The sequence below is a fragment of the Tenrec ecaudatus genome, chromosome 10, assembly GCF_050624435.1.
Source record: "Tenrec ecaudatus isolate mTenEca1 chromosome 10, mTenEca1.hap1, whole genome shotgun sequence".
NCBI lineage: Eukaryota > Metazoa > Chordata > Mammalia > Afrosoricida > Tenrecidae > Tenrec > Tenrec ecaudatus.
In genome coordinates, this window is record NC_134539.1 from 84,525,559 (window position 1) to 84,662,703 (window position 137,145).

Sequence of the window (137,145 nt, forward strand, 5' to 3'; positions counted from 1 at the left end):
GCCTCCTTCATCCAGATGATGTGTCTGCGTTGACTTGGTCTCTTTTAAAACTGAATAAGTATCTCCTTAAATTACACTGCAGAAGGGGGTCTCTTTAGTACCCTCAACCAGTTTAAAAATTATGAGGGCAATAGTCTCAGGGATTTCTCTAGCATCCATGGCTCCAAAAAGTATGGGTTCGGGGTTGGGGGTGGAATGGGGGGCAGCTGATTCCAAGGGCTCCAATAGAAAGTAACTGGAAAATGACGGTGGCAACCAGTGTACAAATGTGCTCAACACAACGGACGGAGGGATTGTTCTAAGAGCTGTAAGAGTCCCCCATAAAATGATCTTTTGATAATGAAAAAAATCTGGGTTCCATCGGAATTTAAAATTCTGTTCTGCATTTTCATTTTGATTAGGATTTTTCTATAGAATTTTTGCTCACAACATTCAGCACAGGTGGTCAGGTGCCATCCAGTTCTGGTCACATGGACACGATGTCCTGTGTCCTGTGGAGGACTGAGGTGTGCTTAACCCAAACCATGGTATAGTCACTGGCTCTATAGGCACTCAGAAGCTGGAAATGGATACGGAGGACCTATAAAGAACCGATGCATTTGAATTATGGTGTTGGTAGAGTATTGAAGACACCGTGAGCTGCCAGAAGGACAAACAGATCTTATAAGGACTATCGCTAGACTGTTCCTTAGAAATGAGGGCAGAGAAGATGCACCCTCTGCTTATTACAGCAGTTTCTGTAATTGGAAAGAGATAGAAACAATCACAAACCCAGGCTCCGGAAGAATGGATAAGCAAGCTAGCTTATTCATGCAGTGGACTACTCTGCATTCTTGGGCAACATTAGAGAGCAGTATGCTCAGCGAGGTGTCATAGAAAGATAAATGTTCTATGACACCATTAGTAAATAGGGTGAAAAAGAAAAGTGATTTGCACACTAAAGCAGTGGTTCTCAACCTTTGGGGGTTTGAACGACCCTTTTCCAGGGGTCACCTGATTCATCACAGTAGCAAAATGACAGTGATGAAGTAGCAATGAAAATAATTTTATGGTTGGGGGGGTCACACAACATGAGGGACTGTATGAAAGGGTCACGGCATTAGGAAGGCTGAGAACCACTGCTCTAAAGGATAAGGCTTTAAAGACTATGGTGAAGTTGTGGGAGGACTTGGAGGGTGGAAAGGGGAGGGGAGGGGCATGCAAATCAGGAGGGAGGGAGGATGGGAAACAAAGAACCACGGGGGGGGGGGGGGGGAGGGGGGGGGTTGTTAACGGGATCCTGTCACTGATTGGGTGAGCTGGGCTTTGCAAATACATAGAGTGTGCGTTTCTTTGTATATATTAGATTCCACGAATGAAATGGGAATAAATAAACACACATGTACACATAAACAAAAACAAGTCAAGGTCATGTGTTTAAGAGAGGAGGGTCACAGCCTTGACAATCCTCCAGCCTCCTTGTCCATCGAGCTGCACACTGGTCTGAGCGGCCATACAAGGTGGAGCAGTAATCTCAAGTGGGTTGCTCTGTGACATGCAAAGTGCATTCAAAGTGGAAAAAAGAAGGGAAGAAGCGAGGGCGAGGAGACTTCTCTCCCCTCCTGGGAACGTGCCAGAAGGACCAGGCCCTGGAGAAAGACTTCATGGGTGCTCAGGAGAGGCACAGCCAGGAAAAGCAGGATTGGTGCAGCTGCTGCGGCCATGGCCTCACACATGGCCATGGTGCCGAGGACGCCCCAGGACCGAGCAGCGTCTCCTTCTGCTCTGGGGTGGTCACTGTTACTGCAGACACCCAGGCCCACTGCGCCCAAGGTGAACCCAAAGTCATCTGACCGTGCTTTCTGGAAAGGGGAAAGGCAGTGTTATTGACTTCATCCATAAAGCAAAGGCAATAGGAGTTTGTTGCTTTAACTGCCTCCCTAAACAAAGGCTGGAAAAGAAGGTTTTTTTATACATTAATTTTAAAAAATGCTTTTAAACCCTGTCATTGAGCTGGTGCTGACTCATAGCAAACCGTAAGGGCAGAACAGAACTGCCCAAGTGGGTTTTCAGAGACCAACAATCTTCATGAAAGCAGGAAGCCTGGGTCTGCTTGCAAAAAGCGTGGGGGGTCTCCAACTACCATCTTCCGGGCGAGCAGCGCAGCTGACATGGGGGTCCCACGTTGAGCTGCTAGCCCAAAGGTCAGCCGATGAAAACCCCCAGCCGCTCTTGGGGGGATAGAGGAGACTTTCCACTAGTCCACGCCCACGGGGACGTTTTCCTCGCTCGTATGGGCTGAGATGGGTCCACGTTGACTTGATGGCAGTGAGCGTGGCTCTTGTCTACATCAGAGATGGAAAGAGAGGCCCGGGGAGGCTGCCCGAGGGAATCTCTACAGTCGTGAATTCTCATCACAGGGCATTCGCCAACAAGCATCGTGCCTTCTCGGTGGTCTGGGGGGGGGGGGTGTCCTACTCCGACGGCAGCGGCACCGCTGACTGACTGAGCCGACCCTCTGTCAGGACCTAAAGGAATAAACGTTAGCTACTTTTCAGCTAGCGCACCTAGTTCTGGCTCACCGCCCCAGCCATTTATTTACCTTATTTCTTAATACTGTGCAAACTCAAATGTGTCATACTATGCTCTTAAACCTCTTTAAACCCGTTCTTTATGTATTTTATATTGTAAATTCAGTTAACCCTTTGTTAAATCGTTTTTAACAATAGTTGCATCCGTTCTTAAATTTTAAGGGAACCCAGCAGAGACAAATTAATTCATTAGAAACTGAACTATAACCAAAATCTAACTGCCATCATGCCCATTGTGATTCTCAGTGACCCTCGACAGGATGGAACTGCCTCTGCTGTGCGTTCCCGAGACTGTTAACTTTTCATAGGCGTATAGAGAGAGAGCCTCATCGTACCCCTTCAAAGTGACCCGTGAGCTTGAACTGCTGACCTTTGGACCAGCAGTCCAATGTGGTTACCCGTTTGGGCTAGGGAGTCATTTACTACATGTTTTAAAATTGCAAGAGAAAATATTGCTCGATCGAAACTACTGAAAAAGTCAAAATGTTGAAAAAATTAAAACTAAGAGTGAGTATTCCTCAAAAGAAATCATTGCGCAAAACGGGAGAAGTCAGCACAACCTAGGGAAGCCGGGCGGAAGAGACACCGGGAAGCGCAGGAACCGAAAGGACAGCGAGGGCCAATTCAGGCTCAGATCAACGGTCTGGACAGGGCCATACACTGAACGGGGCTGACAGCGGCGATTTCGACGTACGTATCCCCATGCGCTACATGGGACGCGCACAGCAGGTGCCACTCAGGAATGCCCAGGGCAACGGGAGGGCGCCTTGGGAGCAGCGCGGACTCCATCTTCCTCTGCGCGGTGCTCAGCGTCTTCTCCTTGCGCCCTCGGGAGACGCGCGGTGCGGCCTCTGCCTGCGCCTGGGCCTCGGGCCAGTCTTCCTCGCTCTACTCCATCCTCACGGCGCTACCCGCAATCGGTGGCTTGCCGTTGTTCTCAAAAACCTTTTGTCGTGAAGGACGGCTACCTCTAAATTCCCCCGCACCGTAACACCTCCTCAAACTGCATTACTAGGGGACACCATCGACGAGAGTGAAACCTACGTTTCAAAATGGCAGCACCTTTGCCACCATGTAACGCGCCAGGGCGAGGGACCCGCTGAGAGCTCAGCTCCCTGCGCGCGCTAACTCCACGGGACCCAAGTGCTTGCCTGGGTCTCAAAAGTTTTCTGCTTTTAATAGAGGGCGGTCTTACCACTTTTAAATGCTCTTTTGCAGTGGAAAGTGTTTTTGTTTTCTTTCTTGGACAGGATTTTACATGTTTTACATGGCCTCTGTCTTTAGCAGATTTTATTACAAATAAAAAATTTTTAAGTAAAAATAAACAGAATATATATAGGAAAATAAAACGGAGTCATGCACAAAACCACCATGACATGTGAACCAAGAAATGTGACAAATTCAATTTTGTGCGCCCCCACCTCCTATCAGAAAGACACATTTAGAAGGTCACTCACCACGGTCACATTAAAATCAAAAAAACCAAAATGATTGTCTCCGTACTACAGAAAGGACATTTGATGAATTTCGAAGCCCATTCATGATTAAAAACCAAACTATCAACTTGGACTTTCTTGATCTGATAAGGAGTTTCCGTTGAGCGAATAGGATGCATTGTCCCTACCGGTCAGGCAGGAGAAGCCATCCCTTCCAGCCCGGCCTGAAATGCTCAGTTTCTCCATCTGTGTCTGGAGGTCCGTGACAGGAGCCTGGGCCACTACGGTGAAGAGCAGAAAGCACGCGGACACAAGTACCACACACACGTGGAGGGGCGCCAGCTCCTTTGAAGTCGACCGGAGAGTGGATTTCTGAACCACACGAGGGGCGATAGGAATTTGAGAAGCAGAGGATGACAAGTGGGATGACAAGACTGATCTCTGCCTTGCCCCTGACGGGTTCCTCCACCTGGCTGCACGGCCTGCGGAGTTCCCCAGCTCCCCGTCCTCCCCCATGTGTAAATCCTGCCCTGCCCTGGGAAGCAGACCATGGGGCTTTAGGCATGTCATTCCTCCCTTCCCTGGCTTCTCACCCCGCAGGATGGCTCCCAGCGAGGTCTACATTCCCGGCAAGAGCAACGAGGGCATAGAAACCTCTCGGAGAACATGCTGGAAAGCCACTGAGACTGTTCCCTATTTTGTCTGGACATTTTGTCAGGTGGAACACCAGCCATGCATCCTTGCAGGACGCACAAAAAGCGAACGTCTTGCATGGCCCATGGACCACATGACCAAGGACCTGGGACTGTCCTTTATAAAGCCCAGCCTCGACATGAAAGCTAACGTTCAAACTCCAGCTTCGATCAGGCGCTAGTTGATACTGACCCACAGCCACCATCGATCAGCACTAAACCTAGATTTTCCAGACTGGTGAGTGCCCGATGAAAACTCAATTCTGCCAGGATGTGGTTCTTGTTCTGGCTAACTGCCGTCCTGTTGGCTCCTCATTCATTGTGCCCATACACAAGAAAATGAAAGGCTGCCCCCCTCCACTGTCATGATCCCAATTCTACCTCACAAATCTGGCTAGACCAGAGGATGCACACGGGTACAGAGAGCAACTGGAAACACAGGGAATCCAGGGCGGATGACTCCTCCAGAACCAGTGATGAAAGGCGATGCCTGGAGGGTGGAGAGAATGTGGGGTAGAAAGGGTGAACTGATTACAAAGATCTACGCATAGCCTCCTCCCTGGGGGAGGGACAGCAGAGAAGAAGGCGGGGGGAGACGTCGGACAGTGTAATATATGACAAAATCATAATAATTTATGAAAGATGGAGGGTTATGAGGTGGGGGAGAGGGGAGGGAGGGGGAAAATGAGCAGCAGATATTAAGGGCTCAAGTAGAAGGCAAATGTTTTGAGAATGAGGATGGCAACAAATGTAAACATGTTCTCGACACAATGGATGTATGCATGGATTGTGATAAGAATTGTACAAGCCCCCAATAAAATGATTTTTTTAAAAAGAGAATGAAAGGCTGCCTCCCCCTGCACCATGATTGCTTCATCCACGGGGTTTCCCTTACTCACCGGTAGGGCTCTCTTCCTGGTCTGGCTTGGTCTGGAAGCCCCATGAAGGCCTGCGGCGTCATAGCAGAGGGCTGAGGGCTGAGCGTGAAGTTCTGTCTCCTGCATGGAAGGTGAGAATTACACCTCGGACCCACCACTGCCCCATCTACCCAGTATCCACCACCAACTACCACCAGTTGCTGTGAATGCTGACTCATAGCAACCTCAGGGATTGGTTTTTCCCAAGTAGACCACCAGGCCTTTCTTTGAGGTGCCTCTTTGGTGAACCACCTACCCAGGGACCAAGTGGACATAGTTCCAAGTATATCCACTTCCAAAATGTTGAAATTTAACAGTAAGACTAGGCCACCTGTGGTGTTTGGCCAGCTAGCAGTGTCAGGGAAGCCAGAGGTCGTTCTGCACCAGCCTGCCAGAGCCAAGGTTCCTGCTCTCTGGTTGGGATGCACCCCAGTGGTCTCCTTCTTGTGTGCCCCAGTCAATTTCTCCTAAGGAATCTACTCCTCTAACCTCTGTCACCATAGATTAGCATTCTTGGGTTTAAACACATGAACCACGTAGAAATTCACTAGGAAATACATCAAGTATCTCAGACAAAAAACTCAACTCACTGCCAACGAGTGGATCCTGACTCCTGGTGACGCTGTAGGACAGGGTGGCACTGCCCCTATGGGTGTCTGAGGCTGTCGGTCTTTACAGGAGTAGAAAGCCTCACCTTTCTCCCATGGAGCAAGTGGTGGTTTGAACTGAAGACCTTGCGGTTAGCAGCCAAACAAGCAGCCAGTGCACCACCAGGGCTCCTATCAAGTATGTAGGAGAGTTAAAAATGGAGCATAATCAAAACCCATGGAGGCACCATCTGGGTTTGTACTGTTTAGTAGTCGCTAACTACATGTGGCCACTGGCGGCCATGCACTGGGCGTGCAAATCAAGACAGGGTACAGTGAGAACGTCCACAGTGGATTGCAAGTCTAGGTACGGTTTCCTGTGAAATAGCTCCTTAATTTCCTTCTTCAGAGCACATGCTGAATGATAAAGTTTGGGTGTGTTAGTTTTAACACCCAGAGACCTCAAAGAGGGTACCACATCATGCCTCCAGGCAGGGTCACCCAGGGGACTGCACTCAGCCAACCACAAGGTCAGCAGTTCAAAAGCATCAACAGCTAGCTCCATGGGGGAAAGCAGAGTGGCAGTCTCAGGAACCCCCAGGGGCAGCTCCGCCCTGTCCTACAGGGTCCCGGTGAATCCCAATGAACGCCATGGCGGTGACTCTGGGATTCCGTTTGGGCGGGAAGGGCTTCGGTAGGGAAGGAGCATGAGGTCTTAGTGCCTGTGCCATGCGTGCATTAGCGTGGATGGACAAAGGGAACTTTCTCAGCACAGCCACCCACATAGTCATGGCTGGGTGGGGCAAGGGGCAATCATAATCCCTGGGAGTAGGTTGCAAGATAAGCAATGGGTTCTTATCACTGTGGCATGGGCAGGCAAGCTACTGGGAACCCATAACTGTTGTGAGAAGGGGTAGAAAGATAGGAGGAGAGGGGAAAGGGCAGCTAGCAGTCAACAATGCTGAGGCTGCAAATCAAGTCCGCCACAGCTGGCCTCACGACAAAGGGACAGATTGGGCTAAATGATACATATTATTAAAGTTTATTTCACCTGTAGCTTTCTTTGCTAAATGTTGCTACCGGTCCAGCCTCACTGACCTCCTCCCAGCTCCTCAGGGACACAGGACTTCCGTTTGTACCTCTAAGCCTTTGCACTTTCCACCCTGGGCCTGGAGCTCTTTCCCACTTTGCTCTGACCTCATCCCTCCTCCACCTTTCTCTTTCCTTCCCTCCTCCCCTTTCATTGCCCTCCCCCTCCTCCCCTCCTTCTTTAACACTTTTATGGCATTATCAATCACATGCTATGCAGTTACATGATTTCCTATGTGCATCGGTTTCTTCCAAGCAAAATACGTTTCAGCATGTCTCTGCGACCAGTGGGTGACTGTGGATAAGCCCTATCACAGAATGTGCTTCCTCTCACTAGGGCACCTCAAAAACAAAAAGGCATTAATTACAACAGTGGCTTCCAGGGGTGTCCCCGGGCCAGGCAGGGTCAAGGAAGAGAGGGAGGGCCTCGCAGAAGGCTCTGGCGACGGTTTGTGTTCTTTCCTCCACAGGGAGGATCTTGACTGGCTCTCTCGGAGGCACAGAACGACCACGGGGCTTGCTGTGAGGAGGGTCGCGGGAACCGGGAGCCCTTCTGGAGGACACTAAAAGGCCAGCAACATTGTGGCGAGGAATCCCGCCCTCCATGAAGACGCACCTGCTCCTTCTTGGAGGGCACCGAGCCCTGACCTCGCCCCTGGCCACTTCTTTGTGCTCCCCAAACCCAAAGAACATGAAACAGGCACCTTCTTTGAGGCCCTCAAAGATGCCCAGACCATGGTTTTGACAGAGTGTCGATCAAAATGGGCAGAGCTCTCCAAGGAAGGGTCAACGAGATCGCGAGACCACCTTCAGAAGGGTACAGACCTAGATGGAGAATATATGGAGGAAGACTGGCTTCACATGTGGATATTTCTGTGTAATGCAGGTTTCTCTGATTTTGATCACTATTCTCCGTAGGCACATGTGAACTCTCAAACGCACTGCGATCCAGCCTGTGCTGACCCGTGAGCAGCCCCACAGGATAGGGCAGAGCTGCCCTGTGCGTTTCCCAGACCATCACTCTCTACAGGAGCACGCGGCAGGTCCGTCTCGGCACAGAGGCTGGTGGTGTCGAACTCCTGACAGCAGCCCAACGTGCAACTACTATGCCAGCAGGGCTCCCATGTCCCGGTGGCAGGGCCTTAGAAATTCATGGGACATGGAATGAAAAGTTAATAGAAGTTTTTCATGAATGAAGCGCCCCCCCCACCCACACACAAGGGGACTTCAAAAAGTTCATAGACATTTCCACAATCATTTACTTTCATTTTTTTTTAACAATTTATTGGGGCTGATACAATTCTTTTCACAGTTCATACATATACATACATCAATTGTATAAAGCACATCTGTACAGTCTTTGCCCTAATCATTTTTTTCTCTTTTCTTCTTTTACATTTTATTAGGGACTCAAACAACTCTTACCACAATCCATACATATACATACATCAATTGTATAAAGCACATCCATACATTCCCTGCCCCAATCATTTTCAAGGCATTTGCTCTCCACTTAAGCCCCTTGCATCAGGTCCTCTTTTTTTCCCCCCCTCCCTACTTTCATTTTTCCATGAACTTTTAGAAGCCCCTCCTATATAGCAATGCGAGCATCTGCATGTGACTTCCCAGCAGGACTTGAGGCAGCTGTCTGCTTGTGGCACCAGGGCTGGCATTTGCTTCAGCCACATGCTCCCCGGCTTCGAGGGAGGACAAGGGAACCCTGGTGAGGTAGTGGGGACGTGCTGGGCTGTGATCGATCCCGAGGTTGGCAGTTTGAAACCACCAGCTGTTTTGTGGGAGAAAGATGGAGTATCTGCTCCCATAAACAGCGATAGTCTTGAGAACTCACAGGGGCAGCTTCCGCGAGGGTCCTTGAGAGTCTTCTAGAAGGAGACCAGATAGCCTGCCAGAAGGGGGTTAAACTGGAACTCAGCACTAGGGCTGAGGCAGAAGCCAAGGGTCAGGAGCCCTGCCAGGATCTGCCACACTGGCCATCAGATGTGCACCGTGCTGCCCACAGAGCCAAACCTAAGCTACAGGCCCGAAGGCCAGGTCAGGAAGGGCCTGCCCGACGCACAGCCCCCTTTCCGCCCCCAGCAGAGTAATGATAAACCATGGCAAATAATGTGCAAGGTGTGTGATTGAGAACAACGAGGGGGCTCCGAATGTGCCGTTGGGGAAGGTGAGGCAGACCAAGAACAAAACCCCAAAATGAGTGATCTGAGACTAGAATTCGAGGTCACATGAAACATTTATTATGTAATATTTATATAGCCCAGTCTTGTTGGCTCAAGGGTCTAAAAACAATAAGATGCCACAAAATTTTGAGCTTAGCTCGTGCTCAGCTCTTGGTTTCTAAGTATACTTTTCCAGAAAAGAAAGCAGACTCTCTTCAGAGAAAGGGTTAGCGAGTGACCGAAGGAAGCAGAGCGGTGCCTGGAGCGCCCTGAGCAAGGAATTGCAAGCTGAAGGAGCCACCGCAGGCCGGTTGAAAAGTGTCCCTCCTGACAAATCGGAAACATCAGCACTAGCATGGACAATGACTTAATGGATCGTAAGACATTAAATTACAAAGAATGCAAGAGTAAGGAGTGCTCAAAATAAGAGCGGGGGGGGGGTATGTGGAAGAAAAGGCAAGCCCATTCTTTCAGGAGAGTGTAATTAAAAATAGGGTAGGGGGGGTAAGAGGAGCTGATGCCAAGGGCTCAAGTAGAAAGGTTTTGGAAATCGTGAGGGCAACATGTGAACAAATGTGCTTGATGCAATTGATGTGTGGAATGTTGTAAGAGCCCCCATAAAATGATCCAAAAAAAATAAACAAATACAAATAGAGTGAGCTACAAATGCAATGTTTTGAAACCAAGGTAGTAATAATCGATTCAGGTAACAAACACTAATAGATATGAAGTCTTTAGGGTGGAAATTTGCTGGGAAACAGGTAAAGGAATAAATTCTCTTCTAAGGATCAGCACAAAGCTGGTTCAGCACAAAGCTGGTTCCTATGAGATGAAAAATACCCCAAAAGTTCAGCTTTTGAGAACAGCCGTGTCACCCAGTCACCCCTGACATCAACTCTGCCTCCCCTCGGGGTCTACCATCACTGGGTTCGGTCATGCACTGCTGCCAGGTCTTCCAGACCAACACTTGAGGGATTGACTAGGGAAGCGACAGGAACAAGTCAGGACACAGGTCTTTGATCAGGAGAGCCCTGCTTGCCCTCTGCCTCCAGACTCTACTGCCTGGGTGAGCAAATCTCCTGGTCCCCCCATCTTGAACCACTGTTTTGCTGGCTGCCTAGTTCTGCCTCCTCCCTCTCTGGGTCTCCCTTTAAGTCAAGCAGGCGGGCAACACTGACCAATCCCCTCATTAGAATTCCATGTGTCTTATTTGCAAGGCCTCCCCTGGCCACACACAAAGGTGCCATGCACTTTGTTTACATTAGTAGCAAGCTAGCCAGTCCCCTTGGTGTGCCACAACTGCCTCATTGGGGGAATCCTACCGTGGTGTGGGGAGAGGTACAAAGTCTACGGCTGCTGTTTTTGTTGTTAAGGAGCTTCCAGTCCCTCCCAACCCACAGAAGGTAGACTGCCACTGCCCAGGGCCACACAGTCCTCACAGTGGTGGTTATGTTCCAGCCCCTGTTTGCAGCCAAGAGACATATTAAGTCATTAATTGCACTACATGGGCTATTTATAAAATCTTATAATGTGTCCCTAATAAAATGTAAAAGAAGAAAAGAGAAAAAAAATGATTAGGGCAAAGACTGTACAGATGTGCTTTATACAATTGATGTATGTATATGTATGAACTGTGAAAAGAATTGTATCAGCCCCAATAAATTGTTAAAATAAATAAATTAATTAATTAAAAAAAAAAGAAAACAACCTGAACATACCCATGGAATCATAAAGTAAAAAAAAAAAAAATCTTATAATGTCCTGCACAAAGGTTAAAAAAGAGAATTTGTGGTTGAGAAGAAGCCTCACACGATGACCTCAATCAAGTGTTCAAAGTCAACATCCCAGCAATGGGGTGGACTGACACCATGTGTCTCCTGATACACTGTGCTGGGAAGGACACAACATCAAGTCACTGTTAGCCAGCCCCCAATGCGTCACTGGACTTTAATCCTGAGTTGAAAGACAAGAGATCTAAATTTAGGGACCATTATGGGTTGAATTGTGTCTCCTCAAGACAGATGTTTTAAACCCCAAGCCAGTGGTGGGATTCAAATACTCTAACAACTGGCTCACTGTACTAATGACCATTTTAAGCATTAAAAAAAAAAAACAATATACTGCAAGGTAGTTCATTATTTCATACAGCTAGTGCTTAAATAAGAACAATAAAACAGGTACCACAAAATTAAATAATAAGAGTTTTAAAATATTAATGAAATAAGCAAATGTGGTAAAGAAAGCTGATGGTGCCCAGCTATCAAAAGATATAGCATCTGTTAAAGGCTTGAAGATAAACAAGCAGCCATCTAGCTGAGAAGCAACCAAGTCCTCATGGAAGAAGCACATCAACCTATGAGATCATGAGGTGTCGATGGGATCAGGGATTAGGCATCAAAGACCCAGAACAAAAAATCACATCAATGTTAATGATGGGAAGGGTGGAGTGGAGACCCAAAGTCCATCTGTGGACAACTGGACATCCTCTCACAGAAGGGTCACCAGGAAGAGACGAGTCAGTCAGAGTGTAGTATAGCACCGATGAAACATACAACTTTCCTCTAGTCCTTTAATGCTTCCTCACCCCACACACACTATCATGACCCCAATTCTACCTTAGAAATCCGGCTAGACCAGAGCATCTACAGATCATTGCTCACGACACAGGGAATCCAGGTCAGATAAATCCCTCAATATTGATAATGATTAAGGGAAAGGGAAGGAAGGTACAGGGAAGAAAGGGGGAACTGATTACAATGATCAACATATAACCCCCTCCCAAGGGGACAGACAACAGAAAAGTGGATGAAGGGAGACAGCAGTTGGTTTAAGTCATGAAAAAATAATAATTTACAAATTATCAAGGGTTTATGAGGGAGGGAGGAGGAGGGGGGAATGAGCTAATACCAAGGGCTCAAGTAAAAAGCAAATGTTTTGAAAATGATGATGACAACAAATGTACAAATGTGCTTGATACAATGGATGGATGGATTGTGATAAGAGCTGTACAAGCCCCCAATAAAATATTTTAAATTAGTGAAAAATATAAATACCTGACAAAATACAATAAAACTGTTATTTAAGGTATTTCCACATTGCTGCTGCTTCTTCTTCTTTTTTTAAATGAATTTTATTTGGGGAAGTAGATCACCTGGCCTTTCTTTCTAGACCGTCTTGGTCAGGAAGCACCTCAGACCCCTGCTCAGCCTTATGATGTTTAAGGCTGCATCACACTATCTGAGCCCTGCTTCGCTGCTTGCACAGTTGCAGCCCTCCGCCATGATGAGAGGCATCACGAGCAGCCAATGGGGTGAAAAGCCTTCCTCGGGCGCTGACCTGTGCGGAGTATGTGTGCATGTTCTGGGAGAACCCTCTAGCTGTCTCTTGGAGCCTGTGTCCAAGCACTCACCACCTGTTCCCGAGGGGGTGGGGCAAGGCCTGCTGATCACCAGATGGATTCGCCACAATGATGCGAGTCAGGAGAGGCCTCCAGACTGACGGCTGACCCACGGACTCGGGATTTGCCAGCCCCTGCCATCACGTGAACTGTTTTATGGAGACTAGTCTTGCTCTCTGTACAAGCACATAGAAGCTTCACTGATTTTACTTCTCTGGAGAAACACGTCTAAGGCAAGCATCATAGAAACAACCAGCCCTCCACTGACAGACACCTGGCAGTGGCTGCACATGAGAAGCATTGGCCCAGGAATCCAAGCGGGAGGCAGAGTTCTGCCACTGAGCCACTCTGCCCCTGTGCCAGATGAAAAGAAATGGAAAAGATGTGACCACCAAATGCAACCTGTGATCCTGGAGCAGGAAAAGGATAGGTTGTAAAGGCTATTTATGACAGAACTAGAGAACTGAATACAGATTGCACACTAGATAATGGTGGGGCCCTGGGTTACGCCCTGGGCTGCTGGCCCAAAGGTCAGCAATACAAGGTCACCAGTTGCTTCCAGGCAGAGTGATGAAGCTCTCCACTCCCAAAGAGTTAAGATCTCCTGGTTTGGTGAAGGGACAGGCTGACAGAGGGTCAGACAACAGCCGGCAGAATAGGCGGTTTGGCTGAACTGACTTCCTCCCACAAGATTGGTTTTTTTAAAGAGCTACAGTCTCAGAAACCCAAAAGTTCTTGTTCCTTAGGGTAGTGAGTCAGAATGGACCCAATGGCAGTATTTTTTGGGAATTATCCAGGACTGAATATTTATATTGTCGTGTAGTAAGAGAAAATCTTGTTCCTAGGAGTGAAATATTTAATGGTAAAGGTCACAATGTCTTCCATTTACTCTCATATGTTTTATACACACACATCTATAGACACACACACATATAGACACACACACACATAGACACACACACATATAGACACACACATATAGACACATATAGGCACACACACATATAGACACACATATAGGCGCACACACACATAGGCACACACATATAGGCACACATATACAGGCACACATATATAGACACACACACATAGACATACACATATAGACACACGCACATATAGACACACACACATAGACACACACACATAGACACACACATATAGGCACACACATATATAGGCACACACATATAGACACACACAAATAGACACACACATATAGTTACATACAAATATAGACACACACATATAGACACACATATAGATACATACAAATATAGACACACACATATAGACACACGCACATATAGACACAACACATATAGACACAACACATATAGACACACACGTATATACACATATATAGACACACACATATATAGACACACACATATACATGAGCCCTGGTGCATTCAGCTGCGGTCCTCAAGGGCAGCAGTTCAAAACCACCAGCTGCTCCTCGGAAGACCGGCTTTCTACTCCCATGAAGAGTCACAGTCTCAGATACTCACAGAGGCGGTCCTACCCTGTCCAAGAGGGTCACTATGAGTTGGCATGGACTCACTAAGTCTGGTTTTGATATACATATACCAAAATTCGGATGAGTCAAAAAGCATTGCTACAAAATCATAGAAAACTTTATTAAACACAAATGTCAAAACTGTGAAGCTATTGTTTCTCAATATATCCTCCATCTAGATCTCTATCTTTCTAAAGGTGCTATTTCCATCTCTACGCTTTTCCTGAAGAATTATGCACCATGCCCAAATGGGCAGTTTGGGCATCCTTGGGAGATTCAAATCATGTTTCTCTTCAGATTCCTTGAATTTGGGGAACAAACTGGAGTGTGAAGGGACAAGATCCGGACCGCAGGGCGGAGGAGGTGAGGGCTTGAGGACGGCCTTGCTCCCCTTGAAGAAGCAGGTGCTTTGTTGTGATTGGAAGTCATTCCTCCCCCTAATAAAATGATAAAATAAATAAAGAGATCGATCGATCATGAAAAAGGAAACAATTCCTCACTGCAATCCTTTCTCATCAGCACGGTTTTCCTGATCTGCCTGTGTGCTTGGAGAAAACCTATCAGATACCTTGTGACAAGGGCACAAAACCCAGCCACCGTGACCTTCTGAGCTGCCAGCAGATGCCTTCAGAAGCCCCTGTTTTGATTGGCCTGTGTGTTTAATTGGTTTGTGTAAGGCACTGTAACAAGACTAAGGTAAGTGTATCATTGAGAGAACTTGCCTGCAGCCATCGACTGATCACAGAGATGGTAGAAAACACATGATGTTCAGAATAAGTCATGCATGTGCAAACTGTACAGACACACAGAAGTGCATGAGCACCATCTTTGACATTTTTCTGTTGCTTATTTTTCAAAGTTGAAAGATGAAAACATTCACGATTTAAAATAGCTTAGTGTGAATTCAATGCTCAATTGTGAGATTTCCATATCAACTTATTTTGTGTTATTACATTTGGTAAAATAATGAGTGAACTGATCTAAATAGTGTACACTTGGGTTCTTAAAATAATCAGTAAATGGAGCCAGAAGCCAGAAAGGGAGGGCCTGAGGGAAAGGGGCCTCAAGGGAAAACGGGGAACAGCAACAGACATGACAATGATGTAAGACAGGGTGCCAGAGGGCTCACTGCTCCGAGAGAAGAGGACAAGGTGAGGGAAGCCGTGTGGGAACCAGGGCTGGAACTCCACATGTAGATAAGGGAGGGCTTCCGAGAGTTTATGGGGAAAACTGGGGTTAAAAGAATGAACTATTTCCACAAACTTAACAACAAAAGTCTTATTGGCACATAATCCACATATCATACAATAATCCAATCATATCAAGAAGAGTTGGGCAATCATTACCCCAAATCCATTTCCCCATGAACTTCTGAAGCTCCTTAACACACATGGAAGAATCACAACTAGAGAGTATTTAGGGTCCAGGAGAGGAGAGTAGGGCTGAGGAAAGAGGACCCAGGACAGGGCCTGGAGGAATTCAGTTGTTTTATTTGTGTTGTTTTGAAGCGTAAATAATGTTTCCTCTGCTTGATAAAGACATGTGTGGTGATGGGGGAAGTGGACACCCAGCCTTCCCCTGGATTGGCAACCCTCTTGTCCTGGTTTGCCTGGGGCTGGGCCAATCTTAGAGTCGCTGGATGGAGCAGATGGTTAATACGCTCACTGCTAACTGACTGACTGCCTTACCCACAGTCCACTCCCGTCCTTTGGGAGGGGTCCTGTGGAGCAGAGTCTCCATGGGAAATCCCATCTCTTTGGAACTTCCGCAGTTAAGGCAAACCAGAATGGTTCAGCACCCAAGTTCTGGTTCCTGTTCCCTCCCCAGCTGCTACTGCCTACCCAGAGAGGTTACAAGAAGGAGGAGGAGGAGGAGGAAGAGGAGGAGTGGGGGAAGAGGGAGAATGAGGAGGAGGAAGAGAAGGAGTTGGAGACGAGCCAGTCAGGGTGCGATACAGCAACAATGAAACATACAACTTTCCTCTAATTCCTAAATGCTTCCTCCCCCCCACCCCCACTATCACGATCCCAATTCTACCTTACAAATCTGGCTAAACCAGAGGATGGACACTGGTACAGACAGGAACTGGAAACACAGGGAATCCAGGACAGATGATCCCTTCAGGACCAGTGCTGAGAGTGGCAATGCCGGGAGGGTGGAGGAAGGGTGGGTTGGAAAGGGGGAACTGATTACAAGGGTGTACATGTGACCTCCTCCCTGGGAGACGGACAACAGAAAAGTGGGTGAAGGGAGACATTGGACAGGGCAAGATATGACAAAATAATAATTTATAAATTATCAAAGGTTCATAAGGGAGGGGGAGTGGGGAGGGAGGGGGGAAATGAGGACTTGATGCCAGGGACTTAAGTGGAGAGCAAATGTTTTGAGAATGATGAGGGCAGTGAATGTACAAAAGTGCTTTATACAATTGATGTAGTATGGATTGTGATAAGCGCTGTATGAGCCCCCAATAAAACAATTAAAAAGAAGAAGAAAGGAGCTGTCACTGAGGGGACCCCAACTCAAGGCACCCTGCCTGTGTTTCAGAGTAGATCTGGGCTCCACAGGCCCCCAGGGCTGCATTGGGATGTAGAAGAGTTGGGTGTTTCTTCTGAAGTGCTTCTGGATGGACTCAAACCTACAACCTGCAGTCAAGTTTGGGATCTCTTGGCACTACCACTTTGCTGGGCGGTGGAGGGACAATGTGGGAGCGTACACACTCCCTCCCTTCCCCACCCAGCCCACCGCCATCCAATAGATTCCCGCTCACAGCGACCCTCAGTAGGGGTACTGAGACGGGACCCTGGACAGGAGGAGATGTTTATGCTGTTGGTTGCTCACAGCGACGCAGAGCACAGCAGAAGGAAACCCTGCCCAGTCCTGTACTGTGCCCACAATTCGTTTGTTTGAGCCCGTCGCTATTGCCCCTGTGTCCACCCTTGCTGTTGGGGGTCTTCCTTCCTCATCTTTCCCACAGAGCCACAGGTGAGATTGAACCCCTGTGGGTGCCTCTACCTTATAGAGGCCAGGACATTCCAGGCCTGGTGGCACTGTGGGTTAGGCCTTGGGCTACTCATCCCAATACCAGTTCACACCCACCAGCCGCGCTGGGGGAGGAAGACGGAGCTGTCTGCTGCTCCAAAGATTTATGGTCCCAGAAAGCCCACCCAGGGCGACGGGAGAGACATCAATGTGGTGGCAGTGGGTTTAGTCCCACGGAGGCCCTTGATGGAACAAACCACCAGCAAACAAACACCCTGATTTCCTCTCACGGTTCGGGTGGAAAATAGGAGACGTCAAAAAAGAATAAAAAGACAGGGAGAAAAAAACCTCATTGGCAAATTTCCTTTCAGTATTTTTCCTACACATTTCCCAAGTCACTTCCGATCACTGTCCAAAAAAAGAAAAGGAAAAAAAGTTAATTTTCATTTTGGCCACAAATCAAGAACAAAAAGGTTAAGTATATTGAATTAATTTTCCAAGCCAAATTTAAGGGATTTGAGGATGAGCTGCTGTCTCCAAGGGCCCACTCCCTGGCTTTTTCCACGAGCAGGTGCAATCACGGCGGCAGAGGCGGTAATTACTTTCCCTCCTCCCCACGGCTTCCAGCCTTACAACTTGTTTTACAAATTTTACAAATGAAAATGGCGCGTTCACTCGATGACAAATCAAACAGAACAGCGGAGATTGCGGTAAAAACAACCCTTTCCAGCCTGCCCTGCCTCACCCTTCTCCTGTCACTTAGAGGCAACCCCCTTCACCTATGTGTTTTTCCGTTTTTGTCAAAATGCTCACACTTCTGTTTCTTTACATAGGGACTTCCGTTCATATTGGTTTTCCAATATCAAACATCGGGTCTTTGGCTCTTTCTTAATATTACTTTTGTTATTATACTAATTACTTTGCTCATGTAATTAAGCTCGTCTTGTCCCATCTACTTTGGTCAGTGCCTCTTGCCTCTCCTTTTAAACACCTCTTCCTTGCCCAACTTCCACAAGCAACCTTTTCTTAGCCTCAATTTTATTAGGTCAAGGTTGTTAGTATGGACAGTCTTGCCGGCAAGCACAACCCAGGCTTCCGGATTTGCTTCTAAATAGCATTTTTGACGACCACATTCGTCAAGATGAGGCCAGAGAGGGAGCTGCAGGATGCGCTTCTCTGTGCCCCTAATCCCATGACCCACAGGGGACCCTGAGGAGGATGGTCTGTCTTTGACGCTGTATCAATTAAGTGCAGTCAGGATCTAGTACATCTTATTTTCCACTTAGGGTATGACGCTTTTTCCCCTTTTAGAATATTCCTAGAGATTGTAATTGCTTTTCTTCTTTTTCACTTTTTTATTCAAATGATCATTAAGCCCCATTTTTCCTTCTCCTTTAAATAGAATGGTTAGTCCCTAGCACTGCTCTACACCTGCCACCTGACACTTCACTGACTGCTCTGAGTTAGATCCCCTGCTTATTTGTCTTCTTTTCTGGCTTAGTCTCACATTTCCTGAAATACTCCCTCAATTTTCTAGGACAGGGTATGTGGAGGTCACATTTCAATGTCTGAATTAGACTTTTTCCTACCTTCACATTTGTGGGAAAGTTTGGCTGGATATAAAATTCTAGGTAGAATGCTACCCCTACCCCAAAAATAAATTGTGCAGGCATTTCTTCATCCAGTCTTCCAGCAACCAGTCTTAGTGAGGAAAAGTCTACAGTCATTTTGACTCATGTTCTTTTGAAAATGAATTGCTTTTTTCTCTTTCACAACTTTCAGGATCGCCTCTTTATTGTTGATGCTCTGGAAATTTCATGAAGTGTCTAGGTAAGAATGACGTTTCTTTGGCATACAACAAACTCTTTCAGGATGACCTTCCTTCCGGTTCTGAAAACTGTCCTCTATACTTTCTCTTTTTTTAGAGTTCAGTTGGGTTTATTGAACATGTTACAAAAGAGGGTTTAGTCAAAAAGACCAAAGCCCATGTCATCATCAGATTCTTCAGACTCTTCTCCTCAGCTGGGGCAGCAGCGGTGGCAGGTGCGGGTCCTCTGGCTGGTGCGGTGCCAGCAGCTGGGGCAGGGCCACCAGCCCCTACACTACAGATGAGGCTCCCGATGTCGACGTTGGCCAGAGCCTTGGCGAACAGGCCGGGCCAGAAGGGCTCCACGTTGACGCCAGCGGCCTTAATGAGGGCGTTGATCTTGTCCTCCGTGACGGTCACCTCGTCGTCGTGCAGGATGAGGGCCGAGTAGATGCAGGCGAGCTCGGAGATGGAGGCATGGTGCGGATTCCTGGGCTGGCGGCTGCCGGGCACGGTGCTAGTTGCCGGATGAAGTAAGGGGCTCACCCCAACGTGGCCTTAGCTTCCTCAGAAGGACCGAGCACCTAAACGGCAGCTGAGGAAAGAGCTGTCCTCTATACTTTCTAAGATCATTTCCTTCCCTCCATTTTATTCAATCTCATTTTCTGGAATTCCCACTAGTGTTTCTCATCTTTTCATCTTTGTTCTATATTTTTAGAGGATTTTGTCATCTCAATTTTAATTTTTAATCTGTCAGTGACCAAATAAACCAAGCCCCGTGCCATCACATCAATTGTAACTCACAGTGATCCTACAGGACAGAGCAGAACGGTCCTGTGGGGTTTCGAAGGCTGTAAATCTTTATGGAAGGAGATGTCCAAGTGTTTCTCTGATGTCAAAACTGGGGGGTTCAAACAGCCAATCTGTTTATTAGCAACTGAATACTCGAATCACTGTCACCAGAGTCTTCAAGCCTTCAATGCAACTTTTTTTTTTTTAAACAACATTTTTATCTCTGGGGAATATTTCTTGTTTTCTGTTTTTGCCTTTATTTCTCAATGTAGCATCCAGTTCTTGTTTCTTGTCAGTTTTTCGGTTTGATTTATCTGGAACTTTCTTTTGCTTGGCATTGTTTCGGCCCATTTGCATGGTAATCATCTGCGGTGGTGGGTTTGAGCTGGTTCTGACTCACAGTGACCCTGTGTACAAAGGAAGGGAACATCCCTGGTCCTGTGCCATCCTCACAATTGTTCTCCCTTATGTTTGAGCCCATCGATGCAGCCACCAGGTCAATACATCTTGTTGAAAATCTTCCTCTTTTTCATTCCCCAAGAGCCTTACCAAGCACGATGTCCTTCTCCAGGGACTGGTCTCTTCTGACAACGTGTCCAAAGTACAGGAGATGAAGTTTGCCCATCCTCGTCTCTAAGGAGCAGTCTGGCTAATATTTAATAAAGAATTACTGAGGTGTCCTGGGTTTCCTCTGGTGGTGTGTCGCTTGTATAGTCATTCTTCTAGGTTTCTGTCGGGATAGCAATTCTGCCTACAAACTCTTTGTGGATCAGGATGGCAGGCCAACTGAAAGGTTTCAACTTGCATAAACCATCAGACCATGGACCACCCCAAGTGCTAGGATAAGGAACACTTATTTTGGAATACCAGCAACAACCAGCATCTCTCGGTTCCATGTCTTTTGAGAAAAGATGTCTGATGCTTTTCTTGAAGGTAAGTGCCTCCTGAGCCAGAAAGGGATGTGAGGTCACCAGGTGAGTCTGTTGTCCTCTCTGGCAGATCATGATTAACACAAGGTTTTTGTCACTACTTCTCCCACTTTCCTCTGCCTACTGACTTTGCCTTGTCTCAGCAGACCCACTAAGAACTCTGGTGGAGCTGTTGGGTAATGGTTGGACTGCTAACAGCCAAGTCAGCTGTTCAAATCCACCAGCAGCTCTGTAGGAGAAAGAAGGGACTATATGTTTTCATGAAGATTTACAGCTTTGGGGCCACAATGAGCTGGACTGACGTGGTGCCTATGGGTTTAGCGGTACTCATCTGGGTCTTGCAGTGTGGGTGGTACACTCTTGTCTTTGCCCTCTTATTTCTTATTGTGTTTGCTACCTTTATTTCAATGGGATCTGAGGAGGAATTGGAGGCAAAGAAACATAGCTGGTCTTGAATCAGAAATCTGTCTTCTGTTTTCTAGTTGCTCCCTACAACCAGTGCCCAGATTGAAGGGGGCACATGGTAATGGCTCATTTATCATCAGTGGAAACCTAGGGACTATTTACTGAACGTCAGGGTCGTTTCTCAAACACAAGAACTTGTGTGTTTGCCTCTGGCCTCAAGGACTATAGCCTCAAAGCAAAAGAGAGCTGATAGACTGAGAAGGAGGCTGATTTACATCAAGGAAGGACAAGCATTGCCCTGTGGGGGTCAGGTTTTTCCATCTGGGGGATTGTCTGGTCACTTGAAGGAAGTAGGTTTATCTCAGGGACAGACATCCATGGCTGAAAAGTCAAGGTCTTCTGCAGTTTCAGGCCACATGGGAAGGCAGAACCCACTTTCTGCCGCATTACACGGCTTCCCTTCACCTGCACATACGGGGACCAACTTGCTCCTTGCACGTCTTCCCTGGAGTTCCTGTCACTCCGTTCCAAGGACCTCAGAAAGGCTTTCGGTGCCACCGTCCCTTTCTTTACTGCATTTGTATGCACCCAAATAGCCCGAACCGTAGGTGGCAAGTAGAGAACCATACCAAGGAAAAGTCAGTTCCACTAGGTGATACAAAACTAACCAACCAACCAACCAACCAAACTCACGGCCATTGAGTCGATGTCCACCCATGGCGACCCTGTAAGAAAGGGTAGAACTGCCCCTGTGAGTTTCTGAGACTGTCATTCTTTACTGAGCATAGAAAGCCCTGCCTTTCTTCCGAGGAGTTGCTGGTGGTTTGAACTACTGACTTTGCCATTAGCAGCCCAATACGTCACCAGGGCTCCTCTAAACTCTACAAGGTTAGGCTTAAAAAAATTAACATTGAATCATAGAAAACTTTACTAAACAAAAATATCAAAAGGTGAAATTACTTCTCCACATATGCCCCATCCAGGTCTACGTTGCCAATACTGCTGCTGTCTCCAACTCTCTCCTAAAGAATTCTATGGCCCTCAACTGACATCACATCAAACGGCAGTTCTGGCCTCCTTAAGGAACTTAACTTATGCTCCTTTCAAGGTTCTTTGAGTTTGGGGAACAAACTAAAAATGTCTGAAGGTGCAAGATCAGGACTTGAATCAGCAATCAGGAGGGCTGGGATAAGGTTTCCCAAGGAGCTTCTCAAAGGACAGCGCCTGAAAACTGTCATGTGGGAAATTCCTTGGCGACACTTTCCTGGCCTTTTCCTCACCAAGGCAGCTTTCACTCTTCTGAAGATATCTTCATACTAAGCCCCTGTGTCATTTGAGAAAATCTATCAAGATTACTCCCTTGGGAACCAAACACCAGCCGCCATAACCTTCTCTGAGGTCAGCAGAGAGCTGCCCTCTCTGCCTTGAATTTAACTGGCCCAGCAGATTTCCTCAGAAGCCACCATTTTGACTGGATTCTATTATTATCATTTAAATCACTGTAACAAGACTAAGCCGAGCACATTGCTGAGTGAACGTCTCTGCAGACGTCGCTGATTGAAGAGACGTGTGTAAACACGTTTTGTTTGGGATAAACCTGTGCATGTCTGGACAATGTAGATACTGACAAGTATCTATACTTTTCCCCCTGACCCTCTTGATCCTGAAGATGGCTAGAACGTCGGTGTTTCCTTCAGTCTCTTGTGCTTCTTCCTCCTTTATTAACTAGGAACCATTAGAATTCCAAAGCATTCATTCATTTGTTATTTATTCGCTCAAGAAACATGTATCAACTGATTTCAAATGGAAAGGAAGGCTGTATTGAGTACTCCTTGTTAACCAGACGTACAGTGAGGCATCAAGTGTCTCAACTGAGGTCCAGGGAACAGCAGTGGCCCGTCCTCTTGGGACTCTGAGCTTCATGAGTCTGAGTCCAAGCACTGCTCTGGTTTGAAACTGGAAATCATCTACCTCACCCAGCTTACTGTCTACACGCCCCTGTTCTGCCATGGCCTCGTGGGTAACTGGCACTCCAACTGCCTCTTGCCCATGCAAGTGAGCATTGCAATGAACGTGTGCCTACGCCAGGAGCTTCCAGAAAGATCCATTGGCCCTTCAACAGAAATAGTGCTGCTGTAACAAACATCCCCCATGTGGGTGTCTGTGAAGGGGAGAAACTCATTTTCTTACAGTTTGGGAGGCTAAAATTCAGGATGTGATCCTAGGGGGAGGTCCTTGGCAGGTCTTAGCTCGTAGACTCTGCTCACATAGAATCGATGTCCCCCAGCCTTCCTGGACTCTGTGCTTCTCTTTTTATAATATATCTTTCAGAAAACCAAAACAAAACCGAAAAAAGCTATCTTTCAGAAGTGATTAAATTTAGGGTCTACCCTATTAGTGCACAACCTCATTAACATAATATTAGAAAACCCTGATTTCCAAACAGGATCATATTTCTAAGTATGTTAAAATCTCTAAAGTGTTAGAACTCCTACACATTTGGGGGTGGGTGGGGGCATAAATCAATCCAACACACATCTTAAAGCCATTTGAACCTTTCTCTTCAAAATCCTCTTTATCATGCCCATCTAAACCATGCAATCATGCCCCTTACCCAAGCCTAAGCTCCCCCTGCCCCTGCCCTGGCGCTGAAAGAACCATCCTAAACCAGACTTCAAAAGTCTCAAGAAGTATCTCGGCCTCATCCTTCTCCCTATGAGACACTGTCACACTCTGCCGAGGGGTGAGCAACAAACTCAGCCTTGTCTTATCAACAGACTATTCTGGTCTTATTTGAGGACCCAGTGTTTGATGAAGGGCCAGGGATGTACTAATGAATAATGTTCTCTCAGAGTTTGTATTCTAGAGACAGGCCAGGAGGCACATCAATCAGAAAGATACATAATATCTAACAAAGCAGAGACAAATAACACACCAAAAATGAAAGCCAAACTCACTTCAAGACAGGGCTTTCTACCCCTGTCTACAGTTACTGTCTCAGAAACCCCCTGTGACCATTCATTCTACCCCGTCCTACAGAGTTGAGATAAACAAGGCCCAAGTTAGCATGTGCTGAGAAGGCCGTGAAGGGCACAGGGACTGAGGATGAGGAGTGTTTGCTACTGTGTTAGTCTGAGTATTTTAGAGAAACAAATCCACAGAAACTCATGTATCAGAGAGTTTTATATAAAGGTTAAGTGTACATTAAGAAAACATCCCAGTATGAGCCCCAATAAATTGTTAAAATTAAAAAAAAAAAAAAAAAAGAAAACATCCCAACCCAGTGTTGCCCAAGTCCACAAGTCCAACATTAACCCATATGTCCAATTCCAATCCTCAAAGTCCGCCTCCATCTCACAAAACACACACAATGACACCAACTGCACGAGGAAAGCCAAATCAGTGAATGTGTAAGCATCTCAGCGCTGGCAGGGGTCTCCACACCGCTGCTCCAGCACCCAGGGATGCATCTGGTTAGGTCCATGCGGCTTCTCCTTGGGGATGTCTTGCAGGAAGTGAGCCTTGCACGCTGAAGCAGGGAACCAGCTAAGGCAGGTGCACCCTGGTCCGACCATCACAAAGCAAGAGACCCGAGAACTAGAAAGGCGAGGCTCACTGAGCCATTTATCTCTCTGCCCTTCAATTAACCCCACATGTGTTTATCAGCTAGGTTGGCACAATGAACTTGAACTAACTTAGCTCCTTAATGAAGAGGCCCTAAAACTCTGTTTGGCAATGAAGTAAGCTGGAGGTGTAGGGAGACAGTGGTTCCGTAGGTTCCAGAAACAGGAAGCCAGCAAGAGAGGAGATGAGGGAGGGAGAAAGTGACAGGCAAGAGACCTCAACCTACTTTCCTTATGCAGTACATTGCTTTAACCTTTTGTTTAATTATGATTCTCTCCACAGATTTATCTTCAAACCATCATCCCCCGGACTGGTGCCGAAGGGAGCATTCTAGATTAAACGAACTGCGAGGAGGGCCTGTCTACAACAACTGTCCACATGGCAAAAAAAAAAAGTGTCCACCTCTTACCACTTGCATTGATGAGGATTCCAGTGAAGTGCATTCTGGGAAGACACTGCCTGAGACCATCCTGGGAGGCTAGCCCACACGCCTGCTGCAGCTGCAGGACACTGGAGTCCAAATCAAGGACTAACTGGGAAAAGAGGAAAACACGGGCCACGTTAGTGAATGATGTCCTCGTGCTTTTGCCTAGTTATTTGCAGGGCGTTTCTCTGTCTCTTGTGGTGCAGCTGACGGGAGTTGTGTGTGTGTGTGTGTGTGTGTGTGTGTACACGCACGTTTCTAAAGCTGTCAGACATGTTGACAGAGCTGCACAGTGCCCGTGCTGGCTTGGTTTGGTCTATTGCTCTGAATTAACTCCCCAGATTGGGCAAGGGAGTCCTGGTGATAGTGGGTAAAGAGTTGCGCTGCTAACCACAAGGTCGGCAGTTCAAAACCCACCACCTCTGCAGGAGAAAGAGACCAGGCATTCTACTCCGGTAATGAGTGACAGTTTGTGAAACCCACGGGGGCAGTTGGACCCTGTCCTGCAGGGTCACTATGACGTACAATGGACTCCAGGCCAGCACGCTTGGCTTGGGTTTGGCCAGGGCAGATGTGCCTGGGGGAGGCCTGCACCCAGGCTCGGGTGGAAGCGGGCTCCTCTCTGCTCTCCTCGTCCCCAAGAGCTCCCATCGGATGTCCACACTCCCATCTCGCAGCGTCCACCCCGCACACAAACATCCGCCCCTGTGGCGCTCGCCCTGCGACTGGGGGGCCTCTTCCCGGGGCTCGCGGGCTGACGTTCCCAAGCCTGGTGCACGCCCTCCTCCCAGGCCCCAAGTTCATCTCACGCACCGTGTCCGGCTTCCTGTCCTCGGCCCCCTCCCGCCCCGCTTCCCTGGCCCCTCCCTCTCCCCAGCCGACCCGCCCGCCCGCCCCCCTCCCCGATCCCTCGGGTCCCGGGATGGGGGGGGCGGTGCGGCAGTCACAGCCCCCCTGCCCCCATGGCCGCCCGTCGGAGCCCGAGGCGGAGTGGGCGCCGGGGGGCGCCGGGCACCGCCCTGCTGGCCCCGCTCGCACTGGGCCTGGGCCTGGCGCTGGCCTGTCTCGGCCTCCTGCTGGCCGCTGTTGGTCTGGGGATCCGGGCGGCGCCTTGGACCCAGGTGAGACCCTGCTGCACGCGCCCCCTGGGCACGCGGGGCGGGCAGAGGGAGGGTGGAGGGCCTGGGGCGGAGGCTGGGAGGAAGGCAGACTGTCAGGTGGAGAAGGGCAGGGTGACATTGCTCCTCCCCGGCAGGAGCCTTCCCAGGGAGACCTGGTAGCAGAAGAGGACGAGGACCCACTGGTGAGCGGCTGCGGGCAGGCGAGGGGTGCGCGGGCCAGGGCGGGCGACGGGCAGAGTGGGTGTGCAGGCAGGTGTGCATTCGGACTGTGGTGCACGTGTGCGTGTGTGAAAGAGAGAGAGGGGGCTGTGTGCCAAGCAGTCTGGGCTGGTTCGTACCAACTCTGAAATGCTGATGGGCTGTGGGGAGGTGGGAGGACAGGAGCTAGCTGGCGTGTGCAGAGTGGTACCCACTGCGCAGTCCAAGAGGGTGTGCGCGCACGCAGAGTGCAGGGGAGCCCAGGGAAGGAGTGGATTCTCAGGGGCAGGTGGGGGGTGACTGGCCTGGGGCAGGGGATGAGGGCTGGGTCTCCCTTCAGGACCTTGCTTTCCTCTTAGATGAGGGGCACCTCTCTCCCTAAGATTCCCCTGCTCTGGCTGGCTGGTGGTTCTCCCGATGGCCCTGGTCTATCTCAGGAGCCCTCGTTGCATCGTGGGTGTGCATCGAGCTGCTAGCCACAGGGTCCAGAGTTCAAAGCCACCAGGAGCTCTGATGGAGAACAATGAGGCTCTCTACTCCCATAAAGAGTGACAGTCTCAGAAACCTACAGGAACAGTTCTACCCTGTCCTGGAGGGTTCCCACCAGTCAGAATCAACTCTACGGCAGCGAGCTTTCTGTTTGGGTCTCTGGGGTCCTTGGCCAGATGCTGGGTCTCACTCTGCCCTTCACCCCCTAGGAATTGAATCCTCAGGAAAAGGAAAGTCAGGGCCCCACGCCTTTCTTGAACCGCCTCGCTCGACCTCGCAGAAGTGGTGAGCGTCCTCCACCCTCATTCGGGACTCATCACTGGCCGAGGGTGACTCCTGGATTCCTCCTGTGCGGCAGGCAGAACAAAACCCATCCCTCACCCTTCTGGATGGAGACACTGAAGCTCAGAGAGCGAAGGGGAGGGAGGGGACTCAGACTCATGCAGGTAGCCAGCTGAGCAGAGCACCCAGGGATGCTGACCCTCTAGTTGATGCTCCACTTCTCCCGTCTAACCCTAGCCCACAGATGAATGGGGTGGTTAGGAATTAGGGGGGCCCTCAGGGGATGCTCGGAGTCTTGAAAGGAGCCTTGGTGGCGCTGTGGGTTAGCCATTCAGCAGCTAACTTGAAGGTCAGTGGTTCAAGCCCACCAGCCACTCCTAGAGAGAATGATGAGTCTGTCTGCTTCCATCAAAATGTACAGCCCCACCCCTCAGGACCAGTCATGAGAGGGGAAGGGGAGAAAGGGGAACCAATCATACATAAAGATCAACATAGAACCCCCTCCTTGGGGGATGGACAACAGAAAAGTGGGTGAAAGAAGACAGCAGTTGGTGTAAGACATGAAAATAATTTTATAAATTATCAAGGGTTCATTGGGGGTGGAATGAGGAGCTGATATCAGGGCTCAAATAGAAAGAAAATGTTTTGAGAATGATGATGGCAACATATGTATAAATGTGCTTGACACCATGGATGGATGGATGGATGGATTGTGATAAGAGCTGTAAGAGTCCCCAATAAAATGATTTAAAAAAAGATGTACAGCCTTGGGAACCCTGAGGAGCAGTCTGCTCTGTGGCACAGAGGGTCCAAATCATCTTGGCAGTGGGCAGTGGTTTGGGTCTTGATGGGGATAAGTTGGGGTCATCAGAGTCCTGGACCCTAATCAACAAAGGAAAGATGAGATGACCACATGACCATATATATTGATCATGATTATGTCCATGATCACCATTTGCTCTCAGCAGTGTCCTGGCTTCTATAAGCATTTCTGTAGTCACGCTCCTTATGGAGGAAGAGGCTCTGAGAGCCCAGATCTGAACCGAGTGTGGATGGCAGGGGGCTGGGAGGGGAGAGGGACTGAGGATGGGGTTCCCAGGTGCCCTGGAAGGCACAGGTTGTCCATCTGTCCTCCCTTGACTCCCTACAGCTAAAGGCCGGAAACTCCGAGCTCGCCAAGCGGTTGCAGCCCACTATGAAGGTGGGTGGCGGGGAGCCATGCCGGGAGGAGGGAGGGCGGAGGGGCTGGGGTGCAGAGAGGCCTCACCATCCCTTTTCTGGATCTTACAGTGCACTCGCGGCCGGGACAAGATGGCGAGCAAGCGGGTGAGACCCCTTCCCTACCTCTGACCTCCATAGCACTGGCCTCCTGGGACAGGGGCCCCAGACACCTTTGATTCCCACAGGCCCCGGCCTTCAGCACCCGCCCTTCAGCCTCCCCCAAAGTCTGTTTGTGAAACCCCCAGGGTTTGGTTCTCTTAGGTCCCAACTCTGCGTCCCCAGGAGTCAGGTAAACACCCCCACCTGCCCACCTTTCTCCTTTTGCCCTTTCCTTTTAAATTTTTTTTATTTTTTATTAAAGGAGCCCTGGTAGCATAGTAGGCTACATGCAATATTGCTAACCAAAAGGCTGGCAGTTCAAAACCACCCGCTGCTCCTCGGGAGAAAGATAAGGCTTTCTATTTCCATCAAGATTTACACTCTTGGAAACCCAGAGGCCGCTGCACTCTGTCCAATAGGGTGATGGTGGGTCCGAATGGACTAGAAGACGGTGACTTGTTTGAGTGCCTTTCTTTCCTTCCATATCCCACTAGTCCTCCTGTCCTGATAACTCTCTTCAAGGCGTTTCTAGGCTCTGTTCCTTTCAGACCTCACCTCAGTGTTCTAGGTTTGAAACCTCAAACCCAACCTCTAGCTCCAGTCCCGTCCAGTCCAGACCAGGCCAGGCTTTCTCTACCCCTTTGCTGCCACGATGAGCTCCCTTACACTTTACACTCATTTCCCATATCTTCCCTGCTGGGCTCCGAGATCCGGGGTCTAGTCTCACCCCGTGGCCGTGGCCTGCTCTCTCCCAACACCCTTCCGCATTCTCCACACTTGTTGGGCTGATCTTTCCAGGAAGCCTCTTCTTGACTTTGTGCATACTGTCCCCCCACCTGGAACACCCTTCTATCATAGACCAGGAGGCAAGATATGATGGTGGCTTGAGCTAAGGTAGTCACAGCAGAGACGGAGGGCCATCAAGGGGCTCAGCGAGAGTCTCAGAGCTAGGACTTGCTTCTGAGTTTGATATACAGAAAAAGAGAAAGGGGGAATCAATGGTTTCTAGATTTCTTTTTTTTAACTTTGAGATATTTTTAACTTGAACATGGTTGACAAACTGAAATAGAATCGGCCAGTGAAGAAATAGATTGGGAAGGATCGATGAACAATGAACATTCTGATGCCTAATAATAAACTAAAAGAGTCCAGGTGAGGCTGTGGGATAACCCTCTTAACCACAAATGTCAGATGTTCCAACCCACTCGCGGAATCACTGGAGAAAGACGAGGCAGTCGGTCACCATACAGATTTATAGTCTCAGAAGCCGTATATAGTTGGCATGGGCTCGGTGGCAAAGCGTTGTAATAAGCAGCAAGTGATTTCCACAAATAGACAGCTGTACATATCAGACCAGCTCAGGGGCTAGGTCAGGACCCAGGAAGTCAGGAGTCATCACCATGTGAATAATTTAGAGCAAGAGGATTGGGTGAGACAACCAGGAAGAGGATAAACCCTCAGGCCAGGCGCAGGGATATCTTGAAGAAGGAGAGAACAAGGGAACTCAACTAAGGAGACTGAAGGGATCCACAGAGAAAGGGGAAGAAAACCAGGGACGGGCAGGGTCCTGACATCAAGGGAATCTAAGAGAACGTGACTGTCTGTGTTGAATGGGGCTGAGCAATCACATGAGAGGAGAACAGAGAAGTAACTCTGGGTTTGGCAACATAAAAGTCAGCTGGTGCCCTTGACGCAAGCGGGTTCAGTGGCACGTTAGGGTGGAAGCTAGCCTGGACTGAACTGAGAAGACTATAGGAATCGGAGGACTTGACAACTCTTTCTAGAAGTTTTTCCATGCCAAGAGCAGAGAAATAGGCTTATCTGAAATGGGGAACAGCTGTGGGGTCAAGGGAAAGTTTTCTCCATTTAGGGAAAAGCAGTGTCGCATTAATCTTAGCCAACATTTATTGAGTACTCATGTCGTCTAGTGCCCGGGTGAGAGGATACACACAGTTAATGTACTTGGCTGCTAACCCAAAGATTAGCGGGTGGTTCAGGGCAACTCAGGTACCTTGGAAGAAAGTTTGTCTATCTACTTCTGACAAATCAGCCATTGAGCACCTCAGAACATGGTTCTGTTTTGACACAGGAGAGAGACATGCGTCTAAATTGATCCCATGGCGACTGGTTTTCAATAGTGCCTGGTCCAGCCCATCTAATTTGCACACTTGCCCCATCAGGAAGAGACTTGGATTTCCTCCATTCTGTAGATGGGAACGGTGCCCTGGGATGTCACGGTTAAGTGCTCACTGTGAACCAGATGGCTAATGAACAGAACCCACAGAGAAACGAATTATCTGTGTGGAGGTTATGCGTAGGGCTGCGACCTTCAAGGTCAGCTGTTTGAAACCACCAGTAGGGCTTTCTACTCCTATAAAGAGTTACAGTCCTGGAAACTCCCTAGGGGGAGTTCTGCCCTGTCCTGGAGGGTGGCCATGCCTCAGCATGGGCTCAGAGAAACCCCTATCTGGCCGGTCCCCCTGTCATTTTTGGTAACTAGGAGTAGAAAATTGACCTGACGTTACCTAACAACAATCCATGAGAGAAATCAAGTCCCAGAAAGCTCATGGAATGTGGCCAAGGTTGGGACGGAGCCAGGATTTGGATTTAGCCCCTCTAAAGCATGCCTTGTGGACTGGGTCTAGTTGGAGTGAAAAGCAAGGTTGCTGGCGCAGGAGGCGGGGTAACCTGCAGGGGCAGTGACTGAGGCGGGAGGGCGTAGCATCCAGAGCCATCATCAGAGGGGCAGGTGAGGACAGAGGGACTGTGGGCTTGGCAAGTGGAGTTGAAGTCACCCTTGCTTTATGGCCTCTAGCTCTTCTGCAGAAGGAAGGGTCGTGGTGGGAGGAGGGGAGGGCAGGAGATGTGAGGAGAGCCAGTTCAAAATACTTGTCTTGGTGGGCGAGGGCAGGAGGTAGCCAGGCAATTTGGTGGTGTTGGTGGCTGTGAAACTGAAGTGACATCACGTGTGTCCTAGGCACACCAGATCATATGACCAGACCAGCCTTCATTCCAGCTAATCCCATAGGCAGGAAGACCCTCCTTCTTCCACTCCCAGGGAAGTCTTCCTCCCCTTTGCACGCACCGCTTAGTTTAGTAGCTACCCAGACATTCCTTCCTTGACTCAGCACACCTGTTCAGAGACCCTGTCATGTCAGGGACAGGACTCGGTGTCCCGAGTGAAGACCTAACCTAAAGAAGTCTAGGCAAGAAGATCTGCATATATGACTGCAAGTGTGGACGTGAGCAAAACTGAAAGGAGCCAAAGATAGGTGATCGTGCATTGGACCAACTTAACTTTGTCACGAAGGATGGGACTTCTTCCCCAGGAGAAGGTGGTTTTCCCGAGTGTAAGGTGAGCCAGGGGTGGAGGGAATTCCAGGCAGGAGGAACTACTTGTGTCAAACTCCAAGAGTCTGATGAACCTGGAGGGTTGTGAGGAGCCCTGAGTGGCTGAGCAGAGAGAGAGCTAGAGAAGCAGGATGGGGGTGGGGCTGGAGAAGAGGACAGGAGCCTGGGACAGATGGAATCTGAAGCTAACTTAAGGTGAGCCGTTTGGCAGATTAAAGCAAAGCGAGGCGGGTCAGATCAGCATGTGAGAACAATCACTGGCCATTCTTGAGCATGCCTGGGAGGAACAGTGGTTGGAAAGAAGGAATCTGAATGAGAAATGGCAGAGGCCAGGACGGTAGTGTTGATGGGGCGGAGCTAGGTAGGAGATAGGCTGGAGAGGAGCTGGAGAGCCAGGAGGGAAATGGTGAAGGAGAGGGGGGGCTTAGGTACCTGGATGGGCGGGGGGGGGGGGTGGTGGAATGTGAGGCAAGTCTGAGTAGGGCATGGAAGAGCCCCGCACATTTAGGGTCAGATCCATTTCGGGTGTCCGTGGCTAGTCAGATGGCAGTTGCTAGCACAGGGAGGATCAGGAGGTAATGTGGCTGGAGATGGGATCTGGGGCCTAGGATAATAACAGCCTAATAAGCCCCTGGGTGTGGATGGAAATGCCCGAGGAAAGCACCTGGCTTGAACACTTGTTAAGAGTAAGACCCAGAAGCTGGCAGACTGAGGGGGTTTGCAGAGGACTCCTCGGACGCCAGCCAGGGAGGACCAGGGACAAGCTGTGGCCCTTGGCGAGGACAGAGCTGGCAGTCGTGTGCACCTCAGGCCTTGTGTCCTCCCAGCAGTGTTTACTGGATGCCCACCTAGCACCCTGGGGACCTAGTGAGGGGCTAGTCAAGGTTGTCCCTGCCCCTAGCGTTGAAGTCCGCGTCAGGGCAATGGGTGTGGTGTTCTGATTTTGTCCCTGCACTGAGCGGGGAGGCCCAAGACGGAGGAATACACACGTAAGCAAGAGGTCATGTCTGGTGCTGGTGACTGCTGAACGACATCGGGTGATGGGAGAGATGAGTGGAGACGGGGTAGACCTGGCTGCTTTAAACGGTGGCTCACAAAGCCCCCCCGGCCAGCTGAGCCTGAGGGACAGAAGGAAGCACGGTGTGAACACGCAGTGGCAGAATGGGTTGGTGTGTGGCAGCGACAGGAAAAAGCCCAGAGTGTCTGGAGGGTAGTGAGCTGGGAAATGTGGGAGACTGAAGCGGAGAGATCCCAAAAGGGTAGGCCATGGAGGACTGAGAAGCCATGTGATGATCTACATATCATATGTACGTGATATACATGTATATATACATATACACAAACACACGTACCTGTATCTCTATCATTGTCAGTGGTCCTACTTCTAGATTTTCATTTCTTTTTGACAACAGGTCTATTGATACATAACTAACATCCCATACAACTCGCCGACTCTCAGCCTACAGTGCATGGGTTTTCATTGCAGAGATGGTGTGCGGGTGGGTCCGGCCTCCTCTACCATCACTGGGCCGAGGAAGAGTCAGTAACAGTGCATCAGGCCTATGAGATGGAGGGCAGACAGGCCTATCCCTCACCAGTGTTTTGTACCAACTCTGACATCAGCCAAGCCTTGGTGGTTACAAGTTGGGCTGTTAACGGCAAGGTCAGCAGTTCAAAACCACCAGGCAGCTCTGAGGGAGAAAGAGGAGGCTTTTTACTTCCATAAGGAGTCACAAGGCCAGTTCTACCCTGTTCACAGGGTCACTGTGAGCCCAGCGTCGATTCGAAGGCAGAGACAGTCTGGTTTTCTGACAGCAACTGCCCCTCCCAGGGATTCTCTGTTTGTCTGCTGGCTTTGCTAAGTCACTGCAGTCAGAGCTGTGGGGTTTACTCCAGGGAGGTCAAGGCTGTCCATCAGGATCTGGAACACCCAGGATTCTCTTTCTTCAAATCCGGACAGCTTCCTCTCAAGGATTCTCTTTCTTCAATCCGGACAGCCTCCTCTCAGCCACACGGCTCAAGGTTGCTGCCCCGCTCCCGGAATGTTACAAAGCTCTTGCACCTCTGCTGATAAATGCCCAGTGGTACTCCACTCCACTAGTAAGTTTTGGCCTAGAGCCGCTCAGCTTGAATCAGCAAACCTAGCTGCCCAGAAAAGCGCGTGGGTCCAGGCACCTCGCTATACCAGCAAACCTCCTGCCGAAAGGCACAGGGCTCCCTGGCCCTGTGGGCTCCAGAGCCCATTGCTCGGTGGCAGACCAGTCTTTGGTTCATTGTAACCCTGGCTCCTTTTACACTCAGCAGGATGACAAAACTGACCAGTCTTTTCATAGGGCTCCATACACCTGCTTTGCATGGCCCCACCCACAAGGGTGTCATGTTCCTTATTCACCTGAGTAACAAGCTAGCCCACAAACACATTCACTTGCATAACCCTACTCATTTGCCTCCTCCTAGCCACTCATTTGGTGAGTTACATAGGCTCCCTAAAAGGGGTTTATTCCTTAAATAGCCTTGTTAGAAAGCAGAGACATTATAAAGGTGATTATGGTAGGTGTAAGTGAAACTATAATATTACTTGATCAATCTTTGACCCATTTCAAAGCTGTCTCCGTTAAAAAAAAGAAGTGAAGAGGCAATGCCCATGGATGCAGCCTCCGGGAGGCCCCTCTGACCCTGTACCAGGGATGTGAACAGGCTTGCTCCTATGCTGGCAGACGCAGTGAGGTTAACATTGAACACCTTATCATTTGATCTCCCTTTTAGCCCGTTTGAAGTTGTTCTAGTTTTTAATATATTATTTTTGTTTTATTGAGATTTTCTCTATTTTGTGATAGTTGTTAGTTTTGTTTCATTTGTACGTTTTTCTGTATATGAGATCCAAGATAGATAAATATACAGTGAGAGTGACTAGATTAATGGCTTCCTGGGGGGAGGAGGGGGGGGAATGGGGAGCTAATAACAACGAGGACAGGAAAGGAGATGCTCTAACATTGCTTGTGGTGATGATTGTACAACTCTTCTTGATTGGACTGAACTACTGAACTGTACGAGACATGAATTATGTGCCAATAAAAAACTATGAGTTTTAAATAAATAGTTCACTAAATAGGAGCCCTGGTGGCATAGTGGGTTCTGCCGTGGGCTGCGGACTGCAAGGACAGTAGTTCGAAACCAACAGCCACTCCATGAGAAAGGTAGAAAAGAGTGACTTGGGAGCGCACGGGGCAGTCCCACTCTGCCCTTCAGGGTCGCTCCACTGCGCCCCTGCTATCACCATCCACTTTAGAACATTTCCAACACCTCAAAAAGTCACCCTGACTTTGACCTGGAGTCCCCGGTTGATACAAACGACTAAGTTTTACTTTACCTCACCTCAGGGTTGGTGGTTTGAATCAACACCGGGGCACCATGAAAGAGAGGTCTGGCATTCTTTCCCCAAAGGTCGCTGCCATGCGCAATCTTCAGAAGTACAGTTCTACCCTGACACACACGGGGTTGCCACCAGAACCAATCGACAGAAACGGTTTGGTTCGCACCCAGTAGCCGTCACTGTCCAGCTCCCCCAGTTACTCCCCCCCCGCCCCAATCTCCTTTCTGTCTGTGGATGGACTACTCTGGACCTTCCCTGGAGATGAGTCATACAGTGTGCGAGTGCTCCTGATTGGCTTCTGTCACTCACCATGCTGTCTTCGAGCCACCCAGTTGGGGGCGGGCGCCCGCACTTCATTCATTTTGATAACCGAATACGATTCCATCCTGTGGGGAGAGACGAGATTCTGTTAGCCCACTCATCAGCTGATGAGCGTGTGGGCATCACTTTAGTTTTTTATTCTGAGAGTCAAGTAACGTTCTGAATAGATTCTCAAGGTAAAAAGGCAAACCGAGTAGGGAAAGATAAAGGGAACATATTCTCTAGAAAGCTCGCCACCCCCAGTGGCCCTTTAGATCCTATCTTCTGCCCTGAAACGACCACTGATGACAACTTGCTCTCAACCCCACCCTTCTGGGCCCTTCATCTCTGGGTTCAATCGTATCTGTTAGATTTCTACATAGAGCTTTCTACTGTAGCGTGGCCTCTTTGGAAAGGGGCTCCACCTCTGCCCAGCGTGACCTATACAGCTTCCGGGTCAAACCAAGCCAAACCAAGCCCACTGCTGTCAAGTCTGCTCGGACTCACCACGCCCACCCTGTAAGACAAGAAGAGAACTGTCCCAGCGGTGTCCAGGGCTACCCAGAAATCTTTACAGACGCCAGCTGCCACCTCTCTCCTGCTGAGCCAGGAGGAGCGGCTGGTGGGTTCAAATCACCAGTCTTTCCAGCTGCCAACCTCTGCGTTGGCAGACAAGTGCTCTTTATCTTCTGGGTAAAGTGGGACCCCTGCAGTGGGGGGTGGGGAGCTTGCCATGCAGGAACCTGTCCATACCTGGGCGCATTGACGTTCAGGTGTGGACGGGACGGTGAGCGGCTGGGAGGAGGCCAGAATCAACAGCTCCAATCCACTGCGCTACGACCGCCAGCGAGGGGAGTTCAAGGTCACGCGGGCTGGGCTCTACTACCTGTATTGTCAGGTAAGCCCATGGCTAGAGCAGTTGATGAAGGAGAAGGCTTGGGTGGAGAGGAAGAGCTTGGGGGTTGGGGCAGAATGGGCCACCTGGGTCTTTTAAGGAAATTGAAGGGAGGGCAAGCCGAGGCCTGGATGCTGCCTGTCTTCCCCCACTCGCCCCCAGGTGCACTTTGATGAGGGGAAGGCTGTCTACCTGAAGCTGGACTTGCTGGTGGATGAGGCCCTGGCCCTGCGCTGCCTGGAGGAGTTCTCTGCCACAGCTGCCAGCTCTCTGGGGCCCCAGCTGCGCCTCTGCCAGGTGTCCGGGCTGTTGCCCCTGAGGCCAGGGTCCTCCCTGAAAATCCGCACCCTCCCCAGGGCCCACCTCAAGGCTGCCCCCTTTCTCACTTACTTCGGACTCTTCCAGATTCACTGAGGGGCTCTGGCCTTCCACCACAGCTCTCCAAGCCCACCGCCCCCACCTCAAATGGCTCCTCACTCCAGAGCCTTTCTCTCCAGGGGCCTCTGCTTGTTCGCAACTTCACACCCCCTCGCCTCCCCCTACCTGGGGCTTTCCACTTCCCTCCCCCATTTATCAATCTCCTAGCCCCGCCCTGATCACAACCCCCAGGACACTATGTTTACTGCATTCTGGGGGGCCAAGATGGGTCTGGAAGATGCCTTTTCAGGCGCAAAGAGGGGCTGGACCTGGCGGTAGGAAGCGGAAGACTGGGAGGAGACCCCAACCAGCTCCGCCCCATGCAGCCCTGTGGATTTTTAAAAAAAGATCTTATTTTTATTATTATTGTGACAAAATGTTAATGAGTGGGTATTAAAGAGAGTAAGCCACTACTTCTCCTCCTTGCTGGGGCTTCAGGGGTGTTCTGGGGTAGCTGAGGGTCCTGGGAAGGGGTCTGGACCTCGGGGTATATAGGCCTGGGAGCAGAGGCCTGCATGTCTCTCACTGCCACACGTGAGCCAAGAAATAAACGACAGAGCCCAGGAAGAAATCACTCCTGGCCAGGTGCTGCGACACTGGCCTCATTTACCTAGGGGTGGACTTCCTCTTGTCGGGGGAAATCCCTAGTGGGCCCTTCCCCTTTGTCAGCTGGGGGTGGGGGGTGCATTTGGCAGGCACTCGCAGGCCCTGGCTCTGGTTCAGGATGGGAGCAGACCTAGTGGGGGGTCACGGACAAGTGTTCCAGGCCCGGGGTCTGGGGAGCAGGTCGCCAGTGGCTAGGGTGCTGTGGCTGGCACTCCGGCTCTTTTCATCCAAGCCTTATGTAAGAGCATTTCTTGGGAAACAGGAAGTCTCTCGCTTGCCAAGTTCAGCAAAGGGAGCAGTGCAGGCCTTATTCCAACACACCCAGCCTGGCCTTAACCCCAGAGCTCAGCCAGTCTCCAGCTTCCTTGACTCTGGCTCTCCTCCCTACCTGCTGGGGGGGTGGGGTGGAGGGCAGGGGGTTCCTGTCCCACCTGTCACCCCTGGAAATATTCCCAGGGATACCCCCCTCACTGGTCTTGTCTCTGACCTGAAACACTGACCAGTTTGTCCCTCTAACCCTCCTGGCACCTTGCCCATGAGCCGCTGGCCTGCCTCCCTCTCCCTCTCCCCCCCCCCCCCCCCCCCCCGCTTCTTCTGCGGCTGCCCAGGGCTTGTGCTCAGGCCGCTCCCCCTGGGTGTCACTGGCAGCCCCGCCCTCACTGGAGAGAACCACTCGATTCTTTTCAGGCTGAGGAAGGGGGGATAGGAGTCTCTGAAGCAATACTGCCCCCACAGCGGGCTGCCAGGCACACTAGACAATCCCAGACCCTGCTTGCCTCCTCTCTCTTTTCTTCTCAGGTTCTTTTTGATTTCTCCCTTGCGTAACACCCTTCTTCCCCTCTGTACCAGTGTCCACACCCCCATCTTCCTCGTCACCTCCTGGTCACCCTACACCCAGGGCCACAGCTGTCAGCAGTGTCCCCAGCTCATGCTGGCGTCCTCTCCTTCCTCAATAGCCCCCAGAGTGCCCCCGGGCCACATGGGGGCACCAGCTCGAGAGCTGGCACTCTCCGTTGCCCTGTGGTTGAGTTGGGGGGCAGCTCTGGGGGCTCTGGCCTGCGCCATGGCTCTGCTGACCCAACAAGCAGAACTGCAGGCCCTAAGGAGAGAGGTGAGCGGGCTGCGGAGGACTGGAGGACCTCCCCGGAAGGGGAATGGGCAGCCCTGTCAGAGCCTCAGAGAGCAGGTGAGTGAAGAGAGAAGACTGTCTGGGAGAGGATGATGGGTGTTGGGGTCTTCAGGCCTCTTCATTCCTGTCTCCTGGTCTGCGAAGCTTCGAGAGGTTGCCAGAGAGGGTCCTGGTTCTGGAAGTCAAGGGAGCGGCCATTCCGGGAAAGGAAACGGTTAAAGATTAATGCTTCGCTTCTCATACCTAACAGTCCTGGAGGACAGCCAGCACCAAGACTCAGGGTGCTGGTGAAGGGTGCCTAGAGACATACAGCACTCCTGGGGGGGGGGGGGGCTGCAAAGAAGGCTGGTCAACTGGGCCCCTGGCATCTTCTTCTAGCCCTGAATCTCTTTCCATGAACAGAGCCCTGAGGACCTGGAAGGCTGTGGGGAGAATGGGGAGCCAACCCGCAGGAGAAGAGCCTTGCTCACCCCAAAACAGAAGAGTGAGGCCTCTGGGGCGGACGGTGACCAAGCAGAGTGGGGTGGTGGGTTGGGAGTGGGGGCGGGGGCACGCTGAGCGTAGGGCAGCTGGGACAGATGGGCCCTGCCCAGACAGCTTCCTTCTCCCTCCAGAGCAGCATTCGTCCTCGGCTCTGCACCTTGTGCCCGTGAACACCACCTCCAAGGGTGAGCTTTGTGGAGGGGCTGCAGCAACCAGGGCGATGTGGGGCTGGCGCCTGGGTCCAAGCAAATCGTCAAATGTCTGAAAGGGTACAGAAATCCTGACTGCCACACTCCTCACCTCCAGAGGACTCTGATGTGACAGAGGTGATGTGGCAGCCCGCTCTCAGGCGGGGTAGAGGCCTGGAGGCTCGAGGATATGTTGTCCGAGTCTGGGACTCTGGAATTTATCTGCTCTATAGCCAGGTAACCCAGCATGCTCTGAACCTCGCATGGGGTCCAGAGGCTTCCTCTTCCCTGTTTTCCCACAGCCAGGATGCCCCCCATCCTGAGGGCTCTAGGCCTGTTTGTCCAAACTAAGCTTAAAAGACCTTTCTTCATTCCCTGGGTCCAGATCAGGGCTCCCGAGGCCTCCTAGACTCGAGCCATGCCATTCCGCTTTATTTCCTCTCTGCCCAACCAGGTTCTGTTCCACGATGTGACTTTTACCATGGGTCAGGTGGTTTCTCGGAAAGGCCAGGGAAGGGAGGAGACTCTCTTCCGATGCATAAGGAGTATGCCCTCCAACCCTGACCGGGCCTACAGTAGCTGCTACAGTGCAGGTGAGAGCCACGCTAGCTGGGGAAGCTGGATGTGCAGAGTGGCTGAGAGGTCTCTGAAGGGGTGGAGGGGACAGACAGGGGCATGCGCCGGGGGTTGGGGTGTGTGTGGAGAGGCAGATGTGAGGAACAAAGGACAGTACACCCAGGTCCATGCAGGAAGCAGAGGAAAGGTGGAATTGGAGAAAGAAGAGGGAGACATCTGGAGGATGGCAGTGCCTCCGTAAGCATCTTTTTTTCCTCCCCCTTTTCAGGTGTCTTCCGTTTGCACAGAGGGGATATCCTGAGTGTCATAATCCCCAGGGCAGGGGCCAAACTCAGCCTGTCTCCACATGGCACCTTCCTGGGGCTTGTAAAACTATGACTGTGCTACCAGGGGTGGGCCGGAGCCTGGAAGACCAGGGTGGGTATATCTTGGTAACAAGCCCACAGTTGACCAGAGGATTGGAGCGAGCAGGAACACAGGCCTTTGGCTGACTTCGTGACCGTCCGTTCCTCACTTTTCCCTCCCCTCCCCCAATCGCAGGCCTATGATTTCACGGATACTAAAGAGCTAGAAGATCTTGCTTTTATGCCCCATGCAGGGGTCAGGGAGGAAGTCTTCAGTCCAGACCTACTATGGGCCCCACTAGAATGCTTCCATACACAGCACTACCATCTAGCGGTAGTTTGAGGGACTCATCCTACCTAATGGCAGGGATCCACCGAGCTGCTCCCTCAGCAAAGCCCTCGGTGCCCTACGCTGTACTCCCCCTCTCGGCACCAAGAAGCCTCACCCTCACACTACTGGCCGCTACTTCCCATACATTTTCTCCTCTATCTACTGAGGACCCGTTTCCATCACTGTCTCCAGAGGTGCCGTATTAAGCGCCCGCTTGCTGGGGGGCCCCTTCACGCCACATCACTTTTCGGGGCCCAAATTATGTCTATCGCGCGCTCCACGGCCCCGGCGTGGCAAGTCACTCCAAGCCACGCTTGGCTAGGCCAGGTCCCGCGGGCACCCTGGACGGATCCCATGGCCTGGTGGTGGTCGTGGTTACGCCTCCGAGCTCTCCTTTCTGTTCAGCCTTGCATTAAGTTACGTAGATAAAAAAAATAATAAATGATACCCCGGATTTGTTTCCCCCACTGCCTCGCCTCGCTCCTTTCCCTCCCAGTTCGCCACTGGCGCGCCCCGCTGGACGCAGATACTGGGTCCCCCAGGTGACACCCTAGACTAGCGCCCAGAAAGGAAGGATACGTAGCGGAGAGCGAGGAGAAATCCGACACGCAGGCGCAAAAAAGGGGCGGAGGCTGGGGGTGGGCGGAGAGGGGAGCGTGGTGGAAGCGGGTGCCGACGGCCCAAGTCGGCGAGTGTGCGCAGGCGCAACCCTGACGGGGAGCGCGGAGGCGGGCCAATCCCGTGGCGTCTGCCGTGATCGGTGGGCGGGGCGAGCGTGTGGTGCCGGCGGGCGCGCCGTTCGCCGGGTGTGACGCACTAATCGTGCGCCGCCACTGCCGGTGGGCCTGGGGCTCGCGGGAGGGGAAGGAGGAGGAGGGGGAGGGGGCGGTAGTGGAGAGGGAGGCTGAACCAGAGCTCGAAGCGGTCGCGGCGGGGCGGCTCGGTTGCGCGCGCGCGCGGCCAAGGAGCGTTGGAATCCCGAGTTCCGACGGCTGCGCCTGGAGACAGCCGGAGTGGTGGGTCCGCCACCGACGCCGGAGAGATGAGCCGGGAAGCCTGAGGCTGGAGACGCCCGCCCTCCGGCCCGCCCGCCCGGCCTCCCCGCTCCCGGTGAGGACGCCCCTACCCCTCCCCCAGCCTTGCTGCGAGGCCCTCTCATTCTGATACCTCACTTTCACCTAGCCAGGCCCTAGGAGGCCGTTAGAGGGACTTAGAAGGCCCTTGTGCGCCGAACTGCCCGGTCCTGTAGAATTATGCCGGTACTGTGGAGACCTAGTCCGGTCCCCGGGGACGTGGCCAGAGGGGGCTGGGCCGGCCTGGCTCCTGCAGCTCAGGTCTGTTCCAGCGCCCCGCTTCTGCTGCCTTAGCACAGATTTGGCTCTCCCTGTTTCCTTCAAATTCTTTTCATCAGACGCTACTCCCTGAACTGTAGCCCTGGGATCCACATACCTTCTTGAAAGGACCCTGACGTCAGGTGGTAGAGAACTCTCTTCCCACGATAGCCCGTGGTTCCCCTCCGGAATTTGTATTTGTATCTCTGTATCGTGTCAGGATTCCCACACTGTGACACCTAAGTACAGGTAGCGCAACCTTTAGGCTTTCAAATGACACACGTGGTAAAAGACCGAAGAAATTCCTGGGTGTCTGGGAGGGCTGAGCAATCAGACGGTGGAGGCCTGCTGCTGGACAATTCTCCCTGGCCGTATGTGGTCAGGGGGAGAATGATGGCACCGTCTCTAGATGACCCTTTGTCAATTACGTTGACTATGAAGTTAGGAATTTTGCAATTTTCTTTGGTGCTGAGGTAGAGTAGGATGATGGATCTAAGGGACAGGATGTTTGGATTCTGAGGCTAACCTTTGTTTTACAGGTTGCTGGAAGATGAAAGAGACTACACAAGGGACAGGGCCTTGGGGCCCTGAGCCTCCCAGACCTGGCTTAGGCCCACTTTACTCAAGCCCCAGAAGAGAGCGCATTCGTTGGCCCCCACCCCCTAAACCCCGACTCAAATCAGGTGGAGGGTTTGGGCCAGATCCTGGGACAGGGACCCCAGTGCCAGCTAGATGTCTCCCTGTCCCTCGGCCCTCCTTTGATGCCTCAGCTAGTGAAGAAGAGGAGGAGGAAGAGGAAGAGGAGGAAGATGAAGAGGAGGAAATGGCATCGTGGAAGCTGCCCCCCAGATGGGGTCAACTGGGAACTTCCCAGAGGCCCCGCCCTTCCCGTCCCAATCATCGAAAAGCCTGCTCACAACGCCGTCGCCGTGCGATTCGAGCCTTTCGGATGCTGCTCTACTCAAAAAGCACCTCACTGACATTCCACTGGAAGCTTTGGGGGCGTCACCGGGGCCGGCGGCGGGGCCTTGTGCACCCCAAGAACCATCTTTCACCCCAGGAAGGGGGCGCTACACCACAGGCACCATCCCCCTGCTGTCGTTTTGACTCCCCCCGGGGGCCACCACCTCCCCGGCTGGGTCTGCTAGGTGCTCTCATGGCTGAGGATGGTGTGAGAGGGTCTCCACCTGTGCCCTCTGGGCCCCACATGGAAGAAGATGGGTTCAGGTGGACTCCAAAGTCTCCTCTGGACCCTGACTCAGGTGAGACAAGAAAGGGTCTGGGGTGGGCAGCTAAGAGCCTGAAGCAGCAGGGTCCTCTTGATTGGGGTGAGAACTTGTCCTGAGGACAGTAGAGTGAGTGGCAGAGGGAGGGTCCAGGATAGCTATGAACTTGGAGCAGGAATTAAGCCTGGAGAAACACCCCTAAGGAGATGTCAGTCATTCGTGGTTTTGAAAAAGCAGTCTTGTCCATTTGAAATTCCCCATCAGACATCCTCTTACAGAAGGATCTCGGGGAGGAGACGAGCCAGCCAGGGTGCAGTAAAGCACCGATGAGTCAAACAACTGTCCTGTAGTTCTTTAATGCCTCTCTCCCCCACCCCACTATCATGACCCCCATTTTACCTTACAAATCTGGCTGGACCAGAGCATGTACACAGATTCAGATAAGAGCTGGAAACACAGGGAAGCCAGGACAGAGAAACCCCTTGGGACCCATAATAAGAGTAGCCACACCAGGAGGGGAAGGGACAGGTGGCAGGAGAGAAAGGGGGAACCAATCACATTGATCTACCTATAACCCCCTCCCAGGGGTACGGACAACAGAAAAAGGGGTACATCAGTCAATGTAAGATTAAAAAATAATAATTTATAAGTTATCAAGGGTTCATGAGGGAGGAAAAGTGGGGAAGGAGGGGAAAAACGAGAAGCTGATACCAAGGGCTCAAGTAGAAAAATGTTTTGAAAATGATGATGGCAACAAACGTACAAAAGTGCTTGAATGATGGATGTATGGGTTGTGATGAGTTGTACAAGCCCCCAATAAAATGATTTATCAATAACTTTAAAAAAAATCAACCTCTCTGGGCAAGGGCTTGTCTGTCGGATCTCGCCTAATAGCGCAGTACACATTCTGTATGGGCACCCACAACATCCCACTCAGCATTTTCCTTTTGGAGAAATTCAGCCAAACATACTGTCAGACCTTTAACACCTGCTTCAGGTATCCAAATATCTATAGAGCCATCACTGTATACCAGGTTCTGGGCATGCAGTGCTCTGGAATTTACTTCTCTGAATCCTAAACTTTTCTTGCTTTACTCCTGTCTGTGAGCAGGTAACTCTTCCTCTCTGCCTTTCTCAGAAACTCTTGCACATGTTTATCCCATGCTTTTGTTTGTTCCTTAGGATCTAGCATGAAAAGAACCCCACTGCCATCTAGTTGATTCTGACCCCGTGTAGCGTTTCTGAGGCTGTTAATCCTTACCAGAGTAGACAGCCTCACCATTCTCTCTTGCACAATGGTGGGGCTGAACAGCTAGTTCCACTTGCAGTTTGTAGTCCAATAGTCACCCGCGGTGCCACCAGGGCTCCTTAGTATCCAATATTGGTAGAGGTATTACATACTTCACATCCTATTTCTTGTGCCTTTGTAATTTTGTGTGCATTATTTAATCCTCCCGTTCTCTCTGAGTAAATTACATCCCCATCGTTTTTCCTTTCGTACAGGCCACCTCTCGTGTACTCTGCCCAATGGCTTTGGGGGCCCACCTGGTCCAGAAGGGGAGCACAGTTTGGCACCCCCTGATGCCAGCATCCTCATCAGCAATGTGTGTAGCATCGGGGACCATGTGGCCCAGGAGCTTTTTCAGGGCTCAGATTTGGGCACTGTGGAAGAGGCAGAGCGCCTTGGAGAGAAACCTGGCCAGCACAGCCCACTGAGGGAGGAGCACGTGACCTGTGTGCAGAGTAAGGCACTTTAAAGGATCTAGACTCTCTCCCTGGGCAGCTTTCTAGATCAGAGTCTGGGGCCTTACCTATACCTCTCTCCATCCTCCACTCAGGCATCTTAGATGAATTCCTCCAAACTTACGGCAGCCTCATCCCCCTCAGCACTGATGAGGTAGTAGAGAAGTTAGAGGACATTTTCCAGCAAGAGTTTTCTACACCTTCCAGGTGAGGCTTGAAAGAGATGTCCTTCCAAGGCAGGCTGGGGGGAGGGAAGAGAGTGTTTCTGCCTTTTACTCCTAGGGAAGTACTTGGGCAAGAGGCAGCTTGACACCTAAAGAGGGAAGGAAACGGCAGGCAAGGTATCAAGTTCCTAGAAACTGGCTGGGAGGGTGGTTACATGGAATCTTGAAATTCTGTGTGTACCCCAGAACTTAAGTGCCTTTTCTAGGGAGTGGGCCTTTAGCAGCCCTGTACAAGGACCCATAGCCAGAAAACCGTGAAATCAGTTTAGGCTTTCATTCAATGCAGTAGAAGATACTTCTTTGTGCTCCAGCCCCCTTCTCGCTTGATTCCACTCTTGGCCTATACAGGAAGGGCCTAGTGCTGCAGCTGATCCAATCCTACCAGAGAATGCCAGGCAATGCCATGGTGAGGGGCTTCCGAGTGACCTATAAGCGACATGTGCTGACCATGGACGACTTAGGGACCTTGTATGGACAGAACTGGCTCAATGACCAGGTGAGAATGAGTAAAGAAATGGGCCCAAGGGGATTCAGGGAGCAGGGTGTCTGGGGGCCCTCTGCATGGGGGAGCCCTGTGCCTATGCTGCACCCTCCATGGCAAGTTGCCTCCAATCTTCTCCCCAGGTGATGAACATGTATGGAGACTTGGTCATGGACACGGTCCCAGAAAAGGTAGGTCCAGCCAAGTACTTCATTCCCTGAAGCACTTGTTCAGTTCGAAGTGCTTTTTGTAGTCCCTTTCATGTCTCCCATTTTACCTTAAAAGGGCTTTTGTTTTGGGCGGTAGTAGGGGTGGCAGGTAATTTGTTAAATTCAAAGCTGTAATCTTGACACTGAGTTTCTCAGTTGTATTCTTTCCCCTCGTTTTTAATGTTCTTTTGCTATAACCCCAAGAATTAGGGTAGAAAGCTCTCTGTATTGTTTTTATTTTTTACCCTAAGTGAATTGGAGTGGGGGTTGTTGGAACCCATCCTTAGAGCCACAGTGAACTAGAGTGGAGTGGTCAGAGGAAGGGAGAGGTTTGAATAGGTGGGAGACGTGCAGGGGCAGCGGTCTTTAACTCCATCAGTTCTTTTGTGTCATTGGGACAGGTGCATTTCTTCAACAGTTTCTTCTATGATAAACTCCGTACCAAGGGTTATGATGGGGTGAAAAGGTGGACCAAAAATGTGAGTTTTGAATTTATATCTACTTGTGTAACATCTTCCCTTCAAAGAAATGTAATTGTTTTCTGTAAGCCCTTCCTACTACCCTGTTAATTTAGTCTTTTGAAAATTAATTTAACGTTTTCTACATGTAAGACAATGTTCTAGGCAGTAATATTAAACAATGGTCTGCAGAATGAAAGTACAACAATAATGTAGAGTGACTAAGAGGAGGAGGGGACTTTGAGTTGGGTGTCCTAGAAAGGCCAAAAATGGAATGATGAGGAGCCAGCCATGTGCACACTTGAGAGAAGAGTGTGCTAAGCAAAGGAACCAACAAACACAAGAAGACTTCAGATCTTTGATGTGCCCCTTTGTACGTAAGATGCAAGGGGAGAAACCACGTCTGAGGAACTGAGTGCCCGTGTAGGTGGCCTTTTGTGGTTAGAGTAGAATGAGCAAAGAGAATATTGCAAATTAGGGCAAAGAGTCAGAGATGTACAGTATGTAAGGTAGGCTAGAGCGTGTACTTTTAATGTTTAAAATTGTTTTAATCATTTTATTAGGGGCTCATACAACTCATCACAATCCACAGAGAGCGTGTACGTTTTATTCTGCACGTACTGAGAAGCTGTTGAAGAGTCCTAAGGCAGGAAGCGACTCATGTTTTGAACTCCCGTTGTAATAATGGGTAGATGTGTCAACAAGAGGGATAGCAGGCACACTGACTAGGAGAGTAGCCGAGTAATCAATCCACTTGGATCAGAAAAGTTTTAAATTTATATAGGATAAGTTTTAAAGTAGATTTGATAAGACATTAAAGTGGGTTGGAGCTGGGAAATGAAGAAAAGAGGAGACTCAAGGATGATATCCCAGACCTTTGGCCTAAGTAATGGGGAAGGGTAAGGGAGCAGCACTTCTAGTGGAGAAAGTTAGGAGTTCCCTTCTCTGGCCTGTGCCCTCCTGTTCCCAGGCCACTTAATTTCTACAGTGACGTAATACCATTGACTTCAGCATCTGCTAGTTTCTTTCTCTGGCTTCTAGTTCAGGTGGTGACATGTATTGGATTGAGCTGGTCCTCCGTACCTCTGTGTGTGCTCTGTCTTATTTTACTTTTCTGAACTGCAGTGTATGCGTTTGCTTGGTTCAGCAGGAGAGCTTCCATGTAGGTTTGCTGTGATCACTAATTTGGCCCAGCCATTGTTCTAAGTGCATTATGAATATTAATTAGTTTATTTATCTTTCAAACATGAAGTCTGTACTGTTACTTCACCCTCTGCTAGAGGCGATCTACTTTTTTAAAAATTGGCCATTGATAACCTTATGAATAGCAGCAGACATGGTACTAGAAACGAACTTCACGCAAAATACGACTGACTGTAGAAGCGCTGCCTCTTCAGAGCAGAGTTGGCCTTTAATGACATAGGTGAATTAAAGCTTTCAGCACCTTCATGTACTGATAGAACAACTCAAAAAGAAATGGCAAACGTTCATTATTAACTGGAATGTGGAATGCACAAAGTATGAATGTAGGAAAATTGAAAATCATAAAAAATTAAATGGAACAAATAAAGGCGTTTGTGAGTGAGCTGGAAAGGACTTGGATGGTTTTTTATTTTGAATGAAAGGAAAAATGGTTTACTATGCTGGAAATGACCATTTAAAGAGGAAAAGCATCATATTCATCAAAAAGGACATTTCAAGATTTTAAGTACAATGCTGGCAGTGATATATCCACATACCTACAAGAAAAATAATACAACTAGTAATAGAATTTACACACCAAACACTAATGCCAACCAAGAAATTGAAGATTTTTTACCAACTTCAGTCTAAAATTGATCAACATGCAATCAAGATGCAGTGATAATTACTAATACTTGGAATGTGAAAGTTGGAAAATAGGATTAGTGGTTGGAAATTAAGGCCTTGTTGGAAACAACAATAAAATTTTGCAAGACCAGTTGACTTAATCATTGCATTTACCTTTTTTCTTTTTTAATCCAAAAAGATAAAATGCCAGACTACATGAGGACCTTACCAGGTGGGATACACAGGAATTGAATGCTGAACAGGCTGTCAATTGCTTATACAAATTCAAGTTGAAAATTTCACTAAGTTCGTGAACGTCAAAGTACAATCTTGAGTATATTCCACCTGAATTGAGAGAGCATCTCAAAGATAGGTTTGACATTTTGAACACAAATACTTTGAACATACATAAAGAAGATATAAGGTTATTAAAAAAGACAGGAAAGAAAAAAGACCAAAATGGATGTCTTAAGGGAGACTCTTGATAGAGAAAATGAAGTAAACGAACCGAATGGAAGATTTTAAAAGTTGCCTCAAGTAGACAGTGTAAAGTGCTACGATGAAATGTGCAGACGTTCTTGAATTAGCCAAGCAGAACTGAAAAACTCAAGCTTCGAGTTGTAGTACTGGAGGATTCTATGGCCAAAATATTAAAGGATGTAGGAAGCATTAAAAAGGTGGAGAGAATACACAGTCACTACCACAAAGAATGGTGGTGGTCGGCCATGTCAGGAGAGAACAAATGGTAAAGTGTTGAATGAAGTCCACCTTGTACGTGATCAAACATCTATCTTGGAAGAAGTACAGGCAGAATGCTCCTTAGAGACGAAGATGGCGAGACTATAAGGACATTGCGTTTGGTACAGTGGAGGGGCAGCAAAAAAGAAGGCCCTTACCGAGATGGATTGATACCATGGCTGCAACAGTGGGCACACACATACGAACAATTGTGAGGATGGCGCAGAGCCAGGCAGTGGTTTGCTGTACGGAGGGTCCCTTCGAGTCAGCCTGCCTGGATGGTACCTAACAGCCACCAGAACACTGGTCAACTTAAAGCATTTCAGGAGAGCATGCGCTAGAAAACTGATGAAAGCATTTCAGCAGTCAGTCCAAGCTGCTCTGCTGGTGGCACTGGCACAAAATAAGGCTCCAGAAATTGACAGGATACCAATTGAAGTTATTTCAGTAAACACACTGGAAATGCTCACTCATCAACACCAAGAAATTTGAAAAGACACCAGCCAAGTGACTAGATGAAATTCATATTTGTGCCCAATGCATCATTCAACAGAATGTGAAAATTACCGCACACTATAATTAATGTTATTAATAGGCAGTGAAATTTTGCCAAGGATAATTAAAAAACCGTTGCAGTAATGCATCAACAGGAAACTGCAGGAAAGTAAAGCTACATTCAGAAGTAGTTAGAATGCTGCCACATGGATTTTGGCTGAAAGCAGAGAATACCAGAAAGGTATTTATGTGTTTTATAGACTGTGCAAAGGCATTTAACTGCCTTTATTGAATTATAGATAAGATGATAAAAAACAGGAGAGTTCCACAACATTTAATTGTGCTTATGGGGAACCTGTGTATAGACCAAGAGACAGTTGTTGAAATGAACAAGGGATGCTTCCTAGTTTAAAATTAAGAAAGGTATGTGTTAGAGTTGTCACTTTTCACCATACTTCCTCAGTTGGTATGCTGAGCTAGAAGCTGGACTAGCTGGCATTGGGACTGGAGGAAGATTTGCAGTATGCTGAAGACACAAAGTGTCTTGCTGAAATTGAAGACATTTTGAAGCACTTACTGACATAGATCAAAGATTGCACATCAACGTAAACCATGCTCACAATTGGACCAGTAAACGGCATGATGGTAAATGGAGGCAAAAGTGAAGTTATCCAAGGATTTCATTTCACTACCAGGAACTACAGTCTGACCCAGCAGAAGCAGTGGTTAAAAAAGAAGAAAAATCACATATACTGGATAAATCTGCAAAGGACTTCTTTATAGTATTTTTAAAAGGGCATAGATAGGACTTTGAGAACGAAGTTGTGCCGTCCCCATCCCACGGTATTAAAACTCAAATCATTTTATTGCAGGCTCGTACAATGCTTATAACCCATACACACATCCAGTGTGGCAAGCACATCTGTATATCTGTTGCCATCTTTATTCTCAAAACATTTGCTTTCAAGAGTTGTATGAGCCCCCAATAAATTGTTTTTAAGAAAAAAGAAAGAAATTATCTTTAAAAAAAAACCCAAACATTTGCTTTCTACTTGAGCCCTTGGTATCAGCTCCTCCTTTCCCCCACTCCCTCCTCCTTTTTAAATACTTTTATTGGGGGCTCTTAACATCTCATCACAATCTATATATTCATCCAGTGTATCAAGCACATTTGCACATAGGCTGCCATCATCATTTTCAAAGCTTTCTCTTCTCATTTGAGCTCCCCTGCCCATGGTATTTTTGCTTCCAAAAGCTGGAAAATGAATAAGGAAGATCAAAATAATGCCTTTGAATTAGGATCTTGGTGAAGAATACAACATGGACTCCCAGAAGGATGAACAAATCTGTTGCAAGAAGTACAGCCTGAATGTCCCTTAGAACTGAGGATGGTGCTACTTGGTCTCCTGTACGGCGGACATGTTATGAGTCAAGACTCCCTGGAGAATGACATCATACTCGGTACAGGGTCCAAGAAAAAAGGCCTTCAATAAGATCTATTGGCACTGGATGCCACATTAGGCTCTGTGGAAATGCATTCTTTTAGAAGAGTTGGTAACAGAATAGCCCTAAGGAGGTGGGGATTAATGATGTCCAAATGCCCAATTCTTCCAAGATGTTATTTAGTTCCATTTTCTCCCATTGTTCCCTGTATATTCCTTGATGTTCCTGGCGTCTGTGAATGGCTTCAAAGTCTCACAGAAACTAATGGATCTGTGAAGATTTGTCTCACGTGGGGGGGGGGGTGTCGGTGCTACTCAGTCCAAAATACAAAGGTCAGGCAGGGGTGAACCAAATACAGGGCCCAAAGACAACTCAAAATGTCCAAAAGTTAACAGGCATTCTTGCTTCTACCAAGGGTCGGTCAGGAAGGAGAGGTCTGGCTATCTAGGTGAGTTGGGTTTTAAGACCAGCATTTTTGTGCCCTCCCAAAACTAGTGTCAACGCCACATACTCTACCAAGGTAAAATCACCGATGCGCTGAAGGAAACAAGGGAGGTGGCTCAGTTCACACCCTCTACTGAAAGGTCTTAGAGATGTCCTGAAGGAAACTCTTCAGAGGTGGTCTGGTTTATGTCTTCTACAAAGGTGGTGTCTTAAAGCTGGCCCCATGGAAACAAAGGGGATGCCTCAGCCCACCCCTTTCAGGTCAGGTCTCAATCCCACCCTACTCCTGCCCTCCAAAATGGGACCATAGCCAAAGATGTGTAAGTCATGGGACCATGGCTAGAGGGATCACATTATTTGACCATAACTCTCATAGCATACTCTTAACATAGCAACAAATGTTGAAGATGGAACAGGGTCAGGCAGTGTTTTGTTCTGTTGTACGTCTGGTGGCTGAGAGTCAAAATTGACTGCACCTAAAGAACAAGCTGGAGCCCTGGTGGCATAGTGGTGTGGTACATGCTGGGCTGTGATCTGCAAGGGCTGTAGTTTGAAACTACCAGCCTCTGTGAGAGAAAGACTTTCTACTCCCAAAGAGTTACCATCTTGGACACTCCCAGGGGCAGTTAGGATGGCTGTATATCAGCATTGATTCAACACTGGCAAGTTAGGTTGTTTGGACACAAGGCTGCATGGCCATCCTACCTGCAGTTCCCTTCTTTCCCACACGATCTCAGTGAGTTTGAGGGGGGTTGTATTTTGAAGAACAATAAAGGATAAATAGAAGATTAAGGTTATTAAGTAGCTTGCCCACAGTTGTAAGCCTATAAATGGAGAAGCAAGATTGAACCGCTGGCAGTTTGGCGTCTCTTTTCCACACTGGTGTCTGCTTACTCTGCTCCAGTAACACAGGCCACTCACCTGGGCATCTACCTTTGCTGTGTGAGAAGTACCTGGCTCACTGTGTGCTTTCAAGGTGTCGTGATTGCCTCCTCTGCCTTGCTCCTCCTCTTTAACCTCAAGAACTGACATTTGCAGACGCTGAGACCTTGTGTCCCCCACTCAGCCCCTTGCCTGCCATCCCTCTTTAGACCCCTCACAGCAGTGGACAGGCCCCTGTGCAGTCTTACCTGACTTGCCGCTGCCCTCCTTAGGTGGACATCTTCAATAAGGAGCTGCTGCTAATCCCCATCCACCTGGAGGTGCATTGGTCTCTCATCTCTGTTGACGTGAGGCGACGCACCATCACCTATTTTGACTCGCAGCGCACTCTAAACCGCCGTTGTCCTAAGGTTTGAGGGGGAAGGGGGAGACAGATTGAACATGGGAGATCCAGGGGAAAAACATCAAGGAAGAAGGTTGGGACTTGGGCCTCTGAGAAACAAACTGGGCAGGATACCTCCTGGCACCCTACCCTGGGACTAATGAAGGAGGCGAGCGTCACTTTCTCCTTTTCCCACCCACATAGCATATTGCCAAGTATCTACAGGCAGAGGCTCTGAAGAAAGACCGACTGGATTTCCACCAGGGCTGGAAAGGTTACTTCAAAATGGTATGTTTTCAGAGGGAAAGTGTCGGCGGGGATAGTGGCTGGAGGCAGTGGTGGCATCATACCCCTGCAGTCTCCAGGTGACGGGCCTGTCTTCTTTCTGTTCTCTAGAATGTGGCCCGGCAGAACAATGACAGTGACTGTGGCGCCTTCGTGTTGCAGGTCAGCAGATGACTTCTAAAGTCCGCTTGGGGTGGGAGGCGGGTGCTGTGCAGCCCTCGTGGATCGTAGCCAGCCTTGAGGCAACATGATGTGTCAGAATGCAGAAACCTGATTTCACTGTTCTTTGGGTCTCGGACCCAGGAGCTTGGTGGCTTACACTTTGGACTATGCTTTGGATGACTTAACTGCAAGGTCAGCAGTTTGAACCCACTCACTGTTCCACAGGAAAAGGAAGAGGCTTTCTGCTGTACTAACGATTTTTAGCCTCAGAACTCTCAGGGGCAATTCTGTTCTGTCCGATGATAGGGTCACTGTGAACTCTTCGAACACTATTATCTAGCAAGTAAGAGCACTAGTTTGAGAGTCCGGCTTTTAAAACCGTAACTGTGATACTGTCTATGACATGTATAGTACATCTTGTATGAAGTGTGCTCAGTGAACCCTTCTCATGACCTGCTTTGTTACCACCCAACCCAGTACTGCAAGCACCTGGCCCTGTCTCAGCCGTTCAGCTTCACCCAGCAGGACATGCCCAAACTCCGTCGGCAGATCTACAAGGAGCTGTGTCACTGCAAACTCACTGTGTGAGCCTGGTTAACCCCAGACCCCGAGCCCTTTCATGGGCAAGGGAACATGGAAAAACTCTTCCTCACCAAGAAACTCCCAATTACTTTCTTGCCTTTTCCCACCCAGTTCTTTTGGTTTTTCATATTTAAGTGTTTAAATTCCTGTATTTCCCCCATCCCCTTTGAGAGAATATTTGTTGCATTCTGATGGGCAGGGGATAGCCATGGTTTTGTCTGTGTCCCTCTATAAGGGAACATGGCCCTGGGGCCTTCATGGGGCAAGCGTCCCTCATCCATGTGCAAAGGGCAGGAATATAAGTGCTGGGGGGTGGGGGACAAGCAAAAAGAATTACTGCCTGCCAGATCTTTGAACATTTTTTTTATATATATATATATATATATATAAATGCCATGGTCCTGCTCTGGTCAATAAAGGATCCTTTGGAGATAACATAAGTGGTGGTCTTCCTTAAGGGCCTCAGAGTGGTGGTGTGTTCAGGCCTCCCGCCAGCACGTATCCTGTGGGTCCTATCGGGCCAGCTTGCCATCTCTAGCGCTGGTAGTGCTAACACCTGAGTTGCACCACCCAAATGGACCCCCATCGCCACCCTCAGGTGAGGGCCGCAGAGGGACAAAGGAACCAAGTGGGTATGCCTCCGAAACTTTCGCAGGAGTGTGAAAGGCCTGGAGCGGATCTGAAGGCACTTAGACCCAGCCATAGCTTGCTCCATCCTTGCCCTTTACCCTTTCCTGTACCCCTTAGGACAGGACCTTGTCCCAGCCCCTTGGGTGTGACTGCTAATGAACACACCGAACACATCCGGGCCGTGTGCCATCAGTCTCTTGGCTGAAGGGTAGAACATCATTAAAAATTGGAAACCTGGAGCCCAGGCAAAGGGAAGTGGTAATCCCAGGAGCCCGGAAGTCCCTGGAGGCTGGGACCTGGGCCCTCCCCGCCCCCTCCCCGGCGTGATAGGGCCTACAAGGCCACATGACCCGGGCACGATTCGCTCCCCACGTGTAAGGGAACGGGGCCCAAGATGGCTGCCAGACCGCGAGGCCTGGCTTCTGGATGTCACTTCCGCGCCGGCGAGAAGGGCGGGCCCTTCAGCCAATGGGCGCGTGGGGCGGGCCGTGGGCCTGACGGGCACCTAGGTTACCCAATGGTGGCTGGCTGCCGGCGCGCCGACGCCCTAACGTCACGCGGAGTTGCTGAGCGCCGGCAGGCGGGGCCGTGGCGGCCAAGCCAATGCGATGGCTGGGGCGGAGTCGGGCGCTCTATAAGTTGTCCATAGGCGGGCCCTCCGCCCTAGTTTCTAAGGATCATGTCTGCGAGCCAGGATCCCCGGTAAGGAAGGGCTTTGCAGAGGCTGTGGCTGCTCACCCTCTCGCTCGCTGCCGAGCGCCCTGCTGGGGGAGGGGGCCCGCGGCCCGTGGGGGAAGCCAAGCCGCGAGCGGGGGCGGTTCGGGCAGACCCTCGCGGGTAAGGGCGGCTGCCTTATCGGGGCCCAGCGCGCGGGCTCGGTCCAGTTGCTTTCCTGCCGGGAGACGGCTCGCGCGCCGGCTGTCCGAGGATTCTGACGCGACCACCCGCACAGGCGGGGGGTGCCGGCTCCTCGGCTGCTGCCTACTCGTGGGTGGGATCTGCGTCAGGGGCAAAGGGGACGGCCAGGACCGAGCCTCAGCCCGAGGAGCGGTCGAGTGGGGCCCCCGGAGCCCACCCGGCGCCAGGCGGGGCCGTTCATGCCCCGCAAGCCGGGCAGTGGGCTAGCTGCGGACGGGCAGGTCCACTCTCGCAAGGGGGTGGGAGGGCGACGCCATTTCGTGACGGGGGCGGCCGGGGTGCGGATTGTTCCGTGGACGGGGGGAGGGGGTGGGTGCCACCGGGTGGTCCGGGGAGCGAGCACATGGCTGCCCGAGGCGTCCCCCTCCCCCCGCCCCCCACGGCTGCTTCGCTTCTGAGTTGTGCAATCTCCCCCCTGAGCTCGCCGGGCTGGGGCCTCATTGTGCGCGAGGCCGCCACCGCCCGCGGCCTCCCACATCCGGGCACTGCGAGGAGGAGGGGGCCCGGCTGAAGAGAGTGGGGGGAGGGCGCGGGCGGAATGACGTGGGGAAGGGGATGTCCTCTTCCAGCCTGGGAGGTGAAGGGCGGGACTTCCGGCGCGGTAGTGCCGAGGTGGGAGGTGCGTGCTGGGGCTTTGAGCGGTCAGGCCCCGGGCACATGGGCCCGGCGGCGGGCACCGCGTCTGGGCACCCCCTGGCCTAAGTTTTCCCGGTGGGGTGCCCATCCTGTCGGGCAGGAGCTGTGTGGACAGACCTGCCTCAGTTTCCCATGCTGGGTAGGGTTGGTATCAAAAGTTACGTTTTAATTGACAGGTCTAGAGACAATGGCCCTGATGGGATGGAGCCCGAAGGTGTCATCGAGGTAAGATTTGAACCCAGAGAAAATTGCTCTGGGCCCTGGCTCCGGTAGCGTTAGCTCGTTCAGTAATTGCAAGTTTTTAAGTTGAAATCCCAGAAGTCAAAGCAAAATGTGTGTGACCGCTGTGTGTACTAAGGCGATTTAGTCATGGCCGACTGGAAGCTTTAAAGTTCCGTTCTAACCAGGTTTTGTTCTTTATCGTTTAACCAGCGCTCCCTAGGGCAAGGTTAACTTCCTTGGAGGGAGGGTGGGCTGAGGGGGACCCACCTTTATGTTTTTGTTTGTGTTTTTCTGTCTCTGTAGAGTAACTGGAATGAGATTGTTGACAGCTTTGATGACATGAACCTCTCAGAGTCCCTGCTCCGAGGCATCTACGCCTATGGTTTTGAGAAGCCCTCTGCCATCCAGCAGCGAGCCATTCTTCCTTGTATCAAGGGTGCGCCTTCTGCTGATTTTGACCCTAGCTCCACCCCTAACCTGAATGACCCTTAGTTGTTTATCCCATCTTGGCTGTTATTCATGTCCTTGAGTTTCCCACCTATCTTTGTTACTGTAATCCTTTTCTCACTACATAATTGTTTTTGCTGTAAGGTATAAAAGTTCGCAAATCCTTTGTTCGGCATATGGTTACACTCTGCTAATTGCTTATTCTTAAGCAGATGCCAAGACTTGAAAGTCCTGTGCCCTCAGTCTGTGAGCGCTACTGTACCTGTTTCTAATTTCCATTTCCTTAGGTTATGATGTGATCGCTCAAGCCCAATCTGGGACTGGGAAAACCGCCACTTTTGCCATATCAATCCTGCAGCAAATTGAATTAGATCTGAAGGCCACCCAGGCCTTGGTTCTGGCTCCCACTCGAGAACTGGCCCAGCAGGTAAGCGGATGCCCTCTCTCTTGGAAGACTGGTAGGCGTGATTAGCATTTTCCAAAATTCAGCAAGGTGCACTCTAACCACCAATCCTGGGGGCTGAAATATAGGGTAGGTGGGTGTGGGAAGAAATGTCAAGAGGATAAATGGGTTAATTATTTACAAGCCCTTTGCTACCCAAACACAAGTGCCATTTCCTGAGTCAGATGGGCTGCTTGTTGGGTGGAGGTTGGCTGGCAGGCTGGGCAAGTTTGGTGGCTGTTTAATGAATGATCCCCTGGCTATGGGCAAAGAGACACCTGATTGGTGGTGGTGCTCTTATATCAGTCAGGGGCAGAGCAGACTGGCAGCCCTTTGTTCATCCTAGCTTGATGCCTAGATCGTGGCCAGAGCTGTTTCATGCCTAGGGCACATTAAATTGTGGTGTCTGGCTCTTCATTTTTGGGCAGAGATAATCAGATGTTTGTAGAATCCCATTCCAAGGTCCACATGTCTAGAGCATTCCTGGCTCCAGCTCTGGCTGTGATACAGTGGGTTACGGATGTTGATAAGACTTTATGCAATTGGCTTTCAGAACTTTAATCCATGGGATCGACTCCTGTCAGGAGTCAGAAGTCATCTCTGTTGGTAGCCCATAGATAGAGGTAGCTTTTCTCTGAGAAGCAACACTTGAAATCAGCAATCAGACTGAGTTCATGATCTCTGCTTGGTTGTCAGTATGATCTACGAGGGATTTAATGTTCCACTTCTCACCTGTACATGGTTTGAATGGTGCTTATCTCGGGGTTGTTGGGAGGAGGACAGCAAACCTGCCAGTTAGGGTTAATGAATGCTCTTGTGGTTCAGATACAGAAAGTGGTGATGGCACTAGGAGATTACATGGGTGCTTCCTGCCATGCCTGCATTGGGGGCACCAACGTGCGCGCCGAAGTGCAGAAGCTGCAGATGGAGGCTCCCCATATTATCGTGGGCACCCCAGGCCGTGTGTTCGACATGCTTAATCGAAGATACCTGTGTGAGTACAACCTCGTGCTCTAGTCCCCAAGTCTGTCAGCCCATTACATTCCCAGGGGTGCTAGTTCTCCCTCTGAAAGAACTGCTCTGTGATGAACCCCATGCGTGTCATCTGAGCCCAGGCTCCCTGTTGTCTCAGCCCTGGTGTGGTGTTCTACTTCCCAGAGCTGCTGTCTGACCCAGTAGGAGTCTGGACGAAGGATCTAGCTTTGCATTCTGAGAGCAGACCACCTACCCCCTTGTTTTGACAGAAGGTCAAGTTTGTATATTTAATGTTTAACATTTCCTACAGCTCCCAAGTATATCAAGATGTTTGTACTGGATGAAGCTGATGAAATGTTAAGCCGTGGATTCAAGGACCAGATCTACGACATATTCCAAAAACTCAACAGCAACACCCAGGTAAGAAAAGCACAAGAAATTTATTTGTATAGTTGATGATTCCTATGTGCAAGTTGTGGCTGGGCAGACCTAAAGAGTGCAAAAGGGCAACGTGCAGGCATTAAGAAAAACCGGGGGGGGGTGCCTCTTGAGAAACATGGGGGGGGTCTTCCTCTGGCTGCAGGGGTGGTTTCAGTTGGAACCCGCTTGTACACAACAGGGGGGACAGGCATCACGGATTGCTTTCTACCCCAAAGACTCTGTTTCAATAGGTAGTCTTGCTGTCGGCTACAATGCCTTCTGATGTGCTTGAGGTGACCAAGAAGTTCATGAGGGACCCCATTCGGATTCTGGTCAAGAAGGAAGAATTGACCCTGGAGGGTATCCGTCAGTTCTACATCAATGTGGAGCGTGAGGTGAGGCTTCCTGCAGGCGGCAGGCCTGGTTGTATTGTAAGAAGCTGTTGGGCAGATAGCTCTGAGTGCATTTTCTTTCTTTCCCCTATCCTCAGGAGTGGAAGCTGGACACACTGTGTGATTTATATGAAACCTTGACCATCACCCAGGCAGTCATCTTCATTAATACCCGGAGGAAGGTTGACTGGCTCACTGAGAAGATGCACGCCCGGGACTTTACTGTCTCTGCTATGGTGAGTTTCTCGTGTCTATCCCTGTGTCCAGTTGAAAAAGGGAATTTTCCCAGGACCTGAATCTACCTGCAGCATTCTTCTGTTGTAGCACGGAGACATGGACCAAAAGGAACGTGACGTGATTATGCGGGAGTTCCGTTCTGGTTCTAGCAGAGTCCTGATTACCACTGACTTGCTGGTGAGTTAGAGGGGAAATTGGAGGCTGGGAAGGAAAGGGCAGAGTCCAAGGTGATTCCCTCTTCCAAGGGACCAACTGGTGCCCCCTCAGGAAAGTAGCAGCTTGGAATAGCATATGGCCTGCCCGAGATGTCCCTGGGTGAAAGGACTGCACTTCTCCTTTGGCCCTCCTTTGGCAGCCTACAGAGATCAGGAGTTGCTTTGAGCTGGCTCCATTGTCCCTTCACCCGCTAATGCCCTTGCCTTTCGCTGCCTTAGGCCAGAGGCATTGATGTGCAGCAAGTTTCTTTAGTCATCAACTATGACCTGCCCACCAACAGGGAAAACTACATCCACAGGCAAGTACACACCTGCAGCACTCAGCAAGCCCCCGTTTATCCCATCCCGTTTGTCCCTTTGCCACTTAAGTCTGTCTGTTGACTTGCAGAATTGGTCGTGGTGGACGTTTTGGCCGCAAGGGAGTGGCTATTAACATGGTGACAGAAGAAGACAAGAGGACTCTTCGAGACATCGAAACCTTCTATAACACCTCCATTGAGGAGATGCCCCTCAACGTTGCTGACCTCATCTGAGGAGGGGCTATCTGTCCTGCTGCCATGCCCTGGCCAGGGTTCAATCCTGGGGGGCTGAGGAGGAGCAGCAGGAGGAGGGGGGAGGGAAAGGGAGCCAAGGGATGGACATCTTGTCATTTTTTTTCCTTTGAATAAATGTCACTTTTTGAGGCAAAAGAAGGAACCGTGAACATTTAGACACCCTTTTCTTTGGGGTAGGCTCTTGCCCCAGGCGCCGTCTCTTCTCCCCAAACAAAAAACACTAATCCATTTCCCTAACCTAGTTACTTCTCCCCACCCAGCCAAATTCCTCTGAAAAGTTTCAAGGGGCTGCAATGCCACTCACCCCGTTTGCTGGACCAAATCTGGAGGGAGAAGCCCGGAGTGCGGGCCCAGAGCACTGTTCCTAGAGGGGGGCAGGGGAGAGGTGGTAGCCGTTTTTACGTTGTTTTGTATAGTATTTATTGATTCAGAAAAGAGACAAAATTCTGAATAAAATGACTTGGAAACTGCCTGTTTGGGCTTCTCATTTCTTACCTCCCCCTCCCTCAGCCACCTGCTACTGGGCCCATCTCTGTTCTCCCTTTGACCAGATAAAAGAACCATTTTCTGTGACTTGTAGACCTGAATTATGTAGATTGGACCCTCAACACAAACATTGAACACACCAGGCAAAGGTGGTGGTCCTGAAAGGGGGTGGGTTAGGCAATCATTAAGTGCCTAAAAGGAAGTAAGGTGGAGAGGGTGGTTTAACAGGTTTCCAAAGAAGCAGGGGTGGTGCACAGCTGGCTCTAACAGCCCTCACCAAAACTTTTTTTAAAAAAACGTTTTAGGATACACCAGCAGCTGCTGAAAAACTGTCTCATCCGTCTCAACTCACATGATCTTTGCCCTGACCCTCCCAGTTTTCAGAGCTAGGGCCAATCCTGTGGCTTATGACAAAAAGTAATATGACTAAGAGGTTGGTGACTGGAGCTGAGGTGCCTGAGTCAGGTTGGGGGTTGGTATCTTGTCAGTTACAGGAAATGGGACTTTCATTTCCTCCTTTCCCAAAGGAGGCAGAAGGAATAGGGTTGGTGGAGCACACGGACAGTGATTGGCAGCAGGGAGTTGGACTATTGGACTTTGGGTGAGGAGTTGCAGCCATGCGGTTGGCTGTGTTTTTCTCGGGGGCCTTGCTGGGGCTACTAACAGGTAAGCTGTGACGAGGGAGGGGGCCTCCGGGAAGACATTTGCCGGTGGGTTGCTAACCACTCTCTCCTCTGCTGAAAGCCAAAGGAGCACCAAGCAATGACTGCCCTCGCAAAAAATCGGCCACTCTACTGCCGTCTTTCACGGTGACACCTACAGCTACAGAAAGCACCCTAAGCCCTGGGACGACCAGCCATGGGACTACGGAGAGCCACAAGACGACCACGCAGAGAACAACTCCCACAGGCACCACCAGCCACAGATCCACAATTCCGACTCACAAGCCTGCCACCACCACCAGTCATGGAAACGTCACTGTTCATCCGACGAGTAGTAGCACTGCTACCAGCCCAGGGATCACCACTTCTTCCCGCCCAGGACCACCTCCACCCTCGCCAAGTCCGAGCCCAGGCGCCAAGGAAGTCATAGGCGATTACACGTGGTTCAATGGTACTCAACCCTGTGTCCGGCTCCAAGCCCAGATTCAGATTCGAGTCTTCTACCCAACCCAGGATGGCCGGAAGGTAAAGCTGTAACTCGGTGCTGGTGGTGGTTGGGGTGTTGTGTGCGCGGGAGAAGCGGGGAGGGCGAGGAGAGAGGAGTGGGGATGAGAGGACTGAAACTGCAGCCTGCCCACGTAGCCTGGTGACACTTATCTTTCACTTCCACAGGTATGGGGCATCTCTGTACTGAACCCCAACAAAACCAAGGCCCAGGGCAACTGTGAGGGTACCCAACCTCTCTTGCTTCTCTCATTCCCCTCTGGACAGCTCCACTTTGGCTTCAAACAGGTAAGCCTTCCCTCTGGGTGCCCACCCCTGGCTAATCCATCGCTGCTTTATGTGGGCCTGGGTGCCATGCACAGCTGCCCTCCTGCTCCCTTCCCCAGGACCCGGCCCAGAGGGCTGTCTACTTGAACTACATGGCTGTGGAGTACAACGTGTCCTTCCCCAAAGCTGCACGTGAGTGACCCACTAGCTCCCCCTTCTCACTGGGAGCACAGGGAGGGGGGTTGGGATCTGACCCTTCTTCCCCCTTTCAGAGTGGACTTTCTCGGGTCAGAATTCATCCCTTCAAGATCTCCAAGCCCCCCTGGGCCAGAGTTTCAGCTGCAGAAATGCAAGCATCATCCTTATGCCAACGATCCAACTTGATCTGCTCTCCCTGAAACTGCAGGCTGCTCAGCTGCCCTCCACAGGAGTCTTTGGACCAAGTAAGACTGGTTCCTTCTCTCTCAGAATGCTTCTACGGCACTGAAAGCCCTTTCCTCCAGGCCGGCGCATAAGCCAGTTCCCTTTCTTGTAAAACTCTGAAATGCCCTGTCTCAGCCTCCTCATGTTTATAGAGCTACAGCAGGCTCAGCCCAGTACCCCTTTTTACATACTGCTCAGTCACCTGTGCCCCACTTCCAATGTCCTCTCTCCCCTAGGACAGTGCTCCTGTAATGCTCACTGAGTCTTACCGTTCTGCCAGGTTTCTCTTGTCCCAGTGACCAGTCCATCTTGCTGCCTCTCATCATCGGGTTGGTTCTCCTCGGGCTCCTCGCCCTGGTGCTTGTTGCCTTCTGCATCGTCCGCAGACGCCCACCCAGCTACCAGCCCCTCTGAGCGTCGGCCTCTGCCCCTGCATCTATTTCCTCACCATGCAGCTGACTCAGACAGCGCCATCCTCCTCCCTCGGGTCTGGAGCAAAATAGACCTCAGCCAGCGAGGACGGGCGTGGCGGTTTTTATTCCGTCCAACCAGTTTCCCCTTCCCCACTGGGAGCCCGAGAGTGGTGAAGACCAGTAGCAGTCTTTGTCCTTCCTTTGTCCTGCCGGAATTAAAAGCCATGAGTTTCTTGTCATGTGTCTTTCGGTATCTTCTGTGGTTGTCTCAGGAATCCAGGAATTGCTGGTGAGATGGGCTCCAAGTGTCAAATGTGTGACTGCTGGTCTTCCTCTTTTGGCTCTGGTTTACCTGGCCACCCCAGTGGAGCCAGCCACCAGAGAAACCGCCTTTAAGACTCATCTGCAGAGAAAGGTACGACAGGCAGCAATAAGCACGGTGGAAGGTCACAGCTGTCGCTTCTTTTTCAAAGGCTGCCCATGAGCCACCAGAATGCCCTGTTCATTTGTGTCCAAGGCTACCTGAACAGTCTGCCTCGGCCACTGCTCCCCTGCAATGCACCTCTCCCACCTACTGAAAGTCTTACTAACCAAGGCAGCATGAGGTACCTGACATCCACATCTGTAGCTTCAGTGCTCCTGGGAACAGCATGGCCTCAGCCCAAGTACCCTGTACCGGCAGGAGGGCAAATGGCACCCTGGGACTGTCTGTCCAGGGCCTGGCTAGAAAGGGCCTCTTGACTGCAAGCAGTCGGTAGTGGAATCATGGCTGGGGTCCAAGATGGGGATGTGTGGGCCCCACTATGGCCTCACAAGCAAACATCGCTTGAGACCCTGCAGTCTGCACAGCGGAGACACTGAAGCGTGGTTCACCGTGTTGTTGGCAGCAAGCACGCAGCAGCAGCCACAGCGTGATGGCCATGCGCCGCGTGTCGGGTGTCCCCGAGCTGGACCACGAGCACAGGTTTCTGCCAGGGCGTCGTCCAAGGTGCCCTTCCCTCCGCAGAGCTGCCTGCAACACGACTTCCCCAGAGCACCCAAGGTGCTGGGGCGTGCCCTGCCCACAGGGGGCGCGCTCGGCTCACCAGCAGGTGGGGGCTGCCGCCCCCCGCCGGCGCTGCCGCCACCCACACCGGTCCCCCCACCTGAACTTCAGGGGCGCTGCCAGCTCTGGACATAGTGGGGGTGACCCAGGGCCTGGGCCCGGCGAGGGGCAGGGGCAACAAGGAGAGCCATCTTCCCCGGAAACTAAGCTCGCTGGCCCGCTCTCATCCCCTGCGTTACTGCCCTGGGCCCTGCAGGTGCCGGCGCGGCCATATCCCAAGGCCTGGGCGAACAAGAAGAGGGCGAAGCGCAGGGCCCTGCGCGCAGCCCGGCGCCTCAGGAGCGCTGCCCGGCGCCGAACGTCCTGCTGCCGCCGGTGCCGTTCTCTCTGAAGACGCTGGGAAAACAGGAGACAGAGCGCCACAGCGACCCCGTCCAACGCCATTTTGGAGACACGCGTTCCTTCCCTCTCAACTTGGAACGATAGGAAACCACATAGAGTTGGATGGAGGAGGGACAAGATGGCGCCGAGCAGGGGGAACGGGGAAAGGCGTGGGGGCCAAGTCTCGCTTCGGAAATGGAAGCGTAAACAAAGGCACGAAAGCCGTCACTGCGCAGGCGCGGCGCTTCGGCGCGCTGGCAAGTTCGAACGGCAGGGTGCGTGCGAAACCAGGTCTTGGAAGCAGAGCCACCGCACCCCGCTCGCGTCGGTGGTGGAATCGAGAGCGGCGAACGCGGGGCGTTCCAGGGAAGGGGCGGGCGGCGGGTCCCGGCGCGCGTGCGCAGAGCGCGCCCGCGCCGCGCTGCAGGGCCTGGCGGAAGCGAGTCCAACATGACGGCCGAGGGCGACGGCGCGCTGAGGCGGGCTCTCGTGCCGCTGCTGCTGCCTGAGAAATGCTACGACCGGCTGTTCGTCCAGTGGGACTTGCTGCACGGTGAGTGCTGGCGTGAGGTCAGGGCTGCGGCCGCGCGGGCTCGGACTATAAGGGGGTGACTGAGGACCCCGCCCGGAAGTCATCCCGAGAGGGGCGGAAGTGTCTCAGGCCACAGGCGGGGGGCGCCATGTTCGGGCGGAAGGAGTCGCCGACGGGTGACTTCTTTGTGAAGCACCTACCGCTCCTTTGGTCTTTCGCGACGGTGAAAAAGGCAAAGCGTCAGGTTTTACAAAACAAAGCAGATTCTGGCCGAGTTCCTCGAAGCTCTGGTAGCTATCCGAATCTTTAGGAGCGTGGTTCGATTTCATTCCGCCTTCAGGAAGAACAGCCCGGCAACCTGCTTGCAGAAAATCCAGTATTAAAATTCTCACATCCGAAAATAAAATAAAATTCTCCCCTCCTTGGGGCTGCTTCCCGGCGCACAGGGCAAGTGAGGAGGAATGCCTTGGGGCCGGAGGCTGGCTTGTGGGGTACCTCTGGGCACTTAAATTGGGGGAGCGGGGTTTGCTAACCCTCGGACCTTGAGCTGAATGTCTTCCTTAGAGCCTTGCAGGTGAGTGGCCCGCCCCTGTGGCGTCTGTTAACAGCCCTGGAGAAACTAACACATCTTATCTATGAGCGACTCTTACTTTTCACTTGCATGACAACCTGTTCATTTCCTTAATAAAACCCTTTACTCATGAATATTGTCTGAACTCTGTGTAGCCATTGCAATGAGTAGTCCAGCCTAGCGATGAAGTGGAGAATAGGAGTTAAGACTGCTGATGGTGTCATAAACCAGAGTTGACTCTGACAGCACGGGTTACCTTCTCTAGCTTTCCCTGACCTAGCTCCGACATAACCCCCTCCAGAGGCCTATGAAACGGTTTCCATGGTGAAAGGGTCTGGTGTGTAGTATAGACATTTTGTAAATGTAATGTTTTGTGGAGACTTCAAATCCTATGACGTATCAAGCCTTTAAAGGCACTGGCCAGATCTTTTCATTTCTATTTCAATTTCTACATTTGTTCGCTACCTAATTTTATAACCTGCCTTCTATTTCCTACCTATGAAGCAACTTAACAAGAAACCCCCACCCCACCCTGCAGGGAGCCTTGCCCAGTCGCTTTGTGTCAACTCCCCTTGGGGGAAGTTCAGCTGGCTTTATGGCCCATGAAACCCTGAAGCCCTCTGGGTCAAAGCTCCTTGAGAGGAAGACTTCAGAGCTTGGAGTGCAAGACATGGAAAGGCGGATTGAGTCCCTGGATGGGGCCCAGGCCTCTCGGAACAATGGGGCCTTGGGTTTAGGAGTAAGAGATCCAGACACCTGCCCTTGGAGAGAGAAGACCTGTGAAGAGGACAAAGTTGCTCAAGAAGAGAAATAAAGCCAGGGCCCCGGGGAATTAGGTGAACCACAAGGATGTAGATCATTTGGCTTCAAATACTGGTGGTTTGACAGGCAAAAGAAAAGCCTCCCCCATTGGCTTTTACACAAATTACAACTAAGAAACCCTGTGAAACAGTTCTGTCACATAAAGCTGAAACTATTGGATAGCAGTGAACTTGTTCCCTTTTTTCCCCTTCTTGGGGAGTGCTCCACTTTAACCTTGGGAACTTTAGGAGCTCTGCCCAGGAGTGTAGATGTTAGTGTGTGGGCCATGGAGGATGGAGTGAGAGGAAACTATGGCAAAGGCTGCTTTGAACTTTAGATGATTTGGAGAGGGCCCAGACCTACCTCCCAGGATCCCTGTTGACATAGAGATTACGAATTGGGCTGCTAACCGAAATCTAATCCTTTGAAGCAGTGGCTCTCAACCTTCCTCATGTTGTGGTGACCCCCAACCATAACATTTTTATTGCTACTTCATAACTGTCATTTTGCTACTGTTATGAATCATCATGTAAATATCTGACACACAGGATGTGCTTTCATTGTGACAAATTGAACATCATTAAAGCATAGTGATAAAAAGCATAGTGATAAATCACAAAAACAATATATAATTATAATTGTAAAATATTTCTAATGACAAATGAAATATTGTCCTGAAGCATGGGGTAGCATGGGTAAGTCTTCACACCTGGTACTCATGTGGGTTGAACCACGTGGAGAGGGATAGAGGAGCAAAGCGGTGTCTCAGTGCCTAAGTGTTTTCCTGTGAAAGGGTCATTGGACTCCCAAAGGGTCAGACCCACAGGTTGAGAACCGCTGCTTTAGGGAAACACAGGGCTTTCTACTGTGAGATTCCTTCTCAGAAACTCCCAGGGGCAGTTCTACCCTGCCCTGTAGGGTTGCTGCAGGGCATCTAGTCATCAGGGACTAGATGGCAGTGAGTTTTGTGAGATGGCTCTAGGCCTCTTTGTGGGTGTGTCAGGTCCCAGGGAAGGGCTGCACCTCAGAGTACTTCCCATAACCCCTGGGCTGCCACTGGAAGCCTCCTCCCTATTGACTTCTTTCTTTCCAGTCCCTTGCCTCAAGATTCTCCTCAGCAAAGGCCTGGGGCTGGGCATTGTATCTGCTTCCCTACTGGGTATGTATTTCAACTTCCTTTCCTTGCTATCGGGATGGGTCTGGGTGAGAGGGCTCATTTAACTGGAGTTGGGGGCTGGGGCCTTGGTCAAGTAGGTGGTTGTGCATTGAACTGATAACTGCAAGGTCAGCTGTTTCGAGGCCTGATCAGCTGAAGAGAAAGACAGGACTTTGTGCTATCCAAGTTAGTCTCAGAAACTTACAGGGGCAGCTCAAAAACCCTGTTCTTTAGTGTGACTATGAATTGGCACCACCTGGATGGCAGTTAAGTTTGGATTTTTTTGTTTTGGTGGAATAGGGCACGGATGTTGAGAGTGGCCATTTACCTGCAAGTGGGAGTAGCATGCTTCCCAATCAGCTGGGTAGGCAGACTACCAATGAATGCAAGAGTCTCAACCCTTCCCATCTTTTCCCCAGTAAAACTGCCCCAGGTGTTTAAAATCGTGGGCGCCAAGAGTGCAGAAGGGCTGAGTCTTCGGTCGATCATGCTGGAGCTAGTGGCCTTGACTGGAACTATGGTGTACAGCATCACCAACAAGTTTCCCTTCAGGTGAGGGGGCACATGCCCACACCTTCATCAGGGGTAGGGCGAGGGAAGTGGAAGGGCCAGAAAGCATCAGCCCTCTTGGAAAACTAGTCCTTGAGAGTGCCTTTCTATGGAGGCAAAAGAGGTCAGTATCCCAAGAACATCAGGAAGAGCAGCAGGGCTACCCTGAGAATGGTACTTAGACGGAGGGAGACATGGAGCCTCTCTGCCTGCCGTGTTTGAGGCCGGCCTTTCTCCCACCTCTCCACTCTGCAGCTCTTGGGGTGAAGCCCTCTTCCTGATGCTCCAGACACTCACCATTGGCTTCCTGGTCCTGCACTACAGGGGGCAGACTGTGAAAGGTGCTGAGGGGCTTCTGGGGTTTGTGGGGAACAACTCTGGGAACCTTTGGAACCTGAGGCTTGGGAGAGGTCAACAGCCCCTCTCTCCTTGACCCCCAGGAGTCACTTTCCTAGTCTGTTACACCCTGCTTCTGTTGCTGCTGCTCTCGCCCCTGACCCCGCTGGCTGTGGTCACTTGGCTCCAGGCTTCCAACGTGCCTGCTGTGGTAGGGGGCAGGGTGAGTACCAGGCCAGGGGAAGGATTGGCGGGGAGGGGCAGGTAGAGGTGTGACTGACTAGGGTGCATGAGTGTAAACAACCTTGAGAGTCACACGAGGAAACCAACGCTCACAACTCCACCCTCAGCTGCTCCAGGCCACCTCAAACTACTACAACGGGCACACAGGTCAGCTCTCGGCCATCACGGTCTTCCTCTTGTTTGGGGGCTCTCTGGCCCGGATCTTCACCTCCATTCAGGTGAGTATAGCCCTTCAACTAGAAAGCCCTTGAACTTCATTTTCTACTCCAGGTAAGGGCTAAGGCCCTTCTCTGGAATCTTTCTTTCTTTTTTTTTTTTTTAATCTTTTTTTTTTTTCTCTGGAATCTTTCATCCTCAGGGGAACAGGGTCTTGGTCTCTGCTGAAAGGTGACCTTAGTTCTGTCCTCTACATGCAGGAAACGGGAGATCCTCTCATGGCTGGCACCTTTGTGGTCTCCTCCCTCTGCAATGGCATCATCACAGCACAGCTCCTCTATTACTGGAATGCCAAGACTCCCCACAGGCAGAAAAAGGAACAGTAGGGCTGGGAGCCCACTAAGTCACCCAGCCTCCTGCCACCCCCTCCACCTGAGCCGGGTCTGCTGGTGGGACCCCAAACCGTCACCCGCTTCCACAATTGAACGAAGGTGGTTTTTACAATACTTGGATTTTCAAGCTTACATTCTGACAGCTAATGAACTTTGTTCACGTCCCTCTCAATTAAATCATCTTCGAGTCCCCTTTAACAGCTAGTCCAGGCTAATATGCCTTTTCCCTTCCCGTGTGACCCCACAGGGGCAGAAGCTAGGCAGCGACACTAGAGGCTTGCAGCTGCTTTACCCCCTCCCCTTTGCAATCTGGCTGTCTCCTGGACCCCAGTACTGGGCTGAAGAAAGGGGGGCAGAATGACTAAGGCAGGGCCCCAGGGTGGGGTGAGGAGGCTCCTGCACTGGCAGGTCCTGGTGGAAGGGGGTGGAGATCTTTCTAGTTCCTGCTGCAGTAGTGAGCAGGGAGCCGGGATGGAGTACAGACTGAGACAGGGTTTAATCAGGAAAAAAAATGTCTCAAACACACACAAATCACAGAACTTAATGGGGCTCTGCTGAAGGGTGACCTCAATTCTGTCTTCTACAAGCAGGAAAATGGGGGCCCTTTGCATGGCTGGCACCTTTGTGGGCTCCCTCTGCTGGCTCCGGGAGGATCACAATGCTCTTGCCTTTGAGGGGAATGGTCCCAATACCAAAAGGGTTTGCAGCCTGGGGGCAGAGTATGGTTCTTCCCGGTGGTCTGTGTCCACGGGTTAAAGGTAGGTTAGGGGAGGGTTGTAGGTTGTGGGAAGGTCAGCCGCAGGTCTGTAGGGGTTATGAGGGGTGATCAGCTCAGCTGGGAGCATTGGGCAGCCTTGAGGGAGGGGCCAGGATGCAGAGGACTCGAGTTTGCAAGGTGAAGTGCTGAAAAGAGAAAGGGATGGGATTAGAGGGAGCCTCCCTGCATACAGCGTGGGTCCCCAACACTGTGGGGGCAAGCAGACGTGCAGCTTGCTGCCACCCACCCCGGATATAACCAGGTACAGAACCCGAACCTGGCCCGTGTTGGGGCACGCTCAGGCAGCTTGCCTTGCGTGCTCTGCAGCTGTTTTCCTCTTTCTGGGGCCGTGGCCAGGAAGGAACAGAGTTGGGCTTGGCCTCCCCTTGTCCCCAAGGCTAGGAGAGGAAGCTGGGTCACACACAGGCCAGGACAGCTGGGAACCGCCCTCCAGATATGCAGACCTCCTGAGGTCCGACATCAAAACTCCAAAAGCAAACTCACCACCATGGAATCCACCCTGACTCTTAGTGACCCTCTAGGACAGAGTAGCCGTGTCCCAGTGGGTTTCCAAACAAGACTACTTTCAGGAGGGGAAAGCCTCGTCTCCCCGGCCCCAAGCAGCTGGTAGTTTCAAACTGCTGACATTGCAGTTAGCCCAATTCACAAGGACCGAGGTGGCTTCTAGGACAACCCGGGGCCACCAGAACTCTCCGGCACGGGCATCTCCTCCCTTACCGTGTTATCCCCAAGACACTCACCCATAATTTCCGGGCAGGTAGGTGGTGGAATGGTTGGGGGGCTGGTATCCGAAGCCTCTGGTACCCTGGGTGGTCACATAAGCTGGTCCCCAGGCAGGGCCGCCGTGGGCCACGCTGCCGCCTCTGGGGCCAAAGTGTGGTGCCGCGATGCCCGGGCTCTTGGTCTTGCGCCGCGGCCGGTACTTGTAGTCCGGGTGGTCCCGCAGGTGCCGGGCCCGGAGCCGCTTGGCCTCTTCCACGAAGGGCCGCTTCTCGTCGTCGCGCAGCTGCTTCCACTGCGCGCCCAGGCGCTTGGAGATCTCCGAGTTGTGCATCTTCGGGTTCTGCAGCGCCACCTGGCGGCGGCGCGCGGAGCTCCACACCATGAACGCGTTCATGGGCCGCTTCACTTTGGCCACCGCGAGCCCGGCGGGCGCCCGCGGGCTGCCAGCACCCTCGGGCTCCGGAGACCCCGAAGGCGAGGAAAGTGCCACGGGGGAGGGAAGCTCCAGGCTCCAGGCCTGATCCTGTGAGGCGCTGGGGGTGGACATGGGGTGGCTGGGAGGGGAAGCCCGAAGAGGGCGTACAGCGGTGTACCAAATGCCCTCCCAAGTGAACCGTTGCTCCCTAAAGTGCAGTTGTCAAAAACAGCGGCCTTCCTAGTCTGCAATTGTTACGGAAACATTTGTGCCCCAGAAAAAAAACTCAGTCCTTCCAATGGAGGCCCTGCTGCCAGTCCGTCGGCACCCTGTGAAGAGAACACAAACCGTTGGCTGGTACCCCAACTGGAGAGGCTGAGACCCCTTATCACGTGCCTCTAAGGGACCCCCCATCAAGCCCCTGCTGCTGCTGGTGACCCCACATACCTCAGGTGGAAGCAGCAACCCGTCCTTTCGCGCGCCCGGTCCGGGGTGCCAGCAGCTGCCGGTGATGCGGCCCAGGTGCAGCTCCGAAACTCCACTTCTGCGGCTGGCAAAGCCGACCTGGGAACCTCTTCTAGAGACTCCGCCCAACCCCTCCCAGAAGGCCACGCCCCCGAGGACACCAACTTTTCCCCCTCCCCTAAGCAAGCCCAGGCGTCCGGATCCTCCCAGCCCCCAACACTTGCCCTTAGGGTGCCATTCCCACCGCTCCACCCAAGACCCAGGCCCCAGGCGTTGCTTTATGGAAATGGCCTTCCCTCCCTTCAGATCCATTGCTGAGGAGTGGGTGCTGATACACAACGGCCCTATTAGAGGTTTTGAAGGCTGGGACTGCCACCTCTTCCCCGCGGAGCAGCCAGTGGGTTTAAACTGCTGGCCTTTCTTGGTTAGCAGCACAGTGCTTAACTTCTGGGCGACTCCTTCCCCCTTCTTAAGCACTGGTCATTTAAAGTCAATCCTTTCCCACAATGAGATCAAGCTCAAAGGACCAAAAGCCCTCAGGTCTGGGCTGTGCAAGGGCACTGGGGAAGAACACTGGACACCCAACCGTACTTTAGCTGATTTTGTGCCTCTGGAGCCTCAATCTCCCAGCATGCCTCTGGGGCTAGAAAGTCAAACAGGAGGGAGGCCATTTTCATTTCCTGAGTCACCCAGCCGGTGTGGTCCAGGGTAAGAAAACTAGCCCCTAGACCTAGGTTTACTATCCACAGGGGCCAAGTTTCTATCTCACAACTCCTAAAAGCTAAACAGCAAGATGACATGGGTGCTGAAATCCAGCTGAAAATGAGGGCAGGACACCTGGGTTCTAGGGGATCTTGGGAGGGAACTCTGCCCAGGGCCCAGCCCAGGCCACAGGCCTCTTTTAATCCGATTAAGCAGCTCCTTGGCGCTCTCCAACTGTTAGCAGGAATGGCTCCAACTTTGAACAGCCCCACCTAGCCCGAGCTGTGACTCAGGGTACAGGAGTGGTCCAAAGCCATGTGGGGGAGGGGAGTAAGTACTAGCCACATTCTTGGGAACCAGGGAGGGTACCTGGCTCCCTACCCAACTGGGGGATTTAGGAATCTCGAGAAATCCCAGCAGAAAGACCATCCTTGGGGAAGAAAAGTCAGGGGGCAGGACAGGTCAGTCCCAGAGAGAGGGAATATGGAGGAACCAGAAAGGCACAAACACAAGGAAGCCATTTGAATTTTTTTTATTCTCTTTTTAAATACTGTACAGTGAAAAATAAATACGCCTTCTCAACCACCAGACAAGGTTAGCTCCCCCCTCCCCCTAGGGGACCTTGTCACCCCCCTTCATACACGCCCCTGGTTCTACTCCAAAACCTTCCCCATGCCTCCCACCCACTTAGATCCTTACTATCCCCGTCTTCCACAGTGATGAGGCCCCAGAAATGGGCGGTACAGGTTGGGAGGAGGGATAGCAGGGGAACCCCCCTGAATTGTCAAATATGGGTGGGTCAAGGAGCACCCCCCACCAACAGGCAGAGAATAGGGGTGTTCAGAGAGATTGGGGCGTTAGAGGATAAAGGCACATCCAGTCTGATGGGGAAGGAGAGGCTCCCCTCACCCAGGGGGGAGGGTGGACAAGAGGGAGGAGGGTATGACCCTGTTACACATCCCTCCACTAGCTCCTGGAGGTTGGGGGGGACCCAAGCTGCTGTGCCACCCCCCACCCCCCTAGATAAGAGTAGCTCCAGCGCAGGTCAGTCGGGCCTGTGAGGGCCATGGTGTTGGGCAGCAAGCGAAATGGAGACGGGAGGGATGCGAGCTGGAGGTTTTATGAAACCCCATTCACCAAACTACCCAACTCCATGGGGGCAGAGAACTCCCCATTCTCAGAGGGGCCCCTAGGAAGCTTGCTGACAGAGTCACCCTGAGGAAAAGGCAGGAAAGAAAATGGAGAAAAACCGGCATTGAAACAGAAATTCATATGTATCACAGACACTATTTGCCACTGTAAGCTCTCCTAGCATCTGGCTACCGGATCTAAAAGCACTCTCTGGGAGCCAGACAATCAGAACCCAGCTTCCCTCGCTGCACCACTAGTCGGCAGTCTAGACTCTTCCAGACATGGCCCTTGCTGCAATTCAGTAAGAGACTGCTTTGAATTTTTTTTTTGAAGCCCCCTAAACACAAGGGCTGAGGGAGGGAAGGTAAAAAAATGACATGTTGCCTGCCCACCTTCTGTCCTAAAAGCGAGTCCTCTGAGGGTTTAGTCCGCTCCAGGGCTGGTCGTTGGCGGCTCTGTGACTCTGCGCGTGAGATATAGTCAGCCACAGTCACTGGGAAAGGCAGAGGGTCAAGAGTTGGAAAAAGGAACTCAGGAATCCAGCCCCTACAATCTCAGCTGAGGAAGGACTCTGGTCCCTCAGGGTTAGCTCACCTGGCTGGCGATCTCCACTGACAGAACCTTCAGTCCGATTACCACGGTTCCGACGGCGGCGGCTTCGGTTCCGACGTTGGGGTCTTGACTCATCTTCTGTGGGCAGAGAAAAAGGGAGTCATGTACCCCAATCACTCATTCCCTCAATTCTTGTCGTCCCTTTATTTTTCAGGTCCCAGGCACACCCCTCACCCAGGCCATTCTCTGTCATGCTGGCCCCGTCTGATTCCAGGCCTCCATCCATGACAGTCCTGTCTTCATCAGTGCGGCGGCGGCGAGAACGGCGGCGCCTGGCACTTGCTGGGGGTGGTTCCCCAGGCTCGGAATCAACTGGGGGCTCGGGTTCCGATGTGTCCAATAGACTGTACGGATTACTGTCGGGATCCTTCAGCACTGGTTGCAGCAAAAAAGGAGTTCGGAGTCAGGTGTCCAATCCTGGCCCCCACTTTCCCCGATTTACAAAGTCAGCTGTCTCATACCTGAGCTAATGGATGAAGAATTATATCTCGAGGTGAGCCGGGGGGCAGATGGAGGTCCCCGACCTCGACCCCCAATTGGCCGCCTCCGGCTTTCCTCCCCCCGGGTTGGGGGATCTCGGTCGCCAGGTCCAGCTCTGTTGGACTCCTCTCTCTTCTCCGACTCAGTCTCGGAAGCTGTGGATGGGTCTGAATTCGGGCCTGAAGGTAAAGGCGGGGTTGTCAGGGTCACTCATCCCACTCCAGGATACATCAGAGCCCCCAAATGGGAAGAATTCTGCCACTCATCACTCAGGTCCCCAGCCAATCACTTCTTCATTCCCACCATCCTTTTCCCCAAGCCTCCACTCCTGCCCTCCCCCTGCCTAACAGTCTCACCATAGGCAGGCCCGCCTGTCCTCCGGCCCCGGCCACGGCCCCCATAACTGCCCCCGTAGGTTCGAGTGGTGTGGAGGGAAGAGGAAGAGCTCTCATCAGTGGTATAGCCAGCCTTGTCACTGCCACCACTGCCCCGTCCACTCCCAGGAGGGCGAAAACCCAGTCCAATCTGCCGAAGCTGTTCATCAATTTGTAGCCTCTCCAAACGAAGCTGTTCTACCTCCTGGTTAAAGCAGTGGAAGACAGAAGACAGTCAACGAGGAGTAGGCATGGGATCAATGGACAAACCTTTTGGCTTCTCTGTGACCCGATCCACCTTGATTCCTACCTACCTAAGCTCTCAAGAATAAAAGAAGGAAAATTCTAGGATTCAGCCCCACAGCCCCTATCACCCAAGTTCTTGTGTTATTACAAGAGACAGACAACACCTAACTATGCATGAGCAGTCTTAGTTCCCTTGTGGTCACCACATACTTCCTCTTCCAGAATTTTTGACCAGATACCTGCAGGTAGGAGAGATGATATTCCAGAAGAGCCTGAGCATTGCTGATATTCTCTCGGGTGCCAACAAATATGAAGGGCACCATTCCCTGGTGATCAGAGGGAAGACAAGATGAATCAGAAAGGACAATGAAAGGAAGACTAAGCCCCCCCCCCCGTCTCCTAAGAAAGCCCCCCCCATCTCCTAAGAAAGCCCCCCGCCCCCATGGGCTCTACATCTACCAGAGGCAGAAAAGTCTCCAGAGAATGACTGAGAATTCTCTCATCTACTCCTGGAAGTCAAGTCTCCCATACCTCCTCTCTGGGGTTCTTCTTGTCATTGTCACCTTCCACGCGGACCCTCACCACACCAGACTTATCCACAATCTCCTGGATCACTTTCCCATTCTTTCCAATCACTTTGCCTAAGTGGGTAAAGGAGAAATTAGGCTCTTTGAGGTGGGGTGGGGGTGTTTTTAAATGAAAGAATGAACAGTAAAACATATTAATATAAGTCACCTTCTGGTCTCACCCCCCTTCTATACAGGGGTTCCCTTAATTCGCTCTCTCCTGCTTCTAGATTTTTGTGGAATTTTCATAGGATGAAATACTACAATCCCTAAATATTTACTCAGATGTTTTTAATCAATTCTATTATGAACTACTTGTTCCGTTCTTATGACATGGGCACTACATGGGGAGGTGCCAATCCCTGGCTAAAAGCCTAGAGTCACTTAAGACTCACATCTGGTCCCCAACGGTGTTCTTTCCTGTATCCATACACCCAACTCACCGACCAGGTTCCTGGGCACTTGCACCGAGTCCTCAGAAAACTCAAGGTAACTTCGGGCCTGCCGGCATGCCTCAGGAGTCTAAGGAGCAAAAATAGGGCGTCGTTACTACAGTAAGGTGCCTGGACTTCAAATCATGTTCATCCTGCCACGCTTGCTCATTGGGGAAATGTGAGACCATCAAAGAGAAGGAGGTCAACGTAACCCGAGTCCTTTTTACGTTGACCTCCACCACCCCTCTCTCTCACCTAAAAGGGACCAAGAACAGGGATCTTTGGCTGACCTCCCCATAGATGCGGAAAGTGCAGGTCTCTTCACCCAGCTCAATGGCGGTCACCCCAGGTACTTTTCGGGCCTGCTGGATGTTGGCACCATGAGTCCCAATTGCCAGGCCCATCAGGTCCTCTCGGACTGTGAACTCCTCCTGGAATGCTGCTGCCAATTGCTTACTTGTCTGAAAAGAAAAGTCATCCCAGGAATCACTTGGGCACAAGTGGGGTGATGGGTAGGTCTAAATTTAAGAACACCTGTCCTTGCACCTAACTTTTTGTATAACTTAAAATACTGAAAACTATGTGAAAGGAAATCAGGACCACCCTGATGCCTGCTGGCCACTTAGGACCACTGTGGAAAGTTCAGGGGCTGTTAGTTCCACTCTGCCTGGCTAAATACCAATGGTTTGGGTTGGGAGGCACCCAGTTCTGGATTTGGCTCATACTATCCAGCTGTGTCATCCTGCACAAAGCATACTCTATGGTCGCCATTCTGTGATCTGCTCAATGACTCAGGCGCACCAAGGCGATTAAACAAGGTTGCTATGAAAGTTCTTTCCAAAAAGTAAAATACAAGTAGAAGGAGCATTACCTTGTTCAAATTAGTATCAAGTCCTCCTTCCTCCCAAGCAAGGGCTGAAAAGAGGCAGAAAGTTTCTACAACAGCCTGGGGAGTAGGCTCGGGGGTCTTCAAAGCTTGCATTGGCTTTCTACTGGTTTCTTCCCGTTTGTAGCACAGGGGTAAGAGGAAACTGAAGACTCAAGATGAAGTTATTGTCCACACAGACCCACCCTAAGAAATTAGATGTGGCTTGTCCCACCACCACGAGCAACCACTATGACCGAGCACACAATAAAGGTCCTGATTACAATGGGACAAAAATAAAAAACTAAACTCAAATTCATTAAAGGACCAGACTTACTGGACTGGCACAGACTGATGAACTCCCAAGCTACTAATCCCCTTGCAAGATGAAGCTTAAGCCACCCACTCTGAGCTCATCTTCAGCCAAATAGATTGGCCTAGTAAATATTAACACCTAAAGGGATGTGCTCCTTAGAACTATCAACTAAACCAGCGGTTCTCAACCTGTGGGTTGCGACCCCTTTGGGAGGGTCAAACGACTCTTTCACAGGGGTCGCCTAATGCATAACAGTAGCAAAATTACAGTTGTGAAGTATCAACAAAAATAATTTTGTGGGAGGAGATGAGTCAGTCAGGGTGCAGTGTAGCAACGATGAAACATAGTTTTCCTCTAGTTCCTAAATGCTTCCTTCCCCCTCCACTATCATGATCCCAATCCTAACTTATAAATCTGGCTAGACCAGAGGATGTACACTGGTATAGATAGGAACTGGAAACACGGAATCCAGGACCAGTGGTGAGAGTGGCGATACCAGGAGGGTGGAGAAAAGGTGGGGTAGAAAGCCCCCTTTCTAGCTATTACAAGGGCCTACATATAATCTCTTCCATGGGGTCAACAGAAAAGTGGGTGAAGGGAGACATCGGACAGTGTAAGATGACAAAATAATAATAATTTATAAATTATCCAGGTTTCATGAGCAGGGAAAGAGGGGGAAAAAAGGAGCTGATACCAAGGGCTCAAGTAGAAGGCAAATGTTTTGAGAACGATGATGGCAACAAATGTACAAATGTGCTTGACACATAATGAATGTATGGATGGACTGTGATAAGAGCTGTACGAGCCCCCAACAAAATGATTAAAAAAGAAAATAATTTTATGGTTGGGGGTCATCACAACATGAGGAACTGTATTAAAGGGTCGTGGCATTAGGAAGGTTGAGAACCAGTGCACTAAACCAAACCAAACTGGCAACATGTGCCAAAAACCAAGATGAGAAGGCACAAGAGGGGCATGGAAACTGGAGGGAAGGAAACAGAAAAGGTAGCGTGGAAATAGATGGCCCACTGACCGATTGCCAGAATAGCAACCGATGTGGCCGAACAAATTGTACTAAATTATTGAATGGGAAAATAATCTGAGGCGAAATAATTTCACCTCAACACAATAAAATGTTCCAAAGAGGAAGAGCAGAAAGCAAGCCTCTGGGACACAGTACATTCATTCACATCAATTCTGAGTCACTTTTGAGGCATCCTGGACTCAGGTGTAAGAAGACAAGGAAGAGACTTGAAAAGTGAGTCCCAAATCCTAACCCCAAACCAAACCCCTGCCACTGAGTTGATTTAGCTCACAGTGATCCTCATCTAAGGTTTCCCTAGGCTATAAACTCTTGATGAGCGCAGACAGCCTCATCCTCTCCCACCCCAAATCCCAAGACACAGGTAGCACCAAACAGCAAGGCTGACAGGGACCATCCCAGGACACAATCCAGTACTTCCCACTTCCCTGACTGATGGGGTTTGATTATACCAAGGACTTGTTACAGGTGGCAAGAAGAGAAGAGTGAATGCTCAAAACAAAGGATTTAGGACGAGAAAGGAAAAAACATCTAGAGATGGTCAAAAGTTTTCTAGAGAAGTTTGCCAGGGGTTGAAAACAAAGGGAAAAAAAACCCAGTCAGATTAGTACAAGGGCATCTGGGTATTATTCTAATTATTTTGTAACTATTTCATGCCCAATGTGTGTTTATATTTTAATGAGACATTTTAAAGGTAAAATATCTTCTAAAAAAAACTAAAACCAAAACCGGCACTATTTTTAAGACCTGCACCTATGGCAACGTAGCCTATCTGGTGCTTCGCCCCACAGATCAATACCACCAAGTGCTTTGGTAGCAGACGCTTCCACCTTTGTCCTTAAGACCCCTGCTTGATGAGTACTTGGACAGGCAGCGTTTGTATTATCAGGAGCAAGGGTGCAATTTTTAACTGCCAGTGCAATGAACAGCATCCTCCCTTGGAGAAGTAAAAGATTACCATGACACACAATTTGTACAGACTTAGAGAAAAGCTCCAGAAGCAATTAAATTGGTTCACGTGATAAGTGGAAGTGGAGGGTGCCCACATGCACACATAAGCCCTACTCATTTAGAATGGTATCGAACCTAGAAAAAGGGGCCAATCAGACAATGTCAAAACTCAAAAAGACGAGAGAAACCATCTCTCCTGTCTCATTGCTGTGGATGACGAATTTAAGGTTAATTATTTGGCAAAGCAAGAATTAGGATTCCAACTCCAGTGGGCTTCCAGTTTACAAAGGGTTTCCAAGCATCTCACAAAGCATTTGTTTTCCAGGGCCATCTGGGAGTGCTAAGTAAAAGCCACCCTCTTTCCTATTTAAAATAGCTGCGATTGATGTCTTATGCATTGTGCCCAATTAAAATCACTCGGTCCTAAAGTTCCTTGGCTAAATAAAGTTTGAAATCAACACTATGCCATGAAGGAGCTCTGCCATGGCGGGTAGACCTCCACACCCAAACCAACTTTAATGGCCCAGAAAGACTTTACAGACTTTTTTGCTTGGTCAACATAAGCTTATGAATGAAAGATGAGAGAATAATAGAAGCAATCAGCAATAAGAAGCAGAGCCAAACTTACCTCTAGGTGTTTTGTAGCTTCTTCATTCCGAGACATAAGCAGCAATTTGGTGCGCAGGCTTCGAAAATGCATGTCACCCAGCAGTGATGCCCTCTTCACGGGGGCTTCAGTGGTTGACTGAGAAAGAAAAACAGTGACAACAGATTCGCAGTCACAAGGGCCTGCTATCTGGGTGCCTAAGGGGATGTGGTTCTGGGGTACAAGCAAGGAGTAAGCACAAGGGGAGAACTGAACGTCTATTTTGAGAGTCCTAATATCCATAGGCGCGCCCTCAGTTCAGGATGCAATATGGTTACCACGTAATAAAAAAATTAGTCATACTTGAGAGGCAGTATAAGGAAAGGTAGGGCTACCTGGGCCAGCAGAGATCAAGAACAATAAAGTTCCTTCTGACAAAAAAAGATAACATTTTAGTTCCTCCCTTTTCACAAAGGGGCTTAAAATGCGGGTGGGGGTTGGGGGTTGGACGGTTGAAAGGGCTTCTGTGAAATTGGGTCAGAACAAACTTACCAAAATAAACAGCTCGCTATTTGTGATGTTGAGAAAGATGCAGTTAGCTCCCAAAGCTTTTTTGAACTCTTTATGGACATTTTCATTGGAGCAGCTACAACAAAAATGAAAGTGCTCAGTGGGCATGAAAGATTTAAAGGAGAAAGGATAAGAAAAGGGAAGGGCTATAGGTAAAAATACAGGGGCAGGAGGAAGGAGAAACAACATACTGAACAAGGACAGATATTGGGAATGTAAACAAAGACAGTCAAGGAAAACTCCCACTCCCAATATCCCTAAGACTCACGCCTCTCTCAGATCCTCAGGAACAGCCATGGTGACCTTGTAGAAGCTGCCTTTGGTTGCAAGAGGGTTGGGATTGACTGGCCGAAGCCGCTCCAGGGTGACAATCTCGTTGTAAGTAGCATCACAGGCAGCATATTCAATAACATAGAACTAGCAGAGGCAAAAGCAAAGTTGTGAGATTAGCTCCTCCTACTTTTCTATGACCAAAAAATTTGCTTCAACAGTTCTCTGAAGGCCTCAGTCACTCACATCTCCTTTCATCATCCGCACCCGCGCCAGCCACCAGCCACAAGGTTCCTGCTCGTTGGCTCGAGAATAAACCTGAAGAGAAATCGAAAAAAAAAGTGATAAAACAATCCAAAAACATCAAGAATGAGAAAAGCATTAAGATGTTTGGGACACTTCCTAAGCTCAAGGTAAAGGAAACCAAAGTTGATCATTAAAAATCTGAGGGGCAGGGGGATAAGAATCGGAAACCAGTGTGTTCTAGATTGTTATCATAAGCACAAGAAAGGTGAACTCTCTGAAATGGGGCACTTGGTCACAACAGGGGTGGCTTTGCACTTTACATTTCTATAGGCTACACTGCTTAATGTGACAGCTCAGCTGGGGAAGAGAAACAGAAGACGTATAAACCAGCCAAAGGGAAATCTAGAACCCTGGTTTCAGGCGTCGTAAAATCCTAGGGAACATGGCATTTCTAAAATGTAGACTCTGTAAGCTCTTACCTCGACCTCATCCCCTTCCGTGATCTCTTTATTATAGTCAGCTGGAGGGGGTAGCCGGACATCCCCGAAAGGAATTTGTCTTTCACTTTGCCAGCTGCAAGGAAAACCTGACATGAAAGGCTATTCAGATTGACAGAACTGCCCATTTCTTCAAGAAGACATTACTGCCTCCCCTAGTAGCGGTCCCACCCTCCCTGGTAAACCCCAGGCCTAACTCCACAGGATGATCTTCATTCACGGGCTAAGACCAAAGGCTGGGATGAAATGGCCGCATCCTCACCAACTTCTCAGGCCCTCTTCTCTCCAGGGACCTTCCTAGGATGTCCACCCAAACCCATTACATGCCTTACAGGACTCAGTCGCCCACCTCTTTCCACTCTCCTGCTAGGACCTAGAATGCTGGATTCTCTATTCCCAAGTCTTACTTGTTTTCAAAGAAAATGGTGACAGAGTCTTCATGGACATCCTTCACAAAGCCCTAGAAAAGATTTTAGGGTGGAAAACAAAGGGGGAGGGGGAAGCAAATTATTTACCATTATTTCAGCCATCAAGGGAACATCTAAAAAACTTGAGTTTTAGATGGGAGCACACACAATCTGATGACAGGGCCCAGAAAGCTATGTTGTGGAAATAATACCAGAAGGCTTCAAAAATTTCATAAAGAAATTTCACTATCCCCGATTCCATTTTTCCATCAACTTTTTGAAGCTCCCCATATCAAAGCTGAGGTAGAGAGAAGGCATGCAAATGATAATGACATGGAAAGATGATAAAGGGAAAAAAAAGTCCAGAAATAGGAACAAGAATTAAGTAGATGGGGAAGCACCACCTGCATCAGACCACCTTGGACACTGGAGGGTATACTGCGCTCCTACAGGGCTCTCCCTATCTGGTTCCTGTTGTGCTGAGCAGCCTGCCAGAGTTCCATTAAAATACCAGCAGCATTCAGCAAGGCTAAGAATATCCCATGAGACAGTGTGAGGCTGTCCCACACACCTAGGGGACAGCAGGAGCTGACGGGGAAAGGTCTAGCGCCCCAATTCAGCCAGGGACCTGCACTACTGGGTGCCCCACACCTGAGGTCTACAAGAACAAAGTTCAAAATTATAAACACAGTCTACAGAAGGAAAAATAATGACTTGAGATGCCAGATAATCTGTGTGCTGGAAAATGCTGAGAAAATAAAATGCACAGAAAACCCCGATCTCTAGACAGTGACAAAGGCAAGAACAAGAATGGTAACAGAGCTGAGCCAGCTTCTCTGCAGAGGCTTACCTGTTCAACCCAATTCTTCCACCTTTCCCAGTTTTCACATACTCAAAATGAGAGCTTTCTAATTTTGGTAAAGTACAATTAATTTGTTTTTGTGGATTATGCTCTTGGTTTCCGATCGAAGAAATCACTGCCTAATCCAAGGCCACAAAGGTTTTTGCTGTTTTCTTCTAGCATTATTAGCGTTTTGTTTCACACTTAGGTCTAGGATCCATTTTGAGTTGAATTTTGTATATTTTTCTATGGTGAGAAGTTTATTTTTATAAACTGGTATCATTTTTACTGTGTTGTTTTAAGCTTTCTGCTCCCATAAAGGTTTTGCAGTCTCAGAATTCCCAAGGGGCAGTTCTACTCTGTCCTACCAGGTTGCTGAATTGGAATCAACTGAATGGCTGTGGGCATTTGTGGAGGACTATTCTTTCTTCACTAAAGAATGCTTCACCTTTGTCAAAAACCAGGCAGTGCAAACAATGTATTGCAACAAAGTAGATCAGCGCCTGGTGAAGAAAAGATCATTTTCTTATGGTTTCTCCATCCTATACATCGATCAAAATTACCATAGTATCCTCACTACGTACCACTTATACTTCAATAAGCTGTTTTTAAGAATATTAAAAGTCTCAATACCCTGGAACTATTCTTAAGCTTTGCACTGAGGATAAAAACAAGCTTAGGAGTGAAAAACACTTTCTGCCATCCTCTTCTGTACCCATCCCTACTGTTTCCACTCAAGACTCCTGAGACTTAAGACTCACTATTTGCCCAAGTCCCCTTTTCCATGAGTTCTTCCCTTTCATTCCCTCCTTTCACAACTACTAATCCTCTATCCCTTCTCTCTCCTTTGTAAAGTCTGCCTGGATGTCTAGAACAATTCAAGCAGCAGCTTCTTCATTCTGACCTGATCCAAATCTTTCCCCAAAACGTCTGTCTTGAATCTTTAGCAATAGTTTCTCAAGAGTTAGGTACTCTGAAAACATTTTGGAGATGCGACAGAAGTAGAAGAGACAGATGGGGAATAGCACTTGTCTAACACTTTCATCATGTCTCCCACTCCTAAAACACACTAGTTCACAAAAGGTTTAATCCTAAAGTTGGTCCTCAAGATGAGATATCAATGTTCCCCTGGCATTTTCCAATAAGGCAAGAATGAAGACCTCAGAAGACAGCCACAACCCTGGCATCTGTCAGGAGTTCAACCATCACTTGTCATTATACCACATCTTTTACTTCCAAATATTCTCCCAAAAGGGCTCCCACTCCACCTTCACATTCCAATCTAGTCACTGTTTCCTAATTCCACCTACATTACCCCAGATACTAGTTTTGCCTCCAAGCATGCCAGTGGTGGGAAGTGCATTCCCAGTTCTGCTCAGTCCATGCTCATTGAGAAGACGAGCAGGCAAGGAGGGCTGGGGCGACCCAGAGGATGACTTAGTTTGCTTCTAGTGTCTAGGACCAGGGAGAGAGGAGAGTCCTGGGTTCCTTTCATTTGATATTTCAATTCTTCAAGTTAGGAGACACAAAATTAGTCCCCATCTTTCAACTTATATTCTGATTCTCGTCCTTAGGTCTCAAAAGAAAAAAGGGAAATTGTAAACACCTACTTTACCACAGTATAATTTCTTAAAAGGAGGAGATTCTAGGAGAAAAGTAGGTAGAATTTAGGTAAAAATCATAGGTTGAAATTTGGGATGATATACTTTTTTTAAAAAGGAAGTTAGGATATCAAGGCAAGATCTGAAAAGGTAGATCACTGTGTTCTCGAAGGTGAATAGGTTTTTTAATCTTTAAGATTACAAACTTTAAAACAATAAAATACATTTAAGTTCTGATAGAACAAGAATCCTAGATCGGATTTTTACCATTCAATCTCAAAAGAAAATCAAAGCTCTAAATTCTGAGAGAGAAGAGGCCTCCACAAATTTATAGCTCTAGAAACAATACAAATATTCCTTGACCAACACTTAAGCGTGCTGAGTCATGAATATTAAATCAACAGCAAAGTCAGAATGGCTGAGTATCTATATGGCACCAAGAATTGAGAAAAGATTAATGTGAATTTAGGAATTTGTTGTTTTTAACCAAGGCATGGGACAGAAAGGCTAACGTAGACAAGACAAAATCCACATTACCTAGCTTTTAGCTCAACTCCAATTCTACTAAGACAAAGTATCACCAATTCATTCAAAAGTCCATCTTTGCCATAGCCCCCAGAAGAAATAAAAAGATTCCGCATCTGTTGTCTACTTCTATGTGGTAAACATCGCCCTTCCCAACAGGATCACACAGCGAATTTGAACTGGAGATTTCATCTTGCCCATGTATGCATGGCTCCCACACTTCCTATCTTGATCTCAGACTCATTTTAAGAATCACTTCTTTTAGATCTGAGACTCGAGGGCTGGGTGGGCCTAGATGAAGGACTGATGGAAACGAGGCTAATATCTTACAAGGAAGAGCATTTCAACAAAGGCAATACCAATTTGGGGGAAAGAATATGAGAGACAAGAATGCTCCATCAGAACCAGAAAGAAATTAAGATTTTTTTTGCCAAAGAAAACAGAAATGCTATGGGGCAAGCTTGAAGAAAATGTCACCCAAGAGTAGGGAAATATTCAGGAGAAAAAATGTCAGATCAGCTGGAGCATCTTTTAGGTAGATATGATAGAGTAAGGTGGTGCCTTGAATACCACAGGACCTCAAAACCTCAGGATAAAAACCAAAAATTCAAATCAAGTGGCTAAGATAGACAAATAGGGGTCCCCACAGTCACTAGGCATTAACAGAAATCCGAGGAAAAGGGATGGCAGAAATAAGACAGTCATGTAGACTAGTTGCAAAATGATTACACTGAACTTGTCGATTGAAGCTGGAGCAGAAACCATTCATTCTAATGGCAAATATGAATGAGACCCTTTCCAGCTTAAAGATAGGACTTCACAGAGGTGGAAAAAGTCATTTCCAAGGGCACGACGGTAGAAAAACCTACTGTAAATGGGGAGAAAAAAAACCCAACCTTGACTGAATGTGAAGGATAGGGGAATCTTTTGGAAAGTGATGCCAAAAAAAGATCTCAATTCCCCAGCACCTCAGGGAGGAATGAAAGCCTCTGGAGCAATTTCTGGCAAAAAGTCCAACGGGGTTCAGGATAACAGTGGTCACACAAAGAAGAATCCGGGGAAGAAGGAAGGGTTGTGGTCTCCCCCTGGCTTAATACAAATGGGAAAAAGCAAGAGGGATCAGTAAACCAAGTCCCATGGAATCAAAATCCTGAAAGGGGGCAGGGGTGGGTGCAAACTAAGCAAGGATCTTTAAAAGGTAGTCCTCCTCTTCTTCCAAAAAAAATACTATCAGAGCCCCAAATTGGAAGAGCTAGCCAGAAGACTGGTTAAAGTGGAAATCTTTAAGAGGAGGATAAACGGGAGGCATCCCCGTGTGCTCCCCTTTCAACACTCGAATCTGAAGCTCTTACAACCTCAAGAAATTACATGTAAGAACGATCTCAACATAACTTGAGGTCGCAAGGAGATCAGGAAGGCCAAGTTCATCCCGGGGTAGACTAGGGTACCAGCTGAGCTGGTCTAAGACTAAAGGGGCGGGGTGAGAAACCTGGGGAAAGATGCCACCTTCTGACAGGATGGCAACTGGAAAGGAAGAACTGAGAGTTCTGAGGTCAGAGATGCCACAGGCCATAAATGAAGTTTGACCGTTCCTCCCTGGGTGGGGAGCAGGGCTATCAGATGAAAGTGGGCTGGGCTGGGTTTCCCAGAGCCAGTGGGCAGAGGTCTCTGCGGCAGGTGAAAGGCATCTGGTCTGGGGCAGCCCTTTCCCAGAGGGGTAATGAGGGAGAATAAAGAGAATTCGACGTGTGCTCGAATTGGGGAGAAATGATATCCGTAGGTCTGAGGCCACGTCTTCGGCGAGCCGGGGACGCGGGGGCGACACAACAATGCCCAGCTAGTCGTGTTCGCCCGCTGGGGGAGAAGAGCAGGTGTAACGGAGGGGTCAGGGACAAGAGGGGCAGCTCAACTCCCAGAGGGATCTCTCCCCGAGGGCCGAGGGTGGGGGCGTGGGTCGGCGGTCCCAAGGCCCGGGCAGGGCTCGGCTCGATCCGGGCCGCTCTTCCGGAGCCCGGCGGAGGGAGGGGGCTAAAGGCGGGTGTCCCCGGCCGGCGCGCCGCCTCACCTTGTAGAAGGCCCCGTTGGAGCCGCGCACCTCGACGGGCAGTCCCGGCTCCACATCCCCCCCCGAGGCCAGGCCGCCCATGGCGCTGCCACCGCCGCCGACTCCCCCGGCAGCGGCGGCGGCTGCAGCACTGGTCTGAGTCCGCGCCGGGCCAGGCCCTCGGCGTCTCCCCGGGGGAGGAGCCGGAGGGGGAGCCGCGGGGGGCGGGAGCCGGGCCGGCCCCACGGCGGCCCTGCCACAGCCAACGAGCAGGGGGCCAGGGCCGGGCCGCTCCCCGTCCGCCGCCGCCGCCTTGGTCTCCGCCACCGTGAGGGAAACGGCGGTCGCCGCCGCTGCCTTCGTCACCTCAGCTTCCGCCCGCCGCTGCCCCCGCTGCTGCCTCAGTGCCAGGACCCGCGGCTGCCGCTGCCGCTCCACGGCCTCTACCTCCCTCTGCCGCCGCCGTCTACTGCGCAGGCGCACCGGGCACCCGCCCGCCGCGCGCGGGGCCCTGAGGGCCACGGCGCAAGCGTCAAGGCTGGCGACCCCGCTCGCGCTCGCCGGCGCATTGGGACTTCCACGCTCCCTTCCACTCTCTCACGCCCCCTCCCGGTCGCTCGCTCGCACTTGCGCAGAACGAGCTCGCTCGCTTTCTTCGCCCTGCCGGCCCCCCCCCACCCACTTCCACACTCGCTCTCTTCCTTGCCCCGCCCCACAACACTGAGCTAACCAATCGTGGGATGGGAGGGACCGGGCTCGCTCGATCGGATTGGATGGCGGCTGCTCCTGGTCAGGCTACACCCACCTCACCACTGGGAGCCCCTCTGGGTTTGGACAAATTAGGGATGGGCATGCGCCTGAATGACTGGTCACTTTCCTCACCTTTGTCTTTCTCGGTGCGCACGCTCCGAAAGGAAAAAAGTCGACAGGCGGGGTGCCTGGTGCGCGTGCGCTGTATTCAAGCGTGTTTCGAATCTCTTTTCAGCTCCCATAACTTTGTGTTATGTAGGCGATTTAACAGTCATGGTTTCTGTCTTGAACTGATTACTACGGGATCCAGATCATGCACGTAATGGAACGTTTCCGAATAATTTCACGGCAATATCAGGACGTCTAGGTTAGATGGGCAGAAAACGTGCTATCTAAACGCTGAGGAAATACAGAATTCCTGCTAAATTCAATTGCTAAGGAGTATGGCGACTAGGGGAGCAGCTTCAGATTCTTTTCGTCATCGAGTGGATTCAGATACCGGGCGACATTATAGGGCAGAGTAGAACGACCCCAACAGAATTTTCCAATGCTATAAATCTCTATGGCAGCTAACACATCTTTTCTCCCGCATAGCAGCTGGAGGGTCAGACCCCCATCTATTCCTTAGAAGCTAAGTGTTTTAAGCTGTGCGCAACCAGGGCGCCTTCCATAAAGATTAAAGCGCTGTTGAGCATTTCCACTCCATAACACATGGCCCCCGCCATGAATCAGAGCCTGTGTTGGATGCTAGACGTGCAAAGATAAGACTTTCTCATTCATTTTAAGGCATTTCTTTTACGGAAGGGCCAGATATTTAAATAAATACACAGGATGTGAAAATGTGAGTGCAGATAAGATGGTGATAAGAAGTAGGTGGTGGGGGTGATGAGGAGCTAATACTAAGGGCTCAAGTAGAAAGCAAATGCTTTGAGAATGTTGATGGCAACAAATGTACAAATATGCTTGACACAATGGATGGATGTGTGTATTGTGATAAAAGTTGTATGAGCCCCCATAAAATGATTTCAAAAGAAAAGGAAGTGCAGGAGAATGGTCGCTTCTTTAGAGTGATCATGGACTACCACACAGAGGAGGTGATGCAAACTGGTGTTTTGAGATATGAACAAGAGTTTGCTATAGGAAAAGTGGGGTAAGAGAATTCTTGACAAAGAAAACAATGTGCAGAGGAACAAAAAGTGTATGTCCTTCACTGAACTTAAACTTGGATTTGGTGTGAAGCTTCCAGAAGCTGACTTTTATCAGTTAATGGCAGCTATTGAAAGCATTTAAGCAACAGGGTCATTTAAAATTTGCATTTTACAACTAGTGACTAAACTGTAGAGGAAGGGCAAGTGAAGGCACTAGAGTTTTTAAGGGGTTGTTGCCAGTGAGACACACAGAGATTGACCTCCATTAGGACTGTGGGCAACAGAGAGGTACAGGTTGAATTTGAACCTGTTAGATTTTAATCAACAATAATTGGTGATGGGAGATGGGGTAAGGTGGGGTTAAGAGCCAGTGAAGACCTGCGTGAACATAAAGCAACTCTCAGATTCCTAACCTGGGTTACCTGGCAAATGATGCCAAGGAAAGAGAACACTGAATTTGAGGAACCGTGGGTGGATCTTGCAGGTGGAATATTCCCTTATCTTAAAACAAATTATCTTTCAGATTCTGGTTTATGTATAATTTCCTTAGTCTTCCACTATGCCCACCCAAGGTGGTGGTTGTCAGGTGCAACTGAGTTGGCTCTGACTCATAGCAACCCTACATTCAACAGAATGAAACACTGCCCATCCTGCAACTTCCTCAATTGTTGTAGCTGAGCACATTGTTACAGCCTCTGTGATTCCATCTAATTGAGTCTTCCTCTTTTTCATTCCTGGTCAGTCTGCTTTACCTAGCACAATGCCCTTGCCCGGGGCCTGGTCTCTCCTGGTAACGTGACCAAAGTCCTTGAGAGGCTCTCTCATCATCCTTGAGTCTAAGAAGCATTCTGACTGTAGGTCTTTCTCAGCCATTTTCCTTATGCATTATCTAACTTTTCCATACATACCTTTGAAGCAACTGAAAACCCTGTGGCTTGGGCCAGACACACCTTAGTTCTCAAAGTGACATCTTTGGCACTTCAAAGATTGCTGATGAGCACTTTTACCCAAAGCAAATGTTCTTGTTCTCTGAATGAGCACTTTTACCCAAAGCAAAATGTTTTTGTTCTCTGCACTGCTGCTTCCATGAGTGTTAATTGGGAATCTCAGTACAATGAAATCCCTGGCGACTTCAATGTTTTCTCCATTTATCATAATGGAGATTATGATCCTTTTATGTGAACTATTGGTCCAGTTGTAAGGATTTTTTTCTCCTTTACATTGAGTTTCAATCCACACTGAACACAGTAGTGTTCAATTTTCATTAGCAAGTGCTTCAAGTCCTCCTTACTTTCAGCAAGCAAGGTTGTTTCATCTGTATATCACAGGTTATTAATAATCCTTTCTCTGAGTCTTCTTCATATACTCCAGCTTCTTGTATTACTAGCATACAGATTGAATGTGTGTGGTGAAAGGATACAACTCTGACACACATCTTTCCTGATTTTAACCGGGCAGCATATCCTCCTATTCTGTTAGAACGATCACCTCTTGTTCAACGTCCAGGCTCTACAGGTCTACAACTACACGTTCTGGAACTCTTATTCTTCTCAGTGTTATCTGTAGTTATCTACACAGTAGAATGTCAGTAAAACACATGTAAACATCTCTCTGGTACTCTCTATTTTTAGCCAAGACCCATGTCAACACAATGCTATCAGTCACACCACCTCTTCTGAATGCAGCTTGCATTGTTGGCAGTTCCCTGTCCAAATACTGTTGCCATGATTTTTTTAAATTGTTTTATTAGGGGCTCACACAACTCTTATCACAATCCATACATACATCAATTGTGTAAAGCACATTTGTACAGTTTTTAAAGTTACCTTCAGCAAAATGTTACTTGCATGTGCTATGAATGGTGTTCATTTTTGCATTCTGTTAGGTCACCTTTCTCTTGGAATAGGCACAAAGAGAATCTCTTGCAGTCAGTCAAATTCGTTAGCATAGACTAGTGAGGCCTTTTTGAAACATTTTTGTTTGTTCTTTTTCTTTTAGAAACATTTTAATATCAATTCCTGAAGCAGCCAACAAGCTGCTTACTCTTGGCTAATGTCTTCCGTGCATCTCAGACTTCCTCCCACGTACTATTGGTTCTTGATAATTTGCTACTTCTTGAAATGGTTTCATGTTGACCAGTTCTTTTTGGCATGGTGACTCTGTGTATTCCTTCTTTTATTTATCCTTTGTTTATTCCTTTTTTAATGCTTCCTGCATTGTTCAGTATTTTGTCTGTAGGATATTTCAATGTGGAAACTTGAGATTTGAATTTTCCTCAGTTCTTTCAGATTAAGAAATCTTGAGTGTGTTCTTTCTTTTTTGCTTTCTGACTCCAAATCTTCATTGTAATACTTTATCTGCTCCAGTTGCCTTTGAAAATTTGTGTTCAGTTCTTACTACAGTCAATCTTAGTGAAAGACTGAGAAGCGATGTGTTCACTTCTTTTATTTCATTTCTTGCATTCACTTTAGCTACTCTACATTCAAGAACAAGTATCAGAGTCTCTTCTGACATCCACATTGGTCTTTTAAATGACCTTTTGCTTTATGTGTCATGTCCTTGATGGTGTCCAACAAGTTGTCTCATCTCTGCCAGTGTTGACGGCATCAAATCTCTTCTTGAGGCATTCTCTAAATTCAAATGGGATAAAACTCAAAGTCGTATTTGGGCTCACATGGATCTGTTTCCATTTTCTTCAACTTCAACCTGAACTTATATATGATATTGAACTTCTCCATTGTCTCTTCCCACAGATATACTCATTTAATTCATGTCCGTCCATCTGGCAAGGTCAATGTGTAGTCACTGTTTACACTGTTGAAAAATATTTGCAATGAAGAACTGGTCTTGAACAATTCTACCACTCGATCTCCACCTTTTTTCTGTTATGAAGGTCCTATTTGCCAACTACTGATCCTTCCTCTTTGTTTCCAACATGCATATCTAATCACTGGTAATCAACAAGGCATCTTTTCCTGCTCAGTCCATTTGTGACTGAAGAAATTGGTAGATTTCTTCAGGGGTTTTTTTCATCACTACTTTCATAACTCGTCTGTCAGTGTGTCACACTGCAGGACTTTTGGGTTGTTGTGCCACCAATATTTCAAATACCAGGTGGGGCACCCATAATAAATAGGTCTCGGCAGAGCTTCCAGACTAAGAAGAGACTAGGAAGAAGGAATAGGATGTCCACTTCTGAAGGATTAGTCACTGAACATCTTTTGAATAGCCACAGGGTTATAGCTGCATAAGATAGTTGGGGGTGGGGTGGGGAGGGAAGCCATGTGATGGAGAAATTTAAAAAGTTATCCCATCTTTAATAGTTAATGACAGCCAGAAATATGAAGAAATAGCACTGTTACATGATGCTTTGAGTTTACTATATGGAGGTGAATAGAAAATAAAATAATTAAAATGTTAAAATAAAATTAAATAGGAACTAATGGTCTGTGGTAGTTACTTAATTTCATGTCAACTGGAAAGTGTAGGGGTGCTCTGCAACCAGTCCATCGGGTCACAGTCTGATGGGAACTCCTTGAGAGCATGCCCTGCTCATGAGGAAGGCCTGGGAACCTCCCCGTCTCTTTCTGCCAGAGCCCTGGAAATGATACCACTGCTATTGGATCTACACAACTTGGCACCCACCAACCTGTGATTTTCCTGCATTCTGCTTCACTGCATGTGGCTGCATGAGTCCAAAGAGGGACTTTTAGGGACTTTTGGACTAGTATCGGACTTATGGACTTGAGTTGGACAGGGCTGGGATGTTTTCTCGATATATAATTACTTCTTGATATTCAGCTCTTTCGAGTGTTTCTAGATTTGTTTCTCTAGTCAATCCGGCCTAACGCATGTTCTTTGAAGAGTGAGAAGTGATGAGCATTGTTTCGTTACACAAGCCTTGTAAAACTCTTTGACTCGTCAAATAATATACTATATCTATTTTCTTTTTCTTTTAATGGAAGGAGAGGAAGTTACAGGAGAAATCAAGAACTCATTTTGGGGACTGTAGGAATTTTCAAAAGAAAGGTGATAGTGTAAATGGGAATAAAGAGATATGGAGATTTGAGAGATTGTCATTAAGAGCTTTCTGTTCTTCCTCTTAAAAGACTCCTTCCAATCCTCCCCTTGTGCCCCTGTAATTGAAAGAACTATACAAATCACCCCCAAACACCTAATAGAATCACCTTAGGCTAATGATGAAGGGATGAGTGGGCAGGAGGCCAATAATGTAAAACAGGGTCGGGGTGGGGAGTGGAATGCAGACATCTAAGGAAAGCTGGTAAAATCTGAGGCTAAGGTGAGAGGAACAGTATAAGAGGTAAACTGTGAAAACCAAAGACCAAACAAGATGAGGCAAGATGGATCTGGAAATACTCTTTTCCAGTTTGTCCCTTTTTCTTCTGCATTAATGTTCAGTGTTTGTAGTTTGCAGAAATAACACATAGCATGGCACAAAATTCAGAAGACCCAAAGAAGTTCCATGGAGAAAATCTCCCTCCTTCCCTCTTTCCCGGCTACCCAGTTCTTGTCCACAAGGACAACTATGCTCAGCTGTTTCATGAAAGGCCTGAAAACCTAGTCTGCATCCACTTTTAATTTTTTTTGGGGGGGATAAGTGCCCCAGTAAATATATTTACTTTTATAGATGTTTAAAATATATCAGTCCATGTCACATTAGGGAGAGTTGCGATCTTGAGTAAGACTGGATTCATCCTCTGCTCCTGAATGAATAAAGAGTGCACCAACCTCACTGTCTCTTGATGAGGACTGTCTTCAAGGCTCATCAACAGTAAATTGGTTTCAAAGGTAAAAAACACTGGCACCACCAGGAAGAATTTGGGTGTCTGATGTGTTCTGTTGTTTTAATACCTTGGTTCCTTTTGGTTTTCAATTAGAATCTTAAGATGTGTCTTCAGCTCGTCTAGACTTCCATAGATCCTACTTCTTAAAATTCACATATTTACGTCACCTGCCTGTCCCTTTCCAGGGGTGTATTTTCTTCCTTCTGGTACAACCATTTAATCAACGTTTCACTCTCAAAAGAAATGTTATTTCACCACTAAAAATGATGACAGATGTGTATTAACAGCATGGGAAGACGTTTGCGACATTGTTTGTTTTTTAAAGGTATGTACACTATAAGGGCTACCCAAAACAACCAGAATTGCTCTGGGCACAGAGGAGCTTTCGTGGTACCCATTTTCCCCACTAGGTGAGCATCTAGCAGCTCGTCCTAAGTTAGTGCACTCAGTGGCATCACCTGGGAAGGTTCTGTCTGGTCACAGTGAATTTTTTCAAAAAAGCCGTTTCGCGCGAACCTTGTTTTTTGTGATGGGCGATTTAAAAGAACAATGTGTGGCTGTGCTATTTTGTTTCCTGCTTGGGAAAAATGCTACAGAAACTTGTGATGTTGAACACAACTTACAAGGACAGCACTAGGGGAAAAATTCAAGTGTATGAGTGGTTTTCTCATTTCCAAAAGAGGTGAAACGTTGATGTCTGTCAACTTCCATAATGGACAAAACTGTCAACTCGTAATGCATTTGGAATTTGTTCCACCAGGTCAGACTGTTGATCAAGCTTTCTGTTTAAAGGTTCTGAAAAGATTGCATAATAGTGTGCAACAAAAAAGGCCTGATTTGTAGCAGATGGGGGACTGGTTTTGCCACCACCACAATGCGTCTGCTCATGCAACCATTTCAGTGCACCAGTTTTTGGCAAAAAACAACATACCTCTCTTACCCCAGGCACCTGACCTCACTCCATAAGACTTCTTTTGACTTCTTTTTGTTTCTGTGAATGTAGAGGGACCATGAAAGGACAGTGATTTGAATGTAGAAGAGGTGAAGAAAAAAACGAGGGAGGTGCTGTCAGCCATCCAAACAGATGAGTCTGAAAAAACGTTTCCAAGAAAGGAATTGCAGATTTGACAAATGTCAAATTTGTATTTAAGTGTAATGGAAAGTACTTTGAAGGTGATAAGGTTGTTTTGTAAAAATACTTATATATAGCTTTGGAAAAAACATCTGTTTTTTGGAGTACCCCTCATATGATCCCACAAACCTCTGAGCCACACCTTGATGGGTCTGCCTTGTTTCTCTAGGTCTGGAGTTTTCTGCCTTGGACAGGGGTACAGTATTACCACTATTCTACTGATCATGTTCATATGTGCATGTGAATATTGGACATCGAATAAGGAAACCCAAAGAGGAATGGATGAATTTGAACTGTAGAAAAGAATTAACATCATAGAAAAGAATATTGAAACTACCGGGACTGCTAAAAGATAAACCAACCTGTCTAGGAACACATACAGCCAGAGTGCTCCTTAAAGGCAAGGAGGCTGAGACCTTGGTCTTATATACTTTGGACATGTTGCCTGGAAAGACATCATGCTCCTTGAAGTAGAGGGGCGGGGACAAAGAGGAAGGCCCTCAAGGATTCGACTGACACCAATAGGCTGCACCAATGGGCTCAAGCACAGGAACAATGGTGAGGAAGGGGCAGGACCTGGGAGTGTTTCTGTGTTTTGCTTAAAGTCCCTGTGGGTGGGACCCAACTCAATTACTCCTCACAATAATGACAATTGCTCATTTTAGTTGAAAATCTCTCATTGTTCTGTTCTGACTGGTTTCCAGTTTCTGCATTACACAGGTTCCAGCTTTCACAGGCATTACTCCATGTCTCTGTGTACACATACACCTAAGATAACATGGATACCCAATATGAAAGGGTACTATGGACTTTCCTGTTTTTATCCTTTTCTTTGTTATCTTTGAAAGCCAAGGAAGCTAATTAGTTGTCATTCAACAATTCAGCCATATTTGCAATTCCCATACTGTAACAGGACAATGCTTTCACTTCCTGGTGTTTCCATTTTCCAGTGCTCCTTTTTCTCCCAGCCTCCTAAGCGGTATTCCTATGCAAATGCTGCCCTTTGAGCTCCTGTGGCTTTACAGTCCTGTCACAGGGATGCTGTAAGGCCAAGTCCTCAACCTGTGGGTCCAGACCCCTTTGGGAGTCCAAGGACCCTTTCACAGGGTCACCCAATTCATCACAGTAGCAAAATGATAGTGATAAAGTAGCAACGAAAATAATTTTATCGTTGGGGGGGGGGGGGTGTCACCAGGACATGAGGAACTGTGTGAAAAGGTCACGGCATTAGAACTGCTGATTTAAGGGGTTATAAAGAAGTTGATGTTCTCCAGTCTCTATCAGAGCAGGAAGCCTGCTCTTTCTTCTTGGTTTTGTTCCACATTCTCCCCACTCTATGAAGAACTTTCTACTAGCGCTTTCAGAGCAGTCAGGGGCAGTAATTGGGTACCATCTAGTTCTTCTGGGCCCAGAGTTACGGAGTTTGGCTTTAACAGGGCCTTTTAGTCCTTGGGACTCATTGTTTCCAAGTTCTCTTTGAGCAGAGAACGGGAAGAGAGCGTTTAAGGAAAAATCCTTCATTCTCTCGCAAAGGAGCCTGGAAGGCTACGTTTCTAGTGGTGGAGGGGGACCCCCTACCCTTGTGAGTTGTAGGTAAGTCCTAATCACATTCTCATGGCATTGTTCCTCACTTTACCCTCCTACATGGTGCTGACCCGAGGTTCTCTTACAAGCACATAGCTGGTTGCTGTGTAGCCAGCAGCTTTTAACTGTAGAAGCAGACATTCCTATTTGGCCCTATTTCTTCCGCCACGGTATCCAGCCTCTCTCATACCTTCCTCCAATAGCAGATGGGCATAAGGGGACTTTACCTCCAGCACCTGGATTCAAAATGTTTGTTGTAAGCCTGAATTTTTGGCTATATTAATTGGATCATAAAGTTTTGTCTTGACAGCTTTTAATGTATAGAAAACAACCATGTCACCCATGTGGCTTTTGAATTTTATATATAAAATAAAAGGGGCACTTTTGGGGGGAGGTCAGATGCTTACAGACATCTTCCCTGAAGGCAGTTCCTGCCAGACTGCTGTCTCCCCACCCACAGGGGTGGGCCTGCTCCCTGCTGCTGGAGACAATGGATTACTTCTCCCTGAGGTCTGTGACTATTAGCTTGGTTCCTGTAGGTGGAGTTCACACCCTACCTATAATGGTGTCTATCAGTTGAGCCAGGGAACAGGACAAACTGGCTCTGTGACATCCAAAATTAGGCTGCCATTCTGTATCTAGGATCCACCCATCTTGCCACATGTGTACCCCCAATCCCTCCTCTTCCTATTGTGTGGATCTCCCTAGATCACCTCCTCCCATTACTGTACTACCTATAACACAATCTCTTCCTGTGATGTATGTCTTCACCTGTAATTAGGGGGCTTGCATGTCTCCAGAGAATATAAAAGCCCTGGTGAGCATTAAAAAACTCTCCCTCCACATGGACCACCAAGCAGGGCTGAGGTGAGCATGCTACCATGACTTGTCCCTGACTCCATTTATTTCAATACTTCTCTTCTATCTCTTATGCTCCTTATAACTTTACTATCTTTACTTATCACTGTACAGTTGCGCCTACCAGACCCGTAAAGATGTTTTAGGGCCTGGCTTCCCCTGACAGGCAGACAACAGAATAGTGAGCGAGGGGAGATGTCAGACATGACAAAATAATAATTTATAAATTATCGAGGGTTCATGAAGGAGAGGGGAGCAGAGAGGGAGGGGAAAAATGAGGAGCTGTGAGTTTTGAGAATGAGGGCAATGAATGTACAAATGTGCTTTACACATTGATGTATGTATGGATTGTGATAAGAGTTGTATGAGCACCTAATAAACGATTAAAAAATAAAAAGACTTACAGTCTCGGCGACCCACTGGGTCAGTTTTCCTCTGTCCTAAAGAGTCACTATGAGTTGGCATTGACTCAATGGCAGTGAGTTTGGTTTAGGTATGGACTCTATGTTCCAATGTTCCTACAACAAACCTGTATTGCTTGTCTAATAAAATACCATGAAAGTTGGAGGAAATGGACCTGAGTCCCTCCTCGTCCTCTTAAATCCGAAAGGATTTTTCTGATGTTGCACTCTAGTCTTTCCTAAGGCCTACCGTACTGAAAATAAAAACATGGCATCATTGCCAAAGAAAAGCATTAGCTAGCTGAGTTGTTTTAGTTGAGGCAATTGCTCTTCTCCGGAGCCCCTGAATGCCACCACTAGGTGGCCTTCATCTGCTGGCCTTAGTCTTGTTCCATTCAGGCATCAAGGCCTTTGTTTGCATCCCAAAGACAACAGATTTGCCTGGTGTGCCAAGCTGGTCCCTCTGGGACTCTCCAGGCACAGTCCATTCACGTTTTCTTTGCCTTATATTCCACTGGCCAGAGCCGAGACTCTGGGCAGCTGACGAAGAAAGTCAAGTTGGACCCAGCTTTACCCCCAGGAGCAAGATTTATTGGTCAGCATGCTCACATGCATCATCTCATCAGCTCCTTTAGCCAATGCTGCAAGAGGGCACGGTCACTAACATTATTTGTCACTCTCAGAGGAAAAAATGGAACCCCCCACCTCTCCTTCAATTTTGGTCTTTCTGTATTTGATAAAGAGACACCTCTAAACCATCTTTCTCCAGGGAGGCCTCTAACCACAGAGACAGTATCTGAAGAGGGAAGGAGAGGTCCAGGCAGAGAGATTTCCAAGGAATAGCATCACCTTCCTGCCAACTCCCTCATGGCCTCTCTTTCAAAGCGGAACGAGTGCCAGCCTTCAGCTTCAGTCAGATCTCGGGCTCCTAGAGCCTTGTAAAGGTCAATGGCCCTCTTGTTCCAGTCCAGCACTGCCAGGCGGAACTGGGTGCAGCCTTTATCCAGGGCCACCTGTGGGAAAAGAAATCCACTCACTTTTCTGCGGGCAAAAAAGGAAAAGTGCTTTCTCACCTTTTTTAATCCGGGTGACCTTCTATACACCCTTACTCCTCCAAAATCTAGGTTGTAACCCCCACCTTAACCAGACCTTCACGGTCTTCCTTACCTCGGCCACCTTTTGGATTATTTTGGAACCAATTCCCTGACCTGTGGTGGGGGGAAAGGGTTGTCTGAGTTGAAAGTGATCAGAAATGGCCATAGGCTGGGACTAGAGGTATGGGTGGCAGTGGGGTTCATAGGTTGCTTTGCTCCCAGCCCAGGCCATCTTTCCCAGTACCCCTGTGTTCAGGCATCACATAGATGTCCTCCAGGTACACATTGCGTCCCTTCCATGTGCTGTAGATGAAGTAGTATAGCCCATAGCCCACCACCTGGGGTCCTGAGCGAGAAAGAGAAAACGGGAGTGGGGTGGTGAGATTTCCGGGGGGAGTATGGCTGAAAGGTCTAGCAGGCTGACTGAAGGGATAATGCTGAAGTTCAGGTGCACCTACCTCGTGGCTCACCATGAGCCGGAAGAATCTCCGCCACAACACAGTGATAGAAAGGATTCTCCCCAAAACCATCTGCTCTCAGGGCTGGGGATCGGTGTTACCACAAGAGAGGCAGAAACAGGAGCTGAGGGTGGGCCCAGCCTAGAGCGGCTGCGGACGGGAGAACCATCCCTCATTTCCTCCCCAACCTCCTTCAGGCCCCAGGTGCTGAACTCCCACCTTCTTCGCTGATCTGCACCTGATCCGAGAGTTTCTCGCACTCAGCCAGCTCCTAAGGTGTGAGGGCGGAGGTTGGAGGAGGGAGCAGGGTCCCCGCCCTGGATCCCGAGGTCGCCCCTCCTCTGTGCCGTCCCACCTCAGCCCACCCTCGTCCCCTGCCCGCGCCGCTCGGCCTCCCTCCGGGACCCCGGCGTCCGGAGCACGGTCTTCACCCGAATCAGCCTCAGGATGTCTCCACAGTCGCCCTCTTTTGCCGCCCGGATGCGCAAGGAGGCCATCTGCGTCCTGGTGGGCTGAGCGCCAGTTCAGGACCCCTCACTCCCGGGGCAACCGGGAGCCTTTACAGGGCCGGCGAGTTCGTAGGTTGAGACAAGCGGCAGCGCAGCCTCGGCCCGCGAAGCGGAGTGGCCTGAGGCAGAGTCTGACGAGGCGGAGGGCGTGGCCGGCGAGCAGGGCGCCACCGCGCGGGTTGTCCCTACGCTTGACCCCAGCGGACGCACACGTGCCGTCCAATCAGCGTCCAGAGTGGGGCAGCCCCGCCCCTGGCCCCGCCCCCCGTGACCGGGTCTTGTGACTGGCTCCCGGGCCTACGAGTTTGGTCTCCCTTGCTGTCTGTGCTTATCAACCTCAGTCGAAGCCACCCCCACTGCCCTATCTTGTTCAAAATGTTAAAAAATGGGTAAACAAGGGGCCATCTAGCTCAGAAGCAACAAAGTCCACGTGGAAGAAGCACACCAGCCTGTGTGATCACGGGGTGCTGAAGGGATCAGTTATCAGGCATCAAAGAAAAAAAAGTCATATCATTTTCAATGAGCAGGGGAATGTGTAGTGGAGACCCAAAGCCCATCTGTAGGTCACTGGACATCCCTTACAGAAGGGTATTGAGGAGGAGACGAGCCAGTCAGGGTGCAGTGTAGCAACGATGAAACATTCAACTTTCCTCTTAACTAGAGTCTAGTTCCTAAATGCTTCCTCACCCTCCCCATCATGATCCCAATTCTACCTTACAAATCTGGCTAGACCAGAGGATGTACACTGATACAGATAGGAACTGGAAACACAGGGAATCCAGGGAGGATAATCCCTTCAGAACCAGTGGTGAGAGTGTCCATACCGGGAGGGTACAGGGAGGGTGGGGTAGAATGGGGAAACGGTTACAAGGATCTGCATATAGCCCCCTCCCTGGGGAATGGACAAAAGAAAAGTAGGTGAAGGGAGACGTCGGACAGTGTAAGCAATGACAAATTAATAATTTATAAATTATCAAGGGTTCATGAGGCAGGAGGAGTGGGGAGGGAGGGGCAAAAATGAGCTGATACTCAAGCAGAAAGCAAATGTTTTGAGAATGATGAGGGCAACAAATGTACAAATGTGCTTGACATACAATGGATGGATATATGGATTCTGGTAAGAGTTATGAGCCCCCAATAAAATATTTTTTTTAAGTGAGATCAAATGAAAAAAAATTCTTTAATGTGTTACAATGTAAATATACATACCTAGACACTCACCAGGCCAGCTTCCACATTTACAGTTCAATGACTATTCCTGCAATCTTTTATTTTTACTATTACAAAAGTTTAACAAAAAAAATTGAACATGAAAAATGTACATAGCTTCATTTTACACAGGCCCTTTGGAAAGCGGGGTGAGTAGAAACAACTGCTGTAAACAGTTGAACATAGCTATTATTCTCGCTCCAAGGCTTCCAACATGATGATACTATTGGCTCTTATCACCACCATTCCAATATTGTTCTGCTGTCCATTCCTTGCCATCTCCACACATTCATCTATCACAAGATTCATAAAGGGCTCAAATCCCCAAAGTATCCCTTGAACGTGCCTGCGACCATTTAATTTCAACAATAAATTCTTGTCCATACATTTTTTCAACTCGGGCAGATGAGCTTTGCTTATTGTGTCCTTCTCTGGAGGGTCAGAATTGCCTTGAAATAGAATTCGCCTCCTGCAATCTTTTCCTAAGCAATTCCACCACCTTTAAGCTCTCGGTCCCCTCTCAAAGCTCCACCCCCTTTTTCAGGTTCACCTGTGGGGTAGTTACCTGCTTTCTTTCCTCTTTCCTCTAACTCTCACCCACCCAGACTCTGGTTGAATCATAAACAAACACACACACACACACACACACCTACCTCTGAAGAAATTTTTCCACAGCTTTTTTTTTTTTGTGTAGCCAAAGTATAACCTTTCTGTGATATATTTGAATTTTTTAATTCAGTGAAGTTCAAAGAGTAGGCAATGCACTTCTCCAGGCAGACTGGTAGGCCGTGTAACCCATGAGTTAAAAACAGCACCCTCTGAACCTACTGCCTGACCCACAGCCACTCTGGGTCAGAGAGGATTCCCAAGGCTGAAATCTATAGAACAGAGGGCACATCCTTTTCCTGTGGCATGGCTGGTGAGCCTCCTTACCCTCCCCCAAAGGGAAGATAATGGAGAGTGGGGAGAAGGAGTGGGAAAGTATGTACTGAATTGTTCACTGAGAAAACTACTTCAGATGCTTGGGAAAATACTGAAAGCAGCACCATGCCTGCAGTATCTCAAGGCATCTTGATAGTAACCTCATAAAGTAGCTATTATGTTCCCCACTGGACAGATAAACACACTGAAGCACAAAGGTGACACCACCTGCCCAAGGTCACCTAGCTAAAGGTTTGGCATTCTGTGTCTCAGCTCTTGCCCACAGGAGATGCTTCTTGAGGGGCAAAGCGGGGCTATTTCCAAACCTTGAGTCTGTGGAGGCAGCTTCTACAGGTGAGCAACAGGGTTGGAGGACTTAGATTAGGCCTTAGAGGAGGAAAGGGCAAGTGGGGTGTCTTCTCCCAGATTATTAACCTTGTCTACAGTGGGGAAAGTAGTAGAGAGTTCTGTCCCTTATCCCCGCCGTGTGCACTTCTTCTTGGGTAACCTTTTGTCAGGGGAAACCAGCCCCCAACACATCATTACAGGTCCGGCAGGCGCAATTGTACAGTGATAAATAAAGATCATAGTAAAGTTATAGAGAGCGTGAGAGATAGAAGTATTGAAATAAATGGAGTCAGACACAATTCATAGTAGCATGCTCACCTCAGCCCCACTTGGTGGTCCATGTGGAGGAAGAGAGAGAGTCTTTAATGCTAGCCCAGGATTTTATATTCTCTGGGGACATGCAAGCTCCCTAATTACAGGTGAAGACATACATCACAGGAAGAGATTGTGTTATAGGTAGTACAGTAATGGGAGGAGGTGATCTAGGGAGATCCACACAATAGGAAGAGGAGGGATTGGGGGTACACATGTGGCAAGATGGGCGGTTCCTAGATACAGAATGGCAGCCTAACTTTAGATGTCACAGAGTCAGTTTGTCCTGTTCCCTGGCTCAACTGATAGAGACCATTATAGATAAGGTGTGAACTCCACCTACAGGAACCAAGTTAATAGTTGCAGGCCTCAGGGAGAAGTAATCCATTGTCTCCAGCAGCAGGGAGCAGGCCCACCCCTGTGGGTGGGGAGACAGCAGTCTGGCAGGAACTGCCTTCAGGGAAGATGTCTGTAAGCATCTGACCTCCCCCCAAAAGTCCCCCTTTTATTTTATATATAAAATTCAAAAGCCACATGGGTGACATGGTTGTTTTCTATACATTAAAAGCTGTCAAGACAAAACTTTATGATCCAATTAATATAGCCAAAAATTCAGGCTTATAGAAACATTTGGAATTCAGGCATTGGGGATAAAGTCCTCCTATGCTCATCTGCTATTGGAGGAAGGTATGAGAGAGGCTGGATACTGTGGCGGAAGAAATAGGGCCAAATAGGAATGTCTGCTTCTACAGTTAAAGCTGCTGGCCACACAGCAACCAGCTATGTGCTTGTAAGAGAACCTCAGGTCAGCACCATGTAGGAGGGTAAAGTGAGGAACAATGCCATGAGAATGTGATTAGGACTTACCTACAACTCACAAGGGTAGGGGGTCCCCCTCCACCACTAGAAACCTAGCCTTCCAGGCTCCTTTGCGAGAGAATGAAGGATTTTTCCTTAAACACTCTCTTCCCATTCTCTGCTCCTATGGTATTTGCCTTATGCACGAACTTCAAAAGTGCCATAGAGGCCGTCTGATTCTCCTTCACACGCCTTAGCTTTCTATAGAAGCAACAGGTGATAGCCAGGACAAAAATTGTAACCCATGCTATGAGAAATACTTTAAACCCAAGCTCCAGGATCCAACACACATGCCACTGACCAATTGCTTAATTATATCAGAGCCAGGAGATGCTGCAAGCCTCTCTTTGAATGGATAGAAAATATCCTTTTTAAGCTGATCAACATCTAATGAAAGGTTTCCTTCAAACCCTTACAAATGCTTCCTAATCAAATCCCAATCATGTAACATTACATTATATAGGTAAGGAGTTACACAGAAATCAGTTACATTCCAATCACATTATAGCATTGACAAGTCCAAAATCTTGATCTTTCAGGAAAACAATGGTTTGCAGTAATAGTCCAGGCACTATTGTATAAAATGTTCAGCTTTGATAGTTCCAGAGGGTCCCTTAGACGGTGTCAGAAATGGGAGAAATATCTCAGCACTTGGCAATCCCCACTCTCAGGAATCTGCGATGTCTTCTTGATGTTTCGAATAACTTCAGTAACAGAACAAGAGGTCAGGTCACACATCAGCTTCCCTGCTTTCTTCTGGGCCTTGCTGGCTGAAGAGAAATCCATCTATCCCCTTTGCCTGTGAAAATATAAGCAAATAGCCCCTCTCTTTGGGGTGTCATTAACCTGAAAAAGGAATTATGATTAATATTGGGTGGCTTCTCCATCTCTTCCTTGTCCATCTTTCTCCAAACGTGGTTGCGTCCTTCTAAGGGGAGTCCATTAGTTTTATTCTGTAAAAACGTAAATGCACAGCCCTTTCTCCAGGTGAATGGACCCAGATCCCAAACATGGTTTCCATCATCTTCGGATTTCTTAGGATCGGTTTTCTCTGTAGAAGTGAAAATGTGTTTATCTCCACTAATTTTGTTAAATGCTTTTAGTAAGGAGAAAATTTTTTTGGTTAAATTGACCAAATGAAATTCCTCACACATAAGATTCCTCTTCTCCCCCTTCTGGTTTAACAATGTAAATATTAAAGCATTGCTAGCAATCTCAGTTAACTTGCTAGGCTTTGACTCAGTATAAGGACTAGTTAGATAGCCTTCATTGTTATGTAAGTTTTCGCCCACAGCTCTCAGAGAATTAAGAGAGCTAAATTGTGAGAACTTCTTACCATACTTTGAAAGACTGAAAAAATTCTTAATAAATTTGTTCAACTGTTCTTGAAGTAACTTACCAAACAGACATTTTTTTCTCCAAGTTTTCCAATAAGGTTACAGGCTCAATTAAGCGGTTTTTGCCCCTCAGGCTTCTCACACTGTATGATTTTACCTTCTTGTAATAGTCTCTCTTGGTTAACTTCACTCATTCCTATCAAGCAGGCTTTAGGGGAAGTTAGTGGGAGGGTCTTAGGCCCTCCTGAATACCCTAAGGAAATGACCCCACATCCAAAGTTTTCGAATCCCATGTGGGGGTGCTGTTGTTCCCCACAACAACAATCCAAAAGGCCCCTTAATTTAAAGAGTGGTCAGACTTGTCAGGTACTCTTTCCTGATAGACATACATTTTTACTCTAGGAATGCAAGGAAGCAAAAATTGGCTTAAGTGATCTTCCCTTTTTATAAACCATGGTATATCAGAATTCATCACTGCCTTTACTTTTTCATAATCCTGTTCAATAATTCCAGCAACAATCTGTACACCTTGAGAATTTAGGTTAGACAATCCTAATAAACATCCTATAGTTCTTTTAGGTAGCAGACCCCAATTATTGCTCTTCATAATTTCTGATTTAACCACAGCTTTTGACTTTACTTCACAACTCTGATCAACTCCAGTATTAATTTTAATTTCTTGAGTACTTTTAGGTTAAAACTTCGTGATAACAACTTTATTACTCTTTCAATAAGAGGCTCCTCCCTTTTAGAATCAGCAAACTGCTGTGAGAGTTTCTGAGCCTTCTCTTGGTTAACCAAGGTTATAGCAGCCAGAACAGGGGCCAGGCTTTTGCCAGTTTGACTAGGTCCGGTCTCCTGCTGTGAGGTTGGGGGATGCCTGCAGTTTCTCTCTAAGATCTTCTTTGCTCTGGCAGGCAGACACCTTGCCTCCCATGCGCAGCTGGGCGGGGTCTGTATCAGGCTCCTTCCTCTATTACCTACACTCCATTGAAAGTGGCTCAGAGCAAGGCCCGCTATATGTTTTTTGGCTGCATGTTACTTCCAGGTAAATGTCTTGTATTGCTAAACTTTGCATGACAATGCTCTACCTCTATCTTAGCAGGGTCAAAATCCAATTTCCTCTGATTCTTTCCCTGGGCTTTCCCGCTGTGAATCATCCTGTTCTTTTGCCATATCTGCCTGCAGTCTCTGGTAATGTCCCTCTGCTCCACATGTAAAGCATCTCCCTTTAGGTCTGGCATAGCTTGCCAAAGCAGCAGCCATGAGGTTGGCTCTATGCTCATCTGTCCCTACATCCCTGCATAGCCTGATATAATCTAATAATGTACTCTGTTCTTTGAAAGGGCATATGACCGCCTGGCACGATGTATTCGAGTTCTCAAACGCTAATGTAAGAATAAGATTATCTGCTGCCCCTTTGTCCACTACATTCTTGTGAACAGCATCCTGCAACCTGGACATAAAATCTATAAAAGGCTCATCATTCCTTTGCTTTACTGTCATGTAACTAGGCCATCTGCTTCCTGATGGTATTAATTTCTCCCAGGTCTTTAGAAAGATTTCTCCTTGAGCAAAAGTCTGCTCATCAAAGTTTAATTGTGCCTCAATTGTGATATAATGCTTATCTCCTAGCAGCTGATGAACCCCTATATCTATGCCCTATTCTGCAGTCTTGCGTGCTCATGCAAGGGCTGCCTCGTTCCACAGCATCTGATATTGCAAAGATTCTGAAGGGGAAAGGCACACTTTCATCAAAGCTTTCGAATCTGCTGGGATCCAATATTCCATATCTGCCATATTCTTGACCATACCAATTACAAATGGTGAATTTGGACCATAACTAGATACTGCTTGCTTGAGATCTTTCAGTAACTTAAAGGGAAAGACAGTATATCTATCACCTTTCTTGATTCCCTTCGGGGTGCTGCTCATTAGGCATCCCTGTCTACAATTCTAACAGGAAAAGCCATTCTGAATTCTAAGTCTGCTTCTTGAGCTATACTCTTCTCCACCCATGAGAGCAAAGGTGCTTTCCTACTCCCTGACTCTTTGTTTCTCACTTTCAGAGTCTCACTTTCTAGGTTAAATCTTTCTATTTGCATTTCTTTGTATCTAATCTCTTTTCTTCCTGCACTGGCTTCCTTGATAGTATTGTAATTCCCTGTGCTGTATTCTGGCAGGGCAGATGCTTCTATTCTGCTATCTCCTGATTCAAACTTCGTTTTCTCAGCTACACCTAAAATCTTCTTATTTACCTGAAACTCATTCTGCCTGTTTTTTCACCTGATTTAAGTCTGCGTGGCTTAGAGGTTTCTCACTATTCTGCTGGTCTTGATCCTTCACTCTCTCACCCTTTAGCAGCTCCAACACTGCTTTAATCTGCACCCACAGCTCCCAGGCCTCCAGGGGTATGCTCTGTCCTTCCCTGGGAGCTTTTCTTAAGTTAATGGCTACCTGATCCCAGATGTCCATATCAAAGGTTCCTGACTCTGGAAAAGGATTAAATTTCTTTACCACTTGAAAAAACTCTTTCATACTCTTATTCATTACCACTACATTTTGTTTCTTCAAGAGGTGGCAAAGAGTGATACCATACTCTGTATCCTTGCTGTTTGCCTGACCCATATCTCAGTCGGACTAAAAAATTCACTTAAACTTAAAAACAAAGTCCCGATTCACCCTCACTGTCCGATGAGTCCGTACAATTGTTACACAGGATATAACTCAAAAGAGTTCTTTTCCTACAGGTTCCTACGTTGGACACCATATGTCAGGGGCAGCCAGCCCCCAACACATCATTACGGATCTGGTAGGAGCAATTGTACAGTGATGAGTAAAGATTATAGTAAAGTTATAGAGAGCGTGAGAGATAGAAGTATTGAAATAAATGGAGTCAGACACAATTCATAGTAGCATGCTCACCTCAGCCCCGCTTGGTGGTCCATGTGGAGGAAGAGAGAGAGTCTTTAATGGTCACCAAGGCTTTTATATTCTCTGGAGACATGCAAGCCCCCTAAATACAGGTGAAGACATATGTCACAGGAAGGGTTGTGCTATAGGTAGCACAGTAATGGGAGGAGGTGATCTAGGGGGATCTAGGAAGAGGAGGGTTTGGGGGTACACATGTGGGAAGATGGGCAGATCCTAGATACAGGATTGCAGCCTAATTTTGGATGTCACAGAGCCAGTTTGTCCTATTCCCTGGCTCAACTGATAGAGACCATGATGGGTGGGGTGTGAACTCCACCTACAGGAACCAAGCTAATGGTTGCAGGCCCCACCCCTGTGGTGTGGGGAGACCACAGTCTGGCAGGGAAGGCCTCAGGGAAGATGTCTGTAAGCATATGACCTCCCCCCACAAGTCTGTGTGATCATGAGGTGTCCATGGGATCAGATATCAGGCATCAAAGACCCAGAACAAAAAATTATATCGATGTGAATGAGGGGGAAGGCAGAGCAGAGACCTAAAGCACATCTGTAGACATCCCCTTACAGAAGGGTCACAAGGAAGGGAGGAACCAGTCAGGGTGCAGTATAGCACCGATGAAACATACAACTTTCCTCTAGTCCTTTAATGTTACACACACACACACACACACACAAATTGCCATGACCCCAATTCTACCTTAGAAATCAGGCTAGATACTTACCTGGCAGGGGAGATACCATGATCACGAAGGTGGTTTTCCCAGGGCGAGGCTTATCCATCCATTGCACTCCGGATGTGCTGACCCCTGCGATTTCCCCAAATGTGGGAAACTCGACTGCATAATTTGTGGTAGTGGGGGACTGTGTTCACGCTCTCCCCTGTTTAAAAAAAAAAAATCAGGCTAGACCAAAGCATGTACATGGGTACATATCAGAGCTGGAAACACAGGGAATACAGGGCAGATAAACCCCCTCAGGACCAATAATGAGAGCAGCAATACAGGAGGGTAAGGGGAAAGTGGGGTGACAAAGGGGGAACCAATCACAATGATTGATATTTAATACCCCAGGGGGCCATACAACAGAAAAATGGGTGAAGGGAGACAGTGGTCTGTGTAAGACATGAAAAAAATAATAAATTTTAAATTATCGAGGGTTCATGAGGGAGGGAGGGGGAAGGGGGAAAACTTATACTAAGGGTTCAAGTAGAAAGAAAATGTTTTCAAAAGGATGATGGCAACATATGTGCAAATGTGTTCGACACATGGATGGATGGCTTGTCATAAGAGCTGTAAGAGCCCCCAATAAAATAAATGTTTTAAAATTCTTCACTGTTGGGTCAGGTCCCAACTAGGCAGCCCTGTTTGGACTAAGCTAAAGCAGGTCCAGGCCTTGCACGTCCTTCTTTGCATATCCCAAAGGTCAGCGCCAGATAAGATAACTAGTGAAACCAGATGTCCCGGTTTGGGTTCAATGAAAGCAGCAAGGAGTCCACAAGCAATTCTTGGGGTGTCCAGACCCCATATGCTAATTTCCCTAATTGCCATACATTCCTCACCACCCCTCTAAAAACCCACAGCCCCAGCTGCTGAGCACACTTCCCTGACCTGTTGGCCTAGGTCATGGAACCTCCTGCGGGAGCTTCCCCCACCCAATAAAGCTATTTCTGTTTCTGCTGTCCTGTCAGTTATGTCTGTCTTCCTCCCTGTACCTCAGTTTCACCTTTCAGTTCACCAGCACCATAATTCTTCATCCTTCTTTTTTCAACGTCCAGTTTCACATGCACACGAGGCAATTGGAAATAACATACCTTGAGTCGGACACACTGAGTCCTCACAGCCTCCTCCTTTAAAGAGGTGTGTGCATCAGCCACCCGATGCAATAGGTCATTTGAGTTGTGTTTTTGGTTTTTTGTTGTTTTTTTTTTTCATTTGAGTTTTTCACTGCTGCTTCCAGGAGTATTGATTGTGGCTCCCAGCAAGATGAGCTCCTTGATCAGGTCAATCTTCTCTCCCTTTTGGTGAGTGGTTGCGTGCATTGCCACCCAGAGACTCCACAGAGAAGGAAGCCAAGAAAACGGAGGCAGAACGTGTAGATGGTGGGAATGAAGCGAAGGGTGTGGCCAAGAGGTGTACTGAAGCCCCTGCTCTATAACAGGCCCTGAAGGCTTCAGGTGGAGACTTGAACTTTCACAGCAGACGAAGAAGACTGGACGTGGCTCTTTCTTTTGCTCCTCCCTCTCTCCCAGTCCCTGTAGAAGGTGGTCTTGGCTTCCGGTCCTCAGTCAGGAGTAGATCTGCCTCTGCTCTCAGAAGCCTGCCCTCCCTTCAGCTGACCTGTGCTATGTACAGGGTGGTCCGAAGCCCGATGCCAAAGGAGGTCTCCTTGTCCCGCCTTCCCCGTGTCTTGCATCCCTCCTCCACCTCTGGACCCCGCCCCAGGGACACTGAGAGAGGCCGGCCAGGGTTCTTAGCACACCACTGGAAACAGCTAAAGGGAGGCCAGCAGATGAGAAGGGGAGGATTTGAGGGCAGGGGACCTCAGAGAGGCAGGAAGAAAGGGCCATAAGAGGGGAGGATTCATGGGAGGAAAGAGGTTGTCTTTCTAATTTAGGAAAAGGGGGGAGGAGCTTGTGGGCTGACGCTCCTACCATTTCTATTTCACTCCCTCCGGGACAGGCCTCTTCTGTCTTCTTTTGCTCAGATGGCTGTCTCCACCTGAAACAGCGGTTCTCAACCTGTGCGTCACAACTCCTTTGGGGGCCGAACAACCCTCTCACAGGGGTCGCCTAAGACCATCAGAAAATACCTAATTCCGATGGTTTTAGGAACCGAGACACCACTCCTCTATCTTTCTCTAGGCAGTCCTAGATATACCTGCATGAGAGTACCTGGTGTGAAGACTGTTACCCATGCTACACCATGCTTCCAGACAAATTTTCATTGATTTGTCATGAGAAATAAATATTTCACAATACATAATGACATATTGTTTTTTGATGAATCACTATGCTTTAATGATGTTTAATTTGTAACAATGAAAATACATCCTGCATATCTGATATTTACATGACTGCTCATAACAGTAGCAAAATTAGTTATGAAATAGCAACGACGGGGAGGAGGGGGGAAAGGTAGTGATGTTAACAAACCCAGGGACAAGGAAACAACAAGTGATCCAAATCGGTGGTGAGGAGGGTATAGGAGGCCTGGCAGGACGTGATCAAGGGCAATGTAACCAAGAGGAATTACTGAAGCCCAAATGAAGACTGAACATGATAGTGGGACAAGAGGAAAGCCAAAGGAAATAGAGGAAAGAGCTAGGAGGCAAAGGGCATTTATAGAGGTCTAAATAGAGGCATGTACATCTGTAAATATATACATAATATATACAAAATATATTATATAATATATATAAGGATGGGAAAATAGATCTATGTGCATATATTTATAGGTTTAGTATTAAGGTAGCAGAAGGACATGGGGTCTCCACTCAAGTACTCCCTCAATGCAAGAATACCTTCTTCTATTAAATTGGCATTGTATGATGCTCACCTTCCGGACACAACCGCTGAAGAGAAAACAGGTGAATAAGCAAATAAGAAAATAAGAAAGCTGATGGTGGCCGGCTATCAAAAGAGATAGCGTCTGGGGTCTTAAAGGCGTGAAGGTAAACAAGCGGCCATCTAGCTCAGAGCAACAAAGCCCACATCTAAGAAGCACTCCAGCCTGTGAGATCACAAAATGTCGAAGGGATCAGGTATCAGGCATCATCAGAACAAAAAATTTTATCACAGTAAATGGGCGGGGATTGTGCAGTGGAAACCCATAGCCCATTTGTAGGCCACTGGACATCCCCTTACAGAAGGGTCTCAGGGAGATGAGCCAGTCAGGGGACGATGTAGCAAAGATGAAACATACAACTTTCCTCTAGTTTCTAAATGCTTCCTCCACCTGATCCCAATTCTACCTTACAAGTCTGGCTAGACCACAGGATATACACTGATACAGACAGGAACTGGAAATACAGGGAATTCCAGGGCGGATGATCCCTTCAGGACCAGTGGTGTGAGTGGTGATGCCGGGAGGGTGGAGGGAGGGTAGGGTGGAAAGGGGGAACTGATTACAAGGATCTACATATAGCCTCCTCCTTGGGGGACAGACAACAGAAAAGTGGGTGAAAGAGATGTTGGACAGGACAAGATATGACAAAATAATAATTTATAAATTATCAAGTGTTCATGAGGGCGGGGGGAGTGGGGAGGGAGTGGAAAAAATGAGCTGATGCCAGGGCCTTAGGTGGAGAGCAAATATTTTGAGAATGATGAGGGCAATGAATGTACAAATGTGCATTACGCAGTTGATGTATGTATGGATTGTGATAAGAGTCGTATGAGCCCCTAATATGATGATTCAAAACAAAACAAAAGAGATAGCAACGAAAGTAATGTTGTGGTTTGGGGGTCACTACATGAGGAACTGTATGAAAGGGTGGCAGCATTAGGAAGGTTCAGAACCACCGACCTAAAACTTACTTTGACTGTTACTCGTTCATTTATTCAGTAGATATGTACCATGGCTACAATGTACCAGAGAGCGCGGTAAGCAGTGAACCTCACTGATGAGCGGAACCCACCTTGGAAGGTGCTCTCTGGATACTCACAGGTCCCTAGGGAGGCGGGGATCCCTTCCAGACTGAGAAAGAAATGTGTAAGTGGAGGCTTGGGCAATGCTCGATGAAAGCGTGAGGGTTGATGTCTGAGGGACCTCCAACCTCGTGCGAGCATCGGCAAGGCTTCCTTAGGTACCATCCCAGCACACATGGATCAGCAAAGAAAACAACCACCAGTCTATTGCCTTTCGGTCAATTCTGACTCCAAGCTCCCGTGTTACACAGTAGAACTGCTCTATTGGCTTTCGTTGTTGTTGTTGTTGTTTGTTTTCTGCTGTAATCTTTATGGAAGAAGGTAGGCTTTTACTCCTCCCAAGAGAGTTTGAACCACCAACCTTTAGACTAGTGGTCAAGTGAATTGTTTGCACCACTCAGAAAACATGCGCGCGCAAGCACACACACACTATGCTGATACAGGTCCCTTTCAGGGAGCCAGAAGTCCACCTCCCCCGCCAGCATCCATGTCCTTTGGGACTTCAGCTTCCTCCTTCCAAAGCTGGACCCAAGAGACTAGGAGGGAAGGGAAGGGAAGGGGAGGATTTTGTTGTCTCAGCTGACTAACTATTGCTGTACAGGGAAAGGGCAGCAGGGGGCGTGAGAGGGTCATCAAGAGATGGGGGCCAGGGGCTCTGGGGAAAGGGGTGGAGGCTGCAGAGAGGAAAGGGAAAAAGGAGGGGGACCCAGGGAGAAAGCTGCCTCTCGGTCCACTTGCTACATTCCCAGACGAATTTGTCTCTACTCCATTAAACAAGAACTGGCTTGTTCTGGTCCCAGCTGGGAAGAACAGACAGAGTCAGGAATAGCTTTGTCCTCAAAGATTATGATGAACCAGCCCTCAGCCATCAGTCTCTGGAGAAACCTTGTGCCTCTGCCCTTCCCTTGCCTCATCCTTGAGTCCCCTGGGAAATCCCTATCCTCCTTCCCTCCACCCCCTAGCACCCAGGCCTCAGCCCTCTTGGGAATGCTGGTACCCTACCCCAAAGCTCTTACCTGCCTAGGGGATCCTGCGACTCAGCTCGCAGCTCCCCCACTCAATCCTCAATAACTATTCTCCTCCAGTCTTCAGACCCCATGGGAATCTCTGTGTCCCAGCCGCCAAGCTTCTTACAAGGATCTTCCTACCAGTAACCAGGCAACAGGGTGAATCACTCACTGGACCTTCTGTCCCTTCAGTGGGGATCAGCCAGGACTGAAATGACCCCAGAATATGGAGGCTGCAGGAGCCTGGAGAGGAAGACACTCATCACAGGCCCCTTTCTGTACCCTCCCAATTGCACGTCAGGAGCCCTGGTGGTGCAGGAGATACGAATTGGGCTGCTAACCACCAGGTCAGCAGTTGGAAACCACTAGCCCCTCTGCAGGAGAAAAACAGGGCTTTCTACTCCCGTGAAGAGAAGAGTTCCCTCCTGGGAAACCCACAGGGACCTTCTGCCCTGTCCTACAGGGTCAGGGTAGCTGGGAGTCAGAGACTTGATGGCTGTGGGCTTGGAGTGACGAAAGGGACAATGTTAGATGGGTGGCAAGGGAAGCCTTTCCAAGGAGCCTGAATAATGAAGAGAAGTCTGAGCCAGTGGGGGTGGGGTGGGGGAGGGGTGAAGGGGCCAGTGGGGCGCTAAAAGCCTAGAGGCGCCTGGGTACCCACTAGGGGTTGTTTTCAGAGGCAATGTTCTGACCTCACTTCCCGGAGGACTGACTCTCCCTGGGGTTGGCTTCTTTCCTCGTGGTCAGCACACTGTGCCCCCAACCTCTTTCTCTAGCCTGGCCTAGATTCCAAGATTCCTGATTATCATCCAGATCTGTCTACACTCGCTCATTAACACTGACTTTGCCTTGACCCAGACTTTGCTGGGCCCCCACCAAGGGCACCTACGATACCTGTCTAGTGTCCCCTGCCGCTCCCACATTCCCCCCAATTTTTTTAAAAGAACTTGGCAGAATACCCTGCAGCCTCCAGGGCTGATGTGTCTACTCATTGCACTGTATCCTCTCTCTTTCTCTCTCTCTCTGTTTCTTTTCTTTCTAAGCTAACATTTGCCTGCCTGCCAACACAGTATGCCCAGCACTGTGTGAGGCAGTTCACGGGATTCTAGGAGGAATCAGACTGGGTCCCTGCCCAGGAGCACTTGGGTCTCAGAGGAGAAATAAAACCAAACCACACGCACAGCCATGAAGTCCCTTCCAACTGACAGCGACCGACAGATGAGAGGCGAACGGCCCCTGTAGATTTCCAAGGTGGCAACTCTTCACAGGACTGGAATGGCTCATCTTTCTCTAGTGGAGCGGCTGGTGGCTTTGAACTTGGGATTTCGAACTTGGGATTTCATGCCTAGTAGGTCAACGAGTAACTCCCGGGGCCACCAGAGCAGGGCTCTTTCTGATGGAGAATGAGACACATAAGATGCTCTCATGGAGTTTTCTGGGAGGTTCTGCAAGGACCTGGTTGCTAGTTCTGTCAAGGATCACCTGAAAAGACAACATTATTAGACATATGAACTTACACAAAGGACTAAAATCAATTGCAATCGAGTTGATTCCAATTCCCGGTCACAGTGAGCATCACAGAACACCAGATTATTAGAACAAAGTATTCTTGCATTGAGGGAGTACTTGAGTAGAGGCCCAATTTCATCTGCTACCTATTTATTTAACATAGAACTATGTCCCTATCATTATATATAAATATATTTACATATGTACGTGCCTGTATTTATACCTCTATAAATGTCCTTTGCCTCCTAGTTCTTTCCTCTATTTTTTTTAACTTTCCTCCTGTCCCACTATCATGTTTAGCCTTCATTCGACTTTCAGTAATTCCTCTGGGTTACAATGCCCTTGATCAAACCCCACCCTGCATGCTATGACCTCTTCAAAATTGATTTTAGATCACTTGTTGTTCCCTTGTGCCTGGGTTTGTTGGCCACCTCTCCCTCTCCCATGTCCCCCACCCTCCCTTAACCATCATTCCTGTTGTTTTCTCCTCTGGACTGTTTATCCTGCCTCTCTTATCTAGATAGACATGATAAAACACAATTCTCATACTGTGTCTCCAGTGTTGTCCCTCATAGTGTGATGGGTCAGTGGGGAAATTTAGGTTGTTTCCAACTCCTTGTGCTTGTGAATTGTGCTGCGATGAACTTTGGAGCACAGATGTCTGGCCATGATCTGTTTCTTGCCTCTTCTGGGTATATGCCAATAGGGGGATTGCTGGGTTGTATGGTAGCTCAGTTTCCATGTGTGTTAGGGATCACCAAATCGATTTCCATAATGGCTGTACATACCTACAGGTCCACCAGCAGTGGAGGAGAGTTCCTATCTCACCACAGCCCCTCCAACACTTGTTACTTTCTGATATTTTTTCTTTGCGGGTGTTAGGTGATATCTCATAGTTTTTTTCATTTGCATTTCTCTTAAACGCACGAGCTTTTAAGACCTCAGTTTCTGCTCACCAAATTAGAATGTAAAGCAGTGTCCTTGTGAACTATGCTATGTCATTGACCTTGGTGTTCTCTGAGACATGGTCCTACCCCAGGCCCAGAGATGCTTGTCCCCTCAAGGCATTTGACTAGGTCTGAGAAGTTTTGTTTTTTTGATGAAGTGTTTTATTTATTTTTGGCAGTTTCACCAACACGCAGTTCACACATCACAAATTTCAAGAGTTCAATCCCAGTCATAGGAGTTGTGCAACCTTCCCCACAATCAACTCGAGAATATTTCTTCTTCCTTGTACTCATTGTTAGCTCTCCATTGTCCACCCAGTCCCTACCTTGTCCCTTGGGCATGATTAACCTAGTTGTCTCTATAGGCTTACCTTAGTCTAGGCGTCATATTCAAAGAAATGTACAAGATCGAAGCAAAACACAAACAAAAGGCCCAACAACAATGACTGAACGAAACAGGAGAACCTCCATCAGAATCAAAGTAGGAAAAACCAAACATTGCATCCAGAGGAAAATCAGATGGCAAGGTGTCACACTGGGACTTAATCACATCTGCAATGTACTCAGTCTGGTATCCAGGCCTCTCCAGTCCCTGGTCCATAGTCAGAGGGCATCCACCTGAGCCTTAATCCGCAGGGAGAGCCTTGTGGCTGGGTTTGGGGCTTCCCCTGCCATCCATAGCTCTCTACAAACTGGGTGTTCAGAATTTAGGCTTTAATACCATTCCCTCCTCCAGGCATCAGAACAACTGAGGATGGTTCAGGACCTGGCAGTATTTCTTTCTGTTGTGCGTAGGGGTGCCATGGGTCAGAATCGACTCGATGGCACCCAACAATGAACTTCCAGGTTTGGATTTATGACTTAAAGTTCTTGGATCACATGGGCTGGCATGCTTCTTCCATGTGGACTTAGCTGAAGTCTCACTTAGGTGGCTGCTTATTTTAAGACAAGCCTTTAAGACCCCAGACATTACTTTTCTGATAGCCAGCCTCCATCTGCTTTTTTTTTCTCTTAAAAATTAAAAAAAAATCATTTTATTAGGGGCTCATCACAATCCATATATACATCAATTGTGTAAAGCACATTTGTACATTCACTGCCCTCATCATTCTCAAAATCCATCTGCTTTCTTCACCACACTTTGCTACAGCGTCCATACCTTCAGTGATCTTTCATGGGGCATGTTTGAGCAGGGCCATGTCATTAAGAACTAATTATTCTTTGATTAGGGCTACGATTTAGTGGGATCTCAAAATTCATTCATATATCTATGGCTTACATCTATCTCTGGTAGACACCATTATTATTTTGAAGGATATTGTAATTATCCCATGCCCCATATGGTAGTTCTATTGTTATTACCATTAATTTAGCTGATGATATAGAGTTTAAAATGCTGCCAAGAAAAATATATAAACACAAATAAATCTTCATAAAACCAAAAACTAAAGCCCCAAAAAGGAAAAATATATGTATAAGACTGGTTTTAAGACCAAAATACATGGATTGTTGATTTGTACACATTACCAACTTAGGTGACTGGACACTATTTGCACAAAAATGAGGTTGGATATAGGGAAAAACACTAACGTTCACTCATAAGGATAGACTAAACATTTCATAAAAAGGCGAAGGCAGTATGGAATCAGCCCACAGTTGGTAGTTTTGAGTGGCCATTTATGGGGCCTCTTCAAGGCATGCACTTGGAACCGAATCCCAATGACTTCCTCATCATGAGTCTTGGGATGGTAGTTGTCTGCTTCTTCTCACTCTAGGGCATTTCAGCCTTAAGCCCATGGAGTATTTCTTTCTTTTTTTAAAAAATTAATAATTTTATTAGAGGGCTCTTAGAAATCTTATAACAATCCATCATTCAATAGAATTAAGCACACTTGTACATTTGTTGCCATCAACATTTCCAAAGCAATTTCTTTCTACTTGAGCCCTTGGTGTCAGCTCCTCTTATTTTCCCCTCCCCCAGGCCCTCACCCTCCCACCCTCTTGAATCCTTGGTCAATTATATATTATTATTGTTATTTTGTGTTTTATACTGTCTATTGTCTCCCTTCAGCTGGGGGCTATATATTCAACCTTGTGATGGAGTCCCTCTCCCCCCACACCCCATATTCAATTCCTTCAATTTGCTACCGGTGTGTCTAAGGTAAAGTCTAGTTCACTTAGCCGGAGTTCCAAACCAAATCCTCTGATGTGGCCTATGAAGGATGTTGGGCAGAGTCTAAAGTCCAGATTGTCTATAATACATAACCAGGGTCACTAAGAGCTGAATAAAAACTAGGTCACCAAAAAACACCCAAAAAACTCACTTCCATCAAGTCTGTGCTGACTCATAGTGACTCTACAGTCATAAGTGTCCAATGAGGGACATGATACTGAGCATATATAGCTATGGGTGGTCTATATACTTAATGTTGAGCATTTTTCCACTGGCAGGTTTCCCCACTGACCAAAGCACAGTCGCCTTCTCTGAGACAGGCATGCCCTCCACCCACCATCTCTTGGCTTGGGTTTCCAGTAAGGTTCACTAATTACTCTTGTAACACTCAAATCGTTTGTTAATTTGAGGTGCCTATAGAATAAAGTTATATAGCAGGAACTGGTTGGTCTTCTTCCTCTCCCCCACATCATGGGGAATTGACCCAGTTGAGGTGAGGCCTCCCCTGTCAAAGGGGCTTTTAAGATGTACAAATAAGGCGTGGTATATGGTTCATGCGCACTAGGCAGGCACACTACCTTGTTGCTTGGGAAACTGGAATCAAAGACTAGCTGACCTGAGAACAGCAGCCTGCCTTTGTCCTGGTGGTTGTTTTTATAGTAGTTTTGTCCCTCTGTGTTTGACTACCTTCACTCAACATAATTAATTCCAGGTGCATACGTGTCACGAGGTCTTTCATGGTTACATCACTGTTTTTCAGGGCTGAATGCTATTCCATTGTGTGTAGGTATCTAGAGTTTCTTTACCCGTGCTTCTACTGATGAGTATTTGTGCCATTTCCAGCATCTTGCTATTGTGAACTGTGCTGCAATGAACACGGGAGAGCATGCGGTATTGGGATTTTGTCTCTAATGTCTTTGGGGTGCGTGCTCAGTAGGGGTACTGCTGATTTGTACGATATTCCCATTCCCAGCTGCTTTAGGTGTCGCCATCTCGCTTTCCACCATGGTTATACATACTTAGAAGCCTAGCCACAGTGTGTAAGAGTTCTAATCTCATCTATGAAGTTTTTATAACTTTGTCCCCTTGATCGCTGTTCTTCCATGAACTATTTGGTGAAAATGTTTGGTAGTGGTAGCTGAGCACGGTGCACTTTTGCTGACCTCATGGTAGAGGAAGCAGTTGATCATGGAGGCGATTTGTTGCACCTTCCATATCTTCCTACCCTCCTCTTAGTCTTGACTTTGAGGGCTAGGCTTTCCTAGTGAATAGAGACCGAGTGTCCCGCCTTGGATGGCCGTCTGCCAGCTTTGAAGATCCCAGGCCGGGTCTCTGAAGCTTTGTCCACTGGAGATCCCTCGTTGCCCAAGAAAGCTGCACCGTAGACAAACATGCCCCAAACACCTCAGATTCATTACCAAGTTTGATGGTGAATTACTTCTGAGTTACTGCACATTCAGAAGTCGTTTACTGTTGTCAATGTTTTGTGAGCCCCACCTATGCGACCTCATATGTGGCTGTGACCCACAGTTTAAGGAGCTTAGCATACAATGAATTAATAGGCAAAACAGAAGCACTCAACAGATGACTGAGTCAATGGACTGTGGCGTCCCACCAAACCATGACTCTAAAGCAGTGGTTCTCCACTTTCCTAATGCCGCGACCCTTTCATACAGTTCCTCATGTGGTGGTGGCCCCCAACCATAAAATTATTTTCATTGCTACTTCATCACTGTAATGTTGCTACTATTATGAATTGTAATGTAAATATCTGATCTGTAGGATGTATTTTCATTGTTACACATTGAACATCATTAAAGCAATAGTGATTAATCACAAAACAACATGTAATTATATATTGTGAAATATTTATTTCCAATGATAAATAAATGAAATTTGGTCTTAAAGCATGGTGTAGCATGGGTAAGAGTCTTAACATAACAACAGTCAACTACATTGCCACATTTTGGGAAAGGATGCATAAAAAACCAACTTCAGTGCGAAGGTTGAAATAGTTTATTTCTCGTCAGGTCCGCATATCTAATAGAGCAGTATGTCTCAGTTCCTGAGACCATGGGAAATATGTGTTTTCTGATGGTCTTAGGTGACCCCTGTGAAAGAGTCGTTCAACCCTCAAAGGGGTCGCGACCCCCAGGTTGAGAACCTCTGTTCTATACTAACAAACCAAAGAACCAAGTCCCTGGGGTGTTTGATTTACACAAGCAGCCTCAGTAGCATTATTTTAAAAATCTGTATGCGAGCTAAGAAGATAGGTGAATCTTTTTAAAAAGCATTTTATTGGGGGCTCTTACAGCTCTTATCACCATCCATCCATCCATGGTGTGAAGCACTTTGTACATATGTTGCCATCATCATTCTCAATGTTGCCATCATCATTCTCAAAGTATTCTCTTTCGACCTGAACCCTTGGCATCAGCTCATTTTCTCTTTTGTTCTGTTCATTGTTGCTATTGTAAACGCATCTATGACTCAACTTTTGCCAATTCAACTTTTGCAGTTGTTCAACATGACAGTAATTGCAATCCTTGGCTGTACAGCCTGACCCTCAGTGAGTGTGATTTCTTCCCACGGCCCCCCACCCCATCATTGTTAAAGTCCCACCCCCACCCCTTGCTTCTGGTACAATAAACTTTGGTTTCTATGCATTTTGCTTTTCTTGTATTTGTACAGAAATGAGGTTGTACTATGCGTGTCCCTTTGCGGATGGCTTAGTTTGCTCAGGAGCCCTGGTGGCGGTAGTAGATGGCCTTGTTGAGCCGCTAGCCGCAAAGGCAGCACCTCCAACCCAACTCAGGAGGAAAACTCGGCTTTCTGCTCCCAGAAAGAGTTCTGGCCTTGAACACCCACAAAGACAGTTCTGCTCCATTCTTTCGTGGCTCGGTGAGTCTGGATCGACTTGTTGACCGTGAGAGAGGGAGGATTTTGCTCAGCATCGTGCCTTCAAGCTCTATCCACGTTGTAGCATGCAACAAGACTTCATTTCTTCGCCTAGCTACGTAGTATCTGTTATATTTGTATATGCATGCCACATTTTGTTGATCTCGTCACCCACCGATGGGCGTTTCGGTTGGCTCCACCAGTTGGTGGTTATTCTGTACACCGCAGCAACGAACACTGGTGTACAAGTTTCTTTTTGAGTCTCTGCTTTCATGTGTTTTGGGTGTATACCTATGAGTGGAATTTCTGGGTCATATGCTAGTTCTATTTTTGGGTTTTTTGTGTGTGTGGTTTTTTTTAGGAAATGCCACACTGCTTTCCACAGCAGCTATGTCATTTTGTCTTCCCATCAGCAATGGAGAAGGGTTTTAATTCCCCCACATCTTCTTCAACGTTTCTTATTTTTTAGTTTTTTTAAAAACATTATTTTTAATCTTGGCCCCTCCTAGTGGGAGTGAAATGGTATCTCACTGTGGTTGTGATTTGTCTTTCTCAGACGGCTAATGACACTAAGCATCTTTTCACAGGCTTGGTGGTCATTTGGATGTCCTCTTGGGTGAAATGGCTATTCAAAATCCTGTACCCACTTTGGTCTTTTTGTCGTTGAGTTGTCAAAGCTTTATATCTCTTTCAGCTGTTACATTCTTGTCAGATAGGTCGTTTCCAAGGGGGTATTTTCCCAGTAGGTCTTTACACTTTTTGTTGTGGAGTCTTTTTATTTTCCCCTCCCCAAATATATTTTTTAATTGGGAAAATTAAAAGAGCAGATCGCTTTTCTATTCAAAGATGCGTACGCATTTTGTTTCTTGTCATTGCTTGCAATCCCACAAAGTAACATCGCTTATCCCACTTCCTCCCTGAGTTATCTGTTTCCCTCTCTCCTTCTTTCCTAACCCTTGTAAACTTTGTTTTGGGGTAAATGCTGTCAATTTGACCTCAAATGCGATCCTTCGATTATTCTAAGGTCATCGGGGGGGCGGTGGGGGGAGTGGGAGTGGAGTAAGAAGGGCCAACCTGTGGGCTGTACGAGGCCCCGGACATCCCCAACACTAGTGCACATCACACGCCTCCCCAAAGAGAAGCAGTTCCAACCGTCACGTAGGGGGTGAGTTTATTACATGTACACCAGGGATGAGTTCATTAAATGTTTGACCAAATACAGCAGGATAATTTTTTGAGTTGATAGTTTTGTATGGTCCATGAATCTTATAAATATCTACACAACCTTTGGAATGAAAAAGGCCCCTCCTCCTGTCCTAAGGTGTGCCTCCCCCCTCAGTATTAACATTACCCTGCCAGTCCTGCAGGAGCCCTGGCGGTGTCCTGGTGATGCTGCAATTCCAAAGATCGGCAGTTCCTCACCGACGTTCCGTGCCCATGGACAGTGACAGTCTCAGAAACTTAAAGGACACTCTCACCAGTGAGTTTGTAGTGCTATATATTGATTCAAGGAGCATGCACAAAACCAAGCCATTGGGGTGAGTTCATTTCCAGACCTGAAGGATGACTAAGGGTCAGTCTCAGGGGTCCCACTACTGTCTCTCTGGTCGTCTTTATGATTTTCAGCATTGTTCCACATTTTCCTCCCTCTCTTTCCAGGACCTTCTCATGTGAACCCTTTCAGAGCCGTTGGGAGTAGTAGCGGGATACCATCTAGTTCTTCTGTCCGCCGGGTCATGGGGACTGGGGTTCACAGGGCTCTGTAGTCCCCAGACTCAGGATTTTCTTGTGTCCACAAGGCTCTTCATTGTTCTTCCCTCTGGATAGGGAGAGAGGAATAATTGTACTTAGATGGCTGCTCATGAGCTTTTAAACGGTCGACACTCACCTGCTAACACTCATCAGAGTAGGATGTGGAACACTGTCTTTGGGGACTGTTAGGCCCGTTGACCTTGGTGCTCATTCCTCTGCGTATCTGAAGGTTTTAGGTTCCACATTTAAGTGTCATAGGATTTTCAACGGATGCGTTTCTAGAATTTCTTCCGGAGTGCTTCAGGATAAACTCTAGCATTCACCCTCCAACCCTGCCATCAGCAGCTAATAGGATTCAATTCACCACCCAGGACTCTGGTCAAATAAATCTCTTTCACCCTTAGTTTTCTCATCTGCAAAATTGGCCATTATTCTACCTATAGCGTTATTAGGAGGTGTGTTAGTCCGGGTTGACTAGAGAAACAAATTCATCGACACTCATCTGTGTGTAAGAGAGAGCTTTATATCAAAGAGCAATTGTATATTGAGAAAACATTCCAGTCCAGTCTAGATCAAGTCCCTAATGTCTATATGTCCAAAACTGGTCCATGAATTCCCTTTTAGGCTCACGCAGTCCACGTAACGACGCCAAAAGCAACAAGGTCACAGGTTGGTCGGTGGAAAGTCCTGCAGATCCAATGGCTGCCATCAGCTTGGCTTCCTGTGTAGCAGAGCCTGTCCCAGCATAAAATTGTGTACCTACCATAGGAGGATTTAATGAAATCATTTACAGTATATTGACTATGTAGCACACTCTCTCTCACTGCCATTGAGTCTTCAGAGCTGGCTGGTGGCTTTGAACTGCTAACCTTGAGGATCACCGCCTAATGCAGTACTATTACGCCCCCAGGGCTCTTAGTTATCCAATAGCATGTTCAATCAATAAAAGCGATTGTTCTTATTATTAACCTTGTGCATACTCCTTGAAACATGTACAAGCCTGATCCTGCCAGGTTTAAAAGGTGAGCACAGGCATGTGGTATGACTGGGCCCTGGGCAGGATGCCACCCCCTGTGGGTACAGGGTGAAAGGCTTGTGAGCCTTGAAGGAGCACCTGTTTCTGAGCTCTCTTCTTTCCTTGCTCTCTCTTGGTGCATTAGCTTCCTCTTTCTGGGCGATCATAAGAAAACACTATGGACAGGATGACTTGAAACAACAGAAAAATATTGCCTCGTGGTTCTGAATGCTTAGAAGCCAGAATTCAGGGGGTTTGCAGGGCCATACTCTCCCCCAAAGACTCTAGGGAAATAGCCTTTTCTTGTCTAGCTTCTAGGGGTCTCAGGCCTTCTGCTCTTTGTGGGAGCATGACTCCTCTCTGTGGGCACCTTCACATGGCTGGTTTCCTCGTACACTCAACTGCCAGCCCACCCAAGGAGCCCTGATGGGTGCTGAAAGCACTTGGTTGCTCACCAAAAGGTTGGCAGTGAGAACCCAGTGCCCTGCTTCATGGGATTAAGATGTGGCGGGCAGGTACAGTAGCTGCTGCTGCAACAATAACAGCTTTGAAAACCCTATGAAGCAGTCCCCCTCTGCCCCCTAAGGTTGTTAGGAGTAGAAATTGACTCACTAGCAACCGGTTTGGGTACCACCCATCCAGTAGTCCCAGGAAAGAAAAGGCTTGGCTCCCTGCTTCCATCTAGCCGTCTACTCCGTAATATAGATCACCTCCACCAATTACAATGGACTAGATGGTAACAGGTTTGGTTGTTGTTGTTTTTTTTAATTTAAATAAATCTTTTTATTGGGGGCTTAAATCAGATACCCAAAATTGGGGAATAAAGGCATGAAGTGGTTGGCTTACAAACTTTCATAGGTGGGTAACATATTCACAGGATTATAGGGTTAAGGTTTCGGTGTTAATTGCAATCGTGAAGTTAAAGAATTCTGTACAGGTGCCAGGTTGGCAAGGGGTGGATTGAGTTAGTTTATTGTGCCAACCTGGCTGATAAACACATGTGGGGTTAATTGAAAGGCAGAGGGATAAATAGCTCAGCAAGCCTCACATTTCTAGTTCTCAGGTCTCTTGCTTTGTGATGGTCGCACCAGGGTGCAGCTGCCTTAGAAGTTCCCTGCTTCAGCTGGCAAGGCTGACTTCCTGCAAGACATTCCCAAGGAGAAGCCACATGGACCTACCCTGATGCAGCCCTGGGTGCTGGAGCAGCTGTGTAGAGACTCCTGCCAGCGCTGAGATGCTTACATGTTCACTGACTCGGCTTTCCTCCTGCAGTCGGCATCATTGCATGTGTTTTGTGAGATGGAGGAGGACTTTGTGGAAAGGTGTTGAACATATGGGTTAATGGGCTAATGTTGGACTGGTAGATTTGGGCAGCACTGGATTGGGATGTTTTCTTTTCAATTGTTTTATTAGGGCTCATACAATTCTTATCACAATCCATACATACATAAATGGTGTAAAGCACATTTGTACATTCATTGCCCTCATCATTCTCAAAACATTTGCTCTCCACTTAAGCCCCTGGTATCAGCTCCTCATTTTTTTCCCTCCCTCCCTGCTCCCCACTCCTTCATGAACCCTTGAGAATTTATAAATTATTATTTTGTCATATCTTGCTCTCTCCAATGTCTCCCTTGGGACCTTCCCCCACTTTTCTGTTGTCCGTCCCCCAGGGAGGAAGTCACATGTAGATCCTTGTAATCGGGTCCCCCTTTCCACTCCACCCTCCCTCTATGTTCCCAATATCACCACTCACACCACTGGTCTTGAAGGGATCATCTGCCCTGGATTCCCTGTGTTTCCAGTTCCTATCTGTACCAGTGTCCATCCTCTGGTCTAGCCAGATTTGTAAGGTAGAATTGGGATCATGATAGTGGGGGGGAGGGGCAGATGAAGCATTTAGGAACTAGAAGAAAGTTGTATTTTTCATCGTTGCTACATCGCACCCTGACTGGCTCATCTCCTCCCCGTGACCCTTCTGTAAAGGGATCTCCAGTGACCTACAAGTGGGCTATGGGTCTCCAGTCTGTACTTTCCCCTCCCATTCACCATGGTAAGATTTTTTTGTTCTGATGATGCCTGATACCTGATCTCTTCGACACCTGGTGATCACACAGGCTGGTGTGCTTCTTCCATGTGGGGTTTGTTGCTTCTCAGCTAGATGGCCGTTTGTTTACCTTCAAACTTTTTTTTTTTCTGTGTTTCAGATACTTTTTATTTCTTCAAATTTGTTTATTTATTAGGAGTGACTGAAATAAAAAATAGAATTGAGTCCCATCATCATCATGATCATCGTGGAAATGGCTTTAAGAGAAAACTGGTCGGATGAATATTATTGCTTCCCATTTTCAACCAGTAGGTAGTTGCCATTGATCTAGACAGCCAACCGTCTGCCAAGAATGCTTGAGATATGTTATATAATACAACATGCCCATTCACGGGGAAACCCACTAGGAAATAACTTATGTGTACTTCTTGATTTCATCGTACAAGACCAGCACAAAGGCACCACCCATGCCTCTGAGCACATTGGACCAGGCGCCCTTGAAGAACGCTTTGCTCCCTTCATCCCGAGCGATCTTCCTCCAGCAGTCCAGCGTGCCGGTGTACATGATATCAGTTCCTTTGCGCCCCGACTGCATCATCATTCGGCGACGAACGGTGTCAAATGGGTAGGAAGTCAACCCAGCCACGGCTGTGACGGACTGTGCAATCATCCAGCTGACGAAGATGTGCGTGTTCTTGGGATCCGGAAGCCTTCCCTTTGCGGTGTCATAGATGCCGAAGTAGGCAGCCCGGTAGATGATAATTCCCTGCACAGACACGTTGAAGCCCTGGTACAGGCCCCTAATCCCGTCAGACTTGGTGATTTTAACCAAGCAGTCACCGAGGCCTTTGAACTCCCGTTCGGCGCCGGCTTTGCCCACATCAGCTGCTAGACGGGTACGGGCAAAATCAAGAGGGTACACAAAGCACAAAGATGTGGCCCCCGCGGCACCGCCCGATGCCAGGTTCCCTGCAAAGTAGCGCCAGAACTGGGTCCTCTTGTCCACACCACCCAGGAAGATCTGCTTGTATTTATCTTTGAAGGCAAAGTTGAGAGCCTGGGTGGGGAAGTATCGGATGACATTGGCCAGGTTACCACGCCAGAAAGACAGGACTCCCTGCTCCTTGGGGATACGAACCACACAATCGATGATGCCCTTGTACTGCTTATCTGCGGTGATTTGCTTGCTGGCGTGCTGCACCTGCAGCAGCAGCTTGACCCGTTCGATGGGCGCTACCGCCGTCTTGGAGATGGCCGCGGCCACTCCACCTGCCAAGAAGTCCTTGGCGAAGGACACAGCGGCATCTGTCATGTTGGAAGAGAACGAGGCGACGGGCGACCGCTTAGATGGAACAGGAACCGGCTCTGACTCTACCTTCAAACTTTTAAGACCCAGACGCTATCTCTTTTGATAGCCGGGCACCATTAGCTTGGGATGTCTTCTTGATGCGCACTTAACCTTTATATAAAACTCTCTCTTATACATGAGTTTCTGTGGATTTGTTTCTCTAACGTACCCAGACTAACACAGGGCTCTTACAACTTTTATAACAATCCACACATCAATTGTATCAAACACATTTGTACATTTGTTGCCATCATCTTTGTCAAAACGTTTTCTTCCTACTTGAGCCCTTGGTATCAGCTCCTCTTTTTCTCTTCCTTCCCCTCCCCTCTCACCCTTGTGAATCTTAGATATATTATAAATTATTATTATTTTCATATCTTACACTGTTCATTGTCTCCATAACAGGTTTTTAAATTTTTATCTTTTTATGTATATGTGGCTCCTTCATCAAACCTCAGCCTTTGCTCATGCACTTCCCTCTTTCTGGAAAGTCCCCCTCCCCCCATCAACTCCACATGATGACTCCTTCTTTTGGTCATTGAGACCCCACATTAAAATTCACTTCCTCAGTAAGGTCACCTGGACCACCCAGGCATTCTCTATCACATCACCCGGTTTCATCTTCCTGCACAGTCATAATAGTACTTTAGGTGTTTGCTGTCTACTAGAAACCCAGAGACCAGAGTGGCGCTTGGCTCTCATCAAGTGCTCATTAGCCAGGCCCTGAATGAATGAACAGTGGCTGGGTTAGACTCTGAAGGGCAGGCAGTCTTCCAGAGTGAAAGGACGAAATGGACAAAGGTGTGAAGTCAGGAGCAGGCACACCCTGTCCCAGGAGTGGCTAACCCAGCTTCAGACACAGAAGGGGTGTTAGAGATGCTGGGATCCGTCGTGCAGGGTAATGGAAGGCCATCGAAAACCGTAGCACTGAAGAGTAGCCTGATTAAAGCTGCTTGTTGCTTTTTTTATTTTATAAGTCATTTTATTGGGGGTTCTTACAAATCTTAGAGTCCTTACATCAATTATATCAAGCACATTTGTACATATGTGACCATCATCCTTTCCAAAACATTTCCTTTCTACTTGAGCACTTGGTATCAGCTCCTCTTTTTCCCCCTCCCTGCCGCACCCCCTCACCCTCGTGAACCCTTGATAATTTATAAATTACTTTTATTTGCATATTTTACACTATCTGCTCTCTTCCTTCATCCATGTTTCTGTTGTTTGTCCCCCCTGAGGCAGGGGGTGTTGTACGCTGATCATTGTGATCTGTTTCCCCTTTGTTTTCCTTCTCCCTCCCACCTGCCCCCTATCCTCCTGGTATTGCTACTTTCATTATAAAGCTGTGTTTTTGAGATAATTAACCCATAGTCTGATGTAGTAGAGATTAACAAAGGGCCAGCCCCACAATTTGAGGGGCCTAGTGCAAAATGAAAATCCAGTGCCCTTTGTTAAAAAAAAAACAGAGAAAGGGGTCCCTTGAAAGGCCCTGTCTAATATATAGCCTTTCTTCCACGGTCAGTTTCTCAACTTGTAATGCTATTTAATGTCCTAAATAAAGAACGATGGTTGCCCATATTTCCTTTTCAGTCCATGTCATTTCCAGTGTAAGGGGTTGGTGAATGCAGAGAAGCAGCAAGACTGACCAAGGATATGATAGGGCGCCTTGCTCATCTGTGCTTGGTTCAGGAGGAAAGTGTGCTCTCTTGGGTGCCAGAAAATCCACTTTTTCATCTGTAGACAGGATGTAGCTATTAACCTTGAACTTGACAATCACATGGAGTTCTGTGCTCATAGTGCAGCATACTCTGTAGTTGCAGGATGACATATTGTGTATACCTCCTCCCCTCCACACACTAGCTTGATTGCCTCCAGCCCAGTTCACTTAGGGAACCAAGCTCAAGATATTACGCGTCTCAAGACAGCAGAGCATTCCCTCCCTTCTGAGCAGCGAGGCCCTGTGCAACGGGACAGCTCACTCACCAAGAAGCAGCGGGAAAGAGAGTCTGAGAAGTAGGGTGACAGGCTAGGGCTGAACTTCAGAGACGAGGGCCAAGGATTTAGAATGAGTTTGAAAGAAGAAATGCCTCTGTAAGGAACTGTGACCAGACTGAAGGGAGAGAATGAATCTTATTTGTTAATATATAATAGTTTTATCGACCTATCTTACACAATCCAATATGTCCAGTCACATATAATTCTGTTGTCCAAGCCCATCAAGTGGAGTTATACAGTCATCATGCTATCACCTCCCCTGCCCAGAGACCCCCAGGAATGAGTCTTAATAATGGATGGCATCTAGAAACGTTTCTACTCCCTACTGGAGTATAGAGCTCTTGTAACTTGCTAGAGCGCTGCCCTTTGGCTCATGGATTTCACATAGCACTTGGTCCACAAGCTCTATGTGTGTAGACCCAAGTGGGCAGAGGAGGGGGTTAATTCATAGGAAGGGAAGGTGGGGAGCAGGCAGTACACCTAAGCCTACTTGGCTGCGGGTCAGGATCTCAGGACAACTGCTGCACGGAGGAGGTGCTGTTGGAAAGGCATTTCCAAGCGTCCTGGGAAGCCTGGTGCCCAGATGAGAGGAGGTGGGGAAACCCTTGCACTCTGTTGGGCAGGTGGTGAGGAGAAGGCTGAAGAAGGCCGTCGTGGGAGGACTGGTAGCCCCTGCCACGACAGGAATGTCCCTTCTGTAGTGTCCTGGTCCCTCAGGGGTTTGTCTCTGGGTGCCTACCAGAGCTTCTATCTATCCCCAGCATCATGGCTGCTCTCTTGGTCTCTGGTGCTCTCAGTCGGCCCCGCCTGATTCCCTGGACTCTCCCTCTAGCTGTGTCGCCGTTTCTTTCTCTCTGCCCGGGGCCACCCACCTCTGAATGTAGCTCTCCTTCCTTCTGGGGTTCTGAGTCTTCCTGGTGGGATCTTTCCCTCCATCCTGCACGGACACGCCCTTTGTCCCCCCCCCCCACCCCCATTCAGATGAAGTCCAGGACCTGGGGTCTGAGAGGCCGCCTGGCCCCGGGGAGAAGAGAGGGGGCGGGCCCAGGCGCGCTCTCCATATCTGCATATGTATGAGGTCGCCTGGGCCAGCGACGAGGAGGTGGGGCTTCTGGGGGTGGGAAAGGGGCGGGCACCCCCGAGCCGCCCAGTATAAAGACTGCGCGCCTCGGTTGCCGGCCCCGCACTGCTGAGGAGCGGAGCCTCCGCCTGGGGGACCCCCATCCTTGGGCTCTCCCCCAGCTGCGCGTCCTCACCCCACCCCCACGACCGGGCGGGTGCGGCGGTTTCGGCTCGGCAGGGGGGCCGCGAGCAGTGACTGGCCCCACTCCACAAGCTCGTTACATCTCGGATTTCGGGGCGCGCCCTCATCCCCGCCTCTTTGCACCCCGCTTTTCTCTGCATTTCCCTCGGGCTTTATAGCCGTCTATCTTTTGCACTTCTTTACGTTTTGCTTCGAGGCGGTTTGAGGGTGAGGCTGCATTGGCGCCCCCCACCCCTCCTCTTTCATCCTTCCTTGCTCTGACAGCCCCCCTTTTCATTGCAGTCGGGGGGCGGGGGCTTGGATCAGTGCATCCTCAGCCGGCTGCCAGCACCCCGCAGCGCGTGGCGGGGGCACCTCGGAATTTGCAGCCGCAGCTTCTCCATTGAAGGGGTCGCCCTCTGCCCCGCCGCCTTTGCTCTGTGCGCGCTGTGGTGCGTGGCGGGGCTTCAGCTAGCGGCGCCCCGCTTCTCCGCAGCCCCCCACCCCGCGCCGCCAACATGGTCATCCGGAAAGAGAAGAAGAGCTGCGGGCAGGTGGTTGAGGAGTGGAAGGAGTTCGTGTGGAACCCGAGGACGCATCAGTTTATGGGCCGCACCGGGACCAGCTGGGGTACGCGGGGCGCACGAGCGAGGGTCGGGGGGCGCGGAGGCACCCCTTGTAGGCGCCAGGCTCCAGGCTCGGCCGGCGCAGCCCCAGCGCCCCTCCCGGGTCCCCGGGTCCGGCCCCCCCGCCCCCCGCCGGATTCTGGGCGGGGGTGGGGTGGGGGGCGACGATCACCAGTCTAATCTCCGGAGCTGGCCGCTGCGGAGGCGGAGAAAGTAGGTCACCGCCGCCTTCCCGCCCCCCGCGGAGCCCCCTCGGGCGGGGGGTTCGCGGGCTCAGCGCGCGTGTCCGCGCCGAGGCGCTGGGCTGGCTCTGCCTCTCAGGGTCTGGTCGCCCAGCTGGGCGAGCGCCCCTTCCCTCCCTCCCTCCCTCGCTCTGGTTAGCCAGCTAACCCTGTCTATTTTTAGTCGGTGCCCACCCCGCCTAGACCCTGGGAATATGCACGAGGGGGCGGGTCTTGGAAAGGTGGGCCGGGGAGGGGGCTGCTGGAGGAGAGGATGCTCCGGGTTGCCTGCATCCCACTGCTGAGCGTTGGGAGCATCCCGCGGGCAGCATTTGTGGGCGGTGTGGGCGGGGGGACTGTTGGGGAAGGGGCTCCTGTGGCCGGGTGTTCGAGGCGGGGCGTTTCGCTCGGTAGTCGGTGCAGGAAGGAGGAGGGCTCATGGTGGGGAGATACGCGCATCATCCAGCGGGCGTTCCCGGTGGCTCCGGACAGTTCCTGGGTCCAATGTCATGGCAGGACTCAGGACATGCGGCGTGTATTCTGTGGGGCCTGGGCTCTGGCCACAATGCCAGGGATGGGTGGAATTCTTCCAAAAGGGCTTGGAAGGAGACGCGGTATGACAAACGCACAACTCCTCCAATGCTGGTGGGATACTGCCCAGCGCTCACCCCTCCCTCGATGCTTCTGGCCTTTGGTACAGTCCCTGGGATCTGAGGGCTTTCTGACTGCTTGGGAGAATCTGAGGCAGCTTCCTGGAGGAAGGAATGCCTTTGGGGGAGGAAGGACTGGGAGTCTGAGGTGGGCCGGGCTGTGGGGGGAGATGGAAACTGCACAGCTTCCACTAGGCTGAGTGATGGTGTCTGGCAGTCAAGCTGAAGGGCCTGGCCAGAGGCCTGCGGGAGGGTCCACAGGATTGCTCGCCTCTGCTCTAGGTGATGCGTTAGAATCGGGCTGTGACCCTGGAAGACCCTGGATGGCCAGCCATGGCGCTCTAATTTTGTAGCCAGCTTGGAATGTAAGGTCCTTCGTTTCAGAAGCTATGTCCCAGGCTTGGCTCTGTGGGGCCCGGCCAGGGGGAAGCATGTGCTTTGCAGGTGTGGCTGGGAGCCTTCAGACTCCGCAGGGTGGTGTGAAGAGCTTGGTTCTGATTGGTGGCCAGTGCCAGCATTGAAAGTCACTGGGTCCAGGGCCTTTTAAGCAGGAGAACCAGGGACAGTGGTCACAGATGTGCCTATTTCAGGGCCACAGCCGGTTGAGAAGTTGGGAATGTGCTGTGAGGCAGAATTTCTTCAGTCTCTGCTCGGGTTGTCCTAGCAACGAGAGTTTAGGTCTCTTGTGGCCACCATCCGTTCGAACTTCACTGTGCCCTAGGACCAGGAGGAGGGCTTGGGAGCCATGGCTCAAAGCCAGACACAAAGGCCTGTTTCCAGATTGTCTCATTTTGCTCCCAGGAGAGGGCTTTAAGATGTCCCTGTGGACATCCCATAGCTGGACTTCTGAGGGGGGCTGAAGGGGGGTGGGGTGGGAGTAGGTGAGGCTATGGTGGGAGACTTGGAACCTATTGACCCTCCTTCCTCCTCCCTAGCCTTTATCCTCCTCTTCTACTTCGTCTTCTATGGCTTCCTCACGGCCATGTTCACCCTCACCATGTGGGTGATGCTACAGACTGTCTCCGACCATACCCCCAAGTACCAAGACCGACTGGCCACACCGGGTGAGTGAGGAGGTACCCCTTACTAGCCATGCTACCCACTGCCCTGACCTGAACCTCCAAAAGGAATTCACGGGCTTAGAAAATTCACAGGAACGTATTTGTTTCCAATGATCCAGTCTCCCTGTGCTGGGAACATTTTAGTGTTGCTTCCTTCAAAGCTGTGTTGTGGGGGAGATGGCGGATCTTCAGACATTGCCCTCCGGAAAGAGCTTTGCCCCATCCCTCACCTTGGTCCCCCCCTGTGTCTAGTACCCTGGTCCCTTGGTGTGGTCCCTCATTTCACACGCACCCTATGCTTCTGCCCTGGTCTAGGCTTGATGATTCGCCCCAAGACTGAGAACCTTGATGTCATAGTCAATGTCAGTGACACGGAGAGCTGGGACCAGCACGTTCAGAAGCTCAACAAGTTCTTGGAGGGTGAGTGGGGGACTGGCTATGTAGTTGTCCAGGATCTTGAGCAGGACATTGGGAACCCCAGCGGCAGGACATCAGGCCTATGAATCTCTCGTTCTCCGCCCCCCCCCCCCCCATAGCTTACAATGACTCCATCCAAGCCCAAAAGAATGATGTCTGCCGGCCTGGACGCTATTACGAACAGCCTGATAATGGAGTTCTCAACTACCCCAAACGTGCCTGCCAGTTCAACCGGACCCAGCTTGGTGACTGCTCTGGCCTCGGAGACCCCACCCACTATGGTTACAGCAATGGGCAGCCTTGTGTCTTCATCAAGATGAACCGGGTACTCCGGACCTTCGTCCGCAGGCATAGCAGAGGAGGGGGCTGCTTCCTCTCACTGGGGAGCAGGGGCGATGGAGTGATTCAGCACTTGGCTGCTAGTGGAAAGGTTGGGGGTTCAAGCCCACCGGTTGCTGAGAAAGATCTTACCGTCTGCTCCCATAAAGATGTGTATCCTTGGCAAGCTTATGGGGCCGTTCTTCTCTGACACACATGGGTTCCCATGGGTCAGGCTCAGCTCAAGGGCAGCAGGTTGGTCAAGGAAGATGAGGGGAGGTTGGGGATGTCTGAGTAGCTGAGAGAATAAGAGGTGAGATGTGCAGCGGCAGGACTGGATTCGAGTTTCTGCCACTAAACCGTATCACCCCCTCTCCTCTAAGCCTCACCGCCCTTCCTTTCTGCGCCAGGTCATCAACTTCTACGCTGGAGCAAACCAGAGCATGAATGTGACCTGTGCAGGAAAGGTGAGTGACTTTGCAGACCTTGTCCACCTGCCTACCTCTTTGCACCTACTCAGCCCTTACTCCTTATTTCCATGTAATTCCTTCATGCTTTCCATTCAGGCAGCTCATTTCTTCCTGTCTTCTTTGCTCCTAGAGGCCCCGCCACTATAGGGACCAGGGGGTAAGAGTGGGTCCCCATAAGCCTTGAACTCCCACCCCTCTTCCTTCTCTCGAGGCTCTTGTGTGGCTAGAGACAGGCCCTCCCCGCGTCTGTCAAAGCCCAGGCTTCTGACCTCTCTCCCTCACCCTGCTCCCTTTTCCTCTAGCCCCTGGTAGTCGTGTCGTCCACTCCCCTCTTTAGGCGGTTCATAGCTCCTGCTCCCACCGTCTTCTCTCTAGGACCTGGCTGCCCCTCTCCATTCACAACCCTCTTGCTCCCTACTCAGTCCTTACTCACCTATCTGTTCTCTCCCTGCTCTGCTCCAGAAACTGACTCCTGAAGTTGGGGTAAGAACTTGGGGTGGGACTGGTGTAGGAGGCTTTAGTGTCCCCAGCTCCTCTCAGGTGTTCACAGGCTGCTGAGACAGGACACCCACCCGCCACCCCCCTTCCCTGCGCACACACAGTCTCACAGGAAACAGCTCTGAGGGAGGGACAGTTTAGGGGTGAGGAATGAGCAAAGGAAGTCTGGAGAGCCCAGAGCTTCCGGATGCCTGCCAGCCCTCACAGGCTCTCCTCCCACCCTTCCCGCCCCTCCGCAGCGAGATGAAGATGCTGAGAGCCTGGGCGCCTTTGTCATGTTCCCAGCCAATGGCCACATCGACCTCATGTACTTCCCTTACTATGGGAAACAGTTCCACGTAAGTCCCGCAGGAGGCTGGGATGGGATGGCGGATCCGTCAGGAAGTCCGTTCTTGGGGGAAGAGGCTGGGTTTGCCACCGGCTAGACCCTTACTTTCCCCCTCTGACCTAGGTGAACTACACGCAGCCCTTGGTGGCCGTGAAGTTCCTGAACGTGACCCCCAATGTGGAGGTGAATGTGGAATGCCGGATCAATGCTGCCAACATCGCCACGGACGACGAGCGAGACAAGTTTGCTGGCCGCGTGGCCTTCAAACTCCGCATCAACAAAACCTGAGGCCCCTTCCTTCCGCCCCTATCTCTTTCCCGTGGATGCTTCTGGAATGTCCCTGACCCTGCCTGGTACCTCCCTCACCTGCCCCAAAGGTATTTTTTATAACAGAGCTATGGCTTGTCTGAGTCCCAGCTCTTTGCCTTTACTTCCCAATCCAGCCTGGGAGCCATGGTCATTCCCACCTCCTTCTCCAAACTCCAGCCCCCTCACCTTTCTCTCCTATGGGCTTTGCTCTGGGTGTGAGGTCCTCACAGCCACCCCTTTCCTGACCTCCTGTCCCCAGAGAGCTGTGACAGTGCCCACCTTTGACTCCCGAGATGAATGTGGTAACCCGTTCTTCCTAAACTTCAGCCTCTGTTGCCTCCCCCTCCCCCCTCCCCACACATACACCCTTACCTATGCAGTAGCCACCTGGGTAGCTGTGACTGAACTCGGTCTTCTGTTCCCCTCCCCCATTCCCTCCTCTGAAAAGAAATCTTTTGGAATTGAGGACAAGGTGGTTCTGTGGCCTCTCCCCTCAGCACATTCTCACCCTGTGGTGACTGGTGAGCTGGGAAATGAGGTCTCCTCCCACGGGGAGAGAGAATGGAAGAGAAGGCTGAGTATACATATAGACTCTTCTGGAACGTTCTCCAGTGGTGCCCCCTCCCCCCTCCAATTCCTGCCAGATCCCTCCCATCCTCCACTCAGTCACTACTCAAAGGGGTGGAGTGGATCTAGGCTGAATATCCACTTTGTCCCTTTGTTTCCCTTCCCCCCATGAGCTTTCCCAGAATATCCTTCAAGTTCCACTTCCCAGGGAGTGCTAGGGTGGGGGAGGGGCAGCCGTTTTGGCTCTGTCCCCAGTGGCCACCTTGAAAACATCAACTGGCTAGGAGACCATTCCACCTCCCTCCCCTGGGCCCAGATCTGTCCCCACTATCCTTTCTCCGGCTTCCAGTAAGCAAGCTATCAACTAACCACTAACTCCCGCACTTTCCTCTGCATGTCAGCCTGAGAGTTTCAAACACCGCAACCCCCCCCCCCCAGCTATTCAGTCTCTGAATTCTTGGCTCCACCTCCATCTCCTTCAGACCCCTCTACCTTGTTTTCACCCCCCCCCCCATGGATGATGCGCTTAGAATGTTAAATGAGGGAACTCCTGCTTGCTCAGGGGACTGTGGCTTAGTGATAGAGGCATTTTTTTTAACTCTTTTTTTCTCCAGTGTCCCTTCCTTCCTTACCCTCTTCCCCGCCCCCTTTTCTTTTTAAATGCTGCAGCAGCCTCCATAACCCACCCCGGAGAGGCTCCTCCCATGAGTCTCTTGCTAGCTCTGGGTCTCTTTCCTTCGGGCCCCACTGTGTCCCCCACTCCCCTCTGCCCAAGGGTCTCTCTCTCTCTGCAGTTATTTAATGCCTATGTCAGATCTACTGTAAAAAGAGGATAAAGTACAATAAAATGAGAGCAATTATATATATAAATATATATCATACACAGAGTCCTGTGTGCAGGTTGTGCTTTTTGAGCTCTGGGAGGTGGGTGGAGGGTGGCCCTGGGTGAGATGCATCCTATCCTTAGAGCAAGGAATCTTGGTGTCAAAACAATTAAGTTTGACCACTAAACCGAAAGGTCGGGAGTTCACATCCACCAGCTGTCCCAACAGAGACAAGGCCTAGGAAACCTCACAGAGACCACTTACTGGTCCTGCAGAGTCTGGCTCTGTGTCAGAATTGACTTTTACACATATTACCCTGAGATCAGGAGCCCCTGGGTGCCACAAATCCTTCATCAGCTACTAACAAAAGGTTGGGGTTTGAATCCACCTGGAGGGGACTCAAGCGAAATCCTGACAATCACCTTCCAAATGGCCGTAGCCTTTGGAAACCTCTGGGACATAGTTCTGCTCTGAAATACATGGGGTCGCCATGAGTCAGTTTCTTGGAAAGTGCGCTGATTTTCGCTTTGAGATCACTCAATCTGAGAGTCAGGAGGCCTACATCCACTGTACATCGATTCTTATCAAATGCCCACTATGCATTCTAGGACCATGAGGATACACTTAGGAAAGAGAGAGTTCCTGCCCTCCTGGAGTGGCCAGCTTAACAGGAGCGGTGAGGAGCGCACAGTAAGTTCTCAGACAAGGCAGGCTTCACCATGCTTCAAGAGGGGCGCAGGCTGCCAATACTGGAACTCAGCGTGGTCGCTACTTCCTGTGCTGGGGCTCAGAGGCATTTCAGCTGGGACTTAAAAAGGATGGGATCATTCGAGGAGAGAAGAGCATTAGTTAGCGAAAGCCTAGACACAGCTGAAAAAGCTTAGTAGTTTGACATGTATGATCCTAATTTGGGTGTTTTTTAAGAGTTTACAACCACATCCCTACTTAGCTAGGCAAAAGGATGGGTAAATACCGCAATGCGTATTTGTTTAGCTATGGGGAAAAGGTCAGGCTGATAGCTAATTGTTATTTTATTCTTGGGGCTTATTTATGTCTCTTGCTTGCAATGAGTTGGTCTTAGTAGTTGTCTTGAAAGTTTTATCGTATATGAGTACATATATTCACAGTCTAATAAATACATAATTCACACTCCAGTTATACTAAAATGTGATCACAGGACACTCTCTTGTGTATCTGCTTTCCTCAGTTAATTTCCTCTGTGGCTATCTGACCTGGTAACACTCTAATTCATTTCTTTAATGGCCGTATAATACTATCTCCCGGGT

General features: G+C 49.0%; 10 protein-coding genes, 1 long non-coding RNA gene, 4 other non-coding genes and 3 pseudogenes across 15 annotated transcripts; 11 read left to right on the forward strand and 7 right to left on the reverse strand.

Moving 5' to 3' along the window:
- Positions 1 to 3,851: 3,851 nt before the first annotated feature.
- On the reverse strand, positions 3,852 to 25,457 carry LOC142458063 (uncharacterized). The gene is made up of 3 exons (XR_012786403.1): positions 25,333 to 25,457; positions 5,598 to 5,696; positions 3,852 to 5,188 (listed from the first exon to the last, which is right to left on the reverse strand). It is a non-coding gene; the product is annotated as an uncharacterized LOC142458063 (long non-coding RNA).
- LOC142460202 (large ribosomal subunit protein P1 pseudogene) lies at positions 19,308 to 21,225 on the reverse strand (annotated as a pseudogene).
- An 823-nt stretch (positions 25,458 to 26,280) lies between the features above and the next one.
- TNFSF12 (TNF superfamily member 12) lies at positions 26,281 to 37,626 on the forward strand. Its single transcript, XM_075560857.1, has 7 exons — positions 26,281 to 26,468; positions 26,603 to 26,650; positions 27,365 to 27,440; positions 28,588 to 28,638; positions 28,728 to 28,763; positions 36,555 to 36,679; positions 36,839 to 37,626. Exons 1-7 carry the CDS (start codon positions 26,310 to 26,312, stop codon positions 37,088 to 37,090), a joined length of 747 nt encoding a protein of 248 aa, XP_075416972.1. The 5' UTR covers positions 26,281 to 26,309; the 3' UTR covers positions 37,091 to 37,626.
- Positions 37,627 to 38,297: 671 nt separating this feature from the next.
- Positions 38,298 to 41,217, forward strand: TNFSF13 (TNF superfamily member 13). Its single transcript, XM_075560858.1, has 6 exons — positions 38,298 to 38,885; positions 39,231 to 39,312; positions 39,443 to 39,496; positions 39,618 to 39,736; positions 39,954 to 40,092; positions 40,344 to 41,217. Exons 1-6 carry the CDS (start codon positions 38,628 to 38,630, stop codon positions 40,451 to 40,453), a joined length of 762 nt encoding a protein of 253 aa, XP_075416973.1. The 5' UTR covers positions 38,298 to 38,627; the 3' UTR covers positions 40,454 to 41,217.
- Positions 41,218 to 41,617: 400 nt separating this feature from the next.
- Positions 41,618 to 54,087, forward strand: SENP3 (SUMO specific peptidase 3). The gene is made up of 11 exons (XM_075560859.1): positions 41,618 to 41,860; positions 42,621 to 43,343; positions 44,811 to 45,050; positions 45,146 to 45,257; positions 45,623 to 45,770; positions 45,899 to 45,946; positions 46,366 to 46,443; positions 52,506 to 52,643; positions 52,820 to 52,903; positions 53,012 to 53,062; positions 53,540 to 54,087. The coding sequence occupies exons 2-11, from the start codon at positions 42,632 to 42,634 to the stop codon at positions 53,648 to 53,650; spliced, it is 1,722 nt and encodes a 573-aa protein (XP_075416974.1). The 5' UTR covers positions 41,618 to 41,860; positions 42,621 to 42,631; the 3' UTR covers positions 53,651 to 54,087.
- An 851-nt stretch (positions 54,088 to 54,938) lies between these two features.
- On the forward strand, positions 54,939 to 60,202 carry EIF4A1 (eukaryotic translation initiation factor 4A1). Its single transcript, XM_075560860.1, has 11 exons — positions 54,939 to 54,976; positions 56,005 to 56,053; positions 56,354 to 56,486; positions 56,785 to 56,924; positions 57,765 to 57,933; positions 58,225 to 58,334; positions 58,586 to 58,729; positions 58,825 to 58,962; positions 59,051 to 59,140; positions 59,398 to 59,477; positions 59,567 to 60,202. The coding sequence occupies exons 1-11, from the start codon at positions 54,954 to 54,956 to the stop codon at positions 59,709 to 59,711; spliced, it is 1,221 nt and encodes a 406-aa protein (XP_075416975.1). The 5' UTR covers positions 54,939 to 54,953; the 3' UTR covers positions 59,712 to 60,202.
- LOC142460613 (small nucleolar RNA SNORA48) lies at positions 57,191 to 57,334 on the forward strand. Its single transcript, XR_012786787.1, has one exon. It is a non-coding gene; the product is annotated as a small nucleolar RNA SNORA48 (small nucleolar RNA).
- On the forward strand, positions 58,017 to 58,156 carry LOC142460671 (small nucleolar RNA SNORD10). Its single transcript, XR_012786836.1, has one exon. It is a non-coding gene; the product is annotated as a small nucleolar RNA SNORD10 (small nucleolar RNA).
- On the forward strand, positions 59,184 to 59,327 carry LOC142460506 (small nucleolar RNA SNORA67). Its single transcript, XR_012786698.1, has one exon. It is a non-coding gene; the product is annotated as a small nucleolar RNA SNORA67 (small nucleolar RNA).
- A 145-nt stretch (positions 60,203 to 60,347) lies between the features above and the next one.
- Positions 60,348 to 62,732, forward strand: CD68 (CD68 molecule). The gene is made up of 6 exons (XM_075560861.1): positions 60,348 to 60,884; positions 60,963 to 61,405; positions 61,553 to 61,672; positions 61,771 to 61,843; positions 61,924 to 62,094; positions 62,355 to 62,732. Exons 1-6 carry the CDS (start codon positions 60,836 to 60,838, stop codon positions 62,486 to 62,488), a joined length of 990 nt encoding a protein of 329 aa, XP_075416976.1. The 5' UTR covers positions 60,348 to 60,835; the 3' UTR covers positions 62,489 to 62,732.
- Positions 62,733 to 64,197: 1,465 nt separating this feature from the next.
- MPDU1 (mannose-P-dolichol utilization defect 1) lies at positions 64,198 to 68,847 on the forward strand. The gene is made up of 7 exons (XM_075560863.1): positions 64,198 to 64,466; positions 66,911 to 66,976; positions 67,393 to 67,525; positions 67,778 to 67,863; positions 67,963 to 68,081; positions 68,209 to 68,319; positions 68,518 to 68,847. Exons 1-7 carry the CDS (start codon positions 64,364 to 64,366, stop codon positions 68,641 to 68,643), a joined length of 744 nt encoding a protein of 247 aa, XP_075416978.1. The 5' UTR covers positions 64,198 to 64,363; the 3' UTR covers positions 68,644 to 68,847.
- A 289-nt stretch (positions 68,848 to 69,136) lies between these two features.
- Positions 69,137 to 70,697, reverse strand: SOX15 (SRY-box transcription factor 15). The gene is made up of 2 exons (XM_075560864.1): positions 70,168 to 70,697; positions 69,137 to 69,552 (listed from the first exon to the last, which is right to left on the reverse strand). Exons 1-2 carry the CDS (start codon positions 70,695 to 70,697, stop codon positions 69,402 to 69,404), a joined length of 681 nt encoding a protein of 226 aa, XP_075416979.1. The 3' UTR covers positions 69,137 to 69,401.
- A 1,578-nt stretch (positions 70,698 to 72,275) lies between these two features.
- On the reverse strand, positions 72,276 to 86,825 carry FXR2 (FMR1 autosomal homolog 2). The gene is made up of 17 exons (XM_075560865.1): positions 86,358 to 86,825; positions 81,326 to 81,378; positions 80,901 to 80,994; positions 80,422 to 80,493; positions 80,174 to 80,322; positions 79,888 to 79,981; positions 79,378 to 79,494; positions 75,866 to 76,036; positions 75,585 to 75,663; positions 75,107 to 75,216; positions 74,815 to 74,901; positions 74,312 to 74,534; positions 73,937 to 74,134; positions 73,650 to 73,850; positions 73,458 to 73,553; positions 73,256 to 73,356; positions 72,276 to 72,947 (listed from the first exon to the last, which is right to left on the reverse strand). Exons 1-17 carry the CDS (start codon positions 86,436 to 86,438, stop codon positions 72,852 to 72,854), a joined length of 2,022 nt encoding a protein of 673 aa, XP_075416980.1. The 5' UTR covers positions 86,439 to 86,825; the 3' UTR covers positions 72,276 to 72,851.
- Positions 86,826 to 97,583: 10,758 nt separating this feature from the next.
- On the reverse strand, positions 97,584 to 99,237 carry SAT2 (spermidine/spermine N1-acetyltransferase family member 2). The gene is made up of 6 exons (XM_075560866.1): positions 98,998 to 99,237; positions 98,786 to 98,837; positions 98,567 to 98,650; positions 98,353 to 98,454; positions 98,182 to 98,222; positions 97,584 to 98,027 (listed from the first exon to the last, which is right to left on the reverse strand). Exons 1-6 carry the CDS (start codon positions 99,061 to 99,063, stop codon positions 97,860 to 97,862), a joined length of 513 nt encoding a protein of 170 aa, XP_075416981.1. The 5' UTR covers positions 99,064 to 99,237; the 3' UTR covers positions 97,584 to 97,859.
- Positions 99,238 to 100,473: 1,236 nt separating this feature from the next.
- LOC142458584 (small nuclear ribonucleoprotein G pseudogene) lies at positions 100,474 to 100,698 on the reverse strand (annotated as a pseudogene).
- Positions 100,699 to 107,705: 7,007 nt separating this feature from the next.
- On the forward strand, positions 107,706 to 107,873 carry LOC142460601 (U1 spliceosomal RNA). Its single transcript, XR_012786777.1, has one exon. It is a non-coding gene; the product is annotated as a U1 spliceosomal RNA (small nuclear RNA).
- Positions 107,874 to 125,122: 17,249 nt separating this feature from the next.
- Positions 125,123 to 126,350, reverse strand: LOC142459368 (ADP/ATP translocase 2 pseudogene; annotated as a pseudogene).
- A 3,176-nt stretch (positions 126,351 to 129,526) lies between these two features.
- Positions 129,527 to 135,905, forward strand: ATP1B2 (ATPase Na+/K+ transporting subunit beta 2). The gene is made up of 7 exons (XM_075559116.1): positions 129,527 to 130,200; positions 132,003 to 132,131; positions 132,444 to 132,548; positions 132,665 to 132,870; positions 133,274 to 133,330; positions 134,071 to 134,169; positions 134,283 to 135,905. The coding sequence occupies exons 1-7, from the start codon at positions 130,089 to 130,091 to the stop codon at positions 134,445 to 134,447; spliced, it is 873 nt and encodes a 290-aa protein (XP_075415231.1). The 5' UTR covers positions 129,527 to 130,088; the 3' UTR covers positions 134,448 to 135,905.
- Positions 135,906 to 137,145: the final 1,240 nt, after the last annotated feature.

Bases quoted from the DNA above. Each gene is read 5' to 3' on its own strand.
- TNFSF12 (XM_075560857.1), top strand. From the start codon at position 26,310: ATGGCCGCCCGTCGGAGCCCGAGGCGGAGTGGGCGCCGGGGGGCGCCG. The intron at 28,639-28,727 runs GTGGGTGGCGGG...TGGATCTTACAG, and splicing joins GGTTGCAGCCCACTATGAAG to TGCACTCGCGGCCGGGACAA. The intron at 36,680-36,838 runs GTAAGCCCATGG...ACTCGCCCCCAG, and splicing joins TCTACTACCTGTATTGTCAG to GTGCACTTTGATGAGGGGAA.
- TNFSF13 (XM_075560858.1), top strand. From the start codon at position 38,628: ATGCTGGCGTCCTCTCCTTCCTCAATAGCCCCCAGAGTGCCCCCGGGC. The intron at 38,886-39,230 runs GTGAGTGAAGAG...TTCCATGAACAG, and splicing joins GTCAGAGCCTCAGAGAGCAG to AGCCCTGAGGACCTGGAAGG. The intron at 40,093-40,343 runs GTGAGAGCCACG...CCCCCTTTTCAG, and splicing joins CAGTAGCTGCTACAGTGCAG to GTGTCTTCCGTTTGCACAGA.
- SENP3 (XM_075560859.1), top strand. From the start codon at position 42,632: ATGAAAGAGACTACACAAGGGACAGGGCCTTGGGGCCCTGAGCCTCCC. The intron at 45,771-45,898 runs GTGAGAATGAGT...TCTTCTCCCCAG, and splicing joins AGAACTGGCTCAATGACCAG to GTGATGAACATGTATGGAGA. The intron at 45,947-46,365 runs GTAGGTCCAGCC...TCATTGGGACAG, and splicing joins TGGACACGGTCCCAGAAAAG to GTGCATTTCTTCAACAGTTT.
- EIF4A1 (XM_075560860.1), top strand. From the start codon at position 54,954: ATGTCTGCGAGCCAGGATCCCCG. The intron at 56,054-56,353 runs GTAAGATTTGAA...CTGTCTCTGTAG, and splicing joins AGCCCGAAGGTGTCATCGAG to AGTAACTGGAATGAGATTGT. The intron at 57,934-58,224 runs GTGAGTACAACC...CATTTCCTACAG, and splicing joins GCTTAATCGAAGATACCTGT to CTCCCAAGTATATCAAGATG.
- CD68 (XM_075560861.1), top strand. From the start codon at position 60,836: ATGCGGTTGGCTGTGTTTTTCTCGGGGGCCTTGCTGGGGCTACTAACA. The intron at 61,406-61,552 runs GTAAAGCTGTAA...TCACTTCCACAG, and splicing joins CAACCCAGGATGGCCGGAAG to GTATGGGGCATCTCTGTACT. The intron at 61,844-61,923 runs GTGAGTGACCCA...TCCCCCTTTCAG, and splicing joins GTCCTTCCCCAAAGCTGCAC to AGTGGACTTTCTCGGGTCAG.
- MPDU1 (XM_075560863.1), top strand. From the start codon at position 64,364: ATGACGGCCGAGGGCGACGGCGCGCTGAGGCGGGCTCTCGTGCCGCTG. The intron at 67,526-67,777 runs GTGAGGGGGCAC...TCCACTCTGCAG, and splicing joins ACCAACAAGTTTCCCTTCAG to CTCTTGGGGTGAAGCCCTCT. The intron at 68,082-68,208 runs GTGAGTACCAGG...CTCCACCCTCAG, and splicing joins CTGCTGTGGTAGGGGGCAGG to CTGCTCCAGGCCACCTCAAA.
- SOX15 (XM_075560864.1), bottom strand. From the start codon at position 70,697: ATGTCCACCCCCAGCGCCTCACAGGATCAGGCCTGGAGCCTGGAGCTT. The intron at 69,553-70,167 runs GTGAGTGTCTTG...TTCTCTTTTCAG, and splicing joins TACCTGCCCGGAAATTATGG to CACTTCACCTTGCAAACTCG.
- FXR2 (XM_075560865.1), bottom strand. From the start codon at position 86,438: ATGGGCGGCCTGGCCTCGGGGGGGGATGTGGAGCCGGGACTGCCCGTC. The intron at 80,323-80,421 runs GTGAGTGACTGA...TGCCTCTGCTAG, and splicing joins TGCGGATGATGAAAGGAGAT to TTCTATGTTATTGAATATGC. The intron at 73,554-73,649 runs GTGAGGGGTGTG...CTCTGCCCACAG, and splicing joins CATGACAGAGAATGGCCTGG to AAGATGAGTCAAGACCCCAA.
- SAT2 (XM_075560866.1), bottom strand. From the start codon at position 99,063: ATGGCCTCCTTGCGCATCCGGGCGGCAAAAGAGGGCGACTGTGGAGAC. The intron at 98,455-98,566 runs GTAGGTGCACCT...TTTCTCGCTCAG, and splicing joins GGCTCATGGTGAGCCACGAG to GACCCCAGGTGGTGGGCTAT. The intron at 98,223-98,352 runs GTACTGGGAAAG...CCCCCACCACAG, and splicing joins TGTGATGCCTGAACACAGGG to GTCAGGGAATTGGTTCCAAA.
- ATP1B2 (XM_075559116.1), top strand. From the start codon at position 130,089: ATGGTCATCCGGAAAGAGAAGAAGAGCTGCGGGCAGGTGGTTGAGGAG. The intron at 132,549-132,664 runs GTGAGTGGGGGA...CCCCCCCCATAG, and splicing joins GCTCAACAAGTTCTTGGAGG to CTTACAATGACTCCATCCAA. The intron at 133,331-134,070 runs GTGAGTGACTTT...GCCCCTCCGCAG, and splicing joins ATGTGACCTGTGCAGGAAAG to CGAGATGAAGATGCTGAGAG.